We start from the raw sequence: 144,179 nt of genomic DNA, 5'->3' as shown, positions 1-144,179 counted from the left end.
AATTAAGCGAGAGACTTCCCTTAATTTTACTAAAATTCAGGGACAAACATCCTATGTTCCATCTCCCCTACTCTCAAGAACAGAACAACTAGGTGCGTAGCATTAGGAAGAAATATAGATGCTTTAGGAGTGTACATAGCCATATATGCCATCCACATGTTAACAAAGCTCCTAGCTATACCATCTATATGCCATGTGCTTGGTGCTATGCAGGAATAACTGGATGCCACTCTTTGAACAGGTTCCCCTGCCAGCTACTCTGATTGTCATTTATTTCTCAATGCTTTTTAATAAGCTGCTCGGGATCAAGGCATTAACACATTGCATCTGTTGGCCAATAATTACAAAGGATGCCAAGTGCCAAGGCTGAGCTCAGCTGCATCTTCCACTAAAGTACAGAGCCCAGCTTTGCTGGAAGCTGATTTATTGCCACTGGGCAAGGCTACAGATCAGACAATTCACTCCAAATCTGGGCTATCTCATCAGGGGTAACCACACAACACTTGAGAAAGGGACATTTTGCCTGAAAAATATACCTCTAAATCCCAGTATCCCAAGGCTTGTAATAGGTAATACTGCACCCACTTCCTTTCATTGCATACTTTTTGCCTTTACTGAATAATATTAGAAAGAACCCAATTTATCCCCTCTTCATCATACGCCTCAATGTACTGAACTTTTCATAATGGACCAAACCTTCTTCCCTCTATTCTGTCAGAAAGGGGAGTGTAACCCAGAGCATCTGATCCATGATGAATCTGTTGAATAGAAAGCTCGGGTGGGGATATAAAAATATGGAATATGCAGTGATATGGAAATCCCTGTGAGTACATGAAATTTAAAATAACCTGGAGGGTTTCACCTGGTTATTTTCCTCAGTAAGTGCTTGAAGCAAAGTTAATGGCCTGTCTAAATAATTTGGCAATACAAATCTGTACTCCTCAGAAATGTACAGGCAAACATTTACTAGAGACATTATATTTACCAATAGATGTTTAATATTTACTGGTGCATGCAGAAGTCCTCAGGAAAGCCCATCAGCTCTTAATCTTTGACATTCTAACAAGAACATTTCCTGCAAAAACTAAACCACACATTATATTCTAAAGGAGAGACAAAAAATGGCATAAACAGCGTGGAGGAAGTTAGAACTAGAATATAGCAACAGAATCACTAAGTTCTTGCTTCCAAAAATCCAGGCAGCAAGGTAGAGGCAGCAGGCACAGTTGTTAAACATCCTGTAGAGTCACATCCTCATTGTTTATGATCAGACTTGTCCAAGTATTCTGGGACAAGTTTTTATTTTCTTACGATACTATGTGTTCAGGTCAACCAAAATTGTTTGCAACATTGATGCACTAGGTCCCAAATTCTGTGACATCCTAGAGGAACATTATAATTTACAAAATACTGGAATGGACTGGTTTTATTTCTATCACGTCTCTTGACAAAGAATATCAGATGTACATCTGATAATTTTTTTTGGCCTGTCTGGCCAGATATAGCCAGTCCACTTGTAATTAGAAGATCTATTAAACACTTAAGCAGTTTTAATTTTTTTACTTGTTTTAGAAATACTTTTTCAATAAACTACTTAAATGCAGGAGTGGATATAATACCCATCTGAGCTTTAAAATAATGGATTGTACTCCAATTTATCAAAACAAGGTGATACAATACAGCATATTTTGCCATCACTTTTTATTGGTTTATGATATCTTGGATGTTAATTCTGTATTCTTCTCATGATTGTGTCTGTGTTTGTGGATCTGCAACTGAGATAGGTATTCTGCTATGAGAATTGCAGCGATTTATCTTTCCTCCTCTGTGACACAAGGAACACAAAAGTCTTACAATTTCTCTTCAGAAAACAATTTTACTTGGGCCTCCAACATTCAGTTAGAGTTTTTTTACGTTCTAATTTACATTTCACCTTTAACAATGGAGGCTTATGTGCAAGTTTATTTTGCATAAGCTTCAAGATAGCTTCAAGAGACTTGTAATGCAAAGACTTAGGGAATAGGGTCTATCTTATTAATGCTCTATGTTGCATTCTTCCTGCATGCAAAAAAATGTACTTGCCACCTTCTCATTGTAATAGTCACTTAAACACATTAGAAACTAATTAAAAATGTAAGAAGTGATACTTTTTATAGCCTTCAGAAGTATTTTCATGAGCTGCACGGTGACTCATTGATCTATGTTTTATAGCACTGGGTAGCCCAATATATGTATTTTTAATGCTTTGGAAAGTGCTTATAAACTAGTATCCCCATCCTGTAATAGCTCATGACTGTGTATAAAAGGAATCCATTATTTCAAAAGGAGTGTAAGAGAGAAACTTGCTTAGAAGTACCTGTATCAGCACTTTCAGGAAAGTCAGAAACTTTTTATTCTGATTTCAAGCTAGTTGTATTATTGTGTAAGATATGGGTTTTTAGATTCCTGACACTCAGACACCTACAAGAGAATTTAATTCACCTGGTACCAAAATTGTTTGGAGGTCTTGGGCACATGCAACCAGCTGAAGTTTAACAAGTTACATATATCAGATGAGCTGTGATAATTGTCCAGAAGCAGATGAAAGCTAAGCTGAGTCACTTATCTCAGGCTACAAAACCACACAGCTGTACAGTTAGTGCGTCTCAAGTGATGAGAGAGAATGTAAGCCTCAGTAACGTGACTATTTATCTGAGTCCAATCTGTAAGCGTAGGGTTTTTGCATTAGGGTCTGTCCTGCAGTTCTTTTCACAGGATAGTCATCACCAGTGGGGTTAATACTAATACAACACGGTAACAGGGGTAAGAGATATTTTCCCAAATATGGATAGACAGATCTAGGCTTTTCACACTTGTCTCTGGCTAAGCTCAGTGGCTGAGCCCACATGAGGTTCTATCAATAATTAAGGCTATATAATGCTCCTTTGTGCTGTTTATTTACCAGTTAGACAAAGTGTACCTCTTATCAGTTGCTATCAATTATCAGGCATTCTGAGCCATTGCAGAGGAAATATGTATTTCTTCTTATTTTAAATGAAGAATAAGCAAGAAGTTAGCTGTGCTTTCTACAGATGAAACTTAGCTACTTTTCCAACAGTGTTGTTCTGAAGCACTGAGTAAACTAAAAAAGCTTATTCTAAATACTAGATCTCAGATAGGAAGATGCAGGAATTTACTTTTGTCTGATCTGGAGAACATTCACGTGTAACCATACACCTTGGATCAGCTGGATTATAAACTCATAATACGTATACACTGTTATAAGAATGGCTTTCCAAAGTTTGAGGTTAAAAACCCAAAACAACCCTTCTCAGTTGCACCAATATTAGACTCCCCTTCTCCAGGCTGTCCTAAGAGCGATGCTTTTCTACAGCACTACAAATGCACAGACTGCGCTTTCTTTCCTATGCACATCAGACTTTATAATAATTTTTTTCTAACTTAAGATACTGTATTTCTGCCTCCTGATTTGCACACAGGAAGATCCAGGGACCTATAGAATGACACAAGCTAATGGATTACAAATCACAAAGGGAAGGAAAGAGTAGAGAAATGACACCTCCGTCCTTGTTTTTCCACCTCCAGCTCACTTTGGGTCCTGAGGCAAAGGAGCAGATGCTCTTCACTGACTCATTCCTTCCCTTTGCCAAACAGCTGGGATAAAGAAGAAACAAATTACATCTCTCCTCAGATGACAGGGGAAGGAAGAGAAAAACTGTTCCATGACTTACTTTGACTCTGGAATTGACTATGGATTGGAAAAATCTCAGATCCTGTGTCCCAGACCAGCATTAGAAAATGATTTAGTCCTAACAATATCTTCTCTATTCTGAAGTTTATTCCAGCTCCACCATTTTCCACAAGGAGTCAAAGCACCCAGACATTAAAATCATGTTATGGTTTCACAGAAAAGAAGCTTGCAGGCATTTCTAGGGGAATACAAAGAACAAAATCTATTTCCCAGATATTTTTGAAGGTGTTTGAAGCAGACATTAACACATCCTTGGTTGATATATTGGGTCACAGTATGAAATAGCAAATAACTTCTGTATCTGCTTAGATTAATCCCTTTCATGTAATGTTTCCCAAGAAAGATTACCTTTGGAAATATTTGTACTTTGTTTAGACGTAGCAGATCATTAGCTACTTTGTTAGTCAACACTGGGAAGGGGGGGCCATAAGAAATATCATGTTGTTACCTAGAGATAATGCAATGGAAAAACAAATCTGAGATTATTTTGTAATAATTCATACATTTTCCCACTTAGTTTGCATAATTTTATCTTTTATCTCCTCCATTCCTCAGATATTAAGACAATAAATAAAAATAATAGTGTCCTCTAAGCCCAGCAAGGTTTCACATATTTTTTTCCTCAAAATCAGTTAAGAGAAGACAGCAAAACTGGGTGTTTTCTGTGTCACTCAGGGACAGCCAATGAAAGATTATTTATTATTGGATTAAAACACAGGAAAGTTCAGTCCTGTTGTCCTAGGTGAAAGCAAGTAATGCTTTGAAGATTTTATAATCCAGACAAATTGCCGAACACATTTACAGACAGACAAGTGGTATGCAGAGGCATTTCAGGGTTAGAGAGGTCTAAAATAACCTTCAGTGCAGCACACTCCAAGACTCCTGTGCTTTCTAACTCCATGGATGGCCCAGGACCTTCTACACCAGAGTCCATATTCCAGTATGAGCAACAATGTGTTAGAGACCACGGAGCTATTACTGGAAGTCCTTACTGGATACATCTGACCTATAGATGCTGTGGTGATGAGTGAACTATATTAATATCTCGATAATATAGCACAGAACAGAAGAAATGGGAGAACAAGTCAACTGAACAGCTCTTGGAGATGCTATGCAACCATAAAAAACACCTGTCTTTCCAGTTTTGGACAGATCTCAACATTTATGGAACGAAAAGTCCAGATTTCCATGAAGAGCAGAAATTTTTTCCCCCCCTCAGAAAGAATTAATTCAAACACTACTGAAGTAAAAGAAAAAATTTATTTTAAAAAAAACACCTTCTAGAGGAAGTTCTTTGACCAGTTTATCAGCTACCTGAATGAACTGTGCTTTGAGCATAACTGCCCCCAGCCTACCTGAAGTTGTCTTCCTTACAGACCTCTAATAAGCAGCTTAATACTTTGCAACTTCTGTCTCCTTTGTGCCCCAGGTCCCTCTAGAATCTATTCAGATCTTTAGCATTATATTGTCATGGTTCATTTTAACAGTGTTGTTCGTGGCTTTCCCTGCTATAGAAACAGAATACTGTCTTCAATGCATCGAGCGATACAGAGTTGAATTTTCTTTATTCCTACGCCTTACCTGTCTCAAAATGAACTGCCTGATTTGAGATGTTCCTCTGCATTCCCTCCATCCTCCATGTTTCATTTTCTGTGAAGCACTGCCCCTACCTCCTAAGCAGAAGGTCTACCTTTGATTCTGCACCCATTTTCTGAAGTTTCAGCATCATCTTTCTAAATATTACAGCTGTTATTAGAAAAGGAAAACTAGTATTTCTATATTTAACAAGCTCCATAAAGTTTATGCTAAGAACAGTTTGAGTCATTTGGCTTTAATCCTTCAATGTATCATTTTCTCCATCTTTAAGAAGGATGCAGGAGGGGCAATAACTGGTGGTTTAGAAATAAAGAGAGCTAACTAAACCATATCACTACTATGTAATATAATGTGCTTGACTGCTGAATACAGACTTTTTCCTTTCATAAATAATGATAATACCAAGTTCTTATGCAATGTTTTGCACCAATACAGTTCAAAGTGATTTATTAAAAAGCAAATAACAACTGAGGTTAACTCGGTTAGTTTGCTTAAAAGAAAGAAGTTTACTGTAAAATACAATAGTAAGATATAAATTAGAATTATGCCACTGAATTTTCACACTTTTCCAGGCTCCTAGAAGTTATATATATCAGTGTGACTAGGATTTCATGAAAGCTCCAGAAACCAGCTGTCTGCAGCTAGAAAGGGCACTGCTAACAGAGGAAACTATTCACAAGTGCACTACTTACAAGCTGTTTCTGGAATTTGCCCCTCCATCCCTGAAATTTCTTATATTTTGTCTTATATGAACAATAGAGCATATCTGCCCGGAGGAAATTTAAGGAACAAAAGCATACATAATTTTCGTCTGTGGCAACCAGATCCTGACTGGGAGAAAAAGAAACTGCCATTATACTTTGCAAGAAAGGGACTGTAATTAACATTAAGACTGATAGGCCCACAATTAACCTGTTAAAAAAATAAAGTAAAAGAAATGAAACAGCAGTAATATAAAGAGAATAACAACTACTTTTCTAAGTAAAAAGAGGATGTCTCAGAGCTAACTGTGCTATAGAGAGTCTTTGCAAGAGTAATTGGGGATTTATCAAAGCTTTTAGCTTTAACATTTAAAGAGAAGGAAGAAGCAGATGAAAGGAAAAACACTGATGAGCTGATGAACATGATGGCAGTACCAGAATGGAAGGAAAAGAATTAATGGACATCTACGGCAGCCTAGAGAAGCAACCTCTAAAAGTAATCACTTGAACTCCAGGAGCTCAACACAATTGTGATCAGATTCAGGTGAAAGTGTGGAAATTGTAGAGCAGCCTTCAGGGTGAAAAATAAAAAGGTTAAAGATTAAATGAAAGCATGTGATTGTGTAAATGACATTCAGACTTTGGGTAAAGATCAAGGGACAGAGTACCCCAGTCTCCTCTGTTTTAGTAGGTCACAGCCCTCTCCTATCTCGTGGCATACCAGGAGGTCCCAGGATGTAGGAGAGACAGATATGAAAGTGATAGCAAAATAAGTGCTCCCAAATCTTGCTAGCATATCCCATTCATCTCGTTCTGCTTTTAACCTCTGTCAGTTTTTTCCCTACCCATGTCTCTTCTCTGACCTGAGGCTGCACAGTCTAAGTCATTCAATGAGCACACAAGTACTTCAGAAACAAAAAACTAATAGGAAGACTAATTACCAGCTCCTCCTACTCCATAAAGGTGTGTCTACTTCATTAATTTACCACTCAGGATTTTACATACATTAATACATATATGATACCCTCCAGTTCCTACCTGGGTTTCATTACACCCGTGTAGACCCTCACAGCCCTACCCTCAAATTAAACCGATTCCACTCAGCCCAGAAGAAACATGGTGAAGTGAAGGGCGAGAGATTGTAAGGATGAACTGAGGAAAAATAGTCCTTTTTCTTTACTTGTGCTTTTTTCTGTAAAGGACTAATGGAGACAAATGTGCAGAATAGATCCATCAGAAATTGGGAATAACAGAAAAAGTTAAATAAGCTTAAATTTCAAGATTATGTATCTTGAACAGCTTTTCCAACAAGAAATCCTCCTTCATTTTCAGTATTTAAAAGTAATTTAGCATGAAGCACTACCTAGGTAATCACCACAGAATCCTGCTTGTTAGCAGAATGTCAAGTTCAAATCCACATTAAAAAAAATCAGAAATTTTACCCATACAAGCTTAATATAAAAGCTGCTGAGAGGTTTCATTGTTAGCAAACTTCCTCCGAGGAGGAAAGAAAATTAAACTTCAACAAAATAGGTAGAAGTGTATAGTTTCTATTATCGAGTACAGGTTATTATAGAACAACTTTTCCTTTTTTTTTTTTGATGCATCTCTCTGATCTACACATCTTTGGTATCATGATTAATTTATTGAACTGTAAAACAACTTTCCCCCTCCCATTCATTTAGGTCCCTCTTTTCACTTCTAAAATACTTTTTAGCTTTTCAAACAGCATATTTGAAGTGTTTGTGTGCAACTATTCTGGGAGTTACTGTTTGAGACAGGAAATCACTAAAGTTTTTTTTAAAAAGCACAAAAGCACACAAGGGAAAATCAGACCCTTCACAAGAGTTATGTATTTTGGCTATAACCTTCTAGAAATAAATTGTGCCTCCATTTTCTGTATTGGACAGGCTAAACATATTATAACACCTAACTATTAATTAATAACTGTTCACTGAGTAACTTCAGTGTCAATTTTTCTCTGTACTTGCAGAGACTACCAAACTTGTTATTCAGTCCATGCACATCCTGCAGTATTATGAGATCATGATTACCCAATTTTTCTTCCATTTACTTTTAGTTTTATCCTAAGTGAATATTTTTAGGCTAATCAGTATCTGTTAAATTAAAGCAGCAATTCCCTCTCATCAGCTCATGTAAGCCTTCACTTTCAGCATTTAACTGTGCACATAAGAACCACCTATATTTAATATAAGTTCAGGAATGTTTGTCATATGAGGACAGAATATGCTGAGAAACTTTTTTAAAATGCATGCAGCATTCAGCACCAAAAGCACAGAACACCACAGTATATATCACTAAATGTTAAAAAAAGTTATAGAAAAGGACACTCACATTGCCATTTATCAAAAAGTTCATTTATTAGACATCAGAGAGAGTAATGACATTCAATGGGAAGGAGGAATAGACACAGTGTAAGTCTCCGTCGTCATAGGACATGCTGAGCAGGTGATAAGTCCAAAGGTATTAGAACTGTTCTGCTAATCATATAAATTATAAATATTCCCAAGATTTCACTGAAGGGAGATTTAGTAAGGTAGATTAGACTGGGAGTTTAAGTCATGTAATATTTTGGTGCTGTGACTCTTAAGTTCAAGTGGAAGAATATTTTAGATGTGTGCATCTTCGCTGAGAATTGTATTTCTCCTATGAATGATATAACCAAGATCAAATATGTGTTTATTTTTAAAGTGTATAGCTTTTGATCTACAAACCCTTGTGAATATTTTAATGAAGACTGAAATATTTTGGTTGAAAAATCTTTTTGTTCAAAAGACATTCTGATGGAAATTTGTAAGCTTTTTTTGACTGGCACACATCACAGAGAAATTTGAGATAACCCCTGTAGAGACAGAAACTCTCCAAACCCAGGAGCACTTGCTAATACCAAGATGAAATCAACCAATTTGATTAATTGCTGAAGCCAAGTGAAGTAAAACACTGTGCAAAACAAACGTGACTTGTGAAAAGCCCTTCGCATAGGTGGATTGCTATGCAAGCCTGAATCAGAAGGGTGCATTGGCAGATAGCTGCGGTACCCCTGTGCTGTGGGCAAATAAAATCAGTACAGCTGGCAACCAGACAGGACTTGGAATTTATTAACAAAATACCAACTTTGTGCTCTCAAAGATCACAGTGCTCACCACCTGGAGAGAGCATATGAAGGAGGGCTGTCAGCAAAGCATGCTGAGACCACAGCCACATCTCCCTACCTGTAAAGGCAACAAGTTAGTTTGTTCTTACCCGTGATGTTTACCTACTTCTGTCAGATCCCTCAAAGCTAGACTGTAATTATACAAGCTGCTGCTACTAGTACATTTAAATAATGCCTGAAATTCAGAGATACAGAGATTTTAAGGATACAGTAATATACTTTTCATATACACAAGAGAAGATGCAGACTTAAGTTAAAGAATGAGCGCTCTTGCATTCTAATCTTTTGACTGTAACCAAATAGCTAGCAAAAATTTAAAAAAAAAATCATTGTTTGGAAGCTGATTTGTAAGGCTTTGAGCATGGCTAGATTTTAGAAAGTACTGAAAACTATCACAGGACTGGACTCATGGTGGGTTGACCCCATCTAACTGAGCAATCAAATATAACTATATGACAGGGTGATTTAAAGATCTGCATCTCTTGGTCTCTCCACACTTTGGCATCTAAAGGTTTATGCCAAAAACCCACAGAAATTGAAGAACATTTGTTTCTATTTTCTTGCAGCTGTTCAGACTTAAAAGGCTCCATATAAACAATTAGACCTTATGATATTTATACAAAATGAAATTACTCATAGTTTTGGTGTTCACTTGTCCCTTCTCTGCTGACTGTAATTTTTCATCAGCAGCTCCTTACAACGCAATTAAGTTGGTGGCAGCTCTGACTGCAGAGCTCACGAGATGAATGATAGCATTAGTTCTGTGATAAAGCTCAAGGTTTTGTGCTGAGCTGGTAGAATTAGTATGGCAAATTGCAAGTGACAGATGTAAATGATCCAAGGAATTCCAGCCTGGAACATGTAACTGCCTGTGAATTTGTGGAGTGTTTCTGCCTGTGGAGATCCCTTATAGAGTACAAGGCACCTGCATGCTGAGGAACTGTGGGCTGTATTCCATTTAGCCACCAACTCGCTGCATGGCCTCAGGTGAGTCTGTCCACACTTTTCTGTACCTAAATTTCAGCCTCATCTTGTCAAATTAGTAAATTATCAAAAGGCAATTCCCCCTCCCCAGTCTAAATCAATGAAGTCCTTTCTTGCATGTGGTCTTCATTACACATTACATAAATATTCATAATAACTGCTTCCCATTCACTGGTTAGATTCCTACTCCATAAACTTGTTTTAATATTGGTTTTTCTTTGTCTGTTTAAAGACCAAGATAATGACAGTATAAATAAAAGCACTTTCAGAGGAAAAACATGTGGTGTTATTATCTGAACGCTTTCCATTTTCCCTTTCATTAACCTTCTGTGATACAAAAATGCTGCTTTGTGTGATTTACTGGTAAGACAGAAATGCACCCCTTTTCCAATCACTTGGAAAGAGATTATATCCATGTTTTCAGAAAGAAGTTCTAGTGTCCAGACAAGTATGCCTCTGTGCCCAATGGTCTTTCAGTGTTAGGAAGTGTTTGTGCAGGGGCATTTTCTTCAGAAATTTAACCCTGGCAGAAGGACTAGGCCAGTGATGTTCCTATCAACCTTGCCGAGATGCCAAAACTGAACCTGTGGTCAATGCTGTGGTAGCTAGCTATGACAGGCCTCAGCCTCCTGTGTGATTTTGGTGTGTTAACTCCATACAACTCCATTTTTTCTAGTTTGAAGTAATTATGTTAACCAAGCGAGTCCATGTTGGAGTTGAAGTTTGCAGTTGATAGACCTGTAGCAACTGCCGTGGGCTGAATGGAAACAGTGAGCACGAATGTCTTTGAAAAGCTCAGGGTAGTTTGGAGATAAGCCCTGGCCATTATGTTCTGATCTCAGACTTCTTGTTACAGTCTCTCTTTTAGCAAGGCCCAGATCTTGCAGATAAAAACTCCAGCTGGCATCAAGCCTCACTGCCTTTAGCAATGGATCTGGCAGCACACGGAGAAATAATCGCAGTGTTTGGACCATGGTACACATGTCCTTGAAAATCACTTTAAGAGCTACTCTCCGACTCCACTGCAGCTGCTTATAGCCACAACCTTTTATACTTCAAGAGGGTGCGAGAATGTGGAAAAAAGAAAAGATCTGATTTGATTCTGGGGACAGCATTGGTGTCTGGATTAAAGCTCAGCAAGTTCCTCTTATCTCCCTTAAACAGAAGTAGCACAGCCTCTGCAGGTTGGAAAAATCAGAATGATACTCCTATTTGTGGACTTACTGAAGTATTTGAATAAATTCCTGAGATCTCATTTCGTTTCAAATGTGCTGGTGAATATACTATTCATACCACCAAACTTGGTTTTGCAAGTAACCTTTTGTCCATCTCATGGGTTTTAAATTTTTAATCAAATTACCTGATCCAAAGCTATAGTTTAAGATGACAGAAGGTAAGGTTGGTTCAAGTCTTTCAATACAAACAAAGATCAAATCTTCTTTTGCAGCACAAATCCAAAGCCCACACAAATATTCTGAGCTATGCTAGGCCACTCCAAACTTCCTATCAACCTCAACAAAAGTGTCAGGATTTGGCTGTTCCTCATCACTTCTTTCAAAATAAAGATGTAAGTGCATGGCTTTGAGCCATATTAGTCAGACCCTTATTTAAAAGGTAGTAAAAAGCTTAATTGTGCATAGCTCTGTACTACACAGGTTATTAGGATAAGGCAATAGGAAACAAACTGTAGAAGCTGTTAAAACTGTTTACAACCAGTTACAGCAATTTACATCACACAACCGATGACATGAAATGATTTTGCTTTCCTAAATGATGGATTTAAAAAAATGTATAGTTAACTCTAACAATTGAAGAACTACATGTCTCTTAGATAACGATGAGAGAACAGAACATTTTTCAATTTCTGTGTATCCAAGACAGCAAAAGAGTGAGAACTGAGATCTAAAGAAGTTATTCCATGAGACATTATTTTTTAAAACTTCTCCAGGTTTTAATTTCAAATAAGATATTAGAATATATTTCTAATTCTAATATCTCTCCTCCTGTAAAACTGCTCCAAGGAAAACAGTACAGTGTTTGTTCTGTTAGCAGGGTAGACAAAATTAACTATTTAATGCAGAACTTTTATAGACTGTAAGAAATTACAGGAGAAAATCTATAACTTTAAGTTCAAATTGTCAATAGCCTGAAAATGGAAGGTTCATCTGTTTGCTTTGTACTGGAGTCCATATCTCCAAGTTCAAAAGAGTTGAGGAGGATTTAACTGTCTGTTTGAATATAAACATTTCATCAGAAGCAAAATTATCCACTTAGAACATGTAAGCAGAGGGTTACAAGGGCCTAACTTATACACTTACAACAACTTCAGGTGAATTTTTAGAGCTCCCTTATGAAAATGGTTTTCAGCACTTCGTCATTTCCCTTTTCTGATTTTAAATATACTTTTGTAGAATATTAAAGATGTTTGTGTTTATTTTGGGCTAAGCATATTAGCTTGAGATACTCTTGGATCTGCTGGGCAAGTCATCATAGCTCACTTGCTACAACTTCTATGAACTACGCTATGAGCTTAGGGCTCTCCCTAAAACTATTTTCCCCATACAACTGTTTCCTTATTCTATGATAGTTCAATATTCTTAAATTCCAACTTCCCCTTATCAAGTGTATTTATTAAACCATCAAGATCTTTATAGTTATTATTGGCAAAGGAAAAGGATTTGTTCTAATTAAGCTGGTATAAAACTAATTATCCAGTGCATTTATATAAAATTTTAATTTCATGTTCATCTGTGTTTATTTCCTTTTATAAAGTTCCCAATAAGTTAATAACCTTTTGCGTGTTCTTTCTTCTCTAGAAGAAACAAACATACATCGTTCTTAGGGTTACTTTTAAATCCTAGTACTGAAAGCCCACCTTTTCACATGGGCTACTTCTTTATTGGTCTGTTCTGTGGAAACTCTATTGAGCCCTATTGGCACTGAAAACATCAGCAAAACTTGCTCTAAAGGCACCTCCCAAATGCTGAGAAACCCAACCATCTGCCAGTAAACTCAACACACTTCCTACTGGGTTTTGTGCTCTTGCTCTTCCTCAACTATGCATGGATCTAGAGCCAAAATTGTCATGCATTTTTATCAAGCTCAAAGCATCCTCAGGGCTTAGGCTGACTGAAATCAAATGTTGGCTGGTGTCTGCTTTTCCTGAGGAGTTTCTTCAGGCTTCATACTTAGAGTCAAGGTCACTTTTCTGCCCTGAGAGACACTGTTACTCCTCCAAAAAAGACAACACAAACTGTGGAGGGAGCCTAGTACACAGACAGCTTTGTAGTTTAAAAGCCCGTAGGCTTGGCTTACGGGCCTTAATATTGACTCATCCAAGCCTTATCAGTATGAAGCAGAATAACTCAGGTATTTGCTTTCTTACCTAGCATTTCATATTTTAGTGAGATAAAGCCACACACAGAATGCTTGATAATCACTGTGGGCTTCACAATTGACTGTATTAGGCTAACAATATCAGCAAATATTTTGTGTATAGATTGATAAAGCAAGATAACTTTTCTTTGAGGTGAATGCTTTCTTTACCGAGTTATCATTCATCATCCACATCAGAAACACATTCCTGTGAACTGCTGTTCTGTTCACACACAGAGCAGCAAGGGGCAGCACGTCCCCTTTTCTCAACACTGGTTAGCAACAAGAATGGGAATTTACAACAGGGCTGCACTGCTTGAATGGAGCAGGGTTTGTCAGCTCAGTGCTGTGCAATTCCTTATATTTGAGTTGATGCTTCAACAGCCACAGTCAATAAGACATTTTCAAAGAGCTTGTAGATAATTAGATTAATGAGTTGACTCTCCTCAAACACACGATTTGCAGTAAGCCTTTCTGCTCATTTCTTTATTGACTGGCACAGTAATGATATCTATTAAACTTCACTCAACTATCAGGTAATACAAACATATTCTGCAGTTGGATGCAGTCAGAGAAGCCAGGCACACTATCGTTGCAGTACATATATTTTCTGAGACAATTAGCAACCTCAACTTGGTATTAATCAGGAAGCAATAGGACTCTAACAAAGTACCAAATCGTATCTTGCTGGAGTAGAGTTCTCCGAGGTATGATGTCCATATAAGGACTGTTTTGTAGGGAATCATCTAACCCTTTAGTTTTCTATTAGTAATGGGATAAGTCAGTCAATCCTCAGGGTGAAAATCCTGATTGCTCTGGAGAACCACCTTGACAAGCCAGAGAGTTAGAAACAGAAAGTACATTATGCAAAGCATCTTATTCACCTCATCCCAGCCCAGCAGCTGGAATTCAGGTTTTTAGCATGGAAACCTCTGCCAGTGTCCTTCAGTGACTTCCAAATAACAGCTAGCAGAAGCAAAGCAAATTAACAAAAAGTAGCTAGAGCCTCGGAAGAATGGAAGGAAAGAGGATGTAGATAGCAGAAGATGTAGGTACTCTGCACCTGTGAGCTACAGATTTTAATGAATCTAGTCAGAAGACAACTTGTTTCTGACAATATCTGGTTTTGAGGCACTTACTGTTTTAAAGGTATTCAGTTAACTCAGGAAGATGAGTTTAAATGAAAAAATTCTGTTCAAGGAGTTTGAGGAGACATGCACTCACATGACGCATACAAAATGCATGTTTTAAAGGGAGCCAGAAAAGCACTGATATTTTCTTCAGTTTCACCAGTTAGACTGAATGGAAAAATCTTACAGCTTTGGCTAAGCAAGTCCTTTCTGGGACTTTACCATGACCGGTATGAGAAATAAGAAAAACCACACAGAAATGTAATTGGCCCAAAATTAGTCCCTCACAAGGTAATTAGCACCTGCAAGGCAAAGGGACCCAGTCTCAGAAGATTGGGAACTATAAATGCAATAGAAAAATCAAAATTACTCAGTGAAGAGGTCTAAACTGAACAGGCACACAGGGGAAAGAGCTCATTAATAACAGCAGAAGGAACAACAACAAAAAGCAACAATCGACAGCACTAGAAGTGTAGAAATCCAAGAACTTGACAAGAGAGTCAAAGTACAAATACCCCAAAAAAAGAAAAAATACTGCACAGCTGGCTATCAAAAGGGTTAATGACAAGACTAACTTCTACCAGCATTTGCAAAGCTGCAAGGGAAAAAAAAAAATCTGCTACACTATGTTGTAAAGCAGCAGATAAAGCAATAGTTAGTTAAATTGTAGAAAGTGACATTGGGGTCAGGGCACTTACTTGAGAGGAAACCAGTAAAAGAGACACTGCTCTGTAATGCATGTGATATTTTTGGTGAAAAGCAGTAGACTATTCATACAAACGATTATGAGTTGGAGAATAGAAGCGTCCTATCTGAGTGACGGTCTTTAATGCTGGTACATGTGCCAGGATGGGGCCAGATGCTGCAGGCAATAGAAAGCAAACACCCAGTGCATGGAGAGGGAGCTCATTAAAACCTGGGATGTAATCACATATTGCAGGGGATGTTTAGCACAATATGTCAGCTACTATGTGGATGAAAAAGGTGACTTCATTAGAAAAGCAGGGGAATAAAACTTTCCATACAGAGAAAGGATGGATTCCTAGAGCAGGCAGAGATCAGAGCTGAGGAGAGACCTCATCACTCTCTACAACTACCTGAAAGGACATTGTGGAGAGGTTGGTGCTGGTCTCTTCTCACAGATAATTAGTGATAGAACAAGAGGGAATGGCTTTAAACTGCAACAGGGGAGGTTCAGACTGGACATTAGGAAAACAATTTTTCACAGAAAGAGTGGTCAGACAGTGGAATAGGCTGCCCAGGGAGGGGGTGGAGTCACCATCCCTGGATGTGTTTAAGGGTCGTTTAGATGAGATGTTGGGGGATGTGGTGTAGGGGAGAACTTTGTAGAGTAGGGCTGATGGTTGGACTCGATGATCCCAAGGGTCTTTTCCAACCTGAATGATTCTGTGATCTGTGTGGTCCATGAACCACATACCCCTCGGCTTTCCTGCTGCAGTGTGTTATCTGGTCATAACAAGAACCTAATCCTTCACTTATACATCCAGTTTTTCAATTAAGTCTGAGAAACACAAACTTCTAGAAGCAAGGACAGCTGTACTGCAGGCGTCATAACCAAAACTAATGGAGATTGTTACCTGACTGCCATGTTGCCAATACAAAAACCACAGATCAGTACAAAACAAGGTGATATTAGCAAATACTTATAGGCACCAACTTTCTGTATTTCATGAAAGCTGGGTTTTAAAGTTTATTGCTGTATTTTGTCTGATGAGGAAGATAAAGGGGGCTGTACCTTCTTAAAGAATTGTGCCCTAAACCAGATGGATGTCTGCCATCTCCTAGAGGGATTCTTGCTGGGACAGTGATCAGTGACAACTTGTGCACTGCATTTAACAAATAACTACTTATCAGTTTAAGAGCTACCCGAAAGTTTAGGAAGTCTTCAGTGCCAGAGAATAGATGGGATGAGGACACATACCACATTGGAAATGTTTCTTCTTATCCTAGAAAAATATACCTGAACTGTACCTACATGAAAAATGATTTCTTCCAGGTTTCCCACATATAGTTTAAGTTGATGTTTTAAACAAACACATTATTCATTATTTACCCAGAACATTAAGACTTGTTATGTTCCTAACAGCATACTCTCACAAATTTAACAGCACAGAATAATGCTGTGTAGGGTATTACCTTCGTAACCAGGCTGAAGAGAAATCTACCCACATACATCATTGCTAGCCCTCATGTTCTCCTATTTATGGGGAGGATTTGCCTAATTCTCCAACAACCTGAGGCGCAACTGTAATTGAAAATATAAGTAGGAGTATAAATGTACAGCAGAATATGCAAGTCTGTAGGTATCTGGCATGTGCGCTCCCTTGAAAGAAAAAAAAAATCCTCCTGCAAAAACATCCATATCAACACAGGAATTGCTGATAACCACCAACCCCTGTGGGAGATGTGTCATCCTTTCCAAAAGCTTGGTGAGCTACCAGGACAGTGCATGAATGAGAATACTTTATCTAGCTGCAATCCAGCAGGAGCTTAGGATACGTGAATATCCCTACCAAAACAGACAGATCACTACTGCAAATCTCTGCTTTTTGAGGGGTTAAAAATTTATAGACCTTGCTTAATCAGAAAATTGTAATGAGAAGCATAATGACACCAGGTGGTGAGGTATTTTTTATTAGTATTAAGTCTAAACAAATACAAATCTAATAACTTGGTTCATTCTTGCCCCACAATTTGGAGATAGGCTCAGAGATAAGTTACAGAGAAAAATTACACTTAGCATGTTAAGTCTTCAGTGCAGTGGGTAGATCTCCCTTGGGAGCTCATGCATCCAGAGCCAAAACCCACTTAATTTATTTTTGCTGGCAAACTTACTATATAAAATATATGCCTATTTGCTTGTGTGCATTACCAAGTTAATACTGCTGAATTGTAAAGTGAAAGACCCCCAAAACCATTACCTCCTAGTACATAAAAATATGTAGGAAAAAATACAATAAAAACTCTTCCTGATAGCTTTGACAATAGATGTTTGGAAAGTTAAACATGAATTTGTCAGTCAAAAAAGCCTGTGGGATGAGTGGGAGGAAAGGGGTGAAGACTGTTTAAAACTGCTAAAATAAATCTATGATATATATTTATTATGCTTGTTCTTCCAGTAAACCCTGAAGGCCTAACCTAACTTCCCTTGCAAACTGATGAAAAGGAAGTAATTCCAACCTAAGAAACTTCTCTAAAGTTTTTACTTGTCACAGCCAGAGTCCAAATTCTAAAGCCAGAGATTTTTTCCTGGTTGCAAGTTTAATCATTCACTTATGCAGATGAATGGATTTCAAACAAGAAAAAAATATTATTGTTTTTCTTTAGATCTCAGGTTAATGGGAAGTCAAGCTAATCAGAGCATATCTTTTCGAAAGACACACAGACCTGATGTATGGGATTCTAGTAGTGTTGATATCACTACCACTTATACTTAATAATCAGAAAGGATTAAAAATACATTCCTTCACTTAGAAAAGTGGTATCTTATTTCCAGTTCAAGTATTTCTGTCTCAGACTTTCTACCACCAGTTCTTGTTCCAAGCTTTGATTTTTACTTTAGAGATCCTACTTTCAGCATAATAACAGGTTGTATAACCTTCAGCCAGGGGTTAAATATTGACCCTGATCTCTTTTTTTAAGCCTGTGGCCATGTAAGTGTATCCTTCACAACACTGAGGTAGGTGTCAGTGTGCCAAATATTTGCTAACCCTGGTAGGAAGGATTTTCCTGCCAGCCTTCTGCATAGGTACATAACTGCAGCTAAGCTGTTGCCTAACCTGCTGTGGAATGTAAGAGATGCACTATTACAGCGATTGGTATGCCATCAGTCATTAAAATTCATTAGTCAAGATAGATGTAGGTTATTTAGCCAACTTTCCATGTAATTGATCCATAGTCTTTCTTGGGTAATTCCAGAATTATCCCTAGGTGGATTTAAAATTAAGTATATCATTTATAATGGATAATTCATGACAAATTAATGTAGAGGAAATAAAAACCATTCATACATAAACTGTTGGTAAAAACTCAAGAGCTTCGGAAGTACCATTCAGGAAGCCAAAATTTAGAGCTCCTGCCAAAACTCATCTGATGCTTTCTGCTGATCAAGAGGCAGAATCCTTGCAAGCAGAGGACATCAGCAGCCAGTCTGCACTGTGGAGTGCTAGGGGTGCAGGCAGTGCTGCTCGGCGACTGTATGTTCCTCAGGGATCTTCAGTTTTGCAAAACCTTCCTTCTCCAGAGACATAGGAATGATCTATTTTAATAGCATCACTAAGGATTTCACTGAATATTAGAACTTACCTAAGCAAGCTACAAAATTTGCTGCCACGTGAACGACTGTCTTTGAACAATTAGTTTTGTTTTCAAAGCAACATTCTCTTTAAAATACACTGTTCTGATGGACACGTGCAAAGTAATATTGTTGTTAACTGGGAGGGTTAGCTGTAGAAGTGGAACATGCCAGGTTCCATGAAGTTTAACATAGAAGCTAAAAATAAATTAGAGATGCATAAGTTACACAGTGGATCTTTATGAAAGTAGCTGTGCTAATAAAAAATAGAGAAGTTTCCCAAGTAGAATATCAAAGGCATTAAACTGAATGAGTTGGGGAAACAAATGCTTCTTTCCAGGAAATGTAATCCCTGTTTTGCGATTAATATTTTCTGATAAGTGTTCTCACCTTTAATAGTTGTTTGCTTAAGCAAATAGTTATTTGCTTATGTATTGGCAATAGCTTTCCCCCCTTAAATACAAGGTAAACAGTGGTTTAACTCAGAGAGATTATATAGTTTATGAGTCAATGCTGTGTTTTCTGGTATGCAAAAATATAGATTCTTGTAATTTTTAATGGGACATAGATGTAGAATAATAATACATATGTAAGGTTATTATAGATAACCATCATAGAAAGGTCAGAGTGATAGATATCTTCCCGAAATAAATTAGTGGCAAATTGGATGGTCACCTAAGGATGTCAAACTCACTGTTGAATTGCAGTGGACTCTTTGTTTGGCTTCAAGCTGTGCAAGATCGTTTTCTGAATGCCCTGAGCATTGTTTTGAGTCTTTGGATACAGGACTAAAAAGAACTGATTTACTTGGCTGTAACAAGGCATAAAAATGAGCTCAGCTCCTTGCAAAACTCCTGGTCCCTGGGTGTTCAAGAGCTTGTACTAACCTGAAGCAGAGATCTAGATTTGTTTGCTTGAAACCCTGACCTTAAACTACTTCATATCTTCAGAATATGTATTATTCAAAAGCACCCATCTCTACTACTGTAAGTGGTAGATTGCTTGAAGTCCTACTCCAAAACCCTTTGGGACATGGGTAAACCAGAGCTGAGTTTTGATTTTGTAGTGAAGAATAAGCTGAACATCACCATTACACCCTGTGCTGCACTTCAAGAAAGAGGACTAGAAAAGGTGTGCAGCTTCTTGACACCCAGGAATGGGACGGACTCCCCAGATAGAAAAATCAAAAGCAATACCATAGACAACTATTTTGGGTAAAATAACTGGCTTGATTCAGAATCAAGAGGTCATATGATAGTGATGAATTTGGCCTACTGTTTCAGAAATAAAAGATTCTACAATAATTCTTCACTATTTTTAAAGATCTTAAAGTTATGCTCAGAATAAATATAACTGATCCTACATGTTCATCTTCATTCTGCTGAAAACTACAAATCGTATTTAGTGGAAGTCCCTGAAATATTTTCTTTCATGTCATGCATGATGGAAATCATCACTGCTTATTTTTTCTGTATGTGCTTTTTTATTTTTACATGAGTATAACATGTAAATTTTAGGCTATTTCTAGAAAATTAGACTGGGGTTCCAAAGGAAACTACCACTTTCCTAGTGCAGATGTACTCTGACAGGTAGTCCGCACTGCCCTGCCTTGTCTCCTGGTTTTGTATTCTCTCTCCATTTCAGACTTTGCCAAATATTTCAAAGGTCCAGGTTCTGATGTCTTGCTGCAGTCGCACTGTATAACACTACTGCACTTTACACAGTACTCTGATTTTAATTTTGGCCAGCTGCTAGAGACACAAGAAGAAGCCAGCTTAACCATATCCTAAATGGCCTGCAGCTAGGTGCCAAGGAGTCATTACAGTACATCTATCTAACCGAGGATGGACAGATTAATTTGCAAATGAGTGACCCAAATTCAGACTGCATGGTTTGAGGGTTTGAAAAAGTTTGCAGAATAATTTATTAGTGTCATTGTCTGCAGCTTTCCAGATGTTCTCGTCCTGGAACACACACAAAGGAGAAGATCCCAAATATATGAGTAAAATGGATTTGAGACATTTTTCTACTAGGAGGCATGAAATCTGAAAAATTAAAGGTGACAAAACATGCAAAAGTTACTTAAATTAATGAATGACTTTGCATCAAGGCCAGAGGCAGGGAAAAATATCACTACAGTCCTTCTCTCACTTATATTAAGGTAGAATAAGTCTCTAATCACTATTGCATGTAAAGAAAGTATAGAAGCTTTCCCGTAAGATGAGGGATACCTTCCCTGAATGCCCAGACAGTATCCCAGGGAAGACACCTCTTTCTCAGTCACACACACCATGTTGATAACACATTGTCTCACAGGCTTCCATTCACAGCAGGGTTTTGTTTAATAATGCTGGTGGCTAATCATGCTGTCACCACTGTCCTTCACCCATCTAATGAAAGTGCCCTCCACTGATACCCACCCAGGGGATGCCACCCCAGCTGAGACACTGGTAATCTCTTCTCTGGGTCACTAATGCTTGCAATATTTAATCTGTGCACACTGTGCACAAAGCCACATTACTATGGATTTCACAGGTAATTTGCAATGTTAGATGGAACAATTTCATTTAGTCTTACATTTAAAACACAGCCTATGGAACTGACAAATCCAAGCAAGTAGCCTCTGGAGTTCATTGTAGAGTCATGGCAAATCAATCTTCTTCATTCACAGGTAACAAATTTCCTGACTGGCTAAGTTGTTAAAGAATTAGCTGACATTAATTTGGACCCTACAGAAATGCAGTAGGTCCTTAGTGATTGCTTACACTGTGGGGGAAATGAAAATGCTTCCAGTTATTTGTTGTATAGCATGTATGCTCAAGTGCAAGTTTTCTCAGGAGAAAAAGGAGAAAAGTCCCAGGCTCAAGGTTTATAGTACACAGCCTATAGCTCTTTTCCATATTCCATGGCTCCCCTCATTAAAATAGAAGTGAGGGGCTATTGCAGAAATGAGTTACTGCATATGGCCATAAAGTGTTCATGACAAATTACTTGGCAAGTGAAGTATGGTCACTGAAATTTAGAAAGGATACCAGACCTCCTTCCACATTACAGTCTTATGAGTCCAAGTATGGAATGAACAAAAGAGTTGAGGCAAACAATTTCTACTATATTCCTAGCTGTATCCAGAATAAATTGCCTATACCTTGTCAGGTGAGTGGTGTTAATCTCCATCTGCTTCAGGAAGAGGCTGTTGGAGTGTGCCCTTGCACAAGGGATAAAACAGCCCTTCATTGAGAAAGTTTCTGGGGTTCACCCCAGCCGTTCCCCAGCTCAAGTTTTCAAAAACATAAACCTTCGCCTTGAAAGATTGCCTGAATCTCCCTTTTCTTAACAATGAAGTTAAGGCAGCTGAAATGAAGGCATCCACTGCCTGCACAAAAGCAAAATGCTCAGCTCAGAGCATCTCAGTCAGTTGCTGACTTTGTTACTCTAGCTCAATCCTCTGTTGTGATCCCATTTCAATAAAATAAGAAGTGACCCTGAAGCCAGCACACTTCGGTAACAGTGGGGTCCCAGCACACAGTCATCTAATAATGAAAAGCCCTCAGTTGTCCAATAAAATAATAAGGGGGATGAAAACAAACCACAGCCCATGAATAAAACAAGCCACAAACAAAGCAGGGAGTAACCCCATGTTTCATGTTCAAATTCTTATCAGGATTTTCACTTAGCACAAAACCTAAGGAAGGAAAAAGCATAATATGTATAATCAATAATTAACCTACTTTATTTTAAGTACCTGAAGGAAAGGTTTATTCAATACCTAGCACTTAATAAAAATTTGAATGATTCTAACTAGAACCAGGCATTAATACTTAATGACTTGCAATATTCCAGACCTATTGCATATATAAATACAGTGCTCACACAAGCTTCAGAGTTTTCCAAGGCTGCAGTGTGATTTTGATTGTTGTGATGGTGTTAAAATGCCTTTAAATTCACTCTTCACATTAATTTGCCTTTTCAAGCAGTTACTAGCTTGGCTACCAACAAAGATGCACTGAAATGCATCCTGGGGAAGTTCTGGAAAGGGCACTTCAACCATGTTCTCACATACTGGAGGCAAAGCTTGATCATGGACAGTAGCTACAGACTTGAAAAGAGGGTAAATTTTTTTTGGAGTTAATAACCATCAGAACCAGCAGGATCAAATCCATTCTGAAGCTTCAGGAAAAGGGTAGCAGAACTATGTATTCTTAGAAAATACGGTCATATAGCTAGTATTATATTCAATGTGTGGGAAGGGACATGCATGAGACACAGTGAATGGGGCTCCAGCCAGAAGCACCTGACATCAAAGCAGTACATCTGGAAGGATGGTGAGGCAGAGCTGTGCTCTTCCAGACTTTTCCTGTTGAATAGCAGGGTGCTATTATGCTCATTGCAAATAAATTCAGGGGCTCATCTTTAAGTTAGTATGGATGCAAATATTGTTGTTTGAAATATTGCATCCAGGAATATTTTCCTTAGGAGCACACCATGCAACAGAGGAAGGCATTTTCACTGGACTCATTTAACCATAAAGAAACAGAAGAAAAAAAAAAATTGTCATCGATCCACTATTTCCCCCTAGGACACCACTTCTGTAGGGACGCACAGCCATAAACATTAGAAATATTTCTGTTTACTGCTTAAATCTGACAATTTTGCTGCTGATACATGCGGACACCAAAAAGCATTGTCTAAAAACACAAACCCTCTCATGATCAAGTTGGGTTTACATTTCATTCAACAAAACCTGCAAGTCAATAACTTGCAATATGAAGTTTCTACTGAGTGTTCTGACATCTGGTTATGGTGACCCTGGCAAGGGTTAACTGGCAAGATGCTTTTTCTTTGGCAATTACACTACTGCAGATGAAAAGTTGAGGCTCAGATATTACAGAGCCATGGGAGACCTCAGAGCACCAAGATGGTAACTGGTTTCTGTAGCATTGATGGCTTCGTTGTAACAAGCACTGAACAAAGAATGAACAGGAAAACAGCTCCTGCCTAGCAGAGTTAATGCCAGAAGAGCTAAAGGAAAGATGAAGGTTACTTGTATCCCTCAAGCCCTTTCATGTCCTTCATTGGGTGTTGTCAGGAATATAAAAAAAATAAACCAATCAAACAACAAAAACCAAACACCTTTATAGGGGATTAGAAGTGATTCAACCCCTGTGTACCCCAGACAACTATCTGCATCTACTGTGTAGCAGGAAAGAGCAAAAGATTGTATCAGAGCTCAAGGATCAGTGTGAATAATTGGTATTAAGATTTATTGAAGTGGAACAGTTTGACTGACCCACTTTTAGACTTCAGGGAACTTTCATGTAAAAAAAACTATTTTGAGTTTATGATTACTTGTTTAAGAGCATCTGCATGCCAGCTCACCTTACCACAGACAAATTTATAGAAAATTAATGTGCAGTATAATGCTAGTATTCCTCCGCTATATTTGACCTCCATTGGTTTCAGTAGTGATCAAAGGAAGTTTGATTTCTTAATAACCAGTAATGACATTAATTTTGGTATAAGCTTTTCCTTATCACGTCTGTAGACAGATATCTGTATTTGTCCTAAAGAGAGACATGGATTCACTTGCAGCTGGAGATTTAAAACCTCCTCTAGAGCAGTCTAAGTACAGAATGGTCTGATGACTATAAAGAAAGCTCAGAGCCACTAAGCCTCATTTAAGGGCCCAACATTGGGTTGAACCTGGCTCAGACCCCACTTACATCAGCCAGTTCCAGCTTCTCTGAATAAGAATCTGAACTTCTCAGCTGTGTACCCTGTACTGCTGAAAGCAAAAAAGAAACCACCATTTCATTGAAATAGGAAGAGCCAGTGCTTTACAGGAGAATCTCAGTTTCTTAAATAACCACCTTTGGAATCACTGTTTAATAATAATAGGGAGCAATCACCGCACACAAAAGATACTCAGAGCCCATTTAAAAAAACCTCACACCTAACAACTCAGCTTCTAGATGTTTTTTCCTGTGTAGTACCATTAGCTCACAAAAGTTATAGGGGACACTAATGTAAGCATTTTGAAATGACCCAAAGCAAAAACATGCAATTTAGCCTGAAGAAAGACATAGTGTGTTTTATGAAAGCACATCACCGAACCGTAACAGTTGTGATGCTACAGGAGAGCAGGGCTAGAAGGGGAAAGTTCTGCTGAATCTTCCTCTACTTACCTGAGCATTGTATGACTAGTTTCCCCCTTTGAACCTAACCTTTATTCCTTTAACTCACCGAGAAGAGTAAATTGTTCCTCTTGCCCTCCTTTGAAATTAAGTAAAAATTCAGCATGATGAGGAAGTGACAGAAAAGCTTTTAGTCGAGTTCAGCTGACAACAAGATGTATTTTTGACCCGCTCTCTCCTAGCAAAGATATTGAAATTCAGGTCACAGGACTGTTTTAGACTGTATTGTGCCTGTTAGTTCTGGTGTTTAAACAAATTCTTCACAATCTTGATGTACCTAGGTGAATGTCAGCAATGCTACCAGCAAAGATTTAGCAGAGGAAAAGTAAGCTTACAGTCCTTAATGTAGGATTTGCTTCACTAGGTGCTGAGAACATTACACATCACGTATGCTTCTAAATGGTAATACTAATCACAGCAGTGACTCTAGCTATTTAGTGGATTATCACAACGTAATGAGACAATATTTCTATAATTTAACTTGTAAGCACCTTTTTTTCATAGCTGCATTTACTGCATTATAAGTGTTTCTTATTGTATATCCATTACCAGTGCCATTAAACTCTATAAACTATCATGTCACGACTGTAATTTTACAGGAAAATAGTAATACAAGTAGTGTAACTTTTCCTCTTATTTTTAGGAAGGGCAACGTAATGACAGAATACATATTTACTTGCCTAACAGTTCTGTATAGCTCCTTAGAAACTACTATAAGCATTAAAAAGCTACATGTTCAAAAAACTAGTTGACTTCTTCAGAATGATCATTCCATAAAAGTAAAGATGGAAGAGATTAACAGCCTTGATTTGTTATAAGCCAGTACACTTCAAGTTAGAAGCTAGTCTTCATTTAATGGCAGATAGGAATACATTTAAGAACACAAACCCTAGTGCTCCTCCATTTATTCACAGTTAAGGAAAAAAATACAAAGCTGAAAAAGTTCACCAGGTAATCAATTCCAATTCTCCCTTGCTGCAGAAACTTTCCACAAACTAAGGGCCATCAAGAAACAAGATCCATTCTTTTGTCCTCCCTTCACCCATAACACAGAAGTGTTCCACAATTTGACTGTGTTAAACTGCACAGTGCTTAAACTTCACAAATCCCAAGCTGAAATAAACTCACAACTAATTTATTTCCATTTACCTTTGGAAATCTAAAAGAGAATAAAGGCTGTTGTAATCTCTTCATGTAAAATGTAAATCCACTTACCAGCCAGGAGTTCCTGTAGCACCTCTTCTTGCACCACAGACCAGCTCTAGCCTTTCCCTGAGCTTCCCAGCTCTTATTTAAAATGTTAATGCAGGAGCCTGAGTTTATCTGTGCTAGTGCTTGTTCTCCATTAGCCTGAACTGGATATTCAGATCAGCTGTGCTCATCTCTTTTTGGGGTTAATAGCACAGGAGTTTTCTTTTAGTATTAAAAAAGAGGGTACTCTAGCTGATGCTAAAAATATACTGGTCAAAAATTAAAATGAAATTATTTCGCATCAGAACAATTCACAGAAACAGAAGAGTTGCACTGACATTTTGGGGGAAGTTTCTCAGTCAGGATAGAATTAGGAAAGAACAAATCACCCACTTGAGAATAACCCTGTTACTATGAGCATTTGCTTGACATGAGTGGGTTGGAAGCCTCGAAATAGCAAGGGTAGAAATCATTGTGTCCAGATGCTGGGAGAAGGCTTTATACACTGAGATGTATGGAGAGATTGTAAGCCTTTTTCTATTAAAATATTCCCAAAATTTTGAGTTTTATTAACATATAGAATTAAAACTATTTTCTAACCCATCCCATTCTTGTGAAATAGAATTTCTGTTTTCCAAACAAGCCTCCGAAACGTGATTTCTAGCCCTTTGTTTCATTAAATGATTTCTTTGAAAAGACCAGCTCCAGTCTTTTTCACACTCACTGATACAGAGGTTGTTTTAAGTTGCTTTATCTTCGTTAGACAATGCTGCAGATATGAATTCCAGCACATTCACTCCATAGACAAGCTTACACCTCTTAGATTAGAGTGACATTGTGACATTGCCATAATGTTCTTTTCCCTTTCCTTTTTTATAGTGTTATATTGGTTTCAGTAAGAGCTCGCATCTGAATCTTTTATTGTGGCTTCAGTCTTTTGGACTGGAAATGAAGATGAAATGCAGTTTTGTATACACAAATGCTCTGTAATGCTGATAAGAAATGATGTACACAAAATACAGACTAATACAATAGTATTGTATATTCAGCCTGTCTGGTAAAGGAGATAGTTATTCAACAGTCTGTTGAGTAACAATAAATGATTTGTAAACATCGCCCTCAAAGTGGGGACTCCTTTCTCCTAATGACCCTGATACAAGGAATTGAATACAAAGCTCAAGGAGATTTTTGACAATAATATGACTCCTGGGAGCCCTCAAAGTCACCTACTCTGTGTGTCCAGCAAGGGGCACTGGGCAAGGCTGTTGGGACTAATAAATCAAACATTCCCTTGTTTAGATCTCTTCCAGCGGTTATGTAATGGGCATATATCTTAATTAGCATCTCTTCACTCTTAATCTTCTGACTGGTGTCAGAAAGTCACTTTGAGAGAGTGATGCTGACTTGAATAGCGGCAAAATTGGCCTTAGCCATGGTTCTCACATAAATGGTTCCCATGAGGGCAGATTAGTGTCATCTTTATTTCACAGATTGTTTCCATCCTGCTGCAGTGACCACCTGTCAAAAAGCTGGAGGGTAGATATAGGCTTCTAAGAGCAGTAACGTCACAACGCTGGAAATATGGAACAAGGGGAATCAGAACAAATTATTTTACAAAGCTTTTTTTATTTCACTGAATAAAGTGAACAACGTAGTTTCATTAGCCACTGCTCTGAAGAAGAGCAGCTTTATTAGGTGTGCTCTGTCTCTTCCTGAAGTAGCCACATCTGGATTCATACTGTCTTAAATGGATGATAAACCAATACCTGTGCCAGGCTGAAGATGTCTGAGGGCAGGTTAGGCTAAGAAGTTTTTTGTATCTCAGAAGGTTCTTAAAAGTGAAATATTAGCCAGCTGTGAGTGCATCTGTGTTGGTAGGCTGCCTTCTGAAGGCATCATGGAGGAAGTGAGAATGTTTCTGAAGCATTGTCTCCAAACCACACTCACCAGTCACTCACAGCATCTCACAGCTGAGATGTGCATTTGCTCAACTTATAATGTCAAAAATGTGAAGAACAGAACTCTGCTTCTGCTCCAGCTGTGGATCAGGAGAAGAATTGCCTTGAACTTGACAGCAAAAGTGCATTTGGACGCTTCTCTTTACTTATTACCTTTTCTCACTGCAATACTGAGAAATGTAAAAGTCATTTTCTTAAAAGTGCCCTGTGGCTTAAGAACACGAGGTTTTGTGTGTCAGGCAATGGCAACGTGATTCCTCCTGTTGGAGCTTGTTTTGGTTCTGTTGGGTAATTCTGTAATGGTATCTAGTCCCTTAAGAGTTGCTTTCAGTGTTGTGGGTAAATGTTGTTTACATTATGTAAGCGCATTAATTATACTTGGAAGCTTATAGATATTGATGCTTCTGTTAACCAAAAAAAACAAAAGCTCCCTCTCTGGGATAAGTGTCTATGTAAGGGATTAAGCTTGGAGGGGTTATTATACTTCTATATTTAATTCTTAATATTCTAAGCTTTTTTTTTAGTGGCTTCCTGTTATTAATTTTTGTTTCGCCCCAGTATGACTACTGCTGCCACTCAGAGGTCTCAATTTCTCCATTTGTTATTCATATGAAGTGCAGGTATTCCAGATTGTTCCATTCCTGAGATTTTCCAATGTGCAAATCTAAATAGCATTTCCTCATACAGGCTTGCTTAGGGCAGTCACAGCAGGGGCTGGTGAGAAAGAGAGAGACTTTGTTTTCCTACGCACAGAGCAGGTCTGGAGGAGGTTTCATGCAGCTTGGGCAGATGTTTCCATTCTGCATGCTGGGTGCCTGGAGAACAGCACTGCATTGCTGAACCCAGGAGGGGCAGGGAAGCGCAGGGCAGACTCAAGTTGCAGTGCTTGTGAGCGGTCTCTCTGGTATCGATCTACATGTGCAGATCCCCTAGTGTCAGTTTATTTATTTCACTGACATTAAAGAGTGAAAGCTAGCCCAAACAGCTTAGCCCAAAGTAACTGCTGGCTGCTTTCCCCGAGCGTGGAAATAACAGAGTTGCAAATGTTAGGTCAAACCATTCCGGTCTGTGAATTAAATCAGTGCCCCAAAGGTGTGTCTGTTGTGTATATCAAGCTGACTAAAGCTGTGACTTCAGAAAAAGGCAGTTTTCAAACATGAACAAGAGAATATACAGCAAAACAACAGAGAAGACCACTTTAAAATCCTCAAATTAATGTAGAGAAGGTGGAAGAGAGAGAGGAGGGAGACTGACACCATCCAGGAGAAGGTATGTGTAGATGTCAGCAAACACTTCTCTTCCCCTTCCCTTCATCAGTGGAGTAGCTGCTCTGGAGATGAAAAGAGCAAGAAGGGACCTGAAGGAGCTCAGAGGACATGGGAGGCATAATTAAAAAAGCACAGTTATACCTGTGGACAAGCAGCCAAATAAAAGCAAACCATATATAAACATTGGAATAAAAAACAGAGCCTCCTTGTGCCCAGCCCTGTGTACTCCTGGAAATAAACTTGTTTCAGACCATGTGAATTGAGTTTTCATATCAAGTGCTAAATTCCAGTAGGTCAACAAAATCACAGATGACGGCTGTAAAGCTGCCAGTGAAATTAAGAGCTTTTTTGGTGAACTAACAGAGAATCTCAGCCCAAAGGTTTAAGGTTTACAGAGCCGGTTGAATTGCGTTTCATGCTTGACATTCTGCAATACTCATTAACTGGTCGAATGCATCGCTGTGTTGTTTTTATCAAGTCAAAGCACTGCGCAAAGATTTTCTATTTCATGCCCCGTTCATACCTTGCTGCATGGATTGCATAATGTGGGCTACCCCCAAATGCCTCTTGGTTTTCCCTTTAGAAAGTTTTCTCAGAGCTGGCAGCAAAATAATAACAGGCAGATCTTCTGTAATTTCAGCATACATCTACTGCAGCTCAGATGTTTTTAGTACAGTTATCTGGGTTCACACAAGATCCAAATCCGGCCTGAATGGTCTGAATGTGGAGTTCTTGGCTCTCTGCAACTCTAAACAAAACCCCTGTAGCACTCGGCCAATGTGCCAAGTATCTGTAAAAGGAATCCCAGCTCAATTCAGTGTATCAGGATCTCTCTGCCCAGTCTTGTCATTCTAACTTTATACATGTTGAGTAAGTTTTAACTTAATGGAAAAATGATAAATGTTTTGTCTCTGTTCAGGGCGTGTTCCTAAGCAGGGAATGATTTGTGCGCCTGTAGAACAGTTCTATATATAAAAAACTGTATGAAACTGGGTGCATCCTACCGGAAACTTCTAATTTAGTTTTAGCCTCTTAGGAGAGCAATGTGGAAATTCTACTAACCAGATGAGTATGGAGTGTACCCTAAGATAGCAGATGAGATTATATACCTTGTAAAGATGGCAAAGAGTAATATGGAAAATATGCCTGCAGGTTATGCTTGTGGGTGTTAATCTTAACTGTTCAACAATACGGTTGTGCTTAGCAATTTTAAGATACACTTTAAAGTGTGGGAATAAAACCCTTGTAGGTGCTTTAATTTTGTATTTAAAATAGTCAATTAAATTAACTAATTTGGAACTATTTTCTTATCGATTTTTACATTGTGTCTAATCTACTAGCTATCCTGTTGTTAATGTATAGAATTCTGTTCTTTTTGGACTTAAGGCATATTAGCATGGCCTTGAATTGTATTTTACAGCATTACGTAAAGATTACCAATCCTACTGAATGCATAGTTACAAATAACAATTGATCAATATGATATTCTTCTGCTTTCTCTGGATAAAACTGAATTTAGCGGTTTTTAAATTTTGATTTCTATGCTTAATTTTATTTCATTTATACTGTTCTGAATTTTTCTAAGTGTTCTTAATAAAGGGAGCTGCTTGTATGGATGATTGCCTTTCTAAGAGAATTGAGAAAAAAAGTAGAGAAAACCACTGGAACATCTGGAGAGGATGCTTAGACTCTTTGATCAATGGGAGTTCTGGGGAAAAAAAATAACAAGTATTCAGCATTTTCTCTCAAAAAATAAATTCTCCATTAGACAGATGTTCATGCAGCTTTTAAACCTCTCAGTTATAGACGGAGCCTGAAGGTTTTCCTGCCCTGTTGAAATGGTAACTGTGAATCTTTAGACTGTCCTTCCCCAGACAAATGTTTAGGCACACAAGCTCTGAAACTTTCCTGTGTTTAGAGCGTGTCCACAACAGGATGACTACTGCAATATAACACCTACGTCCAGAAAGGAACGACAGGCTCTCCTTTTCACATTTAAGTTGATGAAAGCTTACTGGAAGCAAGATCCAGCCTACAGTGACAAAAGACCAAATCTCAAATTTTGCTTAGATGAGTATTATTGTGAAGTAACCCCATGCAATACAGCAGTGTTTACAGTGGTGTAATGAAGAGCAGAATTTCTGTTTTCTTTCTGTGAATTAATATAAACATTGTGTAACTCTTCAATACAGGACTCGTACTGTATTTGTCCCAGCTGGCACAGCACTGCTGTAAGCAGTAACACTGGTGAGCAGGTAATACAGAAATTTTATAATCATTGTTACCTATTGCTTGTGGCAATTCTAAACACATTCTGAACATCAACAGAAACCTGTTTCTAACCTTTTCACTCCTATCATCCTGATGCTGCTGTCTTCAAGACTTTTCCCCCTTGTTAGGTCAGAGCAACCCAACAGTCTTCTAACTTGGGAGAGATACATGTTATCTCAAGAAATCAAAATTGCAGACAAATTAGTTGCAATATTTTGCTAATTATCCTCCTAAAAATGTAAGAGTGTGAGCAAAAACTGTGTGAAGCCTTTATTCCACCTTCTGGATGTGATGTGCTTAGTGATCCAGAGCAGTTCCACTGAAGTCAATGGAATTTTAGTACCACAAAACAAAAATAAGGCGCTTTTTTTCCCTTCTCTCAATCCATAGCACAGTATTTTTTTGCCATGGAAAGAAAGAAGGAAAATGAGGTTCTCTTTTCACATTAAATAGAAAGAATAGAGGCCCAAATGAGACTAAATTGCACACAACAAAATGAGAATGAATCAGCATAAACGCTCCAGCTCTATTCCTAACACACTGCCTGAGATCTGCATTCACTGTGGGGACATTTTGCTGACTGGTTCACAATCTCGTGCTTTTCTTGGTTTCAGGATATTTCTGCTGTGTTTGATTAGATTTCATTATCCTTTCCAAGTCTAACCACATTTGTATTAAATACAGCACTAGTACTATTTGAGATACGGAACTTGGCAGATGAAAGGGACCTGTTGAAGTTGAGCTGGTTACATGTTTCAAAACCTTGCAGACTTACACTGTACATTTTCCTGGATGAAAGTTGGATAGCATATTTTGGTTAAAGGAGGAAGGCTGTTCCATTTTAGTGGTATCAGGAATGACTTCCGGAACTGCTGTTGTTTTTCAATAATGCAGTCACATTAGGGCTTGCTTTTTGTAACACTCCACGTAGTTTATTAATGAAACTAACTTGGTAACTTTTATTCTTCTCAAAAAAATGATGACACACAGATGTACAAACCCACATTCATGTGTTGTTTTATTGGTGCGTTACAACGTTACATTTCCTTCACACTGAGAAAGCATGAGATTAAAATACATTGATCCACAAAAATGCCTTCCCTACACTGACTTTGCATTGGTAATTACAGCGCCTACAGATCCCTCCACAAGTTTCATTTCATTAAGTCTTTCATAATTTTAATTACATTTTAATCAAAGCTTTTACATTGTCTATTTTATGACTTTCGATTTAAGTATTCCCATTAAAATCTGTTATTCTTTACTGCTTTGCAAAGTTCACCAATTGCTCTTGCAATGTAAGTATTTCTGCTGCATTACACTTCATATTCCAATCTTTTACAGCCACTGCTCATTTAAGGACTGTATAAGCTTTCCCCATCCCAAAGAAGATAGCTCGTTTGTATCAAAAGCCATTAAAATACTGGGAATGTGTACAGCACAGTTAGGAGGCCCCACTCATTTCTGAGACTAAGCCAGGTCTATATAAAAACATGCAAAATGCTCTATGCATCAGTATTAAACTTCTAATTTTGATTTATGATTTTTTTTAACATTTGCATATAATCTGGAAGACTAGGGTTCCTGCTGAAAGAAAAAGCTAATGACTAAGCCCTACACAATGTAAAGACATGATACTCTTACTCTAGGGCTTTCATTAATCCTCCTGTGTGAAGTAATAGAAAATGATATCCCTCTTACAGAATTCTGTAGGATGGTTTAAAAACTTTATAGAAAGATTAAACCTCCACTTAACTGTGTGGATTTCTAGAATAAGACCTCAATTACACTAGAGGAGTGTTCTGTCAAATTGAGTGCAAATGCAATGCCAGAAAAATTGTGCTTTGCTGATGCTATTTTTGTGAACTAGCATATATACACCAGCAAAACCACAGTTATATTTGGGTAACTGTCTCTATCCTAGGGCTCAGAATACTGTAACTGTCAGTAAAAAAATCCTACCTTTAACTGATGCAGTCAAACTGATATCAGTTTTACAAGGAGATCAGGCCCAATTTCTGCAGAACCGTCCCAGGTTCATGCCTATTACATTCTGTTCCTTAATGTCATTTCCTATTTATAGTTATTTCCAAATATCGTATCAATTTATACATAGTAAGGTTGCATCCACTTGTACACAATTATTACATTTCTTTTTAAAGGGATTCTAATTTACTTGCTTTCTAAAAAAATTCAAGTGTTGCCAATCAGGAAGTAGCTCTTCTCAAAAAATCTACAAAGCTTACCGTTGAGAAAAGTAAATGACAAGCCTTACATAAAGACACTGAGCTGTTTGAATCACAAAATGCCTACAAGGCCAATACATATTCCAACAGGAACACATAAATTATAATTATGGCAGCAGTCTCCTCCAGTCTAAAGCACCGTAATAATGGTCGTTGATCAACGTTGTCTTGATCGCTTTAACCAGCAGCTCCGGCTAAGAAATGTTCAACTGCCAAGGTGTGGTCTGGAACATTTGCCTGCATTTTCACAGGATATCTAAGAAAAAAAAATTCTGGAATCTGACATTCTGCCATCCAAAGGTACATCATTTCACAGGAATGTGATGTATACTGCATAGTGCATACATAACAAAACAGGATCCTACCAGTAATAAATTAACTAAAGTAATACACTTAGTAATCTTCTCCATACCAACAGTGTTTTGATTCAGATGAGTTTCAATTCAGGTACCAAGCCAACCTGCGCAAACACCATGCTCAAGAACATGATGAGCTGAAAATGTAGAATGGGTCTAGTGGAAAACTGCCTCCAGCATTCCTCTGGATATGTTACAGTGCTGGAGACCACCACAAGCATTCATGGTTGTGCACCCAAAGTCACAAATGAAAATCTTTGCATTTCTTTAGATCACCAATGCTGCAGTGAGTCACTACACAAGAATGAACATGGCACACCGAGATTCACAGAAAACATTGTGTTTCTTTATCCTCAGAGTTTTAGGATGTTTTTAAAAATTTGTTTTAAAGACTTCAGCTTCTTGAATGTCACGGGTGTTCTTTTCTTTCATTTTGTTTTGATGGTAATTACTGCAAGAGCTCTCAAAAAACTGCTGATGATGTAATACCAAGTTTCTAATCCATCCTATGAAAATATATATTATTGTAAGATGATAATTTTAACAGTGTGGAATTTATTGAATGTCAGAATCATCCTGTGGAACCACTAATGCACGAGGCTTGGCTCTTACAAACCCTTAACCCTTTCATACCTTTCATCTGCTTGATCATTAGTAGCTCAGAATGACCTTGTCAAAACTTGACAATTAATACAATGTTCTACCAGCATGTAGAGATCTTTTTAATGTTAGAAGGCAACAAGATAAACATAAGGATGATGTCCTAACATCAAATTACATAAAGAAATGGCTGGCCACAATAGATGCTGAACATCTGATGAAAAGTGCTGTGTGTACTCACCACCCATCAAAGTCAATGAGTGCTGAAGACGACCAGAACTTTCTAGGAGATACTCAGTACTTCAGAAAACCTGTTTCCAGATCTACTATATCCTCAACCATGTCTTCTTAAAATTGATTTTAACCATTCTCCACATGGGATTGTTCTTATTAACGTTCTTTTCCCTCCCTCAAGTAGTCTATCTGTTTGCAGTAGTAGACTGAAAACAGATAATTCAGCAAGTCAATATGAACTGAAAATTTAAGTATGATGATATTATGGCATTAAAAATAAAGTATTTCTTTTTTATAAAAAGGAAAGAAACAAAAGAAAAAACACATACAGTAAGAAACACCGTGTTAAGAGACCAGTTTGGAGGAAATGTGAGAAGGCTAAAAGTTCATTCTGCACATTTCTTAAAGTCATACAGGACCTTCAGTTATTCCTTCTAGAGGCAGGCCAGTAGCATTATCTGCTGTAGGTCTCTCTTCTTTCTTCACAGAGTTCTGATCTAGCAGGCTGACGTAAGATTTATGACAAGCTGTATTACCCAAAGGAGGGTAGTGTTGTCTGTAGCAAATATAAGCAAAAATGAGGCCAATGATCCCTCCAACGAAAGCATCTAGATAAGAAAAGCAACAAAACCAGAAGCACGTTACCATGGAAAGGTCAGCCAGTAGTGACAGCTGTAAATAAAAGACATTTGGTTAACCTGGAAGTGTTTAACCCAGAAAACATGGTTTCAAATTTTCAGAAAGATTTTGGAGCTGAATACCACAATCACACAGGACACATAAAATCAGTATTTTGTCAGGGACATCACCAACATTTTGAATACCCAAAACGTAGATTGTGTGCTATGTGTTTCAAGAGACGAACAGGGGGAATAGAATGGCGTCCATGGGGCATTAAACATTTATGATGTTCCAGCTCACCATTGATGAACATTTGTGGATAAGCAACGCACATATCTTCTTCCAGTTTGCCATGATTTACAATGACCACCACCGGGTTTTCTATTTATGAACAACACAGCTGAACTATGCTGTTTACAACATGCAGAGGTCTTATGCTGACAGGTACACCTCAAACTATGGAACTGCCTACAGTCTGCTCCTTGTCTCTGCCCAAGTACCTGCAGGAAAGAGGGCAGCTAAAGTGCCAGATCTACTCTTGACTGGTTTGTATTCTGGAAGGCATCTTCCAATGCAGACAGGGAAAAGGTAGGATATAAGATGGAAAATTATCTTCCTTCAGGAAGTGGGCCACTGTAGTTAGAACAATTCATTTCACTTGCAGCTCCTGAAAGGCCCCTGAGAAAGACAGCTGTCAAGAACAATTTCAAGCTGGGTGAATTCTTCCTAAAAGCACCTGAAAGGTCAAAGACTAAGCACGCCTGTTAGCTGATTTAACACCTTTTGAATATCTTTCTTTGATGCTCTTTACTATCTTGTACTGCTACCAGAAAATAAAATAAGATAAGATAAAATAAGGTCATTGTATGAGATATTTGCAGCTCTAACACATGGGCAATTTTAAGTTTTCCGTGGGAACCGCAGAGCACCTGAAGGGCAAGATGATTCATTCTGTTGTCAGGTTCTCCCTGACTCTTACTAATACACACCCCTGATCTTGTGTTTCATTTTCAAGCAATCAGAGCAAAATTTCACTGAAAATACACACTGACTGAAAGCCTCAGATCTGAACACAAACATTAATGGAAGTGAGGCAACAGGCACTGGCTAGAATATGACCTGACACCGTGTTTTATTTTAACATGACTTACTAAGCACCCTACCATCTGTGCATACCTATGTTTCTGTATTTTACTTTGGTTACAAAGAAACCACAGTGTAATAAAAATGGCGAATCATTGAGTTTAATGACAAAGAAGGGTAAATCAATACAAATGATTTTTCTCTAAAATACTTAAATACAGATTAAATGCCCTAGTTTGTCAGTCTAGTATATATTAAAACAAAGGGCATGTGGTTCACCTTTCAGTGGGTAATAAATGGCTTGTAATCATTGGAGGAGTGAGATTCTGAAAGGCCTTTTAACAAGAATAGTTAGGGCAAGAATATGTGAAAAATTTAATACTGAGATGGATAAATTTAAGAAATGTGATTGTAAGTCACAGTTGTCTGCTGAGGAAGAGGACTAGACTGAATGACCTAGGAGATCCCTTCTAATCCTATGTTCTCTTCTGACATGCAAAAGGACATAACAAATCTATCACAAAGATGATAGAGACTCAAGTAAGATTTTAACAGGTAATTGTGTATACACAGTATTTGCAAACAGACCAAAGCTTATCCTACCCATACAGGAAGCTGACTGATTTTGTACCGTTCAGACTGTCTATCAAACTGTCATGGTACAAAAGGTACCAAGGGCAAGAATTTTCACTATAGTATACTATTACAGCATCAATCAACTTGTAAAAAGTGTAGTTATTGTGACAAGACTCATTTTCCATAAACCTGTGTTGGTTGCAATTCTCAGATTACCCTCCTTTAGCTGTGATCGACTGAATACTGTTCCAGCTGCTTTTTTATTTTGCTTAACAATGAGGTCAAGCCTATGATTATTATTTTTATTTATGGAGAAACACCAGGTTTCTGCCAGTCCTCTGTAAGTTCCTTGGTATTTCAAGACTTGCTGAAAACTTGCCTAGATAATTTATTTCAAAACCCATTACACACAAATTATGCAATTCTGGGCCTGAGTTTGGGCACCACAGTAATACAAGTTCACCACATGAATTATGCCAAAGATTTCTAGCTTATTGACCTTGACTGGGGGGTAATGAGCAAACACAGAGGCAGCTATTTTGACTCCTGGTTTTGAAGACACCAATTCTGTGTTTTGTTTGAGCTCATGGTAGCCACACTTCCTTTTTTTTTTTTTTTTTTCTCTCCTTTGCCCATAAAGGAAAAAGAATATTCTTTCAGTCTCAGTATTTATCTCTACTGTTTTTCGTACAACACCTCCTCTTATTTAATGAGTAAATTAACATTTTCAGAGTTATAAGCCTGAAAAGAGATCTAGGGACTTAAAAGCAGTCCATACATTCAAGATTCATAAGGAAATATCTGAATATTCACCAATACCAACACTAATATCTTGAATACTACATTCTCCAGCCAAACTGAAGGGAGCTCATAAAGTCCTCATAATATTAACGTTCTGAGCCCACTCAATGGCTTTTTAACATAAGGATACTCCACTCCATCTTTCACCTACAGTATGCTAAGTTTTGGACATTATATTGATGGTCCTTGTTCATTCCCCACAGCATAGTTAAGACTCTATCACAAAGCCACCATAAATAATCTAGCACAATTAGTTGACTCTGCTGAGAATAAAAGATGACATCTGAGCTTCTGTGCTGTATATTAGAGTGAACTAGTCTCTCCCTTGAGAATGCAGTTCTTTCAGGTAAAAGCATATGTCACCTGCAGGATAATGTCTGCCAGCACTGTTCTTAGCTTGGGAAGAGCTGAGTTTTCAGCTCTATCCCCATAAACTTCAGACAAAAATTCGAGCAGCTGTAATGAACACAGTCATAACCCCTTGGGTGTAGTTTTCTTCTATCATATATAAAATACACCATAATAATCTGCCTCACAGCACATGTTTCAGTACATAAATAATTCATACTCTTGGCAAGAGATAGTACACACTGTAAACATGCGTTCAAAACTTGACAGTAAACCTGTACACTCATTCATTCACACTCCTCTCTCTCTCTCTCCCTCTTTAACAGAGAGTTCAAACCAGCCAAGTGTCACACGTTGAGCATGAGATTCGTAACTGCCGTCTGTCCCGCCCGCCAGCCTGGCGAGGCACGCACCTCGCGTTCAGCAGCTTTGTGCTGGAGGCTCTCTCCGACTCCAAGTGTCGGTGAGCAAAGAGTAATGAGCCCTGTAACAAGACAAGGTGTCTGCAGGAAACCAGGCGACTCCTTAAAGAACATGTCAAGACTAATGGTTAGTGATTAAGCAGCCATGGGAGAACAGGAGGCTGCATGAACACAAAAAATGGAGCAAGAAAAAGCATGGATGAGCCTTGCTCTGGTATGCTGACTGCTGTATGAGATAAGAAAGTGCTCAGCAGGACAGAGATATGCTTAGTTTAATTGAAACTATGTAGAAGAACCAACAGAATGATATGTCTTTGTATTGGGTTTGCGTGACAAGGTTCTGGTAGTGGGGAGCTACAGGGGTGGCTTCTGTGAGAAGCTGCTAGAGCTTCCCCCATGTCCAATGAATCCAATGCCAGCCGGCTCCAAGACAGACCCACCGCTGGCCAAGGCCGAGCCCATTGGCGACAGCAGTAGCGCCTCTGGGATAACACATTTAAGAAGGGGGGAAAAAAACAACTGCACAGCAGCAGACGAAGAGAGGAGTGAGAATGTGAGAGAAACAACTCTGCAGACACCCAGGTCAGTGAGCAAGGAGGGAGAGGAGCAGAGATTCCCCAGCTGCCCGTGGTGCAGCCCATGGTGAGGCAGCTGTGCCCTGCACCCAGGGAGGTCACCGGGGGAGCGGAATCCACCTGCAGCCCGTGGGGGACCCCACACAGGAGCAGGGGGACATGCCCGAAGGAGGCTGTGACCCTGTGGGAAGCCCACGCTGGAGCAGGCTCCTGGCTACACACAGATACTTCAGTCTGGCATAACGCACATGGAGCCACATATTAACAGTCACTCACATACCCAACAGGTCCAGCTTACAGCTGGTTCCATCGAAGACAGCTATGGCACTGATGTACATTTGTGAAAAATGATGATGTAAAAAACCCACTGACGCAGATTTATACATAAATATGATGAAATATGATGAAATAGTGTATATAAAAATATAGAAGAGTAACGGGCCACTGCAGTATTTTCAGACATTGAAACCCTCAGCATCAATCCAGGAACAGGGAAAATCTATAGCATACAATTGCATTTTAACTCATGCGATTTAATGAAAAAAATAAAATCAAAGAAATACAAGGCTAATTTAAAAAAAAGTAGATAAAAGGTATCTCCATGGCTCACCTTGCCAGTGATGTTTGTAATCACACATACGCGACAGGGCAATCATCATGGCACAGTAGAGTGGGAGAATTGCTGCACAAAGTCGCCAGCTCTTGCCCCGGCCATTTTCCGTGAAGCAGTGTAACTTTCCAGCCAAGTAGAAGGTGGTAAAGCCAAGGCCTGAAAATGCAACTGATAAAAAACCCCACATAATTACAGTATTTTGTCATTAACGCTGTATGATACTACCCCTTAAGATCTGACAGCAGGATTCTTCTACTGCAGAGGAGTCTTGCACTTTCTAGGGTGATACTAGGAGCTGAAGTGAGTTGAGAAGACCCATCTGCAAAAAACTGAGGGAGTTTCATAATTTGAATGGTGATTCTTATGTAACTATATAAATGATGCTGTTATAACTTAGTTTTTTAAAGGAATGTAGCAAATTGCCTAGGTAGACAGTTATCTTGGGTTTTGGTTTTGGTTTGTTTTTTTTTTAATAAAGCAATCATGATCTTACAAACTTTAAAAAAACCCACAATTCTTCGGGGGTTAATGGGAAAAGGTAGTCTCCCACAAGATCCATGACATACATATGTTCTCCACAGCAGTGGTGTTATCTAGGTAGCAATGCAAGTAATCAGGCAAGTGAACACTGCAAAGCATACCGACTTCCTTCTCATAGATACTCAGCCTTCACATAATCTGACATGTCTGCAAATATTGTGGTAGCTCTAGACATTCATCTATCCAATAACAATTGATTTTTTTTTTTTCCTTTAGCAATTTACCTTTTTCGTCGGGGGGAGACATCAGCTGTGGAAAGAATCCCTGATTTTATTTGCACATTAAATTAAACATATAGGCAAATTGTTAACTCAAGTCACAAAAGCTCTTTCATGCTTAATCTTCAGATGTCTTTCCTGATTTTAGACCTCTTCTAAAAAGTTAAGGTTCAAAGCAGAAAGGGATTCAGTCAGTTTGTGTTGCAATTGAATTACATTTAAATGAGATTTTTAGGTTCCATTAACATGTTTCTATAGAACATGCACAACTGGCAGTGACAACAGAACTCAGGCACCAAGTTTCCATACTGAACTTCTTTCCTCTTGTGGCTGTTCACCTTCCAGATACTGGATAGAAATTTTTTTTTTTTTTAAATATGCATTTTTATTTTTTCTAAAAAACATTTGAACTTTTTTTTTCCTGTAGAAAAATTAGTGCTGCATCTGAACAGGTAGCTCCATGAAACACTTCTACTTTCTCCACAAATGTCACACTCAATTTTGTTCCTGACTGCAAAGATCAAAATAGAACATAAGCACATAAACCACAGATAGCAAAATTATAAATATTTATGCAAGCATTTAAAAATCTTTTTTCTGACTACCTTTATACTTTTTATCTTTGTGATATCTAGGCACCTCTATAAGAGGTAATAGGTCACATTCATAATATATAATTCTTTTCTGATTCTGCCACCAGCGAATTTAATGGTAAAATCACCATCAGTGTGGGGTCAGATATGCATCTTTTTTCTAATCTCCTGCTAGGGCTTTTCAAATGCCCTTCTTCTCATGTTCCCAAACACTAGATATGATAATTACTTTGTATTCTGCTGATAAATCTATGGGATGGTCAATTTTAGTTGACAGTACAATGGAGTGGTTTCATAAGTTTATACTACACAGCTGTTTGAATGCAATTACTGAAGATTTGCATTTCATCTTCGAACACACAAATAAATCACTTCTTTAGACCGGCTGTGTTGGAGCAAGACAGAATGCTGATTAGTTATCAAACCACTACACCAAATATATTGTTTCCTAGAAGCTTCTTCAACAAGTGCTGGTTCTGTACTTGTCAGAAGACAGTGGGAGGCAAACTTGAAAATATAACAAACAATCCTGAATAAATAAAACATTTCTTGCAGACCAGGTTACCTTCTTGTGTACAGACCTTTGAAAATCATATAAACTTGCTTTGCCTTTCAGACTACCTACCAGACAAGAAGAAATAATTTCTTCTGACATTTCTACATCATAGTATTATTGAAATGAATGTATTTTCCTAAAAGGAGCATGTTTTACACAGAAACAGGCTGTGAGATGCATAGTCAGAGCACTAGGCTATAGCCACCATGGAAAAAATAAGTCTATGATCCTGAGACAACATATCTCAGCAAAGTGGAATACCCCTCCTCCATTTTCAAACATCCTCTCCAACTCTTAGTAGCCAGTGTAGACTGACACACTTGAAACAACAAATAAACATTTCTTCTTTCCAGTGTAGACTTTCTCTTGTGCCTCTCCTGTTTGTTAGATTAGCCACTGGAATATGACAAAAGACAACACTGTTCTCTTCCATGCTCTTCCTGTTGCTTGTGGTATTGTCTTTTGTATCAAAGAATCACAGAATCATCTCGGTTGGAAAAGCCCTTGAAGCTCCTCCAGTCCAACCATGAACCTCACACTGACCATTCCCAACTCCACCAGATCCCTCAGCACTGGGTCACCCTGACTCTTCAACCCCTCCAGGGATGGGGACTCCCCCCCTGCCCTGGGCAGCCCATTCCAACGCCCAACAACCCCTTCTGGAAAGAAATGCTTCCTAATAGCCAGTCTAACCCTGCCCTGGTGCAACTTGAAAGACCTGCAGCTCATTATAGGGTCTTTTTCTGATGGTTAAAACACACATTCACATCTGTGTGAGCAGACATAGGGTCCATTTTGCAGACCTTTGGAACTAGAAACATGTCTAAACCTACCTGAGACTTCAAGGACAGGACTCATCTGCATCATTTCTTCTTCCAGCTGAGTAAATGGAGTGAACAAAACTAAATCTGTCTTGAATATTCATTATCAAGTGCAATTATAGAATGAATACTTTCAAATACTTCCTCTCAAAAATTAGTTTTATTTTCATATTTCCATTTTCCATCTCAGTTTATTATTTTTTAGATCCTTAGAAGAAGATGAACTGAAATCTGAAGACAGTATTCCCAGGCAGAAGCATCAAGTGCTTTGTGGCTTCATTTTCATGCAATCTACAATGCCTAGCAATTTAGAGGGCTTACAGAAATATTGCTCAAACTACAGAGCAGACGTTCACTTCTCACAGACTCATATTCAGGATTACTAGCACTGACCAGGCAATTTTACTAGCAATTGCCAGTGTGGTGAACAGCAGTAGCAGATTTAGCTAAATGGGCTTTAGAGCAAACTTTGTGATATTTTTTAAAAAGTACTTCCCCAGAATTTGTTTTTCTTTCAGGATCTGGCACATTTCCAGAAGGAGGTGCTCATGAATGAATATGGAAGTTCAGCAGGATCGAGACTTGCACTATAAACAAAGGCAGATTTTTGCCTTAAATGGTTGATGTGTTCCTCTAAACTTAAGGTCAGGAAGAAAAGAGACTCACAAACACTCCTCCAGGGGAACTTATGCCTAATGTAAGATGGAAAAGTAATATAACTATGGTCTAGCTTGTAGCTATGAAATTAATATTCTGCAGAGCACTTTTACATTGCAATATTGTAAGACTGACTTCCATTACCCTGGAGCATGCACATCCAGAAAAAGCTGCTTGACCCAACAGTCCCAGTGTGTGTAGAGTCAGCACAAAGAACATGGAATTAACAGCAAAACGTTCTGCAATGCGGGAGTATCCACTATAAATGTAACTATTTATTCCAAGGCAACTCAATTGCTGTGCACTCCATGTAGGCAACTTTGCTTGATGGCTGTATTTTGAAGATGTTGTCAGTCAATAACATCAAAAAAAAATCAATTCACTCTTCATGAATCCTAGGCCTATAAGTGATATTTACACTGAAGAATTGGTCATCAGTAAAATATATTTGAGCATTTTTTTCTGCACCAGCTAGAGTCAATACCTCACTGTATCACAAAGAAAATGCAAACACACGCACACACACCACATGCTCTAACATATTACATACTGCTTAATGTTATAATAAAAATTATTATTCTGCATAAGAACACAGATTTCAAAGAATCAGCAAAGCAATGGTCTTCATCTACACCAATACTTCTGCTAAGTTGGTTTCTTCCCAGATCATAAGAAATTAATACTCTATACAAAGAGGGCAAGAGCAACATAAAATACCAGTCAGCCCTCTTTGGAGACACTGACACAAACGAAAATAAGAAAATGAGTCTGATTTAGTTTAAAACAATGTTAACTCAAGATAGATGTTGATGCAAATTCCAGACACAAATATTTAATTGATTTTAAGTGTTGGAAGAGGAGAAAGGAATTAATCAAACACCCAGTATAAAGAAATTAGGTATTTTAAACAATTGGCGTAGCTAATTCAAATCGAAGTCCTGATGCTACAAGTTGCTGAACACAGGAAAACGTCTCCTGAGACAAGACACATGTTCTGTCAGGGCTTGATAAAATGCTGTAGATTTTGTGAATGTATTGAAAGACAGAAAATGGAATATTTGCATGGCAACAGCTCTGAAAGGTCTCAGCTGAGACAAGGTTGCACCAGGGAAGGTTTAGACTAGATATTAGGAAGTATTTCTTTACAGAACGGGTAGTTAGGCATTGGAATGGGCTGCCCAGGGAGGTGGTGGAGTCCCCATCTCTGGAGGGGTTTAAGAGTAGGGTCGACATAGCGCTTAGGGATATGGTGTAGTTGGGAACTGTCAGTGTTAGCTTAACGGTTGGACTAGATGATCTTCAAGGTCCTTTCCAACCTAGACGATTCTGTGATTCTGTGAAGGTTACCATTATTCTAAGTGCTATGCAAACACAGAGAGAGGACACTGTCCTACAAAGCTTAGAAACTAAAGATACAAAGGCAAAGGAGGCAAGGTGAAGTGCAGAGAATGGAAGGGATTTGCTCAGTCAAGAATGAAACCTGGCTCCTAGAGAGCCAGGGTCTGTGCCCTAGCTCGAGGCTTCTGCTGCTGCACTGTCCTCCCTCTGCCTTCTGGAAGGTGTTATTGAACTGTTCTCTTTAAATAAGGCAGCTATGGTTTCCTAAGAAATTAACAAAGGGAATTTTGGAATGCAAAGGGAAAATTTAAGTCTTACAGGAATAAGTGCTATGAGCTATCTTAAAGGGGATAAAAGACTTGAAATGAGAGGAAAACACATTAAGTAATGTTTGATTTGTCCCCTTATTGTTTACTTCCATTTCCCCATCTGCTGATAGCATCAGATAATTGGTTCAGGGCCAATGGGGCTATTTAAACACTAGCAAAAATCCTGGATTTGCACAGCTTTGTACCTTTCTGACCAGATTCTGAAGGGAGTTGAGATTCACAGTGCATGTTACCCATGTTTTGAGTTTCTTTAATGGGATAACTGGAATTCATATGTATTGCGTTTTTGCTCTATTTCTATGGTTTTATTTCAAACTATTATCTACAAAAAATCTTTAATAATGCATATGCACTCTCCAGATAACATTAACGGTATTTAGACTGTCTCTCTGTCATGAATAAACATTAGTTTGTGAAAAATTAAATCAGTTTCCATTCCTTCTTTTACTTGTTCTAGCTGTTCCACGTTTTCCATAATGTAGACCTACTGGTTATGTAGACTTGCCAGTCAAAGGTGTCTAACTGATTTTGTTTGCAACATGGCTATAATCCACTCCGAAACTGTACTGCAAGTTCTGTCACACAATCCAAGCCAGCGTGGTCACAGAGAGCAAGCATCTTGTCTCTCTGCTCATCAAAATGAATTCCCTATTCCCACTCTCAGAATGAGACTTTTGAACAGCAGTTACACATGGGATTGATCAACTTGAACTCACCACTTTAAGCCAGACCAGTTCACAAAGCACGCTGGGGTTTTTCTCTGCAGATAACACTGCTTATTTTGCTTGCTGAATAAGGACTGTTCAAAAGTTCACAGAGTTGGCAGCCAGAAGGGACCAGCTGATCTTTTTGCCTGACCTCCTGTGTATCACACCATTAAGTATGATCCAGTTAGCACCAGGATGTGAGTTTGGATAAAGTATAATTTTCAGATATATAATCTGAAGATAGAGGAGGAGAATTATCTCAGATGCAAGAGGACTTGTATCACCAAAGTTCTTACTGACAAAACCATGATCAAGTTGTAAACCACCACCATCATAAGCCATCTTCATCTGATGATCTGATTCAGCAAAACAGAACAGAAAGAGAAATATAAACACTGCTATGTAGGCAAAAAATCAATAAGGCTCTCCAGCAGCCTTCCTACAAATGCTGCTCCTGCTTCACAATAATCAAGTCCATGCAGAACTGATGCAAACACTGTTACAAGCACTTATTGAGGTAGAAGCAGAAGGAAGTATCTGTTTATTTACTATTACAGCAATGGCACAAGCAAAATACATCATAGAAAAGAATGAAAACCTGGCATGCCTTCTGCCCAAGGAGTTCATGTCCTAAGCCCTCATCCTGCAACTGGATCAAAGGGTACAGAAGCTTGCCACTATGGCAAACCTTGATGGGGATAATGGCACTCTGTAAAGGTACCAGGCCCAAGTCTTTCAGATCTTATGAACCAGTAGAGGGTAAAAAAAATGGAAGAGTCAAAAATACCCCAACTGAATAGTTTTTTAGATCTAACTGCATAGCTGTAGGCTTCTGTGTGAAGACAATAAAGTGTTGTTTTGACCTTTACAGGCTAGGAGTTTAGGAATTACTAACTTAAGAAAGTGTCTTTCACCTTGTTTTGTGTAGGTGGGGTTTCTGGAACTGCTACTGGAAGGCACATTTTAAAAATATCCCATAGTGGTACTTGAAGTATCAGCTTCCTCTTGGGCATTATCATTACTGGAAGAAATAAAACTACATTAGACTCAATCTTTCAGTTTGTTTTTATCACCTTCTTTGAAGAAAAAAAAAGGTTCATAGAAGAAATAAGGATGATGACAGCATCTGGAGATACTGCAGACCCCATCCTGACATCTCATTCTCTCCAGACAGGGGATCTAGGTGACTTTAAAAACCCATCTGTACAGACCAAACCAATTACCAAGTTGAAATGCATAAAGTGAGAAACTGTGAACAAGAATCTGATCTAAAGCACCCCAAATAAATTATTCATTAAAACTGTAATTGCTTTTGTGGGTGTTTTCTGGAAATTAAACTACCCCATGAGGATCTTCAGCTTCTCAAGTTTTAATGGATGCTTTGCTAAGCACACAATACAGGTCCTTCTTTAGACTAAGCAGTTTTTGAGCTGAAGAAAAAATCCTCAACTTAAGTGGCAACAAACTATGAAACTGCAAAACAACCATTCAAATGGCCTACGTAACAATCAGAGAAAATGATCCATCTCTTTGTCTGTAATGTTTTATACTTGCAGTGATTATTGTATATTTTCCAAATGCAAACACATACTATTCATCACTGGAATTGCACAGCAGCCTACTGCAATTTTAGCTAGGGCTACTGGTGAATGTTTTCAGTTTCACACTGTTCAAAGACTGAAATATTTATCTTTCCTGAAGGAAAAAGTATGATACCAAATGGCTGCATAAATTTTAATGCTGAAATTCAATTCAAAGAGGATTTTATAGAAGTACAGTTCCCACACAACATTTTGAGCTTATTATCACAGGCAAAATATTTTTATTTTTTTCCAAGTGGGACAGTCAATCACCTTCCCTTTGGCTTAGCTTTATTCATTTCTTTTCACAAAGAAAGACAGTTCAGCAGAAGCAACATGAAAAGCACATCACAAGATACAAAAGTATGCAGGGACTTGGGAAACAAAAAGGAGATATTGGAGACAGACATATGTTAGAACAAAAATAGACCTATATTATCTGAAAAGCAAGTAGCTAGAGTATTAGTCATTAGGTTGTTTTTGCAGAACTGTCACAGTGAACTCTTATGAAACTTTTTTGTTTTTTCTGACATATTTTATTTTCATGCACCTTTCAAGATACCTCATTACACCTGAAATATCTAAAGTGGTCTCAGGGTGCATCTCATTGCTACCAAAAAATAAGAACGAAGTTCTGATTTGTTCAGTTAATGATGTCATTTACAAAAAGTCCTAAAAGTGAACCTGTTCCATAGCCTGCTTTGTCATTTCTGTTGACAGAAACCTTGAACAAATCCCCTTTCTCTGAGAAGACAGTAAAGACAAGCCTAAAAGGGCTCAGATTCTGGAATTACTTTGAAGACAAGGGGTCAGCACTCACGCACTAGCATGCACAAGCAGCCTTAGCATTAATATAAGCTACAAGAGACTGTCTTGTAAACTCAGCCCTAATCATACAACTGTATCAGACTAGAAAGACATCTTTCTCTGCAAAGTATGTTTTTTTACTCTTTACTCACTGCCAAGATCTCCATGCTTCCCAGTTACACTTGGTGAAGTTAGAACCAACCAATGAACTTGTACCAGATTTAAACCTAGGACAGAATGCTATCAGGATGCAACTGGTCCTTGAACACACCCGTGATGGTGCTGCTCTAGTATAGTCCCTGGCTAATGCACTCACTCTTCTCCTTATAGGCATCAGGAATACCAAGTGTTGACTGGATTTTTTTTTTTTTGTTAGATCAGATATGCATCCCTTTATGAAATAAAGTCCTGATACTATACCTCTAGTTTCCTAAGAAAAAAAAATTTAAAACTGAGATAAGAGTTGCTAGGTTAATTCAAGCAGGTCAATACTAATTAAACAACTACCACCTTGTCAATTATCAATAACCAGAGAATAAATTTCTCTTTCCTGAAAGAAAAATTTATTTTTCCTTATTCACAGACCTTACCATAAATCCAGTATCTAGCCACAAGCTTTAGATCATCAGCTCTCCAACACAAATAGAAATTATTGTCACTGGGGGATTTATGAAGTATCTACTTACAGACAGTCCCTGTCAAGAGCAATTTTTAATTTCCAGTTCAATTTTGGAATATACCAAGTCCCACACATTGGATCAGGGTAACTTCTTGCCTCCTGCTTTGCCATACATATGCTATCAGTAGTATCCTTGAAAACGGATCACATCCTGCTCAACTACTTGTCCTTCCATGCATCACACCACATATTTGTACGAATCTTTCAGGGATGTGCATTTAATTTAAAATCCATTTGAAGCAAATTGGCACAAGCATACAGATTAGCATGTAATGTACAGTTAAAAGACATGTTGAAGAGAACCTTGATGGACGGAAACTTTTTACAGTGGAAGATCGGAATATTTCTGTCAAAAATATGACGCAGCACGGTAGCCAGTGTCAAGGAGTTTGCTGGATTACACCAGTGTTAGTACTGCCTGCAAATAATCCCCCTAAATACTTCAAAAAAGAAACCAGGAAAGCCCCAAGACTGTGCACAGCCAGAGCAGTAATAGTTACGGAGAAGATCTCTGCTTCTTTTTTATACTGCAAGACCCAGCAGGAATAGGAAAATGTTATTTATTCCTGCTACATGGCAAAGTGCAAAGCAATGAAGCCTGATCTATCCACCATTTGCAAGAGGAAAATATCACTGTGGGTTTTATGTAAAGAAGAAGAGTTTGGGGGAGGAAAAAGGCAAGAGATCTGAAGCCTTCCTTCAACCACACTTTAAGTAGCAAAGTGAACCAGAACACCAAAAGGAGAGTGGCTGCATGGCTACATTATACCAACACTGAATTCAGTGCTGGGCTCCTAACTTGTAAGTAACTCTCATGAGAGAAACTTTTAAATAACTCTCTTGAGAGAATTGGGGACTGGAAAGTGGGTATCTTCATTTCCAAATCAGTCTAGATCCTCTAAAGATAGCAAAAATAAAGTTGCTGTCCATTTTGGAGTACACAGTAGAACTGGGGTTAATCTCTTTAATCATGCAGAGAAAAGGAGAAAATATATTACCATATACTACCATTAAAAAAAAATATTGTGTTAAATGCTACAGTGCAAAAGACACTGTAATAGAACATGTTTGCTAGGTAGGATAAATACCAGTGAGGAACCACTGTTTTACACTGACATGATATCACATACTAAAAACCCTCTTTTTTTTTTTTAATTCATGAGTCTTTTGGAGGCATGCTGGAGACATACATAATCTGAACCTCAAACAGACTAGCAAGAGTTGATTTATTATTAGAGCTGGAAAACTAAACTTAAAGAGTTCATCTCACAAGCCCCTCATGAATTCAAACAGCCTTTGTTATTGAGTACTGAGAGGGGTAAACATGTCAAAGAGGTAAAAGCATTAAACACAACCATTCCTGAGTATACTTAAAGTTTGAATTAAGAAGCCAATAAACCCCACAGGAGATTTTATTTTTCTCCTTGCATATCTAAGAAATCCATTCCTTATTTCCCTGGATTCTTCTTTAAGAGGATGAAATATTTCAGAGAGATGCTGCCATACAGCTGTTAATTAAGAGATTTATCTTGAAAATAGGGGAGTAGCAGCAATTACTGCCAAAAACCTGTGGCTTGCAGCTCATCTGTTACTTAAAATGTTCACTTTCAACTGAAGGAAATATGATTATCCTCCATGAAATTGCTAGCTAAAGATAATTAACAGTTCAAATTTAGATACTCAACTATAATTACATGTACTGCAATAATATTTTATATAAATTATCACAGGATAGCAAACAATTCTATTGAAATTCAATAATTTCTTCACTCTGAAGCACATAAATCATTTTAATTTTTCAAACAAATGAATGGCTTTTAAAATGTACAAATCTTTACATTTTTACTACTGGCTAATTTCAATTATTTAGTGAAAAAGGGGAGGAGGAGCTAGCTGTCCTTTCACTCTAAAGACATAATATTTTCCAAGCTCCTTTTTTCTTTTTAGGGACACAGCAAGACACACCACAAATACTACATTCATTTAATTAGTGCTTCATCAAGCAAATCTGGTGCAAGCACGAACTGCATAATCAAATTTGATATCATAAGAGAAGGCAACTCCTTGGGGGAATACAATGGTAATGCACTATCCAGTGACAAACAATACTGAGTGGAACGGTTAATTGTGGAGATAGAAAATAAAATATTAACCAATCAGCCAGTGAACAGCAAAGGTGCTATTCAAGAACTGTTGCAGTAGTCCTCACCTGTCTAAGGTGACAACTCACACCAATGAGACTCCTAGTCTGACTGTCAGAGACTTTGTAACTGTTTTAGAGACAGAGAAAACCGGAGAGATTTCTCTCTCTTTCCCTCAAAACCAAGGAATGGACTTCACATAAAGCTAATTTAGGAGTAATCTTGAGAATGCTTTCTGCCCAAATAAGCAGAGTTTAGCTAGGAGGAATGGGACACATCCAAACAAATGCAAACACTGGTATGTGAACCAGTTCTCGAGACTATATTTGCTAGAGATAAATAAGCATTTCCAAGGTATGGCATATAACGTTTCTGGTAACAGAATCAAGGCCAGACCCATGAAGAGTCACATGCAAATTATACTCCTGCTCCTCATATTTAACTCCTACCCATTTCCTACCCTACTGCAAGAGGCATTCTCTGGATACAGAGAATACAGCTCTCTTTTTCATTCAGACTCTAGCCTCCTCGCCATACTAAACAATACCAGAAAGCGATATACTATTCTATTGCTTGATAACATAAATACAAAAAAGTCTAAAGGCAAGGGTTGGAAGGTTATTTACAGAAACTAGTGGCTCCATTTTTCTAGACAAGATCTTGCTGTGTTCATCCACGCAAACTTACTGATTTCAAGCAAGTAATGAAGGAAGACAGCCGGAGGAGGGAGGGAGGAGGAGGAGGAGGAGGAGGGAGGGAGGGAGGGAGGAGGAGGAGGAGGGAGGGAGGGAGGGAGGGAGGGAGGGAGGGAGGGAGGGAGGGAGGGAGGGAGGGAGGGAGGGAGGGGGAGGAGGAGCAGGAGGAAGGGCTTCTTCAGGGCTAACCAAAACTTAAAGCAAATTATTAAGGGCATTGTCCAAATACCTCCTAAACATTGACAGGCTTGGGGCATTGACCATCTCTCTGGGAAGCCTGTTCCAGTGTTTGACCACCCTCTCGGTAAAGAAGTGCTTCCTAATGCCCAGTCTAAACCTCCCCCAGTGCAGCTTTGAACCATTCCCACGCATCCTGTCACTGGATACCAGGGAGAAGAGATCAGCAGAGAAGACAGGCTAATACAATGAAGACTAAAATGGCTAATCATGTGATAGAGAATGTCTTGCATCACTGAGCACCCCTCACCAGTTTAAATCATATTTAGTACCAAGTGTCTGTGGAAATGCTTTATCAAAAACATCTGTTCAACCATTCTGATTTCTATTTTCTGATTAATTTCTTCAGTAAAGTCATTCAGAGATTTTTGCCTTTCCCCCTCCTCCCCAGAAAGTGAATGTTTTTAAAAAAGACCTCCTATGATATTATCCACTGCCTGTTTCACCCATAAATCCAACTTACATTGCCTTTCAAAATGACCAGAAACTTCCAACGTAATCATTCTCCAAAAGTTTCTGGTTGTTTAAACAGAACGTAGGAACCCCAGACGGAGAGACTTATAAAGTCACTGTCTTAGTTCAGACTGAAACAAGCAAAAACTAAAAGTTTCAAGAGAAAATCACCAGAGAGATCAGTTGATTACAACAAACCAGTATTAGTTTTAAAAATATTTTGCATAAACATTTTTTGTGTAGGTTTCATTAGATAAAACACTGACTTCATTATTTGCTCAGTCCTCTGCAGAAGGGAGGGAAAAAAACCTACCTACTTACTTATCTGTAATAGCTGGTGCTTTGTAGAACTGACAGTAACAGCAAAATCCAAACAAGGCTCTCGCAGATGTTCTGTACTTTTCTCTTTCTGGCATAAATAATATGCTTGATTTCCTGCATTTATCTCATAGCTTTTATCTCAAGAGACTTTTAATATCCCCTTGTTTTCAAGAGACTTAAATTAATGTTTTCAGAAATCTTTATGACTGAGATTTCTGCAATTTGATAAATCAGTCAGCCACCTCTAAAGAAAGGTGCCTAGTATTTTAACTTTATAATTCAATTTCAAGGTTTTTATTGATTTATTTTTCTTTTGCTTACAGCAAAATTGTAGTTCATACTCTTGTTTTTATTGAAATAATTCTGGACTGAGTCAGGGTTCTTTGCATTACAAGAACATGTGCTTATGTGAGTCAGCTCTATCACTCTTGCTGCTCAAAAAGTTTTTGAGCCAGCCAGCAGCATTTGGAAAACACACACCCCAACTCATGAAGGTGAGCACCCTGTAGACAGATTTAAAGTCCCCATAGAAACATAATTGTTGGTTTTACTTCCAAGTACCTCTAGTCTAGGCAGAACACTCTCATACATATTCTGCTTTATTCTTATCATGGGCTCGAAGACCACACCATGATGTGAAACACAGTGCTACAAGAGGGGACTGTCATAACACTGTCTTCAACAGCTTATGCCTGATCAGAATGAAAATGCTGCCACAGAAAGTCTTACCCTTAGCCTCTACAGATATAGAAAATTGCCCTATCAAGATTAAGAGCAAGGACTGCTTCTAACAGTCATGCCTGATCAAACCTGATAAAAATGGTTCACAGCTGATGGGACCGGGGGAAAATTCACACACAAATATCAGCTTCTAGTTCTCAAAACAGGAAATCTGACTAGACCTATGATTCTCTATTTTACTCTTTGCAGAGGAGGATGAAGAGATATCCTTCACAAGGCCAGTGTCTGACTTGAAATTAAAGTTAGAAGAAAGCAAAGAAACATCTTTATGCAGTGAATGCAATGAACATGCAACCAAGCCATGGTTTTGCTTGGGCTATTTACCTGCTTCTCGTACACAGTGCAGTAGCCAAACTTCTCTTACCTCCCAAGTGCTGCCTAAAACAGCCCACTGTTGAGCTTACCTACCTTAAAGAAAACTCCACACTGAAGGTTATATTACTAAGGAAGAGCTAATAACACATCTGATTTAGAAGCACCTCTACATTTGGTTTGTTCTTACACAGAAACGCTACACAAAACCATACCAAATGGATTTCGCAGTGTGATGTCAGTGCTATGCTGCATGGCAATTTCAAGGAATCTCAATACTTGCCAGTGCTGCAATGAGACTTCTCCTTAAAGATGGTCACAAATTGATATGCCAGCCTCCTTTGTCTGAGCTGAGAGTCATCCATTTTCAAATTAGTCTTGAGCTTTCTGACCCATTTTGCTCCAGAGAAGAGCTGTCACTGCAGTTCACAGATGAAAATTGATCTCTAGATATCTAGTGTAACTCAAAGTCCTTTTAACTGAAAAGGTCAGTCAGAAAAACAATGGTTTTAGGGCTTACATACAGCTAAAGTCTACAACATCACAACAAAGTCTTCTGCAGGCTGCGAAATCAAGCATATACCTTAACATTAGCTTATGAATTTTACCTGAAAAGTTAGAAGTTACACAAGAGAAAAGCGAACTAGACTGAAAGGTAATTAAGCTTGTTCACTACACTGATGAAAGCAAACTGAACAGCTATAATAACCACAAAACAGCAATAGCTGCTGGAAAAACTGGTTTATTAAAATTAAGGTCAGAGATTTACTCATACTCCCAGCTCACTTTTTAAGTTCAGCTCTCCAGCACTTTATGAAGAACCATGTTGACTCACAGAGTCATTCCTTCTTTTCCTCACTAATGACCTAGGATTCAAGATGATTCTATGTTTTTGCTTACTCTCCTCTGAAGTCTCTCTGCTCTTGAGTTCTCTGCATGATCTGGTCTCCAGATTAGGAAAAGCAAAAACAAATAAAAAGTTCCTCCACACACCTCTTCGGTATCCTCTGTGAATCACAAATTACAGTGGACTACACATCAGCAAATCACAGTCCTGTGATCAAAAAAGCAATAGCTTATCTGGTACAATTTCTGATTTTTCATGCAGTTCTTGGTATTGCTAAATAACATGTTACCATCAAGAATCACATTACTTTCAGCTTTTCTTCACAAAGGTCTGCTGAATTTTGCTATATAGCAGAGAGATATGACACCTCATGCTTCAGTTCTTTTAATCCTTTTAACGAAAAAGGCTGGGTGCTGGTGAGAAACAAAGAGCTCTTACATGGCTTGGAAGCAAGCCTACTGTTCACAGAAACACTGACGGAAAGATGAGGACCTTTCCTTTCACCTTAAGATTTGGTATATTCTCAGACAGATAGGTGGTAAGCACTGACAGAGATGAATAGCAAACCTGCATGGCTATGTCTTTTCATAAAGAAAATGGGCAGATAAATAGCCACCTTTTTTATCCCAATAGTATGCATTATAGTTGCTTGATAAACTGGCACCTGAGCCAGTTTATACTTAAACCCTTGATAGCTTATGGAAATTAACTGTTGATTTTTCTCAGCAAAAGGGTGGAGCACAGCATTCATTTTACCTATTCTAGGTTAGGGAACTATCTCCTGAGTACTGCCTCTAAAGTTAGATATACTGCCATTCCTGGACAAGGTGGGATGCTCTGTAAGGGATGAGGTTGGTGGTGCACATGGTCATTTCCCCTACTGCCACCTGCATTCAACGACAGTCATCAAACGCAAATGCCAACAGTAGTATTAGCTTTCCAGTAGAGACTCTTTCATTCTGTGAGGAGCCTTGTTAAAGAGCAGTCCTAAGAAGCTAACACAGAACCTCCACTTCTGGGCAACATCAGTGCTGGAGGGAAAGACATGCATGTTCCCAAGATCTGCAGGATGTGGCAGCTGACCTTGCTCACAAAGGAAGAAATGTTAATGCAGTGAAAAAAGTCAGCTGGGTTTCCTCTCTCCTTATTTGAAGATAGAGCTGGGTGACCTCTGCAGAAGAATTTTTCTTATATATTCTTAAGCTTGTTAAAACGGATTGAGCAATTACTTCTGTCATTCATAATGGAGTCTGGCTACTTAAAGTAGGAAATTACTATTCAGGACTGGTCTGAAGATATAATGTCATTTATTATGCCAGCAGAAAAGGGTAACCAAATACTTTTTTCCTATTGTACTTCCTTTCTTAGAGACACTGTTCTTTCTCCCAACAAATAAGCACAGATGACCTCATATCCAGTACTCATAATGTGCATATCCCTACTTTTAATATAAACAGAATTTACAATGTGTAACATGCTGCACTGGCAATGTTTCCCTAACGCTATATTGAAGCGCACAGTAGGCATTAAGATCCTAATTCCTTGGTCACTGCTTCCATTAAACCTGTTTGCTGATGACTTCTTTGATGTAGTAATGATGGCTATTAATAGATTAGAATTCTCCAGGCAATTCAGTCTGGCATTGATTTTGATCAGACCAAGGTTATGCCGTGTGTTGGAAATGGATGCTTACCTTGATCTGAAAGAAGTTCACACCTGTGAAGGCTCATCCTGAATAATGAAACCGAAAAATCAATTTTGTGATGTCACAACCGGTTTCAACTTTGCAAATCTGGCCACCGCAAATATCAGTTACGTTAGCAGTGATGTATGACTACCTGGGTCTTATTTGTATATAAAGTGCAATTTATTAAAAATATACAGTGAAAGGAACTGTTTCTTTGAAAAACATAAAATTCCTTATAAAAATAGGATCAACCAATACATAAAAGTTGAGCATTTACATATTATTTAGCATCTTGTCTATGAAGACTGACGTAAGTATAAACTATAGCTTGGAAGGCAAAGAAAATAATTTTCTTCTTCACTTCTAAAAGGCCATTATTCTCTCAAACACATCAAGACACCTTCATTCATCAAAGAGGTAATTAAAAAACATACAACGTAACAGTCACTGTTATTGTCCCCACAACCAAATACTCTGATTACATGCTTCATTTCAGATTTCTGATTAAATTCTCTGATTTCTTCAGCAGTATTCAACAGTAATCGCTACAGCTCTCTTCTTCTTTGTATTATACTGGCTGAAAAAAAACCCAAAACCAAGAACACACACACAAGAAATAAGACCTCTTATACAGCACTATATCAACATTCACCCTGAAACCTGTACAAATCAAACTGAGATGTTACCACAAAATAATTTCTGCAAACCTTGATTTTTTTCTTGCAAAAAGAAACCTCTGGAATCAATAAAGATTTTTATTTAAAAAAAAAAAAAAATCAATGGCACAATTGCACAATTTAGCCAGAAGTCAACTTTTCAAACTAATTTAAGTAACTAAATTGCAGCTACAAAAATAAAATCACGTACGTATTTTATTTATTTTGTTGCTAGTACAGCACTTTTATATAGAAAGTGGGTTTTTTAATTGATTTTATTCCCATGAATCTATCCAATCCAACATGAAATTGTAAGTTTAATTATCTCTGCAGCCACTGTGTTATTCAGTTGACTAATTTTTATCAAGTTGGTCTTTCAGTCAGTTGACGTGAATTCCACTAGCATCAGTTTGGATCCTTCTGTCTGGGATCAATAGCCAACACGAATCTCCTGAAGTTCAACACAGGGAAGTGCAAAATCCTGTACTGGGGGAAGTAAAGCCAGACTCTTCTCAGTGGTAGCCAGTAAAAGAAGAGACAATGGGCACAAACTGAAGCACAGGAAATTGCGTTTAAACATAAGAAACAAATTTTCACTGTAAAGGTGGTCAAACACTGGAACAGGTTTCCCTGTGAGACAGGTTGTGGAATCTCCATGTTAAGTTATATGCAAAGCTCAATGGGACGCCGTCCTGAGAAACCTACTCTCACCAACCCTGCTTTGAGCAGTGGGTTGGGACTTGACAATTTCCAGGGGTACCATCAACCTAACAATTCTGTGAATCAATCTATAAGCTGATACAAACCAGAGTAGCAAGTGATTATTTCATTTATTCATAGCAGACATATCAATTTCAAGATACCTGTGTGGGTATTCATAGAATCATAGAATGGTTTGGGTTGGAAGGGACCTCAAAGACCGTCTAGTTCCAACGCCCCTGCTATGGCAGGGACACCTTCCACTAGATCAGGTTGCTCAAGGCTCCATCCAACCTGGCTCTGAACACTTCCAAGGATGGAGCATCCACAACCTCCTTGGGCAACCTGTTCCAGTGCCTCACCACCCTCACAGTAAAAAACTTCTTCCTTATATTTAGTCTAAACCTCCCCTCCCTCAGCTTCCACCCATTCATGACAACCATGGGCTTGATCTGCCACTACCAACACTAAGCAGTACAGGCTCCAAGGAGGGTAAATTAAACCCTCACCAAGCCATTCTTTCTCTCTTCAGCACAAAGGTATCAAAACCAGTTTCATGCAACCTCCTCAAATCTATGACAGCAATCCCTTAGCTGAAAAACATAGCTTAAATAGTTCTGACCAATTCAGAAATAACACATTTAAAAATAGTCACTAAAGAAAGCTGAGGCCAAAACTCTGGCAATTGCAATCTGCTTGCAAATGTTTTGAGTAGAATAAGAGCCTAAGCAGAGTTATATCATGATGAATTAATCACTTCCTCTAAGAAAGCAAAAAGGGTCAAGAATTTGGCATTTCATTCACACAGGATTTTTGGTGTTTCTAAATAAAATGTGTTGTGTTACTATTATTTACCCATACTTACTTGTACAAGGACTTAATTACTGCAATCACATCAACATATGATATCCCACTGTCTATGAATTTTATTTTTTTTTTAACCTAAACAACCTATTTTACTCAACAATATTTGAAGCCAGTCTGTATTGCTGAGTTGCTACTCTTTTCTAAGAAAGCTTCAGGAGATAATCCGTTCAGAAATCTTTTACATGGCAAGTAGATCAGAAGACAAAACTATGGGTTTTGCTGCTTGTTGCAAAGCTGTATGTACATCAGAATGGTCTATTGCTTATTGAGCTGGGATATGAAATAGGTCTCTGGACATATCCTTTCTCTGTACACAATATGGCTTTGGACATTCCTTTAGCAGTTTAATAATAATAAAAAAATAATATTTTCTTATGACTACCCAATAAACAGTCAACAAATGTGAGAGAGAAGGCAGGTTATGACAGTAAGAGCCCCACACCCTGAGACCACTATGCTATGCTCCCCTCAACCCTCTTGACCATCACAGTTCACAACATTCATAACCAGACACAGGAACATGAGACTATTCTGTGGCTGGATGCAGCACAGCGATATTTCTGACTGACAGCTCAGTGGTGTTTAGTTCCTTTACTTTGTTTATCTACTTACTGCTCTGGGAAGTAACATATTAATAGAAGCAAACATTTAAGGTCAGATCTCATCAGGAAGTTGACCCAGCTTTGGCAATGGGTCAAGACTCACTCATTAAACTATATTAACATAAACACGTAATACTTTTGTAGCACTTTTTTGCTTGCTATTGGTGGCCTATCCTCATTTATACAGATGAATTCTGGGTCAAAGACTCAGTTAAAATGCCATGGGTCAGGTCTTTCTCCCTCTGATTTAGAGGTCTGTACTCAAAACTCGGTATTACCAACTTGGAAAGATGATCTGGATTCATATTTTAGGCCAAAATCTTCACACCCAAAAGCTTATGGAAATGAATTTCAGACAGCAATTGGAACAAGACTTGGATTTCTATTAATTTGTGCTTCTAAAACATGCTTTTCTTGAGAGCTGTTTTTCCTATCTTTTTGGTATGCCTCACTTTCCACCTCTTCATTCCCTAAACTGCTTACTAGTCTTCCTTCATCATACACACAAAGTATGCTCAGCTCCTTCTCCACCTGCAGATATCTACCTGCAGTCCTGGTGCAGTCTGCCAGCTGAGATAAAGATGACATTATCCCACTCTGCTCAGCGCTTGCCAGGCCACACCTGGAATACTGTGTTCAGTTTTGGTCCCCGCTATAAAAAAAAAAAAAAAAAGATGTGGACAGGCTGGAGAGGGTCCAGAGAAGGGCCACAAAGATGATCAAGGGCCTGGGCAGCCTGCCATGTGAGGAAAGGCTGAGTTAGAACTGGGTTTGTTCAGCCCTGAGAAGAGAAGGCTTAGGGGAGACCTTACCACCATGTTCCAGTATTTAAAGGCTGGCTACAAAGAACATGGAGACTCCCTTTTTACAGGGAGTCACATGGAAAAGATGAGGGGTAACGGGTACAAGTTACTCCTGGGGAGATTCTGATTGGACGCAAGAGGAAAATTTTTCACAATGAGAACAATCAGCCACTGGAATAATCTCCCCAGGGAAGTGGTGGATCCCCCAACATTGGACACTTTTAAGATTCAGCTGGATGGGGTGCTGGGCCATCTTGTCTAGACCGTGCTTTTGCCAACAAAGGTTGGTCCAGATGATCCTTGAGGTCCCTTCCAACCTGGTATTCTATGATCCTATGATTCTATGGTAAATGTTGCTTTATATCAACTACCAGTCATACAAATAGTCTAACGGTATCCAGTAAAGTAGATAGGTGTTCATTCTTGGTCGAAGACTCCACCCACTAACTGCAAAACTGAAGTTTTTTCCATAAATATCCTTCAAAGGATCTTACATAAAATTATTTCTTGGCAGTAGTAATTAAACTTTTTGTAGCTGACAGTCTATTTTGATAAATAAATCAGAAAAAGTAAAACTCTACATAGGCTAGCCTTTCAAAGACTTCAGACCTAAGGAATGGAAAACTGGTTCAGTTTGTTTGCTCCACTTCTAAAATTGCTAGATTTTAAATGCGTCCTGAAATTAATTTCCCTGCTTTGCATTGTAGAGTGCCTTATGGGATTTTCAGAAGACTAGAGCATATATTGTGATAGCATTGATTTTACAGGGCACCTATTTGTCTTCAAACACTTGTTCTTCATAGCATATTCCACAAGTGGTGCTGACAGGAACCTCACAACTAAGCTTACCCTTACATAGGCAACTTAGAGCATGCACAATTACAGCACGCACTCTACATCACTTGCCAAGAAACATAGAAACAGGCTTTAAAAGAGAATATCAGCGATACTCTGACAGCTCCTATAGCATCATCTTGGTCCTTATATTAGCTAGAAATCAGCTCTCTTTGCACCAGTCCCCACGAACAGTATAAGAACCAAAGGAGACTGTAACTTCTCACGTCCTGCTGCTCATTCCAGCACACCATGCAACCCTCCCTCCTCCTCCTCGTTGTATCTAGTTCTACCACATAATTCTTTCAGACATCATCAGATGTTTTCCAATGTTTTCAATACCTGGAGAGTTCCACAGTACAGTAGCCCAAATAATTATCTCCTGAAGTCTTTATAGCATACTTGGTGAGAAAAACAAGCAAATGTGCTACCAATGATATACATGAGTACAGAAAATGAAGTTAGCATGACAGCAAAAAATAAAAAATTATGCATCAAATTATTGGAACACACAGCAAACTGTAATATTAAACTGCAGCTTAATAGAGGACAATCAACTGACATGATGAATTCAGAGCAATCTGAAACGAGGCACCAAGCTCAGAAAAGAAATGTCCAATTAGATCAGAGAGAGGTATTTATCCTAGACTGAACTCACAAACCATACAATAACGAGCCTAATTTTAAGCTGCAGAAAAATCCTACTACGTAAGATGCTTAAAATTAATATAAGAACTTTTTTTAATTTGTCAGGAATCACATGTATATAGCAATGAACTGATTGTAAATGATACATAAGAAGGCTTTTCCACATTCAGTGTCTATGAATCTGTGTGTGGACCTGAAAGACAAAGTCTGTTCCTGGACTGAATTCTGCAAGATTTCAGTGTACAGGGCTTCCAAGCTAAACCGTCCAAAACCAGACAGAGGATAGCAGATATTCCCAAACTTCATACGCAAACTCTGAACATTTTTTGCATATTGAGTGTTCAAGAGTTTAAGTGAGCTCTACTGTTCAAAACAAGGAAAAAAACCCAACCAACCAACCTGCAATATCTGATAGAACTAGTTTATATCTGTGACATCACTAGGACCATAAAGTGAAAAGAGAATTTGCCCCTTTAGTTCTCCCCCTACTTACAGCCACCTGACTGGTGATACGGCAACATCACAGCTACCTTATACTGCTCATACACTTTTCTTCTCCTCTGCCTCTGTGTCATGACCACCACTTCCTCTAGCAGAATAATCGTAGTGTATCAGTTACAGATCTCCTGCAGTTCATTTGTTCCACTTGTAAACCTGTTGGATTTGAACATGCATCTTTTGCTGCTTCAATTAATGGAGTAAAAACACAGCGGGTTTTAAAACCAAAGTCAGCATAAGCTGAGGAGGCACTAGTGTGGTTCAAACAAGTCATCATTCTTTGTGAATGGAAGTTCTAACCAACTGCAATGGGTGACTTGCTGTGCATCATCCGTCCACTCCAGCATCCTTGTGATAGACAATTGCCAAGGATCTGGAAGACATTTTTCTACCTAACCAGAGACAGGCAAGAAATCAACTTAACTTTTTATATCTCCCACTCCTGGAAAGTAAAGGTTTCATCTCCTGTATAATGAAGGAATGGGCATGTTAATCACTTCATGTATTTTAAAACATTTCCTTGTGCTTAGGAAAAGAACTGAATTTTTCTTCAAATTCATTTTTTATCTGTTGCTTGCTGCTGCTTTTTGAATCTTGCTGTAAAGAGAGAAAAATGGTGAAGGGTCTTGTATCAGTCCATCAGCAGTTGCGTTATGTACTTTCCAGCACTGCAAGGAGTGATCTGAGGAAACAATACATTCTCACTCCTGCTGCACATCAGGAGGTTGAAGAAGGAAAACTATGTCCCCCCAGAAAAAAAATTAAAAAAAAATACAGCAAAGGACAGTTCCCATCATACTTCACCAAACACAAGAAAAAGTTTCTTCAGAAGCTCACCACAGAGATGGCTGAAGTCCTCCACTCCTTACTGTGGTCAGCACTTTCAGATGGTGTACCTGGCTTTTGGACATTCACAAACTCCCACTATTCTCAGGGCCATGTTTGAGAGAGACTTGTTTATTATTTGGATAACAAGCTTGCAAAGTACACCCAGAACAAACCCTGAAGAGTATGTGTGCTTACTCCACACATCTTGAGAGGTTAGGATGCCATGAGGTATCTCCAAGGCAGGCTGCCTGAAGGCTCCCTGCAAGATAACTCTACAGAAGACACACAGGAAGGACACAGGCAGGGGGAAGAAATGCTGTGTTTATGATCTTCATAAACATCATTCCTTCAATAAAGTATGGACATAGAGAAGCTGCACGGTATCTTCACAGGTAGTAAGTTTAAATATCATAAAATTGCCAATGGATTAATAAAACCATGGAAATACTAAATATGGAAAAATAGACCTGTATTTTGGAAGCATTTTGGTCAGAATAGCTACATATAAACCTGGGACTCAGGAATACCTCTGAGCTACTGGATGCAGGCAGGAGTCTTGGCTCCCTACCCCCAAACATCGGTTTGCTCAAACAAGATATACTGGCAGTTCAACCGGAAAAAGAGGCAAAATATGCCACAAACAAACCAGAAGTTCTAGGCACTTCTTTCATCCAGTAGAACCTGCACTACTGGGTAAATTTCAATAGAGTCATTAAATGCTGGGTTGTGCTTGTGTATATTCTAAACTCAAGTTGTTGTTATAAAAAGTTATCAAGATGAGTCACCTAACTTCAACAGTCTTTCCAGTAAAAGGACAACAAAAGACAGAGCTAGGGGACAGCAAACTTGAACGAGGTATGCCAGCTCAAAGTACATTTTCAGCAGCCATTGCAGGTAGAGTTCTGTTCCTCATTCAGAGAAGGTAGCACCAACAACCCTGTCTTCATGTGGGTCAACCTTCTGTTCTGATTTGGTACAAAATGCCTCAGTTGTTTCAGGCAACTATAGTTTGCACCTATCTGCAAATCAGTCTTTGGCTTTACAAAACAGTTTGTGCTCCCTACATTTTTCTAATTTGTATTACATGCACTCCTTGGCACAGGGGGATGAAAGAGATGGTAATTTAAGCCAAGAAAATCATCTATGCTCTAATAAGGAGAACGCACTCTTCTTCAGGGTACAAGTTGACTCTCAAAGTGGAAGACAAGTAGTTCACAACATTTTTATTGAGTACGTAAGGTCAGGTCAGGCCATCTGGGGGTGTGAGTACTCTCACTCTTGTTATACATCCCTGCACTACATTCTTACAGCACAGCATTCACAGCACCACAGACTTTCTTTTTAAAGGCCTCATTTTCATGGATGAGGTTTTAGATCCTGGTATAACAAAGCTTTTGATTGACAGCCTGTCCAAGGAATGCTCTAAGAAAAACTGTTTTGAAGATGAAAAAGGCTCTTGACTGAAGCTTCTAACCTCTCTTTATGAGCTGCCTGGCAGCTTTTACTTGTGATTTATTTTCTTCGTGTGTTCAAGTGAAGTAGAAAATACCAAGTGGTAGTGGGCCACTTGTAACTATCATTCCAAGGGAGGTACTATAGTTTATGTCAACTCTCATCCTCCCCACTTACATTTCAGCAGCCATGAAAATAGAAAAAAAAAAAAACAAACCAAATAGTAACAAAACAAAAAAACTTTTTTTAGTGCTGCTTCACTAATTCCACAATAAAAAGAGAGAAAGGATGACAGAAATCTGAAGAATGGAATTCCTTCATTTTACCTTATGCTGAAGGAAGGGAAAAAAGAGCCAAGAAAAAATCTTGGACTGAGTTTATGGAAGGAAAATTTGCAATTACCTACATGTTAAGAAGGCAGGAAGAACAGCTTTTTAAAAATGAGATAAGAGAATAATTTTTCACAGGGAGCAGGAGGTAAAGGAGCTACAGTTCATACATTACACAATACAAAATACTGAAAATGTAGAATTACAGCAAAATATCCAAACATGAATTACTATATCCTCAACATTATCATTGCTTCATATGTCCAAGAAGATAGTATAATGTCATGTTTCCCATATTTTTTGCTTTTCACTCTTCAATCTAGTGGGGGATGAAGTAACAGCAAGAATAAATGTATTATCACAGCTATAAACTATTCTTGAGAAAATAATACTAACAATCCTGGTTATCTAAATAGTTTTGCTACACAGAGGAGCAGAGGTTAGCATTGTAAGATTATCAAATACGTACTGATTTTGAGCTTCAAAACACACAGTCTTGTCAGAGACTTAGATATTATAACATCAGGCTTCAAACTAAGTACCTCAAGCAGCTGCAGAATTGCCTCACTCTTGCATACACTTACCAAGAGATAAAAATTACTGCATATAGAACATCTTTTCATTCTTATCACATTGTAATAAAAGGCTTTGTAGTAAGAAATATAGTCAACTCAGCCACATGCTAGTATTGTATTAGTCAGTGATGGAGAAAGCTGTTCTGATCATTTTGATCTAGACACAGTGGGCCATCATTCTGCTCCAACTGAATTTTGTGTGAGCTGCAGTAACATAACTCAGTGTTTATAAAACTAATACCAGTTAAAATTAAAACCCCAATATGCATTCTATGGCTGCCCCACTGGCACAGGGACAAAGCACTTTGCTGTGTGACGAGCAGTCTCGTTAGAGAACCAGTATGTGTGCCAGAGCTTAGCAGAGCATGCTACACATACAGTGTTTCTAGTCTGTGCAAAAACAAAAGCACGTTGGATGTCTTCTGCAACTCACACTTTGCAGCCTCAGGGTAAACTGTTGCGTTTTAGTAAATGAAAGTGACCAACTATAACACTTGCTGAGTGCTAATCTGTAAATTCTAGTACATGAGTGTATACATGCACTTATTTTAAGCCTTTGTTGTTATACATTGATGAAATACTTAACCAAGAGGATTGCAATTAAGTGTGACAATCAGATCTGAAGGCAGACTACAAATAGCAATAAATACCACTTGTTCTAAACACCATACGATATATTCTGCTATTGTCTCTTTAATGTAATTGAAGCTTAATTTGAGACAACTAAATTGGTTTATTTCTTAGGACTATAAAGCTTACGACATATCCACAAACATCTACTACTCCCTTATCTGTTTCTGGGACTCAAACAAGAAAAAGGGAACAAGATCAGCTCAGAATTTCATTCATCTCATTACCCAACTTGTTTGCAACATATAATTCTGCACAATTAGACAATTTGAAGTTATTACTTTAAAAAAGATCAGAAAAACAAATTCCAGAGCTATGACTTACTGGTACTCAATTGGCAGTTCTCAGAAACAGAACAGCACAAGGCAACAAACAATACCAGTCAAAAAAAAAAAAAAACCAAAATCAAAAAAGCTCACAGCAATCAAATTATTTTACAGATGAAAATGTTTTATTAGACAATTGACATAAAACACTCTAGAAGTCAGCTCCTCAAGACAGAGAAAGGAACCTTTGTAAACATCTGATTTAATACAACTAATTAAATCAGACAACGAGTTTTCATAAAGCCACCTAATGTCTGCCGGGGTACAGCATAAGCTAGGAGTAGCTGATCAAACCATCAGACCTAGACCGAGGACCACCTCAAAGCCAAATAGAGTGACAAGTGACTGTGCTGTCCTAGGAGCAGACAAGAAAGCACAGAAACTCCTAACTGTGCCAAATTTACCTCTGTTTTCTGCCCACCTGCTCCTCTAAATAAGATACTATTGATACACCTTTAGCCCCCATTACACACTACTTCTGTGTTACCACACTGACAGAACAGTCAGGATGTTCTTCCTGTTCTCCTCTGCTTGCTTGAACTGGGAACAGAGCTACCATTTACTCCTGGCTGTGCCCAAGGCAGTAGACATCTGAACATTCTACCCCTTCCACCCTCAAGCACACAACCTCCCATGAAGAAACCTTAATGATAAAAGTAGTTGAACTGTCTTTGCAACTTGAACTTTGCTTTAATAGATCTAGTACTTGAAAGATATTAACTAGATCTTGCCAAAGCTATGCAGGTCAAACATGCTTTGTCACATTTCATGCTTCAATGGAATATAACAAAATAAATATTTACTATATAGACAAAGGTTGTATACAGAAGTCTGCATTAGGGAACAGACACCCCCTCAGAACCACACTCTTCTTTAACCTTGAATCGTGCTTCACTCAACTGACAGTTCTGCTATGGTACTCAGTGATAAGGAAGGGTCACAGGCTCACAACTTTATTTCCAGAAGGAAATTTCTGGGAGTGGTGACCTAAGACAAAAGTCCAGGCCCCTCCAGCAAAAATCAGGTTCATGATCTAACAAAAAAAGAGCAATTCCAAAACATAAATAGGACAGCTTTTTACAAAAGAGGAACTGCACTTAAATGAACTTACAGGAAGAGTGGATACTCGGAAAGCTTTTTCTGCCTTCAGACACCAGATCTGGATCACCTGTGCAGTGCATTTCAGAGTTCATTACTCCATCTGGAAAGCAGCGGTAAAAGAAATCGGGACGCGGTCTACAAAAAACACCATGGATATTAAAAATATAAAAGCTGTAGTAACAAATAAACCTCAAAGTGATTATTACATTTACTGCTTTATTACATACAGAGTTCATTCCCTTCTGCCTTAACACAGCAACAGAAATCATAGAATCATTTAGGTTGTAAAAGGCCCTTAAGATCATTGAGAACAGTAAATCCAACACTGACAAGTCCACCACTAAACCGTGTCCCCCAATTCAAGATCACTTTATTTGCTGGCAGGCGCTCTCAGGGAAGCTTCCAGTGCAGCATGCAAGTGGGAGTTGTCTCTGAAAACAAACATGCAGGGTTACTCTAGCCTAGAGCAACCAATCTTGCACAGCGCTTCCAGTGACAGAGCAAAGCAGCATCGCCACCCCACAAAGCTGCACAAGCCTTGCCAACACATCTAGAGAACAGGACTACAACTTGGGCTACAAAACAACTACCAAATTCTAATACCAGCCTTGATGCTGACTCTCTAACTGCATTGAACAAACCTCCGAGTTTCTTTTGACCCTGCTCTGAGATGAATGATAGCACGTAGGTTTGACTGGTGTCATACTGATCCTGAGCTAATAAACCATGTAGAGAAGCAAGGTGAATGACCACAGATTCAGAGGCAAGCTGACAGAGCAACTAGTTGGCTGGGAGCGCAGGCAAAATGAGCTCATGTCTGCCTGAAGAAGATGGTGCAGACATTCTTAATTATATTTCAAAAGCACTCTTAAAATAAAAGTGCCAAGTTCTATTATTGTCAGGGCATCAGTACTGTAGCAGGAAGGGTTCATCAGCAACCAAGCAGAAATACTGCTTCCTCAGTGCTGCAAAACAGGTGAACAACAAACGCAGCACTGGACTCTATTAAATAATGGCTATGAATTCAAGTCAAATATGTATTTTTCCGATGAAATTATTCAAAATTTTGGTAAGAGTCAAAAAATACCTAAAAAAAATTTATTTTCCAGAGTTTTGGGTGCTACTATTTTTCTAAGCCCTTCATCCAAATTTATGCTTCCCTAAAAAAATGGCTTACCTAGGAGTCCACTTACTGCTTAGCTCCAAGGTTTGTTCTGCCATGGATCTTGTTACTTGGAAATACCTCATTCAGTAACATGCTTCACACAAAGCACAGGCACTGGGTTTTACAGAGACTCAGTTGATTCCTATTTAATGAGACTAGTGGCACTGGCATCTGAACTCCCACATGCTGTGACTCTTCCCTTCTGTGTTGCCAATTTAATGAACGGGTTTCAGCTCACACCTTTCTTTCATACTCCTTGTTTGCCTGGATCCACCAACCGGTCAAACAAATAACAAAACACAAGGGCACAGATTCCTACCACAGCTGGATGTCACACAATGAAGTTGTACAACACCTGCACCAGGGAAAGGACAGCTTCACAGGGGACTGCTCTAATTCAGTGTGCAGCAGCAGCTATCTTTTTACTAAGATGTATTGTATTTGTCAATCTGTCTTCATTTCTCTTAACAGTTAAAGCTATAATTTATAACATGACAAGACTTACCTTCCCACTATTAATTTAATAGTATTTGTGCAGACGCCATTCAGAGCTAGAGCCAAGGAAACAGCTACAAAACAGAATGAACAAACAGAACAATAACCTAAATACCAAGCTATAAATGCATTACAGCATTTGATTTACAGACTGAAACCTTTACTGGACTGAAAACTGAATGATCTTTGCAGCCTACTGGTTTTTTTCTTATTACCCAGACTAAGGACAGACCAAAGAGCATCATAATAATCACGACTGACTTTGTTCTGCTTTTACTCTTGAGAAATCTGATTTCCTTATGCAAAGCCAGTCTTCCTATCATGCCACAGGTATAAATCATCAAATGGAAACAATTATTAGAGAATCAAGTACTGTGTTTACCAGTTTTAGAATTTATTAGATGAAAATCTTACACTCTTTGGGTCAAGCAGAATTCCTGCACAGACATATACGTAAGATATATATATGCATGTATGTGTGTTTATGTTATGTATGTATATATATGTATATGTATGATGCAATCAAGCAGTCCACTTTGAGGCTCAAGAATTGCCTCTTGGTGAAAACTACAATTGGATGATTTTCTTATTTTTCTTTCAAAAGGATGTGGACATTTTGACTAAAAATGTTGACATTTTCCCCTTACATTTGCTCCTGGGATTAACCAATTTTCCTAGTTAAATTGGAGTAATAAACAGGAACTGCCACAGTAGATATGTCCAAATCATCTTTTTCATTTGTACTTGCATGCCAAGTCCCTAGACTTTCCGAAGAACCTCATCTAAAGCCTGTGGAGATCTCTGCCTTGATTTCAGTGGCACATGGATCCAGTGCACACACTCCTTTCAGATTAAAACTGACTTAATGTTGCAGTCCACACCATAGCTCCCTGTTACAACGTAAGAGCCACTGAATTTTATTTGCCATCAGAAAAAAACCTATCAGGCAAATCTCCAATTTCCAGCAGAATAGTTACAGTAATATAACTTTTGATTGTGACAGCTACACGAGCTATTTTCTCATTGGACTACTGCCCCAGATGCTGCACTTCAGCAGCACTCATCCTGTCTACATAAAATCTTTGCCTGAGGATATTATAGATCATAAAAACGTGTGTGTTATAGGATCTATTTTTCTTTAAGTTGAAAAAAAGAGGTCCTCCATCAAAGGAAAAAAAGGGTTTTCTCAGACTATAGCAATACCTGCCAGCAAAAATAAAAGAACAAGTCAATCCTAGAGACACTGATATTGTTCAAAACTGTCTTCCACTTTCAACACCTATGTCCACAGTGACCACTCAATCCCATGCTCTCTTTTTCCTGTCAATTGTTTTCTCTCCGTTATTTATGGTGATTGCATGGTGAAGTGAAATTTCCTAGAAAGTCAAATGCATGTGAACAGCAATGTCACAGCAGTACATTCTCCTTTTTAAAAATGGGACATGTAGAAATATCGGCTTTCTGAGACATGCGGTAAAGTTTACTCTTTTCATTGAGCTTTGTCCTGACTGTTCATTGCATATGTGACTGAACCTTGCTTTCACTGGTGCATATTCCTTACAACAGCAATCCAAGTATCAAATGACACTGTGAATGTAAGCTGATAAACAAACTGCATTTGCTCTCATTTTGTTCCCTTTGGGAAAGACTCAGACTGCCCACCAAAAGTCACGTAATCTAGTCAGTAGAGAGATGTAGGCACTTCCAGGGGAAGGACTAAGAGCACCTACATTAGGAAGCTAACTACTCCTTACCCTAGACGCACTGAATCACCTTCTTTATATTAATGGCTATGTGAGGGGCAAAGCATTTTCACATCCTTTTAACTTTTGATCTCTTCTAAGTATGATGCCTAAAGAAATTCACCTTTTGGGGGACTTCCCGATCATTCATTATGAACATTATGTGCCAGATCTCAGCAAATAAGCAAAGCTCTACCACAGTTACCATCACCAGACACATTAACATACTGAATCATATTAATGTACAGTACACTTGAACATAAATAAGCCACAAGAAGTTCCACACTTATGGTGCATACTGAACAGGGATACCCTGCAGAACAGAATATCGAGGCTGGGGTTTCCTTAAAGTCTGAACAGCAAGGAGAATATTGGGGAAGCTGGCAAGTTTTCTCCTGGGAATCATAACAGAAGTCAAGAACAGCAGAAATAATGTCTCTCTAGAACAAAAAGGTGAGAATAAGTGATGGAGAAACCAATCCAAAGCTCCTTTCCTTCTTAAACAACAGAAAGTGAAACTCCGAAGTGTGACTGTATGCATTTTATGAATCAAAGTTATTTCTATTGAATGGACTTGTCAGTAAAGTATCACTATAAGACATTTCAGAACTTACTACAAATGACTGGCAGCAGCCAAAGCAAAACTAGGATCTTCTCACACTTGCGTTAGAGCAACTGGAGAAAGCACAAGCTGGGAATCCAGCCTTGTCTAAAAAAAATTTTCAAAGGCAGATACATAGTGCCATTTACATCCTATATAGCTAAGGCAAGGCTTAGAATCAGTTTGACTTTATGATCTAAGGGCCAATAAATTAAAGTGTAAATTAGCCAGTAAAACAGAATTTCAGAATTAGGCATATTTCAAACATACTGCCAACAAAACCATTTTCAGTTCTTAGTGCTTCAAAGTATCCTCTGCCAGTGAAAGTGCTTTAGTCAATTTCGGTCTCTGGCAACATCTATGTAAAAAGGATCTGGGCATACATCACTAAAAGACTTCAAAAGATAGGCACAGCCAGAATTAGCTGGAACATTTTAAGACTTACCATCCACATTGTCTCCTCCTCTGCTCGAGGTTGCTGCCTAAAACTATAATTAGACTTCACCCATAGCACAGCCATAGCAGTTCACAGTCCTGGATTAAGTGCTCATCTAACTCCACTGGCAGTTTAAGATGAAACATCAGCTTATGATCAGAAAAGCTGAGCCATGAGCACGGATTTTGGAATAGGGAACAGTAAACTCCAAGAGAAGGTCAGAGGAAACAATGAGAGGAGTAATTCCCTACACTGAGCAGCTGTGTCTCACAGGACTTTCCAGTCAAACCCTTAATTTAGAACAGCTTCAGGTACAAGTAAGAGGTAAGTAATAGACTGGCTGTGACAGGAAAATATACATCTGAACAGTCTCTCACATGGTCTTGGCTTTGCTGATTGAATTCTGGCCCTTGCTAGCTAGTCTGTGGAATTAACACACAGAATTTGTACATTTAGAGATATACATAAAACCAAAGGCTTTTGTGAGATGGCTTGCAACTATAACTGCGCTGAAAACCACTGTAATGGACTGTAACGGAGACGGGTTTTCTTCAAGGTTTAGACTACAATAGGAATCGACCTCTGAGAGCTATCACACATTCTCCATCTTGAAGTATGACATACATTACCTAAGAAAGCCTCTTTAATTTCAGTCTTGTCTGTTCGCCGGATTATTTTCACCACAAATATGACTGCTAGTGGCGTAAGAAAGGAAATTGCCTGTAAGAGATAACAAATATCATGTGTGAGAGCATCAATTCCTTTTCAGTCCAACTGATTAATAATTAGTTCCAGTTAGCTCCATTTAAACTGGAAGGCTGAATGATCTTTATCAAACTCCTGACCTTAAGCAAAGAGGGATGATTTGTCTTTGCAACTACAGGGCAACGAATACATTAACATTGTAACACAATTGTGGGTTATAATTGATTTGTAATTGCCTAGAGCTGCATTTAAAATGTCAGCTTCATAAATGAAAAAGCAACAGTCTATAAGGTTCACAAAATTCATACGCTGATCCATACAGATCTTGTGTATTTTTTCCACACACAGCATTGCTCCACAAGGCCGCCCATCCAGGCTATGCTCTCAGTAAAACCCTATTCAACATAACAGACTGCAGGACCAACTTCCTGACATTTTAAAGTGCTCTTTATTTTATTTTTTGTTTTCTTTTTTGTTTTCTTTTTAACAGTCATTCTTGAATGCATTGAGAAGATCATGTCTTTATGATTCTTCTGTTTACAAGTGTTTGGATGTGAACTCCTTGATTTTGTTCAAAACCAGAAAAACAACACCTGAACACTTACAAGTATACTCATTGGTTAAGCAGAGCCATAATCTTTTATTGTCAGTGCTGTAGGACAGGATTCTTCCTACAAGGAACCTGAAATAGCATCTGCACATCAATGCACACACTTGATTTTCATGAACAGCATCCCCATTATCATAGAGCAATTTGGACTGTAGTGGATGATTCACTGTAAACATGCCAGTTATCTGAAAAGCATCCTACTTCGTGCATGTCTGCATACTGCAGTCTGTCCTCCCAGAGCAGGTATTTATTGTCTTTCTCCAGAGAAAAATATCAGTTTCTCCCAAGCACAATACCAGGGAGTTTTTCATTAGTAGCTTGCCATGGAAACTATGATTTTGTTCCCAACTGGTCCTTCCATCATCCCTTCTGTCTCAGACCTTTAACTGCAGAGGTAAAAGGCAACTTATGGGCAAGGTAGTCTATCTATGCTTCTTGCTGGTTCCAGCCTGTTAACCAATTAGCTTCTGGAATCTACTAACCTCTTCACAATCACATTTGTTCAAAACCAAATCAAGGTCTTTCAAAAACATTTATTCTCTTGAAGAAAAGTGAAAAGGACCATTTTTTTTCTTTTTTAAACAAGGTGAAAATTAACCTGTATATGGCACATGGGGCACCAGGGCTTAAGTAAGATTATGCTATCTTTACTGAGGCTGAACAGTGCCTTACTTCTTAAACAGCCCCACTGAAATAAGAAACAGACAGGACAGACATGTTATGACAAAAGATGTGTGACTCTCTTCTTTTTATAATACAAATTAATCCCAGTCCTCATTTCATGCTTTTAGAATATCTGAGTAGAGAACGTGAAAATGCACTATATTTGTTATTTTGGTAGGGTATCTTGGACCAGATTTCCCTCACCTGCATCTGCAAAATATTATCTTACTCAGTGAGCCATACAGATTAAAACACAGTCTGGAGTCTGCCCCCCTTTTTTACATTTAGAAAGGCGTGCATCAGGTCCTGTGCAAAAAGATTCACCATTTCCACTTAAAACTCCCTTCTGTCTACAGTGTGTGTGAAATTCAAGTGAGGATGCCAGTGCCATATTACTACCCCAGAAATGTTCACTTCTCTCTATCCTCAGCATTAGTTTAATTTCTGCTTTTAGAGACAAAGAGTGAAATTTAAAAAAAAGGTTAAAGCAAAACTTAGAATTATTAGTTTCATTCTAAAAAGAATTGCCACCAGGAAACAAAAGAAGAAAGATATCTACATTCCATTGTTGAAGAACATATAGAAATACAGCCAGGCTGACAAGCTTATAGTGGTGGTTTAATGGAGTTAGAAATCTTTTGAACAAGCAGGAGCAGCAGAAAATATCAGCAAAGGATAGAATTCAAGTGGCAGCTTGTTCCAAACCACTTTACAATCAATCTTCAGAAATCTGGTAAAACTGCAGATTTCCTCATATTTCACAAGCATATGGACTTTTGAGAGAGATAAAGAACTATTCATGTTTGCAGTACATTGCTGTTCCTTACACAAAAGCATTGGCTGGAAGGTCTTTTTTATTCTGCAGCAAAATGCACAAATACAGAAAGTTTGGCTTGCTAATGATGCCTTTTTCTTTATTTTGCAAAAAGATTCTCTATGGCTCATATCCATAACAGATTTGGCAACAGTCTAATGAGCAACACTCTCCTCTGATGCATCTCAGTAATGTTTTCTTTTCCAGCAGTGAAATATTCCAACATTGCCTTGCTTTTGTGAAACATGGACGAAATCTCTCTCGTTCATTATTCATCCTGGCAAGCCAGAGATATGCTAAAGTTATAGGGACTCCCACGTACTTCCATGATGCATTCAAGAGAAGTTGACAGTACCTCACACTTTCCAAGAAAAGGAATATCCACTGAGAGAGAGCCAGAACAAGGCTCAGGTCTTTCTAGCCCTTGTGGCTTGCTTGCTACCCACACAGAAGTCAGCTTCATTGAATTTGGATCTGTGTTTGGAGTATTCACAACATTTCTCTTGAATTCAAATCTCTCAGCATATAAAATAATCCAGCAGTTCATAAAGTCTTAGAGATTGCTTTCTGGTAAACCATAGCCATATATTTCAACACCAGAGTACAACACTAGTGGTAAGAAATTCTTTACATAATGAAAGCTTGTGATCAATGCTAGAGTTGGATTTTTCTTCTTTTTGATTAAAGAAGAAAAAACATTTAGAAATTATATACGTTTCTTAATTTAAAAAGCTGTTCACTGAGTCACTGAGATGTCAGTGGTCTGAGCCAGAAAGAGAACACAGACTATACAAACATTATGGACTCAGAGGTGTCTGGAAGTTCCATGTGCCATGAGGTATACCAAAAGCTGGCTCTATGGGAAGTGGTTAACAGGAAAATGTACTACACATATCCCAGCACTGTGCTTCCCAGTGGCTAGTGCCTAGAGAACAGAGGATGGACTAGTGATTACCCCAACTGGTTTCAAAAATAGTTTCACCACTGCAGCAAAACTCTGTACAATGATTCACTACTGGTTCTTGAACCTTTCAGTTATAAACACAGATCAGAGAAAGCATGTAGCAAGGTAATGCTCAGCCTAAGGAAAAATGACAGAATCTACAGAACGGGTTGTTGGGCGTTGGAGTGGGCTGCCTGGGGGGGTGGTGGGGTCCCCATCCCTGGAGGTGTTTAAGAGTAGGGTTGACATAGCGCTTAGGGATGTGGTATAGTTGGGAACTGTAATGTTAGGTTAATGGTTGGACTGGATGATCTTCAAGGTCTTTTCCAACCTAGACGATTCTGTGATTCTGTGAATAACTCAGTCTTTCCCAGCACAACAATTTAATGTTTGGTTGGGGGGGGTGGGGTGGGGGGTGTTGTGTGTGTGTGTGTATTTTTACACAGCTGTCTTCCATTTCAGGAAAAACATATCTTTTCACCCATCCAGGCTGAAAAAGTCCTTAATAGAGCTTCTTAATGCAATGTAAACAATATGTTGGTGAATTTAAAACCAGGCCTTCAAGTCTCTGCCTTAGAAGGCTGGGATATCTTGTTGCTTCATAAATAGGAAGCACCTTCAAGCTGTTCCTTACTTAATTAAAAAGCTTCCATAACTGAAGGCCTGAGCCTTTTAAAAACAAAATCGAAGAGAAATTACATAGATGATTTGCATTTATTCTGAATTCAAGCCTTAATCTGAAAAGTAAAATCCCAGCTTCACTGAAGACACAGAAGAAGATGCTTTGACATAACGGTACTAGGATTTGACCTCATCTGCCATGCTCACTCCTGGAAAATCTCCACTTTGACTGATGAAGCTTTTGCGAAGACTGACCTACTTATTTTAATAGCCTGAACTATGACCATAATTTCTTAGCATTTCTGTAGCAGTCTATCTTTATTGCACTCTTATATATGTAGATTATTACAATTGTTAATCATTGCTAGTGAAGGTTATCAAAACCATGAATTTTGATAACCACACAAACCGTCAAAATCAGACAGCCAATCTGCATGTCAACATGAGCTGTGCTGGAGAGAGCCAGAGCGGTGACAGCAGAGCAGCTCTATGATATATTTAGTATGTTTGTTGACAGAAGCTAAAACAAAGGTTTTTATCTACATGGAAAAAAAAAAAAAAAGCATTTGGAGGCAAATGTCTCAGTGCCTAACATGCCAAAAACAAATCGGATTTAAAAATTAAAGCACTTAACCTAATAAGAGCATGGCAAGGTTTTGTCATGTCACCTAACCAGCTAATTCAAAAAGCTTCTCTAATAATTTCTCTAGCATCGCTCTAAGTTAACACTAGCTTAAATCCTAAACTGTAAAATCAACATTCATAAATTCAGTCACCTGGTAACGCTGCTTTTTACAAACACCCTATGAATTCCTACAGTTTGTCATTTTGGACATCCCTAGTTTGGAAAACAATTGTCATTAGAATTAAAGGAACACCCTGTACTTCTGAACGATTTCCTACTGCTTACCAAATGAATGTGTACTTAGTTTACAGCCATCAAACGACCAATAAACCTTTAGTACTTACAAACATAAGACGCGTAGGTATGTTGTCTGATTGCACCAAAGGATTTTTATACAACCAGATCTCTTCTGGCTGGATAACCCGCTGGAATGGATCCAAAAATTCTGTAAAACTGAAAATAACAATTAAAGATACAATTTTTTCACAATTTGAAATGATGACTGAAAAACCCAGAAGAGCCCTGCTGATTTAAAGCTTCTCACAAAATTAATTATGGTATAACATGCATGAATTATCCTTATAATACATTGCTATCCCACCTCACTGCTTTTTAGTAATACAACCTTCATAAATATACCCTTAGGAAAATGACTGCTAATAGTCTATATGCTACAAGTTTATTCTCCACAGTAAAGCTTATGGAACTTTTATAAACCGTAATTTTATTTTTTTGTGGGAAAAGTGTGCAAAGAATATTGTGGGGTTAGAAAAAAAATCACATAGCAGATGTTTTACACTGAACAAACTATATACCAGATATTGAATACAAAATGTGTCTTTCAAATGTCAAGATTCAGACTTTGAAGTATGACAGTTGTATTTGCAGGATCACAAAGCAGGGAGAAAGAATCAGCCCAGACAATTCCTTCTACTGATAGAAAGAACAGATAACTTTAGGGAATATCTCCAAAAGAGACTTACTCCTAAAACAGGATGAGCTCAAAGAAACGCTTTTTTTCTTTTTTCAGATTGCCAGTATTTTATCTGGCTGTCAAGCTTAAGAATAGTCTAGCTCTACCAGAAATGTCTCATTCTACCAAAACTGACTGTTTCAATTTCATTCTCATGTCATTTGGCTCTCTTAAAAAACAAACAAACCAAAATAAAACAACAAACCAACCAATCAAACCCCACAGTTTTGTAATTACGGTATTTTGAAATGAAGAGCATCAAAATTAAATGTTGAGGTTAAAGTTTTATATAGAAAATAAATTATTTGTGTGGGTATCTCTTGTCCAGCACTGAAAGAGGAAGCAGGAATTGCGATCTTTGACTGCAGTAAGAAGTTTCAAAAGGTTTTTAGGACTACATAAATTGTCTCTCTTCATTTAAGGCATACTCTTTTTTTCCACCGAGTTCTTCACTGGCCTTTAACTCTTTTTAGCTTTGAAGTCGTATCAGACTTCCTGGGAAGTTTTGCCTTTACTGTACTCATTTCAGGACTAGTTTACTAGCACTGAAAGAATGGCTGCTGAGAGAAGACACAGGGACCAGTTTTCTGCAGGCTGGTCTTATCTAATAAGCCCATAGAGCCAGAACACAGAGGTGTAGTGGCCCAAAGTTTTTTTTACTGTAAATTTCCCAAAGCCAAGGGCTTTAAAACCATCCAAAACCATGTTTTATACAAGTAACAGCTACAACAATTGACTTTGTAATAGAAAAAGCTCAAAGCAATCTGTAAAGCAGAGTAAAATTAAACCATATATATGCAACTCTCCCCTGTGAAGACAAGTCCTCAAATCTAGCCAGGTCAGCAATTTCCTAAATAACAACAAGCCTTATCCAGTCTTCTGGGTCTTAGGAAATCCTTCTTTTTATCCCATGTGAGGATTGACCAGCTGTTCTTCATTTTCTCACTGTAGTCTACAATCTCTGCATTAGCTAGTCTCCCACGTTCCCAGCACCTGCTACTACTGACCCCCTTTACCTGAGCACACTCACACTCCCACTAGGTAGAAGGTACAAAACTCTGTCTACTCCAGAGAGCCCAACTGACCTCTACTTTCTAAAGGAAAACAATGAAATCTGAGGACCAAACAAGTCAAACACAGTCTTGTCACTTGTACTGATAGTTATGGTTCCCTTACTGATCTACGTGGACAACCAGATTCTTCTGGAAACTTAAGGAGTCTGGTATTGTAAGGAGAGTATTTACTATTATAGTCAGCTTCTTCAAATCCAGGGTCTGACCCTGCTCTCCAAAGAAGGTGCAAAGTGAATTTCAGAATTGTCAAAACACTTTGTTTCAGTGTTTTCAAAATGAAAACTTAAATCTTTTTTAAGTTTAAGAAATAATGGCTTGTGTAAGACATGAAAGAGGGAAATATTTCTGAAGAAGATAATTTCCAGGAAATAAAACACCTCATATATGAAAAATTCATTTTACATATTTTCTCTTCAGCTAGAAAAATAAAGGTTGATTTCTAGACAATGCAAGCAACTTTGTTTTCAAACTTCAACTGAGAGTCCTAAAGTATATTATTTTTATTTTCAGTCTTTAAAGATATTGACAGAAGCTAGAAGCAATTAACTGCTGGTTGAAAGGGTTCAGCTGCCAAGTAGAGTCACAGGCCTGGGTAAGGCATCAAACATGTGTCACCTGGGAGAGCTGAATAGCAAAGTTCACAGCTATCCAGGACTTAACATTTGTTATGAAGATGTATACAGGAACCATGGCCAGGACGTACTTCACCACTGTCATCTAAACATAAATAAATAGATAAGCACATGCATGTCTGGGCATACAAGAAGTTAAAGAAGCCAGCTGAGTTTCAATGACTACATTTTTCAGCCAGTCATGTCTTTTCTGACATACTCCCTCAGGTATTTGCTAGTTAGACTGTTCTGAGGCAGTTTTCAAAGCACTGGGACTGAAGGATACGCCAAGGAATGCCTTGAAGCAAAGACACATTCTTTGATGTATCTAGGCCTTGAAGCATTTCTAGTAACGCAAAAAGCAAATAATACACATTTATGTTTCAGAGTGATCACAGTATATCCGTGCAAGACTGCACTTTTGGAAAACGTGTCACATTAGACCAGAGATTTAATTAAGTTGACATGGAGACATTTGATATTATGAGCAAATGCCAACAGAGTTAAAGGTTTGGGGCTCTTGTTCTTTTGTTTCCTGTCTGCTTGTGATGTAAAAAAACTAAGATTAAAGTATAGTTGTTTAAATCTGAGAAATAAATAAAAATCAAATTCACAGTTCTGACAGGAATCATGCTATGACACCACAAATATGTGCTATGTTGTAAGATTTAACTTCTTTAAGAGCAAAATAACATGTGCTAAAGAGATTAAACTAAAATAACACAAATAGTATCTGATTCCAGTTGAGGACTGATTTTCTGATTAGTATATACTTGCTATCTGTACAATTCTAAAGAAAGATTTATTATAATTATTATTTTATTTAATAACAGCAGTTTTGAATCCACTACATATTAAATCTGATTATGTATCCATTTCTTCCTCTGACTTGTGTTCTGAATGTCTTCCAAGAACAGTGCTCAAATATGCTGAAACACAATGCAAAAAACCCCAAAAATTTAATTGCTGAAACCACGTAAAATAATTTCAAAATCACTACTGAAGGAGGAAAAAAAATAGATGTAGAAGGCAGCAGATCTTGTCTGTGTGAACAATACAAAAACACAAAGTAAACAGTTAAAGGAAAGTGACTATATAAAAAGAAATCACTTTTTTTTCATCTTCAGAAAGAGCTCAGCTGCTAATTAAATTTTTATGCCAAGACTCATAAGAGAACAATTCTCTTCTTTTTTTGAAGCATCACCAATGGGCAACTGGATACGAGATTTCACAAGCTTGAAGGCAATTCCCTTTGTACTCTATTAAACAATCATGAGGACATACTGGTTTCTAAGCTGCCTGACACTTAGTGATTTGTGTTCCTTCGTCCTAACCAAAAGTACAGTCTATTACTATTCATAAGCCAGCACAAGCTTGTTTAAATGCCTAGATGTTATTAGAAATGAATGTAGTCCTTGGATAAAGAAAACTGGTTTCTAGAAATTTTCTATTATGCCTGAAAATACATGCTCAATCATATAATGTCCCCTGGTAGCAGGTGGGCAACTTAGAAAGCTTACTTCGTATTAGTACATGAAATTTTAGTATTAGCTTTTTGGCCTTACATTTTTTTGCATGTTTACATATTCATCCAACATTGTGAACAGTTTATCAAGTAAGACTTTGAACACTTCAGCCTGATAACATATATGTAAGGCATAAAAGGACCTCCATGAGCTTCAAGAACCTTTAACTGTGACTTTCAAGGCAACCTAATGGAAACAGGAGCCCTAATTTCTTTAAAAACATCAGTGCCCAAAAACAGGTGCCCAAGTGGCTTGTAGTTGCTTTGGACATCCCAACATTACTGCCTACAACACCACACTAAAGAAAAATGTTGTCATTTTCTGAGGACACAAGCGCTTCCAGGTTACAATAACTTCATTTCCATTTAACAGCATGTAGCCCGTTAAGATAATTTCTATGCAAGAACCATATCACAGACTGATCAAGGTAAAAGTGTACAGTAGTTTTGTGACAATATGGACTAATAATGGGGTTTTTTTAATGAAACTATTCAATGGTAGTGAATCAAACACTGTATAAATATCTCACAGAGTCTTTGCCCTGTGCTTCCACGATGGTTTTCATCTCCCATAAGTAACAGCAGGGTATTGTTTAGCACCTCATCTTATTGTTTCAAACACTGCTTACAGTAGCTACCATTCCCTGGCATTTAGCAGGGATGAAATCAAGAAGCAGTGACATTTGGCAGTTGCTAAGATCAGAGAAAGAGTAATAAGCACTGGCAAAGTTGGTAAGGTGAAAACCTTGAAATGTTAGAGTAGAAAAGTATGTTACCAACCTAGCAACAAGAACAGGACAGGAAAAGGATAGATGGGCCCAACATCTTGTTAGAGCAAGACAGAACCTATCAGCAATGAAATCATGACTAGTGTGAAATCACCTCAGAAGTACTTACTAGTGTTACAAGGACTGCCACTGGCCAACAGCTCCATTTTCAGAGAGTAACAATATGAAATCACACATGGGCTTTGGTCCTGGCAATCTTGGAGACTTAAATATCTGCTTCGTCAGAAGAGTTAGACAGTTAGAGACTGCTTCCTGGGTTTAAGGATCAACTAAAGGATGTACAAGGGGGTTTTTTGCCTTTTGCCTTGTCTCATGCAGACAAGGCTTGTCCCAAGTAACAAGTGACAATAACGAAGAGAGGACACAGAAGACCGTATGGCATGACAAAAGTACCAGAAGAGAATGAACATGAACTTGTAACTGCAATACTCAGTCTTTCATACCAGATGCCTAATGACCAACTCTCCCCTTTTCTAAGCTTCATCTGTTGATAAGCAGATCTGATGCTAAAATGGCTTTACATGCAATTCCTCATTGGAACAAGTAATGAAGAGATAGCAGGTGTTCATAAACCCTTCTTATAAATCACCTCTGAGGTCTTGTGGAAAAAAGTTTGGCTCTAACCACCTCTCGCTGACGGCAGAACTGTGTGAGCAAACTCACCACTACCTCTCCCACAGAAACATATTAGCTGCGACTGTGCTATTGGAACTCCATTGTGAACTTTCTTACATGGATATTTCCTTGAGTATTCCCCAAATTAGGTCTCAAATCTAGTAGTAAAAGCTTTTATAGTGTATCTGCTATGTTAAATTGTGCCATCAGTTGTCCTAACACTAAAACTGCATAGCTGTGAGCAGCACCAGGGATGCTGAAGTTGGTAGGGCTCTGTGTAGGCTGGCCTAATTACAGAGTATATACACAATACATAACTCTGTGAGAGATTCTCACACAACAGATTCGCAGCGCCAACATTTTCAATGAAGAGCCATAAAGTAGAAGACATTGTAGGGCAGAACAGCTGTGAAGATAAGAAAATTATGTTCTGAAAGACAGAATTTGCATTAGGAGTTTCCAACAAGTGACCTAGGCTAAACAGAAAGAGCCCAGTAGGCTGGGCACGTTACACTGAACGCTGCTTAGTCACATTGCCTTTGCTCACATTTGAATCCAAGACTTCAACTTATCCATTCTGCAACATACTAACAGTGGGTAAAGCATTCCTGTCATGTTATTTGATATACCTGGAAAGAATAACTTATTCTCATGCCATGAGAAAACCCAGTCTTATTTATTCCCTATAGGCAATTTTAAGGAAAAAAATGCTACATTTTAGTGGTTATCTTAGGAACTCCTGCAAAGACAGACAAAATATGAAAAGCTTGAAATGGTCTGTGGCTGGAATGCAAAATTAACAGAACTGAAGCAGACAGGATAATGATGAGGTGAGATAAGAAACAATGCCTGTGGTTTATCACTGTCATTCTGCTCACCACAGTCGGAGTTCAGTTTTTGAAAAGCTGCTGTCTACGCTTATTAGCATGATGAGATAGTTTTGTGTTAGCTCAGAGGTTAGCACAAGGAAAGAGATCTGAGCCATTTAATTTCTAAAATAATTTGGGAAATCCACAGTTTCTCAGCCATGAAGAAGGGCATTATGAATTGGGGTACAAAAAATATGACCAAGGCCCAATTATTAATGATGAACTTCAGTTTCACCAAGGAAGAAGCTGACATGAATTAAAAGTTTAACATCAATAATATAAACTTTAGTTTTGATAGAAAGAGAAACTTTCCCTATAGTTAAGGCACAACACTGGGTATCAAGAGATTTGATGCTTTCTGCCACTGTTTTCCAAGGCAAGGTAGGGCAATTCATTCCAGCAAGAAGTGTCAGCATCAGAGCAAGACTCCTAATGCTGTACTTTGGTCATTAGCTGACCTGGTATTCACATATGCCAAGTATGCACTGCTGACAAGCATTCAAGTAGGAAAGCAACAGCTTTAACCACCATGGAAATCAAAAGTAAAATGTTAAATTCTAAAATATGTTAGAATTTATATTGCAATAGATATTGACTGCATAAGAAGCATGTACATGAGAACAGAAATTAATGTTTTATTGGTTCTTCACAGGCTTTGATGGAAACGTGTTATTACTACCATCATCTTGTAACTGCACTAAAACCAATTCATTAAGTAATTTACATTTGCACTAAGAGGTACAGAAGCAGCTGTACCAATAAATTATCTCTCCTTTTTTAACAGCTAAAAACTTGTATTTCCCAATGCAATGCCAGGCAGTGTAGACACCTACCACTTCTGATTAACAATCTATAATCCTAATATGGAGCTTTATTGGGTTTGAGTGTCCTGCAGGATACAGGGTACTTAATATTCACCAGGAACACCCTACAAAGATAATTCAGAAGCTGTTTTTATTGCTACGGCAATGAGCAGATCTGATGCCTCTCTTCATTTGCAGTAACCTTCTGTTTGTAGGCGCAAGTATTTACGAAGACTGAGAGGAGTACTGGCAGAAAGCAAATGTTAAGAAAAATGTTGCAGGAGGCTTCTTTCATTCAGTCCCTATTCAGTGCTCAATACGGCTCTGGGAATAGTGCAAGTTGATAGCATTTTTTAAATTTCTGTATTTTTGAGAAGCTAGAAATGAAGCCTTCATACCACTTCCTGATAACATTTGATATTCCAATCTGCATGTACACAGCTTTCCCCACTTTCAATTTTGTGGGTGCACTTGTGTCAGGAGGAGCCAAAAGTCAATGAAATTAAATCCTGGGGCTGATAAGGACAAAGAGTGGGGGCAATATTTTTGGTTTTTTATTTAATGTCACTGGCAAGTAGAGAACTGGTTCTCAGGGGTAGGTTTGGCTTCAGATGAGTCAGTATCACTTGCTGTAAAATATTTCTGAATATTTTAAATTAGCTAGCAATTGCAGTGTGACATTTAATTAGCACATATGCCCACATTAGCCCTTCAGATATATGAGAAATCATTTTGATCAAGAAGAGATTGAAAATAAATTCTGATGCAATTTTAAAAATATACATATTACCATAGCTGTCATATTTCCCAGATGTGCTGAAAAAAAGAGAGTTTCCAGTATTTTATTCAGTCTTACTAACAGGTTTCCCAGATTTGTCTCGTGTATCCACGGATTCAATAGATATATATTGGGTATGACTTCTTCTAAAGATGAACAGCCACCCTCTTTACTCTCCTCCTTACAGCTAGGACTGTACTATTACTGGGCCAACAAAGCCAACCATGACGTGAGACAGGTTCTTCAACCAGAACGTGTCTAACTAGATAGAGTCTGTGCCAGTCAGTGTCTCTGAATGATTTCTGAGCCACTGGACCCTTCTGTGATACAGCATCTGGGGTATTTATAAAGGCTTCACCAGCTGTGCCTGAGATTAGGCTCAAGTCTGCTACAGCACGTGACATGAGTCACGTGTACCCCCACTGAATATACATACGAACAGAAACAGGTTAAAACCAGACCCAACCCCTCTGTTCAAATTTTCTCTTCCTTGTTTGGCCCAAATTCAAGAAACAATATGAATTAAATGAATCAGCAAGGAGGCAACAGCTGGGAAGCCTGGGCTCAGTTAAAAGCTCAGATCTTGAACTAACAATATAGGTTCACAACAGGAGTCCTGTAGCTTATGAAATAATATATAAATGATATGTAAACGTTCTCAGACTACCTAATATGAAATAGTGAACGAGCAATCTTTTCACAATGCTGAAAAAAGAGACTAGCCTGGAGTTTTAGAACCTAATGTTAGTTTCTTTAGTACCTAAATTACACTTCTACTGCTTTCTCAATCCCTGGCACTTGAACTCTCTCTGGGTAAACTGTTTTCTTCCTGTGACATTATTTCAGTTGTACTAAACCTAAGAGAAAAGGGAAAGGATTATCTGAGCATACATGAACAGCAATTGTTGAGCAAATGAACATGCAATTAACGTAGCCAGCCAGTTTTTCCTGTGCGCCTGAAAGAATCCAAAAACTTCCAATCCATACATTCTCCTTGCTCATGGGCTGAGCACTTTGAATGCAAGTAGCACTAAATGTCGCTGAGTATCATTATTGCCAGTATGAAGTGATTGAATCTAGAAAACTCCCATTCAATGGGAATAAAAATGGTTATCCAGGCATTAAACTACTTAACTGGCTTAGATACAACCTTTTCACCATCACTTCTCTTCCTTAGAGAAGCAGAATATTTGGAAATGAGCAAAGTGAAAGGAGGAAAGAGGGGACAGTTGGTCATGCTGCATTGCAGCTTTGAAGAGAAGAGCAGGAGACAAGAGTGGCTATACTGAAGCAGAAAAAAACTACTGCAAAATTAGTCAAATTGACATATTTTGGCTCGTTTTACATTTTTAAAAGTTCCTTTGACCTACTATTGAAAGCCATCTTTGCATCTTTTGCTTTCTTGGCAGTAGAATATAAAATAAACCATTCTGAAACAAAAACATATTTGTTTTGGCATTTAGCTCCTCCTGAGGTGAAAATGCAGTTCAGTTCTTGTGATCCCAGCTCACATGGAGCAGTGGCACACTTCAAGCATGAGGCAAGCAGGTCAGGGCTGCTACTAATTATGTCAGTGTACAGTACTTAAGGCAATCCAGTACAGCTGCACTACGGTAACACAGATAATCAACAGTGGCAGTCTTACTGAAACAACAGATACCAGCAAAGTGAAAGCTATTCGTTAACATTTTCATTGCATTATCTCTCTTTTTAGCTAATAAAAAGCATGATTTATGGTATTAATTGTTGCCTCTATGCTCTGTTTTTAATAAATATACCCTATGATGCAAGCTATTTCACAAAAGCCATTTTAATGTGTGGTTTGGGGAGAAGGGAGTAGAGGGAAAAAAATCATCAGTATATGAACACTGATGTAGCCGTTAGAAGTTTCAAAGCTGGCAGCAGTACATTATTCCAAAGTGAAAAACAGAATTCATATTACAGGCTTAAATCACCAAAGCACTTATCTGAATAATGAACCAAAACACACTACACAGTCAAAATTTTGCTTTTGATGTTTTTTAATTCTTGTTTTTATTACATCTCAACCTGTTCTCAGCCAAACAACTCTCCACAGTCCCTTGGACAACTATCATAGCAATTTGATAGAGCCAAGTAGTCTGATAAAGTTTCTTCTGTTTTCATACCTGCATGCCACACTCCTATTGACTACAGGTTTGGACCTGAAATGAAAGTCAAGGATTAAACTCGCAAAGGTGCTGAGTTTCTCTTAGCGACCAAAGCTTTCCCTCTCCATTATTTCTGTCCCTCCATCACTCCTTCTCCAAAATTCCCTTTGTAGCTCACTGGTACTTCAATGCTGCTCACTCCTGTCCCTCCTGCAACAGCTCTTTAAGATCTTGCTTGGAACAAGGTTTAATCAGTTGGAAGTGACAGCTTGGCCCTAGCAGCTTATTCAGGAGCAATCTTTGAAACATGCCAATACGTTTCTCCATGCTGCAGGACCTCATCTCCGATCAGCCACTGCCCCGCCCCCAATCTCTTCAAAAGCCCCATTTCAAAAACCTACTACTGCTACACAAGAAATTTTCTTTCTCACTCAGCTTTTTGCCAGAACCTGAATTTTAATAATATGAGCACAATTTGATAATTTTCTGCCTAGTTATTTTTAGTCTAGAATATCTTTTTTATATGATATTTTTATTTGTATCCCATTCGCGATGCACTACTGTTTGCTCCCTTTAAACATATGATGGATAGACAGAGACATGACCTTGAAAGAGGACCTATATGGCAGTGAAGCCTGTTCCCACATAATGCTGTACCTGAGGGGTATAGGCTGAATAAAAGTGAGGATTAAGTAATATCACACAAATTGTCCACAACTAGAGCTAACTGCCAAAACACATTCTCAGACCGCTTTTCCAGACCAAAAACTAAGGAGCTGGTAAGGAAGTGAGAGAGGGGAGAAATACTATGGACCAATCTAGAAGGCTCAATCAAGAGTTTTTTTATGTTAAATTAAAACATTGCTTTTTGGTCAAGCAGGAACATATTTTAACCCAAACTTAAATGAAATATTTTGTCTGGGAGTCCATTAAACTAATTTTAATAAAAAATGCATTTAAAATGCAAAATTTAAAATAAAATACTTCAGTATTACTAAAGAGACACTTTTTTGGCCAAGTTATTTACTAAATGTGATACAAATTCACAAGTTATTTTGATCACAGTTGCTGTATGCAATGACTTCATTATTCTCTGGGAAAAAAAAGAGACCAGTCTAATGATATTCACAATCAAATCCAACTATTTTAAAATCACTCCATCAAAAAACACTTGTGTGAGTAACTACATGTTCCAGAGCATTAATAATGATATATAAAAAAAAATATTAAAGATATAGTAATAGGGAATAGGAACATCACTTTTAGCATTTTGTAGCAGTCACTAAAGTCCAGTAGCAATAGTTACACTCCTGTAAAGCACCCTGGACACTAAATGAATGAAATTATTAATGGTCTCTCTGCGGGCTATGAGAGTACAGTCAGGCTACTAGATTTGTTCTCCCATTACTGAAAATTGGCAGCTAATGAAAACGTAACACTTTATATCAAATTATACTCTCCTCTGTTGTTTTCGATTCGCAAGGCTTCACAACACTTGGCAGGGTGCCACAAATCCTTCAAAGCTGAAATATTTCTGAGCTGACATTTACACCTCCGTTATAAATTCTAAAGAAGTAGTAGAACTTTTCACTCAAAATAGAGTAAAATGTTTAACTGCAAGATTGCAGAGCAAAACATTTCACCTAATCTAGGATTTGGTTTTCCCCACAATCTCATCAGTGCAGAATATTTAGAATATGGTAGCTGGCATGGCGCTGCCCTCCAGCCAAAACGGATCAGCTTCTGCTCAGTCTTTGCTAAAGGGCTCTTCAAGTACCTGAACTGGTAACACCACTTCCTTTTCTTCCCATCAACATGAGTCAAAAATCTCTTACAAGAAATTTTGCTTTAGTGGCTTTCAACTTTTCCCCACGCACTGCGGCACTTTCAGGCAGTGTAAACTTCAGTCCAATAAGTTGATTCGTGCCAACTTACCAGACCACCTAGTCTGTCTCCTCACAGCCATGCAGCAAAGCAAAACATTATGTAAAATACTCGCAAGATACTTCAGTGTAACTTGCTTCTTAAAATTTCAATTGGTGGAGATTCTACATATGCCTCAGGCAATCTATTACAGCGCTTGAAAGTCCTTACAATTAGGTTGTATTTCCCCACACTCAGCCTAAGTTTCCCTTGCTACAAGTTTAAATATCTTTCCTTTCTGTACAATTCCAAAAGGGCATGAAGAGCAGTTTGCCTTCTTCAGACATCTTTATGGCAGCTGCTTACATGTGAAGATTACTGCCATGTCTCCTCAGATTTCTAGATTAAACAGCTCCGCTATTTCTATCTTTTCTCAGAAAAGGTGTTTTCTATACCCCTCTTACCATCTTTTGCACTCTTCCCCAATTCTCTGAAATTCACCTGCATCAGTAATCTTAATCAGCCACTCACTATGAAAACACCAGTTGTAAACCCTGTTACTCTAGCCTACCGTGCCTACAGTAAAACAATCCCCACTTACTGCATTTTATCTATATGCAATTTTAATTAAAATTCAATAGTATTTTACTATGGAAAATATTTACTCATTTGGATAGTAAAAGCTAAAATGTTTTGTAATGCAGAGGAATAAACAAATACAATTCACAGTGACTGTAGCAATCTGATTTACAACAAAGGAACATTCCTAATCTAGTTTTCTGCAGAATCATTTAGATCAGTCACAGAGTTTCTTGCATAGCAATGACTTGTGGTCCAATGATCACAAATTTACCATTTACAAGGCAAAGGGAAAACATGAATGAGAAGTACCTTAAAACCCATGTAGTTATGAAAAGCTTAGCTCAAGTGCCATATCTGATGACAACTTTGTCTTTTCTGTGAAGACAATCAAATTGGATCATCTGTAAAGCAGTTATTCTGATTCAGTAACCAGTGAAGCTTTCCTTAATCGTTCAGGTTTAAGTCCCTGATGTTCATTAGTGGATCACAATCAATACCTTAACTAGGGACATATGTATTGTCTTTAGCTTTCTCTCTCTGTCCACTAATCCTTGCCAGTACAGATGCGCCACTCAAACATCCCATGTTCAGTGCTTACTACAGAAGAAGTTACAAGACACACTAAATGTGATCCTTAATCTGCCTTTAGCATCAATAATTCTGCCAACTATTTCCAAGTACTCACTTTTCAAAGTCACCAACAGATCGGGAGACTGTAAAGATCTTGGTTTACTGTGCCAGGTATGAGTGCACTCTCAGCAGTAAGACTGTACTTTTTCTTAAAGTCTTTGCCATAAGAAACACAGTTGTGCCACAGCTTGCCTGTAGTTAGATCAAAGTATAAATATCTTTTTTTTTAAAGAAAAATTTCCCTTACAGAAACCCTGTCAGTCTTAGTAGCATTCTCACTATAAAACATGCTCAATCAGGGCTGGGAGCAGATAAAAGCACAGTGTGCCAAAGTCAGTGAGTAAATAGGATTCAACAGGAGACAAAGTCACCATTTACTCCAGAAAAATATGGATTTAGCATCTACAGTAACATCCTTTTTTTGCATGTATTCAGCTGTGAGTTCACCATGGACATCAACTGTAAATCCCATCCTATTAACAGGACAATTAGAATTCCTGCCATTAAATCCCCCTTTTTCCACCACTGGGACTCAGGGAAGACAGATGAAATAAACTTAGTTCCATGATCTAAAGTATTGATACATCAGTCTGTAAAACAGTCTACCTTTTCCACAAACGGACAGGTATACTTTCCCCTCAGTAGCTGTTATCAAAGTCAGTAAAATCCTACCCTAGTTTCAAGAAATATAATAAGAAAACAATGGAAACAGAAGCTTCAGCTCAGTGGAACACCAAGTACTAAGTGTCTCTGTTAGCTCGGTGATACTTCATAGATATTAGGACAGGCACACGGTCATTTTGTTGTGTACTTCATATTACACTAGGCATAATAAGTATTTATGGCCTTTTGTTTTACAGTAACCTCTCAAGGACGCAGAACTGAGCAAAGTTAAAATTCAGGTTACTTTGTGATATATCAGCTGCATCCAGCGAGTTACAGAACTCCATGGCATTCTAATTCTTCCATCACTTCAAAGGTATAACAGACTCTGCTGAGCACTGGAACAAGTCTGTTGCTTGCCACTGGAGCTCAATATGCAACCTTTGATATATGTTCTCAGATCCTAAGCACCAGAGAGACTACGGTCTTTTTTAGAGCAGGTCTTTCCCTTAACTGTTCATTAACCCTACTTCAGTGAACTAGACTTCAACTCAGGCCATGAAACTAAATCTTTCCCTCATTTTAGTATCATCTATATTATGGTTTACAATATAGTACCTATTTTTAAACAGGTTAGTAATCAAACATGTTGGTGTTCTCACTTCCTATTGTCATTACTATTCGTGAAACTAACACTGAAAAAGCTCCAAGCATATTCAATGTTCAATGGGTTTGGCTACTGTCCACATACCTCATGATGAAGACTTTATCAATTAAATTAACAAAAGGTGAGAAAAAAAAGTATTACTCTCCTTTCTTGAAGAGAAAATAGGGTACAGAGAAATGAAGTCCAAGACTTTTAAGATCAGAAGCCAAAAATCAGGTTCCAAACAAAATCAGAATTATGGGATACTCAAATCAAGAATGTAGGACACAAAAAGACTAAGAAGCTCATGCGGCCAAATACCTACTCCACTTTGAAACATTCAGCTAGAGAGCCTAGGCTTAAAAGGTGCTTTGAAATCTTGGTCCAACTGATTTGTGCAATTTGGCAGCATTTGTGTCAGCATGAGGAAATAAATCTTAATGTCTCAGACTGGTGATTTCTTCTCAATACCATTTTGCTTATATTCCCTACAGATCTCCAACTGCTCGTGATTCATAGCTCAGTCTATCCTCCAGAAATCCAGTAGATACAACAGAGAAAAGGCAAGCGCAAGCTGAGAAGAGTAAAGCGGAACTGCAGCATTGTGGAATTTGCTCAGCTAATTGATTCTCTGTCTGTGTTAACAAGACAATACATAGTATCATTTATGAAGGCAACATATGCAGAATATCCAGAAGATCACCACCCATGACAAAGAAAGCTACTTGAAAGAGCTTTCCACACTAAATCATTTCATGCATATTCATAACTTGATTAAAATCTTAATATTGTAAACTTGTAAGAAACCCAACATGCACAGAATCAGCATTTATTTTCTCAAACCAGAGTCTGAACATGGCACACACTCACACAAAAGATGCCAGCATTAGTCAGTACTGTACACTCACATGTGTGTAATGTATACGTATGTTAGTCTGCAGATAAACATTTATTCTCAAGGGAGGCTGCTAATGAGACCGTGCTGTAGGGAAGATATCCAATTACTCTGAATGACATTTATATTTTAATCACATCACACTCACTGAAGAGCTCGAGGTTTGATGAAGCCATCCTTGAAAGACTGTCTTTTTAATCAATTAGCTCTAGAAACATCAGTGATATGCTGTTGACAAGTCATGGGGCTAAATATACAATACGTGCAAATTCTTCTGTCTTCCTAGCAAGACAATGATGTGGTCTTTTAAAACTTCTGAAACAGCTGAAAAAGTTTTCCTTGTAGGAAACATGTTCTGGTATATGTATTTTGCTAAGAAACCAAGACATCCCTACTGGCAATTACAGGCTCTGAGCTACCACTCAATGAATTCTTTTCAGGACAGATAAGAGCATTGTTTTAAGGGCATCACTCATGTAAAAATATCAGACTTGCTCACTAATCTTTTTACAATTGCCTTAACTGAATAAAACCAAGTCAGTCAAAACAATTTGCTTTCGTCAAGCATTAAGTGACAAATGCCACTGTCCACATGGAGCAGATGAAAGACTGGCCATGTTTTACATATTTTAGCATGAATCAGGCATCTTAAGATGTTCCAGGTCATAGGAATAAGTACAAAATGAAGAAAACAGAGATTCAAGACCCTAATTCAATCATGCTTCAAATTAGCGTTCAATTTTTTTCTATAAACAAAGAACATGCTCACAGTTGTTATATTAAACAATAGACCATTACTACTACTGAGATCTTACATGAAAAATTTCACTTTAAAAAAATCCAGTTCTGTACCCATGGATATTTCTTAATAAATAAAAAACTAAAGAAACAAAAATATGAAGTGAGAATTTATTAAAGTCAAGGTTTAATTGAAAAATACTTGAAACTGCATAGTGTATTAACAATGTAATGGTCAAATTATAACGTGAGAATTTTCTTTGCCTAGTAAGTAGCAAACCATCTATGCTCATTAGGATCAGTTCAGCCCAGTCAAAAGGTGTAAGGCTAAATATTTTGAAAACTAAAAATTAATTTGTTAATGTTAAGAATGGAGAAAAACTGTAGGGCAAACCAGAAATATCACTGTTCTCCTTACAGCTTGTGACTTGTGGCTTGAGAGCTGTCTTGCTGAAGGTACTCAAAGAACATCTATTTACCTTCCCAGTAAAGTGTGCATTAAATATGTTTTTGACTTCAACCAGTTGTGTTTGGGTTTTGGCTGGTTTGTGGGGTTTGGGTTTTTTTTTTTTAACTCCTGCTTCTAAATTTCAGGCAGCTGTAGTTTTTCTAATAAATCTCTCCTAACTAATCCTTTCTTCAATACTAGTAAATCCTGAGGACTAAAATGCCCTTCAGCACAGATCTTTGTAAATGCACAGAAGCCTGAGTTGCTGATTTCAATACCTAAACCAGTCTTTAACTGCTAAGCGAACTCTTAGCAATTGCTAAGAACACAACATCTAGAACTGAGTCAGTTGTTACCAATATCCTCCCTGAGTGTCTGTTGATTTCATCCAAACCAGTACACAACCATCAAAAACGTGTATTACTTGTAATGGTGTACATTTGCATGATAGAAGAGATCTTACATAACAACTATAGATTTTTGCCTTTGGTGGAATGACTAAAGTTGATAAATATGGCAACTGTGGGGAAAAAAAGGTTGCTGGTCTTAAGTACAGAAAATATGACTGTTGTTGCTGTAAAATACATTCAAATTGGCAATACATTCAATTTCAGCAATCATCAACATAAGTTTTCACACCTCCATTTTTATGAAATGACATTTATCACCAAGCAAAACTACAACATGGAATATGCACCTTTTTCTCTTTTGCTTTTTATGGTACAAAATATGCCAGTATATTACTCTAAAGTATATTAATCAGTAGGTTGAAGCTAAAAAGACATCTGAGAGGCACAGATGGTTCACGATTGGCAAATAGCTATAGAACCATTATCTTCAAGGTCAGACTTTCAACACTACAAAGGTTGGTAGTGACCCAAAGTCATCAACACCTTCTCAGAATGAACTAATTCTCTTCAGTCCAGTCCCTGATGGACCAATACCGAGATGATCTCAGACCAACCCTCAACTCACGGATGTTAACAGCCCTCCTTCCCAAAGGAGGTGGGAACTGTCCAGCCTGCTCATTCCTAGAAATAGGTTCTGCAGTAGAACCTACATTTCTGCTGCCTGGATTCCAGTCCCAGGGCTTCCAAATTTGCCACTAATTGTTCATTCTTGAAAAGATATTTTAATGAACTCAACACTCCATAAAAATCCTTGCCCTAACTGTCTACAAAACCACAAAAACCACAGAATTTAAACCTCCATAACGTAAGTTTCAAAATATGAGTAACTGCCTCTTTAGAAAAACTGAGAGAAATACTGAATATTATCTCAACAGCAAAAGATTACCTTGGTGTTAAGATTATCTGAATACAAAAGCTATTCTTTTAGTCTACCTAGAGATTATATTCCTGCACCATTACAAGCAAATAAAGTACAGTTCTTCATGAAACTAAACACCAACCTGAATTTAGAATATTACGGTGTTTGGTCTTGTAATAGGTCATTTAGAACATTTATTGACATCTACATTGTCAAAATTATTCCCCAGAATTCCAAGAAGCTAGGAGCTGAGCTACATGAAAATGTGAAAAGTGCTTGCGTAGGCATTTGCCATTATGGTGACTCTACCAAAAGCTTTTCCTTTAGTCACCCCTCAGCTGATTTTAAAACCACAGCATAAAGAATAGTGAAAATTACAGAATCTTTTAGAGAGGAAATGAAGACAGAAGACAAGCATAACCAAGAAATTACTACTTATAATGGGTCATGATTTACATATATCATGGTAATAAGCTATATGAAGAGATGTCTTACTGGATGGTGTACGTGATGAATTACACATGCAGTTGTAATGAAGAGAAAGGTTCTGATGTAGCATCAAATTCTGAGGTCTTTGCTCATCTTCTAATTCCACATATTCCAGAAAAAAGTTCTGCTGAGACGAACAGGTCTACTTGCAAAGTAAGATGCAACTGAACTGAAAGGTATCAAAGGTACCTTACAGGGTTTTGAAGGTATCAAAGTTTATATTAAAATGAAGAGGAACACACTTACCAAACATGTTGCAAATCAAAAGAATTGCATCAATATTCAAGACTAATGAGCACTGAGGAAAAACACAAACACCAGTAAATTGGGCAAGTTATTCATTAACCATGAGAGGTCCAGAACGGCATCGCATCAAAGCATTTCAGTATCACCAGCTGTAAGTCAGTATCACAGCTTAATAGACGCCCTGTGCTATTACTGCCTGCACCTGTGACCAACAGCATCATCCAGCCTTAAGTTGACAAACAGTAGCAGAATCTGATCCAGTTTCAGTGATACTTCTGAGAGACCACAAAAATTGAGAATATTCATCTTCGAGCATTAAGGAAATGAAACGCAAACTTATATGAACAGTGGAACTTTTCGTCGTTCAAATGCATGGAGAACACAAGCTGCCAGAAAGAAAAAACAGCTACAGCCCTGAAAAGAAGGGGGAAAGCCTGCCTGAAGTACACAGAGCAAAATAACACATAACTGCTTTTTCCTAAAGAAGGTAAAAAGAGTGTTCCCGCAGCGATAGCTGCACATCTTTCAGGGACCAGATTTTCACGACTTTCCTTCCTACATAGCAGCGTGCAGAGACGCATCTCACACCGCGCTACCCCCCCTCACATCTCCCGTTCGGGCTCCGAGCACCAGCGCGGAGCTCTCCCGCACAGGGTGCCTGCCCCGGGGCTCACTCACTGCGGGTTCCCGCTGCTGCAACCAGCTGTTGAGGTGCATTTATAGCCCTGGCAGACGAGCCTCGGTCGGGTGCTTCCTGGCTTTTTGCACACTTCGCTCACAAACAGTAGTTTCTCCGACAAAAATTTCCCGCAGGTCTCCGGCAAAATCTCAGGGCAGAGAGAGGGGTCCCCGCGGCTCCCGCAACGACTCACCCCGGGGAAAAATTTCACCCCGCACCCCAGAGGGGGAAACGGCGGCAGTTCCCCCTCGCTCAGGGCTCCCGAAAGGGCCGGCGGCAGCCGGGGAGGGGGGTCCCCCGCCGCGGGGCCCGCCTCGCCGCCACAGCCCACCGGCCTGCCGGGGGGAGCCCAACCGCCCCCAGCCCGCTCTGAGGGGCGGCCGGGGGGAGCCCAACCGCTCTGAGGGGTGGCCGACCCCGCACCCCCAGCCCGCCCCGCACTCCCCCGGCCCGGCGATCCGACACGGCGCCCGGGTGTGAGGAAGGACTCGGGCGCCGAAGGAAAGTTGAGGCAGTCTCGGCGGTCCCCGCCGGCGCCGTTCCGGCTGGAGCCGTGCGTGTCCCCCCCTCCCCGCTCCCGCTGTCCGGCGGGTACTCACACGAAGACCCCGAAGAGCAGGACCCGTATGCCGATCTCGATCGCCAGCTCCCGCATGGTGGGTCCCGGCGGGCTCCGGCAGCCCCGCGGCGCCGCCTCTCATTCCCCGCGCGGGGCGGGGGCACCCGGGGCAACTCGGCCGCCTCACGCCGCCCGCTCGCAGCCCGCCCCGCCGCCCCGGGGGAGGCAGAGCCCCGCCAGGTGCAGCCCGGGCCCCTCCATCCCCCTCCTCCACGCCTCACGGAGCCGCCGCGTCCCGTCGGCGGCGCGGCCGGGCGGAGCGGGGAGCGGGCAGCGGCGATGCCGCCAGGCTGACGCGGCCGCCGCCGCGGCGGAGCCCAGCGCCGGCACGGGGGGGAGGGTCCCGGTGACTAACGCGGTGTCTCCCCGCGCGGGGGCCGGGGGGATCCTGGGGGACTCCCCTCCCTCCTTCCCCGCCCCCGAGCCGGTACCGCGCCGTCCCGCCCGGCCCCTCGGGGCCGCCCTGCGCCGCCGTCACCCCCCGCCCCGGGTCCCGCCGGCCCTTCTCGGCGGCCCTGGGCTCTTGCCCCCACCTAACCCCGAGGAAGGGAGGGGGCTCGGGGCCCTTTGGGCGCGAAGGGGCGTCGAGAGCGCTTTTTCTGTCTGGTTTAACGCGCCACTCCCCCACCCTCGGCTGGAAGGGAATTAACCCCCTGCCCATCCGTGCAAAGGGCTGGCGTTGTGTCCCACCGCCGTGCTGTCCGCCCCCCCCCCCCCCCCCCCGAAAGGGTACAGCTCCCAGGAGGGGCTGGGCTGGCCTTGCTGGGTTCATCTGATTCGTAAGGAAACGCTGCGCTCCCGAAAAAAAAAAAAAAAATCGGGGCGGGGGGGAGCACCACTAGGCACAGATAATAGCGGCTGTTCATAAAGATGTAAACTGCTGGTCATTTGTGCAACGGGCAATTACATAGCAGACCACCCATGCTGACACCGAGCTTGGCACATTTACTTGGTCTTTGTATAAAGGTTTAACAACGTTTGAATACTTTCTGCAGTATGTATATAACAGGCTTTCTGCCCATTTATGCCATTTTAAACCCTACTTCTTATTGTTAATGCAACTAACCCAGAGTGTCACTCCTGCTTCACTTGGTCTGATGCTGCCCAGTATGTTATATTATAGCCTAAATTTGCATTTAGTGCAGAGCCCGTGCGTTCCCAGAGCTGGGTCCAGCTCAACCTCTGCCTAGAGGAGGTAGTTATGTGGGACAGCAAATTGCTGGGATGGGAGAAAGGCAGCAAAACAACGATGGCCTTGGTTACTCCTGTGATTCCTCCAATCCATCCTCCCTTCCTGCCAATGGCAAGCTCTGAGCCACACTAATCTTTGTATTCCCTTAGCCTAGTTTTGCACAGAGTTCATTTCACTTCCTCTCTGCATAGAGGGATTGAATCCTGAACATCTTTATTGTAAGAGATGTTCAGCCTTAAGCCACAAAATGCAGCAAACTAATTCACATTTAAATGTATTTAATTATCTGCTTTCTTGTGGCCTTTGAAGGCATGTCCTTCAGGAAAGTGTTCATAGCTATTAATACTGCACATAGTTACAAAACAACCATCAGTATTGCAGTAGGGATTCAATTCGCTTTACTACATTATTATTGCTAGAGAATTAATGCCAGAGAGGCTTTATTAAACCTATCTGCTTAATATAACCACTATGCATCAAATGGAAGCTTTCAACTCTGAATTAACTACCACGTAGTAAAACTTTTATTGACCATGTTTGTGGAAGAAGAGAGGCATAAGCTTCCTAACATCATCTACAGATAACTACACCAGTGCTAGATTTGTTGCAAGCAGGGTGACTGAAGCCCAGAAAACACAGGTGTGACTGGCATTGGCGAGAGAGCTTAAAATGTGTTACTTAAATGAGATCATTCTCCCCTGTATGCCTTATTTCACCAATTTTCAAGACAGAGCCTGGTCAACTATTTATATTCTAGATTTTAAAAAAAAGTGATTCTGTTTCAGGAAACAAAGCTAAATCATGAAATCTCCATATTAATCTGCTGGTGGTGGTAAAAGACAAAAAGACACGTCCCCTTCCTTTGCAGACACTCAACTAGTTTGTCTTCTCCTGTCAAATATTTGTACTTCCCCTACTTTGTACCCCCAGTGACTGAACATGTATGTATATTGTTGCTAGGTGTGCACAAAAAAAAATTTTGTTTTCATGAATAATCCTTCCCTACAGAAATAACCTCATAATTTGTGTGAATCAAGCCAGTCATGAAACAAGGAGCTGCAGGGGCTATCAGATAATGCTGGCAGTCTGTACTGCAGTTACCAGTTCCACACAAACCGTGGAGGAGGCAGGTGACAGAAGTGGGTAAGCTCTGTTTGCTCTCCTTGAGCATCTAGACACCATGTATATAAAGGGGAAACAGTTACAAATCACACATCTTTTCCCCTTTTCATTTTTGTCCTGGAATTGTATAGATCTCTTCAACTGTGTTGCCTTAGCCCATGGATCCTTCAGCACCTTTGACTTCGCTACTATCCTGCTACAGAAGAGGGGATTTTCCTCACAGATTAGTATTAGTGTTTGGAATCATTCAACTCTTATCAGCAGAGCTAATAAACAATACTATTTAGAAATTACACAAAATTTGTCCTGCTGCAGCTATCTACTTGCAGTGTTCTGATTCTCCAATATGTATCAGCTGATGGTGATTTATGAAGCATAAATACTTCAGATTGATTTTTTCGAAACTAGACCCAGCTTGCAGCTGTCTGCTGAGCAGAACTTGCTTTGACTTTTAAACCAAATATGAGGTATAGGGATAATTGGCAAGGAACAGATTTCAGGCTACATTGTGACGTTAAGCTACAACCCTGCAGAAGGAGCAGTGCAGAGTCACTGCGCTGCAGCAGATTTCAGAGCAAACCACAATGACCCTGGGAACAACCCAAGTTCCTATTCATCCCATCCCTACAACAGGCACAGCAGATGCTCTCAGTGCTGTTTGTTTTCTTAGGTGTGACTGCAAAGGAGAGAGAACTGATGCCACTCTGATGGAGACAGTTATCAAGCCTTTCAGGTGACTAGCTAGGGTTCTAGGTATTTTTCTCTCACAAGGAGTAGTCTCTATTTGTACTGACTCCAGTTGGGGAGCAGAAAGGAGAAAGCTACTTGAATCCTTTCCTCAACTGTATACTTAGAGGGAAGGCTGAGCCACCTGCAGCCTACTTTCAGTCCACAAAGAGATGTTCGCAGGCAGAAACAGCTGCAGAGCTGATATGGCTTTTCTGGAGGTTACAGCTCTCTGCCAATGCAGCAGGATGTGTGTGTGCTTCTTACCTGCCTTGGGACAAAATCTTGCAGCTCATGGTAAACTGAGTTTAAAAAAGACTGATTTTCCCATCAAAGCGGATAACTTTTATCCCACCAAAAAGCTGTGGAAAATAACGACCTTGCAGCAAAAGGGACATGACAAACACCTAAGTGGTAGTAACAGCTGAAACTGCAGAAGCTGGTTTTTTAACTGTTCCCTAGAGCTTGTAACTCTTCTGGGATCTTAAGGACAAAAAAAACCTCACTAGAAATAATGTTGTCTGGCCCATTCTTAGGTCTTTTAGTTGTGGAGGCTCTGAAGTCAATGGAGTTTCATGGGCTGATGATGTCTTTTCTTCCCTATAAAGGATTCTTAAGAAGGTTACACGAAAGTCTAACTTTTGTAGTCTTATGTGGCTACATGCACTGGTTAGTGAAAGAAAAATCACAGGTCCAGCCCAAAACGTTTGTTAGACAACTCCACTATCTCCACCTACTTTTTTTTTGTGTTTATCAGAGACAAGTATTACCTATAAAAATTGATAAATCAAGCATTCCCAGGCTGCACTGGGTGAAGAAAAAATTCTCTGTGAAGATCTACCAGTAGTGTTTCAAAAGTTGAAGAAAAACATTTCAGTCCTAAGGAATGCATCATCAGTTGGAGAATGCATGGGTTTCAGGAGGGGAAGCGATAGCAGGATTAACTTTAAAAAAAGAGTATTGTTCAATTATTTCAGAATTCAGATTAATACTTTTAAACAACCTCTGTTTTTTATATCACTGCAAAAATGTAGAAGGTTGAAAGTCATATTTAAGCCCCACTGAAGTTGATAGGAATGTTTCTACTGCTCAAGATGTTAAAATCTGTCATTTATCTCCAAAATGAAGCATAGCAAAATTATCCTGAAAAATTCCTACCATTGTGCTCACTCAAAAAGTTCCAGTTAAAACTAAATTTCACAAAAGAGCTCATTATTATGATTGGTAGAAAACAAAGGATATTTACTATTAGGGCCTTACATTTGTTCGTTCTTGAATCATTTAAAGCAGTGATTATGTTCACTCTGTTTTTAAACTTCTTTGGGCAAAAAGTATTTTTCTTTTTTTTTTTATTCTTTCAATGCTTAGTATTAGTATCTAATCTATGAATAGAAATACAAATACTTTGGTGTATTTTTTACAAAATCACATAAATTAAATTATAATGTCAGAAATTAAACTAAATTTCAAATGGAAGCCATTTAGATCCCCAAAGTGTACCCACTGATTGAAAACATATCAAAATAGAACATCTCCTCTATTTTAAATTGTTTCACTTCCTTCTTTTTTTTTTTTTTATTATTTTCTTGAAAGGAGAATTTTGTGGATCTAGGCACTTTTCAGAAGTCCAAATCTTCATTGTAAGGGTCACGTATGTAAGGGTCAGCACTTGCAACGTTGGGGCCCATCTGCACAGTAAAACTAGCCCATTTCTTAAGTTTTCTCAAACTTCCTAACCCTGTCTGGGTTAGCAGAATGCAGTGGAAGTTGATTGAGCTGCACTCTGAGTATACCTTGCACATGGGTTCAGATGGCATATGTGTACAGTCAGCTCTTTTACCCAAATGAGGTAGCAAATGAGCAATGACAGTACCCATGTCCCTGTGCTACTCAACTAATGTACTAAAAGTATTGTCCCTGTGAGTAAGAGGGAGGTCATAATCCAGCTGAGGCAGTGGGACTGAAGGCAACAGGCAACACGAGAACACAAACACAGCTTAAGGACTTCATCCTATGCAGGCAGGCCCTTTTGTGTGCCTCAATACCTAATGAAAACAGGAGGGCTTTGTATAGATTTACGCATCTGCCCAAGTCAGCCTCATTGATTCTGCAGTGACATTATTAACCATGTGAAACTCTTCCATTAAGTTGAACTGGTGTGACCAGTTCACATCAGTCAGTGAACAAGAGCCACAGTTTTTACCTTTTCTTCCCTGAACTTTTTCCAAAATGCTGTCATTCCATAGCCCTCTTCTGTCTGTCATTCACTGTTTTGGGTTGTGTAACCTAAACCAAAATGATGAGGAATTAAGAGAATAAGAAATACGGACCAAATATAGGCACATAATTTATTTCTGAGAAAATCTCTATGTATATGTATGAGTACCTCAAGGGAAACTCTTAAATCTGCATAAGTCATTTCTTAATTACTAGAGCTCATTCCAGAAAGAACTAGCCTATATTTGTTGTTGTTAATTTCTGTGGTACAAAGCATGGTACAGAATGCTTTAGCTGATTGCCCAGAGAAAGATTATGTGACAGGTTTGTCCTACATTAGGTGGGTCAGATCTACACAAATAACTCAGAACCACGTTACTTAACAGTGAAAAATGGCCATTATTTTTTGTGTTATTACCAAAATAGTTATTATCAGTAATTACTGTTATTATAACTGAAATTATGATTCCTTGAGATCTAAAAGATTTCCCAGAAAAGAAAGCCAAACCTAGAATTTTCAGATATCGTACTGAGAAATTTATCTAGAATATCTGAAACAATCATGCTGTCTATGGACCAAACACCCTCGCTCTTACCCTTTATAAATTTACTGAGGCTTTTTACTGAGTAAATGCCTCACTGTTGAAGCCATGAAATCACAGTTATTATTCCCTTATATGCAAAGGGGAGTATCTGAGAGCTGAAAACTTTGGTTTATATTTCCTCACAATGATGCTGCTACTGTTGAAATGAGCAGGAAGTGTATTTAGAGGAAGAGCCTTTCCTTTCAGAAAGTAAGAATTATACGTCCAGCATATAATAATATCTTACACAAATATTAGATAGGACTTACTACATAGCTCAAGTTTAGTGCTACCTCCAAGTGAGATAGGTTTTTCACAGGACAAAGGAGGCAGAGCATTGATTCTTTGTTAACCTGTATAAGGAGTCTGGAATGAGCCCTTAAACCAGGCAAGGGTCTCACACCAACACATATATGTGAAATAATTTTGTATGTTTTAAGAGATGTTGGTTAAAGCTTGACAATTTTGTCAATTGTTCATGGTTCTGATGTAAAATCAGGTACAGCTTGGCAGCCTGCCACATTTATTTTGGAGTTATTTACACTCAGATTTGTCACATGACGTAAAATTGATGTGGGTTCAAATCCATTCAGATCATACACTAAGACTTGTCTGGATGAACAAAATTTCCAGTTTCCCATTGCCAAAGTCTGTAGACAAGCAGATGATTAAGCAAAAACAGCTGGCCAAACAAACAGTAAAATCAAGCCTGGCACAACAGTTGAGTAGCTTTTTATTCTTCAGCAATTACAATCTATTAAATAAATCTACTTATTCTTTTAAAGACATAAATGAAAGCCTATTTTAGCTCCTTTCTTATACTGTCTTTATTTCTGTCAGTATTTTTTTCTTTTACCTTTTCCTGTTTCTCTTATTCTTCTTCATGTCTGCTTGACTAACCAAATCTAGGTCACCATGGGGAAAAGCCCTCATTTTCTCTTCATCTTCTGCACACCACATATCCGGATTCCCTACGCATACTCACAAAATTACCCTGATGTAACTGCTTCGTGCTGATTGACATCTGGAGTAATCAGGACTAAAGCACAGGCAGAGCTCTCTTCTAGGGGAGTGGCAGCCAAGAGCTTGAACTTTAAACTGTCTTTTGCCAGTTTATGTCAGTCAAGAATTTTACCTTTCTGAATGGTTAAACTTCCTGGAGTAGTGGAACACTGCCAGCACAAACCAGTTTATATAGTTTAATTCAGGAGATTTTGTCTATTACACATTATTGGTCTATTACAGCTTAGTTTGCTAATTTTGGTAAGTGAATTTTACATGAGATTTACATGAGATGAGTAAAAATTTAATCTGCACCAACAAAACCCATTTCCAGGGTGTAAGAGCAATCTTTGCCTAGTATAGTCTTTGTGTGCCAGCGGTTTAGAAATCAGTCTATGCCAATGAAAAGGCAGACTTTATTCTAGTTCTAACCTTCAACAACTTCATAACAATTGACTAGGGAAAGAAGTGTCCTGCTCATTAGAGAAACCTAAGTAACACTGGTGGTCTTACTGGAGAGCTTCATCTATACTGCACACCCAGCCCTTAGCTGTAGATTTAACACTAGAGTAACTCTAAAGTCATGGAGGGGTTTTTTAAGGAAACCAGAGTCAAGACTGAGAACGTTTTACTTATTCTGTACATGTCTACACTGATGCATATGGCAGCTGGGAAGTTCCCATCGTCAGTGGACTTGTCTGCTATTCCATATATACTGATGATGATTGCTTTCCTAAGCACCTATTGGGGCTCTGATGGACAAAAGAAACTCCAGAGAACAAAGCTCAAAGGAATTACAAACCCCAATCAGCATGATGTAACCATGCACGTCTTAATTGCCCTAGATATCAAATTGTTAACGTTTCTGTTTAGTTACTATACAAAGGCCTACAACTGGCTCATGATTATGCCTAATTAAACAGTTCTTCTAAACATTAATGTATCAGCGTATTTCAGTAGTTGCCATTTAATGAAACTGTGTCAAGCATATAGTCTGAAAATTTATTAGGCTTGAATGTATGTGCTTGGAGCCATCGTGTGGCTCAGGACTACACTGCAATAAATGTGCTACTGCCCGTACCGGGGCACAGGCAACCCTGGCCAGTACCCACTGCATTTGGGCATCCTGCCTTGCCAAGGCAGCGAGCCCTGTGCACTCCACTTCAGCTGCTTTCAGTGGAATTTGTCTACTGAACCCTGACTTACAGGTTTGAAAATACGTCATCTCTAACTGTGCTTGGCCGCCATTGACAGGGGCATATTTTCAGCTGGCACATTATTGCACCTAATAATCAGCATCTCAGTGAAATTTGATAAATCCAAATAATTAAATTCATGTATATATGAAATTGATATGTATTATTTATGAACCAATTGACATTTGGAGCACTGTAGCTTTAGTACTCAATGTACTGTGTATATTGCTGTGGGGTTACAGCTGTAAAAGTATTAATGCTCCCATAATAACCTTGTGATAAATTCTAGTCTTTAACATTTACTATATTTAGTATTCTTGTGCAGTGTTTAATAGGGGACTGTGACTTAAAGCAGACGTCTGCTATCTTTAATCTTAAGTAACACTTCATGCCAAGAATGGCCTTATTGACTTCAATGAAATGGTTGTGTAATTACTTTTTTCTTTTTCTTTGTTTTTTGCTTGTAAATGTAGTAAAAAGAACAGTTGCCACAGACATTTCAAATGACTCTTGACCCAAAAGGGAACATAATGAAGCAGGAAAATTAAATATAAGAGGTAAATGGAAGAACAAGCACAAACAACATAAATAGCGCAAAACAAAATAAAATGGCCACTTGGACAGAAGTTGCAAAACAAACACTCCAAAGTTTGAATATGTCCTGATGGTTTAGTACTCAGTAACAATAAAGGACCATTTGTTCAGGTTTCACTTGGATTTTTTGAGACTACTAGCCATTTCATCTGAATTTTGTGTAGTAAGGAAGCCAGAATATTGAAGCTACTCAGAGCAGGATTTTGTTCTAACTCAATGCTATTGGAAATAGCCCCAGGAACAGCAAAATGGGTTGAGACAGTGCATTAATACAGCTTCAGACTGCATTCCCCTTTAAGCATGCCATTTGTTGCATAGCTGAGGAATCCGACTCCGTAAGGGCACACTCGAGCGCATGGGGATCAGCATTCCCAGCACTGGAAGAACACTGCGTTCAGTGACTGCTCACTGCAGTGGTATCCGACAGCTTCAAAAACAATGCATCAGGGGGTTCCCAGCAGGAATCATGTTTTATTGCTGTTCTGTGGGCTTCCTCAACCACCTATCGTGTCAGTGATATGTAGGAGGAGAAACAGGATTTTCTGCTAGATGACAATGAGACCAGTTTCTGAGTTGTGGCTGTGAGGTACTGCAAAAGTGATTTCTAAACCCAGGACTAGGAAACAACATCAGGGACTCCATTCTTCTTTAAATTCTTTGATGCTGTGAGATTGAGTGCATTCACCCACATTGCGGCAAAAGAAGCAATTTACTTTATCCTCACATTAAGTGTCTTTCTTACTTTATTGAATGCTGAACTGTCCAGTCAATAACTGCAGAAGTGGAAGCAGAGCTCTTAATTCAATGGCTAATCAGGATACATCAATGATGTTCTGTCAGACACATAACACAGGTCAGAGGAGGGCAGAAACATCCTGATTTAGTACTGCTTTCCGTAAATGCCACTGAAGGCAAACTGAAATTAGATTTGAATGCTTTACGCTACTTGTGACTGAGGTGACAAAACTTTGTTCCCCAGCTTGAACCCTGGAATTCATGCTTCATAGCCCTTACTTTGTCATAATTTATGTGCTTGTTTAAATACAGAAGTCATTGCTGTCTGACCCGTCTAGCATGATGTAGATATCTGTCAAATGAAGATACGTGGTTTAATTTGTATAATTTCCAACATATAGTGAAGAATCTATTTTACCATTAATCAAGAAGAGGAAGGACAGGGCAAGTGTCAAGGAGTATAACCTTTTAGATGCCTAGAAAACATATTCATAATTTCATTATTTTCTGTAAAGTAGGCTGAGAAAGCCTGAGAGAGCTTGGTGATAATTTTTACCTGAGCTGCACTGTGACAGCCTCAGTACTTTCATTTTCTTTGCCTTCTATATTATCTATATTTAAAAAATCAGCAGATCTGCAACTTGAGTAGGCTAAGGAGCTGATTGGGTGCATTTGCGTGTGTTACTGCTAATTTTGCAGATCTTGCTGTAGTTCCTTGAAGTGAAGACTACTAATTAATTAAACACAGTAGCTGAATCCCAGCTTATAACATATAGCAGTCTGTGTTCCAAGCTGGTTTGATCAGCAGCCATTAATGTTTTCTAGCAGGGAAAGTATACACCATTTATATAATAACCATATAGTTCTGGACACCAGCAGCTCCATGAGTTAGCAAATCCCAATGCCCTTCTCTAAGTAAGCCAGAGATCGACTGCCATATGTAAGTGGAAAATGGTAACAGTTGTTGATAACAATGACATAAAATGATAGGCAGGTGATTTAAATTAACTCCACCGAGCTTGGGTGCCACCTCAGGCTACAGCAATGTTGGTGCTGGCCACTCTAGGCACATAATTAATATTTAGGTCTCAATTTATGAGACAACTGTGTCTCCTCTTAGAAGTAGAAATAAGCAAATCTGTTGATGGGCAATTTTCCCTGGGGAAGCCAAAGGCAAATATTAAATATTTATTTGACTTTTAAAACATATTATGAAATGTTATGTATTGATTTGTAAATAATGATAATTGAATAAACTAGAGCAAAATCAGTTCATATATAGTTACTTTCTACCATTGCAGGTAGATTTTAATCAACTAAAGAATAAGTTTTTATACTGTTTGATGATAGAAAGAAAACTGTTTAACATTACACTATGGCGATACTGATATGTGTAAATATTGAACTGTAGAACTATTTCTGGCAAAAGGATCTCTTTCTGCTGTGCACATACCCACAAAAGGATCCTATTGTGAATTCGACCACAAATTACACGGTTTTGAAAAGGATATCGATTCCAACTAAATGAAATTGTGGGATTCCTATACAATTCAATATTCATTGAAATTAGTTCTGTGTATTTATCATAATCACTGTGGTACCACAGGAGTAATAATGATTAGCTACTTATTGTTGGGTTTTAGGAAGGAACCTAATATTACTCTGAATGTTTAGTCTCTGCAAACAAAAAAGAACAGAGCGTCTTTGTTAGCAATTCAGCCCACAAATATAACAGGCTTTCTGTTGAAGTTTCCAAGGCTTTTAGTGGGGCTTGACATGTTCTGTGCTCAAATTTGTTCTAGAGGGAATATTTAACTCAGCTTCATTGGAAGTGGGGTACAAGAAAGCAGTAGGTACTTACCAGAGATAAGTTAGAGGCTCTTTCACTGGACTGGCACTGTAAAGTTGCAAAGATATTCATTATCTAAAATGCTTTAAAATCTTTAGGAATGGATTTAATTAAGCACACTGGAAAATTCCTGAGTAAGCAATAAAGCTCTTTTTTTCTTCTTACGTTAGGTTGACTTCACTGATTATTCTGAGAGATTTTTTTTTCCTTTTCCTAATGAACTTTTTATTTAAAAGAGTAGAATGAATAAAAGAGAATTGCTACCTTTAGAGGAAGGTATGAAAAAGCAACGTCTTCAAGTGCTTGAATAATTCATCCCTCTTTGGTCCCCAGTGTTGTTAATGATAATGTATGAATGTGGTAAGTAATGTTATGCCACATTTGTGTTGAATATGGCAAAAAAAAAATAAAATTAACACATCGGACTACTTTCTAATTATCAAAATTCTTAGAAAGGTTTCCTTTTCTCAGGATCCTCAATCTTCTCATTTTGTCTCTCAATCTTGCAATTTTCTTACTAGTTGACTATTAGAACTCATATCATCTTGTCTTGTTCTCTGCTAGTAAAAAAAATACTGAGCATTTTCTACATGGTGGACATGAAATATTCATTATTTGTATATACCAAAATAGAAGGCTAACTTTAGTAATAATAATGAAAAAAAATACATTATTTTTTTTAGGTGGTTCCAAAACTGTGGATCCCCATTTTACCCAACATTTGTGAAGTTTGGACATAGTTTTTTGGATACTGGCATTCCATCCAAGTTTCCTAACTAGGGTGGAATAAATTCTTGGAGCCAAATTACAAGTTCAGTTACACTTACTTTTCAGACTCTGTGATTTTCTGATTCTCTTTTTCCATGTCTCTTCTGATTCTTCCCTTTTCTTCTTCTTCTTTCCCAATCTATTTAGTTTTTTCTCCTCCTTCAGAGTTACGGCTTTTCCAAGCCCTATTTTCTGGCTCTGTATAATCAAAACATATTTTCTGGACTACAGTATAGGTCTTGATGGAGAAAGGGGATAAATTACCAGCTGATGTTTTAATGCTGGTATTAGCATAGTTAATAGGAGTGATCCTTTTCATGCTCAAGAACTGGAATCAAGAGAAGTTTAGATTTATGGTGGTACAAAAATATCAAAGCATTCTCCTATCAATATAATCCCAAAATAACCTCAATTTCTCATTATTTCTGAAGTGACTATGACTTGTGCTTCTTTGGAGTTTTCTGCAGCAGTAAAGAGCAGTTTAGAGGCTATGTCTCTAATTCCTGCTAGAGGCAGTGAAAAAAGAAGTTCCTTAGATTTACAGTATCAAACCAAGGGTTTAGCGGTGTAGTGAAGAAGGCCACTTTTGAACAAGGCAATCAGGTTGTGATTTGTTTCAGTGCTGTTTTCAGTCCACAGATTTGGGCTGAAAATTCCCATCACTTCTTTCAGAAATAGGTCCTTTAGATCCTAGCCCAGAAAACATTGTTTGGGTTTTATTATTTCCTTGCTTTTAAAGGAAGCATATGGATACACCATGAAGTTAATATTTCATGGTATATTTGTTGTGGTGTAAGAGTATAGATATTAATTTTTAATGAAAAGACATTAGCTGCAGTTTGACAAGCTATTCGTTGGCATAGCACTGACTCTTCAGTTGTCTTTGAAGTACTGACAATGTTCCCACTTAATTACTGTTTTGTTTTTATGACACAACAATTGTGTCATTATCGTGATAATCTGTTTAGTGACTTTTTGAGAAGGGCATTAAGGTTTATATTTACCAAGTTTAAATTTAAATTTACACAACTAGAGTGACAAAACCAGCATAATCTCAGTTTACTGTAAACTTGGAAAAGATAGTAATGGAAAAGTTTAGGAAAGATTGTAGAACAAACACAATCATTTTATAGGTATAAGAGGTGCATATTTTCATCTAGAAGTTCTCAGAGGTCATGAACACTGGATATTTGCTTACAATTTTCCTTCCAGTGAATGAGGGCATAATAGTTTTTTGTGACTGTATGAGCTTTGTAGACCTGGCAGAGAGAGAAATTTGTAACTGGTTTACCAGGGATAATTTGAGGGGAAAGTGCTGTGCTGGAGCACTTAGTCTTTGAAAAACTGAGACTGCGCTACCTGCTGTCTAGGTAGACACAGTAGTGATGGTAATCCAAATTAGCCCAGTTTCAATTTATATCCAAAGCACTTTCAAAAAGTTACGCAGAGCAGGGTTTTTGAAAGCAAGTAAGAGTTCAGTGGTTTTCAGCTCTAAAGGTATCAGTGGGGGATCTGAGTCCTCCTTTTGTCCTCCAACAGTAGGTCACAAGACAGGCATACATCTTTGCATCAGACACATGATGAAAGAGTCCACAGCACAAGTTTCTGCAAGGGAGAAATCCATGTTTCTTAACTGTGGCAGAGAGCTGCAGCTTCTTTTGAATTTTCCATGTCTTTCAAGCTCTCTGCAGAATCAGAGCAATGTTAAACTGTTGTTAAGAGAATAGAAAAGTGACGCTAAAACTTTGTGAGTTTTCCTTCTTGCCGATAAACCTATCGCAGCAACTTATTTTGTATCTAGAGACAGAAAATAAGGCTCAGAAAACATGAGCAGCCAGTCTGGGTCTTTAAAGTGCCTGATTCACTCTTGGAAATGTAAAGTGCCTTGAATAAAGAAATCAAAAGAATAGAGGCATCAGAAATCAAAAAAATGTAGCTCTGTATAGATGGTAATGATACTTGCAGATAAAAATGAGCGAGTGAGAGAGAAAAAAGGCTTAAGTTCAGCTCCCGAGATGTAATTATATATTGCCATTATGCTTTGCAATTTTAATTGAGTCATCCAGCTCTCTTTTATAAAGCCCCTCCCACAACAGTCTGAAACATTTGATGTTCAAGAGATCAGACATAAACAAAACCACAGTGTCGAGCACAGTGGGCACCTGTTTTACAGTGACATCATGCAGTATTTATATTAACATTTTAAAACTTAGAACACTCTCTTTACTCAAAATTGAGTTCATTTCAAAACAGCTCCAAGCTGAAAGAGACCAGAAAAACCCCATTTAAAGCTCTTTTTTTCTTTGAAGAGAATATCAATTTCAAAGGCACACAAAGCCATCACAGTCTGAATTGAGATGAAGCTACCAGTCCCTAACCAAAGTACTGTAGCCTCTGGAGTTCTTAGCCTTGTAAGAATTACTTGTAATCCTTAACAGAATTGCATAAATATTAAATAACATACTTGATATTAGAGAACATATCATATACACTACTTTGCATATATACTTATTATGAAAGTAATAGCTCAAATTGTTGAATGAATCAAACCTTGCCATGCCATATGGGAAAGCTATCTACTATTTCATTTACTGTTATTCACTGCATAATTTTAAATCTATTGCCTGCAACATATCTGTAGTAAAATAACTGCTATAGTAAACACTGTAATACCTACTCTCAAAAGTTTGCCTTTTGTATTGTGATTGTTAGAACAAAGGCAGCAATAACATTCAGTGTTATTTCAACTTATGATTAAAATCCTGGGTAGTTCCTTCTCTCCTATAAGTCCCAAAGATCCGGGTTCTTTCCCCGGTAACCTGCGTGTCTTCAGGCAAGTTAATTACCTTTAGTGGGAGCTGAGAAACTCCAAGGTGGTGCTGAGTTCTGGATGACTTTCTCCAGCCAGAAGTTTGAACTGCGAAACGTGAATAAAAATATCTCCATATTTCCATGCTAAGCAATCTTAGAGCTTGTGTCACAAGAGGACATAATTTTTAATAAAAGATAGAAAGATAGGGTACATAGACTAGATATGTAAAAATGTAAAGCAGAAATTGTCATTTATAGGTGTTCAAAATATAATTGCAGTAAATTTGAATGTTCTCTTTTTAAATTCCTCTCTGTTTCAGAAAATAGTTGAAATGAGCAGGCTGAAAAGTCTTTATCAAAACTGGAAAATTAAGGTTTTAGATTCAGAGAACTTCTTCGCTGAAGGGATCTAATTTCTGGGAGATCTATTTTTGTTTTTCCTGCAAGGCCAAACAGTAGAAACATTTTGTTTCTCAGGGGGAAAAAAAAAAATGTTTTACACAGAAATGTAGAGTGTCTGATCAGCTTTACTGAAACAGTGATTTCTCTATGAAGCACCAGCTTCTTCCCAAGTTGGCAGATCTTGGCATACACAGGGAGAATAGGGACAGTTTTGCTGCTTGCACAGCAAATGACCTCATGTCTAATGAAAGGGGCATTACAGTGAAACATTCAGCTTTCCTTTCCTTTCTCCACATCCCCCAGCCCTTGCTTCTATAGTAAGTTGACTTTGCGTGCCAATAGCAAAGCAGATGGGACGCTGCCCCTGCAACAAGCAGATTTTAAGTCATGGTGTAGTCATAAAAACTCTGAAGGCTGTCATTGAATTAGTAGAATAATGTCCCGCAGAGAGATGAAGTTGCACAAGCCACATTTTACCTCAGCAAGACTGTGCAGCTAAATGCACAAGGGGGTGGGAACTTTGTGGGATGCTGAAATGATTTTATATTTCCTGTAAGATTTCTTGAGCAAAAAGGGAAGCTCATAAACTCTCAAATTATTCATTTCAAGATTAGGAACAATTGGAAAATCTTGGGGCTAAAGTGCTGTGCTTTCAGCTGTGATTATATCAGTGGAGCCTCTGAAAATGAAAAACAAGTTATGTGGTAAACAAAGGGGATCCCAGCAGAGCAAAATCTTACTGTAACATCTGTGTTTATCTTTTAGCGGTTCTGGAGTACTTTTCATGAGGAATGCCTGGGGGAAAGTTTTGAAAATAGGGCAATATTCTCATCCTTACTAGTATTTGTTGCATATGTATATATGTTAACAGGTAGAACAGCCTACTAGGAGTGGGGTCGTAGCACAAAATGGTGCTGAGCTTTTGGTGTTTGTTATGTACATTTGGGGAGGGCTGTTCCAGACTGTATCTAGGCTGGTGCCCTGGATTGGATGCCTGTGAGGTCCTTCACTAGATGAGTTTTTATTAAAAAACTCATTAGATGAGTTTCCATTTTTCAGATTAGGTGGATCTTCCAGTTGGTTTCATCCAACTAAAACTCAGTTACTGTGCTCTGAGGCACGATGAGATCAACCAAAATATGGTAAATGGAAATGATCAGGAGATTCTCTCAAAGAACACACTCCTGGTGCTAATACACTGATGAGGACGCAACTTCAGACACCAACAGCAATGTTGAGACCAGTAAATGCTTATGTATCGATTCAGGCTTTCAGGTTCCCAAACCTCAGAAATGATTCATCACTCCACTGGAGTGCCTAGCAGGTTATTCACTGGAACTGGCTTGGATACATTTCAGACCCTTTTGCTGTGAAACGATTCTTTGCTGACTCCAGCCACTCTTCCACAAAAACCACTCAAGGTGCCAGAGAGGGATATCACAGACAGTCCAACAGAGCTGTTTGTCCAGTCACCAGGCTGACAGCTATCGTTCATTCACATTCTACTTCCCTGCATACCTCTTCCTGTATTTATCTGGTGATGAAATGAGGGTGTGAATGCTAAAATAGATGTCTGAGACAGCTGGTGTGACTATTTGAAGACTGTAAAAAAGAAACATTTCTCCACATTTACATGTGTGCTTCCTATGCTCTGTTTTTATAGTGGTTCACTTCTGAAAGGAGGATGTCTTTACTAAGGAAGAAAAGCCAAGAAGTAGACCAGGAAATGGGAGCTAAATTCCAGTGCTATATACAGGTTAATTCCTATTTTCCATCTAACCTTATGCAAACACCTTGGTTACTGTGTAGCATTGTAACTGCACCAAAAACTGAGCTGCATAACAACAGAGGGAAAAACTTGTGAGGATTTGCTTAGATCTCCCGTTCATCGGTGCATATCTATTCTACTTAGAATTTAGTAACTACAGATGAGCAGGACCTAAAAATCTAAGAAAAGCAAAAGACACCCAGGCATATCGGACAAAATGAACTTCCATATGGTATGGGAATTTGTAGCACACATTGGCAAGAATCCATTGAATGAAGGGGAACCGACCTGGAAGATCCTACAACACATCACTGTCGAGCCAGCTGCAAATCATCAGTTTTGGAATCCAGAAGGGAAGTAAATATGCAACTGATTATGTGGGCAACACTAAAGCTGAGTTAGAAACAGAACACAGCACAAATCTCTACCGTGAAAACCTAATTAAATAAGGACTGGATTTCAGCATCTCATCTCCTGTCTACGTCTGTGGTCTCTTATTGACAGCATCCTGGCCCAAACTGGTCAGGAGCCTTCTGAAGTATGTGAGATCTCAAAGACACAACAAATGTAATTTAGAAGTGGGCTGCAACAGATCACAACTAAAATTTTTGTCATCTAGTAATAAAAAAAAATCCCAGGAATCTTTTTGCTGTGATGGTCAGAGACCTGTATGATAATGAAATATTCAGCAACTACCAAGATTATGTCTTGCAAAAGGGAAAATCACACTCAGCTACAGAGAGGTTAAAGTGACAGGTCAGAAGTGGCTCAGGAAACAAGAGGGAAACTCTCAGAAAGGTTTAACTAAAGCCCTGGGGTTCAGGGTCCAAATCCCTGAAAGAAGATGGGAACAAATGCTGCTCTAATGAGTTCTAACGCCAATTATAAATTACATCTTCTGCTCACTCATGAAACTACATATGGCAGGTGCAAGCAACACGTGGTGTTTTTAAATTATCTGGATTTGTTCCACACAGGAAAAATACATCCTTATTACTTCTTTTTATGAGATCCACCTCTGTTACCTTACGCTTAATGATCAATGCAATATAAAACATCAGTCACTGCTACAAAAAGGAGCACAAACCATGTTACTCTGTTGATTTATACCTAGTGTGGCTGCCAGAGTAAACCTAGGAAATGCCTCTTCCTTGCTGTGTTAGAAGCTACAGATTATAGTAAGCACATTTTCAATATTTACTCTGTGCATCTTGGCTTGGGGCTGTTAATGTTTTTAGAGTAAAACATGTATTCATAGCTTAATTCCTTACTGAGATCCCTCAGATCTATCTCAATGAATAGTTTCTTAAGATGTTGCTATTATTTAAAAAAAAAAGACTTTTGACTTTTCAAATAAGCATATATTTTAAAAATACACTGAAGAATGCTTTCATTTCATGTACGTGGGACTCAGTGAGAGGGGAGGGTAAAAGTTATGTAGGCGTTTTCTCCCTAGTGTTTCTAACCTTTAACATGTTTGAAAATGCACCAGTAAACAAAGCAACCTACCTAAAATGCTTTAACAGTTGCTAAAATGTTTCTATCTTTTTGTCCCCTCCTGCACTAACCCACACACATTTCAATGATCTTTGTGGAAAAGTCAGCTGACATATAACAAAAAATGATGTCCCTTTTATGCTATTTTAAGAGATGAATTTCACAGGAAATTCCAGGGAGTCTCTTCCCCTAGCATATTTTGCAACTTCATAAATAATCTTTGTACACACCTATTCCATTTCTATGCTACACAAGTCCAGAGTAAAATCAGCCTTAAATCTTCATCAGTTTTTTGCAATTCCATACTGTGGCAGATTGGGGATTGTACAGCAGCTAATAAGCTAATAAATATAACATGCAAATACATAATACATTCTATTGTTAGCACTGTTTATCACTTCTATTACAAACAGCTCTTAGAGAATAAAATTAAATCAATGTTACTGTCTTATATGGTGTTCATATAATAATGAACAGTCTTGGTTCAGAAAGTTTACATCTATATTGGCCAGTCAGAGAAGAAATGGGGAAAGATTGATATACTGATGTCAGGTATAAAATGGGCCAGTCTGAAAAGCATTTTTCATTTAAGCCCTGTTGACTTTCCTGGAAATTGGGATCCTAAAAAAACCCTAGCTCTGAATGTTTACCCAAGAATCTGAATTCAACATGGCAATCATATCATCTCAGTTTGTCATCTCATATATTGTGTAATTTAAGTCATTTACACTCCCTTTATAGTCAGCTTAGAGAGAGTAGCATCTTCAGGGAGGAGGACATCCTCTCTATTTTTGGTACAGATTTTATGATGGGATAAATTTCTTTATGAGGTACCTATATGTGGTGATATGGTTGAGTATAATGCTATTCAGGAATATTAAAATAAAGGCAGATGAACAGAAGCTAGTTAATATATTTTAAGACTTTAGTTCTCATGAGGGTTAAAATGCTTTCTAATTTTGTCCTTTGTTTTTGTGATTTCACTTTTGCTTTGTTTTAAGCTGGTCTGACAACATTTGCTAGTAAGGCTTAAAAATAATCCCACTGTGAAACCTGTTTAAAAGTAGGTGTGGATTTTATTCAATGAAGTCATCTAAACCATAAGATCATTAAACTCTAATCACCTCTTTACATGTATGAGGTATTATATGCTACCTAGTTTCATGAGCTTGGCACTAGGAGTGACATTGCATTTGGAAGAGGTATTTCAAGCTGACTTACAACCTCTTGAGAGAGAATGCAGTCAAGCCTAGAGACTTCTACTGTATCACAGATTTTAGCAGATCCCAGACACTATTAGCTATAAGCATACAAAGGTTAGTTCACAAGTCAACAGTAATTAAATGTTGCTCTAAAAGGAGGTAGAATTTTAAAAGAGAGCTAAAATTCTTTTTGAAGATTGCGCTTTTTGACATCAGCCAATCCCTCCTCTGGCAGGGGCACCATTTCAGTTTTAAATCATAGGCAAGCACTGTTTCTCATAACTTGTTGCTAAGCTCACAGTCCCTGTTTCTCAGCAGGACCCCCAGCTTGCTGCAAATGAAAATAAGCCTCTATTTAGGAACACTTTCTTTCAAAATCAATACAACATAAATGTGCAGTGGCACCAGACAGACTTTTGCAAACAACCTGACATTTATTACTCATTTGGAACATGTTATTTTAGGATCCTTAAATCAGAAGGATAAAAACAAAATTAAAAATATGTCTCTGCTTTTGACACTGCCTATCTCCTCATCCCCTTCTCCAAATATTTCAGCTCCCCCTCTGTAATGTTCAAATTGTTTCCCTAGTTTCCTGACATATTAATTCTTTCATTCTGAGTGGCAGTCATGCTGTTTTCAGAGGTTCCATTCTTGTCTGCCAAAGGCTAAAAATAAGTCTGGTCACCAGTGCATCCAAGGTAATCCTATTCATATGTTGATGGTCCTTGAAAAGCCCTTCATTCCAACCTGGCAATGCCTACAAGTTACCTAATTCCCTTCAATTCTGCTTTTCTAGAATAGAATTTTTCCCTTAGTCCTGACAGCATCAAAGTAAATGGGTAAAATGAGCCAATGCAGCAATGTTCAAAAAGATGAATGGGTAGAATGAACCGTATCCATCTTTCATGAGAGTAATGCTAAAGTTCACCACCCCGTCCCACAGCTACTCAAAAATGATGCCACTGGATTAAAAATAATGAAATTTTTAACATAGAAGCTTGGATTCTTTTGTATCCCCACCACAGGCATCCTTACTCACAAATAGGGGCATATAGACTCTGCCCTAGTGTGGAATAGTCCAGCACAATGCAGTGGAGGTGGTAGGGAGGGACACGAACAAGGGCAAGGCAAAAAAAGTTATTTTGATACTGAAATATTAATTCCTGAACCTTAACGCTTGGTATTTGACTTTTAATTAAAAGAGAACATTTTCTAGTGAAATAGAGAGTCCTGAGCATATCCTTTTCCCTCCAGGGAGGAGGCCCAGGGCCAGCTCTGGGCCAGCACAGCAGAAGGCTGCCCCTTCCCGCTGGGAGAGCTCCCAGACGCCGCTGCAGCCAGTCCCTGCCCCTGGGAGATGCTTGGTGCTGAGGCCTGGCTTGATCTACAGCTTCTGCCGCACCACAGCACACCCTGACAAACTGTGTTCACACAGTAAAAAACAACTTCGCTTACAAAAGACAAGAATTTATTGTGTAAAAATGCAATTAAGGATATAGCTCTAAAGAAAAATAGTTGTAGTACACCCATAACTAAATATAATCTCTAAATTCTGATAAATCATTACAGAAACTGGTGTTAAAAAACTCAATAGTATTACCAGAATTACATATTGAACTGTCTAAGGGCTCCAAATGGTTTTTTCCTGAAGCACTTGCTCCTTACATATTGGCTTCCCCAGTAGCAGCTCAGGTCTGCAATGTTAGAAAAATCAGTAATCTCCCACATGTGAGAGCTTCTGTTCTGTTCATCCCTCCCTTGCCAGGGAGCGAGGCTGTGTCAGAAAACATTGAGATCCCACAAAAATGAATGCAGGTCATGAATTATTTAAGACAAGTATTAATATCTACAGAATTAATAAAATATGTTGAGGCAAAGTCTCATTATTTTTCAAACCTCTGTTGTAATGACTCATTGCTCTTTGCATGTGAAATTATACTCATATAATCTACGTTACAATCAACTAAATATTATTTTCACAAACCCAAACGTTAACTCACTTTTTTTTGATACTGTATCAGGAGTCATTATTTTTCCTGGTGAACATGAGACAGGTTTTGAACACCCCTAAAGCCACAAATTTGGTGGCCTTCTACGACAGGGTTACAGTGCTGGTGGATAAGGGAAGAGCAACTGACATCATCTACCTGGACTTGTGCAAAGCATTTGACACTGTCCCACATGACATCATTGTCTCTAAATTGGAGAGACATGGACTTGATGGATGGACTACTTGGTGGATAATGACTCGGCTGGATGGTCACACTCAAAGAGTTGCTGTTAACAGCTCGATGTCCAAGTGGAGAGCAGTGACGAGTGGCGTCCTCAGGGGTGGGTGTTGGGACCAGCGCTGTTTAACATCTTTGTCACCGAGATGGACAGTGGGATCGAGCACCCTCAGCAAGTTCACCAACGTCACCAAGCTGTGTGGTGCGGTGACACGCTGGAGGGAAGGGAAGTGCCATCCAGAGGGACCTGGACAGGCTGGAGAGGTGGGATGTGCAAACTTCATGAAGTTCAACAAGGCCAAGTACAAGGTCTGCACATGGGTCGAGCCAATCCCAAGCACAAACACAGGCTGGGCGAGGAGTGGATTGAGAGCAGCCCCAAGGAGAAGGACTTGGGGGTGTTGGTTGATGAGAAGCTCAACATTGCCCAGCCATATCCTGGGCTGCATCAAGAGAAGCATGACAAACAGGTCAAGGGAGGGGATTCTCCCCCTCTGCTCCACTCTCATGAGACCCCTCCTGCAGTGCTGTGTCCAGCTCTGGGGGCACCAACATCAGAATGACATGGCCCTAGTCGAGTGGATCCAGAGGAGGCCACAAAGATGATCAGGGGCTGGAGCAGCTCCCCTGTGAGGAAAGGCTGGGAGAGTTGGGGGTGTTCAGCCTGGAGAAGAGAAGGCTCCGGGGAGACCTTATAGCAGCTTCCCAGTACTTAAAGGGGCTACAGGAAAGGTGGGACTCTTCATCAGGGGGTGTAAGGATAGGACGAGGGATCACGGTTTTAAACTGAAAGAGTGTAGATTTAGATTACATATAAGGAAGAAATTCTTTCCTGTGAGGGCGGTGAGACACTGGCACAGGTTGCCCTGAGAAGCAGTGGCTGCCCCCTCCCTGGAAGGGTTCAAGGCCAGGTTGGACGGGTCTTTGAGCAACCTGGTCTAGTGGAAGGTCTCCCTGCCCATGGCAGGGGTTGGAACTGGATGGTCTTTAAGATCCCTTCCAACCCAAAACATTCTGTGATTCTATGACTAAAGTGTTAGACAGAGGAGATTTGAAAAACATTACATTTGGATAATTTACATTTGAAAGGTAAAAAGAAATGGAAGACTAGCCAGGGAGCCATGACACTAGGTCTAAATTCTTTTCTTGTGTGCAGCAAGTGCTATTGTAGTGATGGGTACCCAAGGATAGTGAGAAGATAAAAAGAAATTAGAAAAAGGGAGTCACAGGATTTCAGGAGGTGATACGGCTGAGTGATAGTCCATTTGTTAATAGTGACATTAAAGCTTTTTGCTTTGTCATATAGAGCTCTAGAAGCATGACTATGTGACAGCTTCCCAATGCAGTTTTTTTGGCTCTTCATGGAGTTATAATCCTCTCAGAAAAACTACCATCACTCTGGATTTAAGCTTTTGGCAAGGATCCCAGGAAAGAAATTTTGCTAAGGGACTAAATTATGTAGGTATTGAATCAGCAGATAAAGAAAGACATTTTTAGAACCATATGTGCTGGTACAGCAGAGCAGAGAAGTTGTCACATATGAATATACATTTGTATTAGATTTTTCCCTTCAAATGACATTATGACCTCTGTTTTCAAGAACGTGTACTACATTTTGTAGTGTAGCTGCTGTTGCCTAGAAGGTGAAAAACAGACCATGATGAAATTATTTCATGCACAACATCTAGAATCTGATTTTCTCTCCTTAGAACAGCAGTCTGGTTATGGAAAGGGCTGAGATGACACAAGGTGTTTTTCCTGTTGGGTGTGGAACTTCTCAGGTACTTCAGGTTGGCACATAACAGACACTGAATCCAGTTATGACAGGTGTTTCTAGAGTGTAGTAATCCAAAAACGGGGAAGAGTAGATATGTTTCCATCAACAACAGAAATGTAAACATTTTTATTTGAAGGAATGTTTAAAAATTGGAGTTAACAAAGGGATTTAATTTACTCTATTTTAAGTGAGAATTCTCATAAGAACTCCAGATAAGGTTTTCCTGTTCCATGGTTGGTAGTCTTGAGAGAACTCAGATTTGAACAGTACTTGATACATAGGTTGTCAAAGTCAGGTTGGACAGGGCTTTGATCTAGTGAAAGATGTCCATGTCCATGGCTGGGGGTTGGACTAGATGATCTTTAAGGTCCCTTCCAACCCAAACCATTCTATGGTTCTATGGTTCTACGATTGGAGTAGGTGCCCTAAGGTTAGTCTGCCTTTTGAAGTCTAGAAATTCTTCTAAATTGCTTTCTCATACTCAGGTCTAAAGAAGGCCACATGATGTGACCATCACAGATCTGTGAGCCACTAGCCCATTTTTCTAAAGTAATCAACATGCAAAGGCTTTCCCAAAATTTTCTCAGAAGACAACAACAAGCCAAGCCAATCTAAGCCTGCTGTCACCAAAAGGGACCATCCCATCCTTCATCTTGATCCTGCTTCCATAGAATTACCCTTAAATTACTGTTAGTGTTATGTGGCCCACAGGGTAAATTCAGTCTTTTCACTATTCAAATGAAAATGAACCACTTAATTTTTGGAGGTTACATTTTCAGTCTGATGATTCACGCAGAACTGCATGAATACTAATGCTTGCTCAAAGAAGCAGGAGGGAACTTGCAGCTGGAGGAGGTGAAGTTAGATAACCCCTTGAGACGATGAACCCAGTTATGAAACTGCACCCTGATATTCTCAAAAATTCCTTTATTCTAAATAGTAAAGCTTTGAAATATTGTGCATAATACATAGCAATTTCACCTCCACAGAAAATTTCAATGAAATAATAAGAACAAGAGATTTTAACACAGAGATTCAATCATTACATCTTTCATTAAAGAAGTGTTAAGATAGTCTGCCCTGTATCACCTCTCAGCAGAGCCAGCCATAAAACATGCAGCTGCATATTCCAATTCAGGAAGCATTTCAGTTTTTATGTAGCTTGATTACTGTTAAAAGATGTTATGAAAATGGCTAATGTTTGATGGACATACTGGTTGATTTTGTTTGTGCAATGACTGTGTAGACTCCCTGTAGGATGATCAAAATAAATAAATGCAAGGACCAGTAAAATTTCCTGAAGTGCAGTGAAAAAGTACAAATAATATTACAAGTAAAATCTTTGCTTCTCAGCCTTAACTATGTTGTGGATAAAGAAAAATACAATAGTTGCTCCAGCATGGTCAAAACTTCTCTTCTCTGTAAACAGCTTTGAAATATCCCTTTTCTACTACCAAAGAAAATGTTTAAAGTAACTTTTCTTTGTAATGTAGCTAATGTAAGCACAAAATGCTTCCTCCCCTCCACTGTTTTTAATACCACGCTATCTTTGGTTTGTCTGCTGTCTTTTCTTAAGTATCTAAATTATAAAATGATAAACATATTAAATTGCTTTCTGTGGTGTAATGGTGAATCTAATAAAAATAAATAATTTCAACACCATGGTGTTCTAGGCTGGTCCACTTTTCTGGTGCTTAAATGAAAGTAGATAAATTTATGTAGCCAACTTAGCCATCAGTAATGCCACTACCCTGTTTTGGTCCCACAAAAATGAAATTACTTTTTGAGTTACTGGAAGTCAATGCTCTTCAAATCTAGGCACTTACCTCTATAACAAACATAACTAGTGTGGATTAACTATTATGAAGAAAAGATAAAAGTGTGTATACACCGTTTTGACAATGAGATATAAAAGATGCTCTATAGTACTGCTGGAATGGAAAGTGAACCCCACAGCCAAAGTTCACTGGTTAAATTCCAGGAGAATATTCTATATTCTGTATATGGAGCTAACATAACACATAAGAGTAGAACCACATATAATTTAGTGCAAATAAAGTAACTGCATTTTATTTATTAACAAACTGAATATTTTCATAAATTATTATAAATTAACATATATATTCAAAGCCTTATTTTGGTATAGAGAAGTTAATACACTTTTAGAATGCAGATTTAGTCTCTTGTAATCCTTGTCAAGTGATCAGACTGTAAAAAGGAAGAAATGAGACCCAAAATAAGAAAGGACAAGTTTTTATTTTTGAAAAAAAATCAAAAGCAGACTGCAACAAATCTGGCTATAGCTTTTCTGTATTGCCACACTACAATCTGTATAACACCGACAGAAAAGATTTTTAAGAAGGTAAATGAAATAAAAACCTTTTGATATCTTCAAAACTGTTTTAACAGAGGCAAACAAAGAATCCCAGCGTTATGTTTAGAGTTTAGCCAGATGCTTGAAATATGTGACCTCTGATAACTTCACTGATATTTGCCTGTTCCCATTTTGAAAAATCCCTCTATACCTTCTGATATATTTTCTCTTTTGTTAAAATTAATGATTCAGCTCTGTAAAGATTTTCTTGTAACATGCACTAGTACAGTGGATATAGATCTCCCTGAATCAAAATAAATGTTTTATAGCATCTGTTTCTAAGCTGCAAATTCTTTTGAGAAGTGACAGGAATCTGGGACTTCATAGTAACTAAGCAGAGTGGGCAGACCTAATTGCTAAAATCAGATATGCATGGGGGTTTTTTGCAGTATAAAGGCAAAGCAAAGACAGCAATTCAAGAGATGCTACTATCTCTGTCATATGCAGTAAGTTACCTTGTTATACAAGGAGTTATACAAGGAGTATTTCAGTACAGATTGCTCATTTGAATTATTTGCTGCTTGGACTGAATGGCTGGAATTCAAGATCAAGTGTGATATGTTATATTCATGGGTAGAGGAAAGGAAACCTCTGTCCCTTCACAACATACACAGTTTCAGGTCTACATATGAAAAAAGTAATAGAATAACCAAAGCAGGTAGGAAAAAAGAAGCCAGTATACTGATAAGCCATCAGCTTTTTAGTACGGGGCTGGCAGAATAAATGCAAATTCTTGTCCTTTTTCATGGGAATTAGGGGAATAGTTTCCTTCTAAGATAATGTTTTATTGAGACTCAGAATTTCCTTGTGCTGATCCTTCACCAGCATGATATGTGCATTTCTGCGCACTGATAATCTCTGGCCTCATGTCTGCAGGAATCACAGCTTTGCTAAGAACTGTGTACTATACCTGAAAGCAGAGCTGGTTCCACTTATCAGTTCAGTGATTTCCTCAGACTTCCCTGGCATTTCCTTCAGCTCTGCAGTTCATCTTTGCCAGTACCTTTCCCCCTTTGAATTCCACCTGAGTCAGTACTTATTGATTTGCTAGGAAAATTTTGACTTAGCTCCTCACAGAACAGATCAACTATTAAAAAATATCTCTTGATTTTCTGCTTATGTACATACACCTTCTTCCTATCTCAGTTTCCATTAATCTGGCAATACCTCTTGACATATCCCTTTGCCAGTTCTTGTACTTTCTCATTTCAAAGACTGTGTATTGTTTGGCATGTTGTCTATGCTTTTCTTCAGAAACTGTCTAAGTATCATTTGCTTTTGAATTTGGGGGGGTTGGCTGGTTTGTTTTGATTTGATTGTTCTAACCTTAGTTTCTTGTATGCAGTTTTGTTTTCTCATAGCCCTTTTGGGAGGATTCCCACCTACAGTGTGAATGTTAAGATCTGAATATACTGCTGACTATTGCATCTTCATCTATCTCAGTGTCTTCATCCTTATGCTCTGCAACTTGGTAGAACTCTATATTTAAATATGTATCTTAATGCCCTTTGACACCTCGGAGTAAACTTTACAGCCTTTTTTTTTTTGTACTTCTCTCTTTTGACTAACTTGTCAGTTCCACCACAGAGGCTGTCAGGAGCTACACAAAGTACATGCATTTTGTGAATTAATATTTATAAAGTCAGGCAGTGGGATGTGATTTTCATGAAAGAGGTTTCGTGCTAAATAGAAAATATTTGTGTGTTAAATTGTCCATCAACAAAGAACTAATGCATCAAAGAATGACCTTTACTTGTTCATCTATGCCATCAGTCTTAATTCAGAAACCCAGCAATATCCTTAAACAGGATAATTATGTAGTTAACCTCACACATAAATCTTCAGTGTAAAAATTAGGCATATGGGCTGAATAACATTTTAGCTTTCAGTTGCCATTCTACAGGATTTTGTTAGGCTAATGAGAAGAAACAGAGGAAGAGTTTATAAGTTCAGGGGTGTCATCTTAAGTCCTTGCTTGAATTCAAATCAAGGCCAAAGAATCTGTGACAGAAATACCTCATGTTATTTGCTTAATTTTGCAAAACTCTGAATACCAGTTTAGTGAAGTCTGTTCTTGTGCTGTAGAGAGCCTGGGATGGAAGTGTCACGGCAGTATATGAGTAACCTCAGCTTTCACCTCCCAGTACGTATTCTGGGGTTCCTGTATCTGTTGTTGATGAAAGAAGGCTGATTATGCTTCCCTACAAAAATACACTTTCCTGAGAGCAGGGATCTAGAAGCAAATGGGCCTCCTTAAGACAGTGTATAATGTTGAAGATGTGTAACATTTGATGTCTCTACCCTATAATAATGAGATTGTGCTTGTAGAGCAGCTCCTGAAATACAATTACTGCTTCTCAACATGCAGTCCACCAAGGGCATTGTGAAGGAGCTAAAGCACATGCTGTGCACCCGAGGAATCACTGCATGCATAACTGCTGTCAGCTTAGACTTTTACTTCCTCAATGGCTTATTCAGGGTTATGTCAGTAAAACAGAATTTCATTAGTAGAAATCAAGGTGCTGTCCTACACCGTCAATTTACAACTTCTATTCAGACAAGCTAGCAAGATGCAAAAATAGCTTTAAATCATATCTATTTTCTATCCTTAGATCTGCTCAGGAACCAATGTGGATTTTTTGCTGTAATTACAAGTTAAAGTAAGTTTAAAATTTTGCCCTAAAACTAGCAGACAACTGTCCTTTCTGAAAGGTTGTTCTGACAAGCAGGGACTGGCAGATTACAATTTGAGTACATCCACGCAGAACAATGTCAAAAGGAGCTACTGTCCTGAGAAGATTCCCTTCCTTTCAAAGTATGTCTGGATAATTTTTCTCTACTGCCCAGTATTTATCCAGTGATTTCCATTTACGTGTCTGTTCCTTTTCTTCTTGTTCAAAGGGATCTGTCCATTCTTTGTGATCAGATTCAGAAATCATTCCAGAGATGGGGTTTCTAATTACAGACATGCTATTTTCATATGTGTATATCACTGCAGCTATTTTTTTCATCTGCTTTTCTTCCTCAGTAAACTCTTAAGATCTTTAGTCTTAACTTATAAATTCTGAATGAGTTAGTTACGGACCACTGGATAAACATTAGCTACAGTGACTCTAAGCTGATGGCTAATGTAATTGCTTTTCACAGTAGAAATGCTACACTTTCTCTTTTCATCCCAGAAAGAGTAGCATCCTTCCTTCTCCAGCTGAACCAGTAAAATCAATATAATTGTAATTTCACTGATTATCATGTTCTTGTGATTATGAAAGGCTGCATTCTGTGAAACATCAGAGGAACATGATCATCAATGCAAAGAACTCCCTAAGTATTAGACTGATTCCTTCTTTTTCTGTAAGTAAACACAAACACATATACCATTTATCTCATTCAATGCAAATTCGATTAGATTCTACGGAGAGTTTGAGCTCCATCTTCAATGCAGCTGATTGTGCTTTGCTGCATAGATCTGCTAACTCCTACTTTCAGACAGCAGATTTAATCAGTGAAAATAAATTACTTAGGAATTAGCTTCACAGGAAAAGCTGGCTTAAAAATTGATCAATTTTATTGTTTCAGAAAGTTCATAAGTGTATCATTTTTCCCCAACAGACACATCTCTCAGATATTAACTCTAATGGAGCAGGTTAAATTATTCATGTCTTTATAAGATGGGCAGGATTATCACGATGTGAAATGGGTAAAATAGGTGAGCTATGGAATCTATGGAGGGTCATCTATCATAATGTACTAGGTAACCTTCACATACATGCCCAACTGTCTTTGATTAAGGGCTTTTCTTCCATAACTTGTGATAGATGCTGGAGTATTAATATTCATAAACTTGTTACTGAAGACAGAGAACATATTCCAAAACAGGAACTGGGCAGTAGGCTAGAGAGGGAAAACTAAGCTTTCATGAAAAAAAAAAAAATTTAAAAATTGCCCACAAGGGAGAAGAGTTACACGTAGCAATGCCATTATAAGAGGGTTGTAAAAGCTGTGTAGGAAAAAGGTAATTTATTCTAAGACTACTAAATTAAGTAAAGGATGTAACAGGAAGATGGCTTTAGCAGCTGAAGTCTGGGGAGTTCCAGCAGCCCATAATATAAATAGGGACCCAGTCTGTCAAAAAAAGATATCTGCTACAACTATGACATTTCTTCCCTCTGATTTTGTGTAGCGTCTGTAGCATTAATTAATGCAACAACATGTTGTGTGCCAAAGATTCATAGTCTTTTAAAGAGGGCCCTCTAGGCATATTTGGAAAAGTTCCACAGACTGCTGATTTCTCTTTCATTCCAGAAACAGAGACAACCTGAGTGCTGACAATCATTGCATTTGGAAAGTAAATTGATTTAGCTAAACAAAACAGAACAGAGAGTGAGAGAAATTGAGATTGCAGGAAAACAAGGTCATTTGAAATGATGCTAAAAAAATGTCTGCAAGACTTACATTCCATTCATTTGCTCAAACATCTGCACGCTGCTTTGTATCTTTTATAAAAAACAGGGAGTAAACACTGATACAAACACCTATATTTTTAGGCAAATTTAAATGTAAAAAGCAGACAGAAGAATTAACTATTCATTGTTTTCCATTCTCATGTTTATAACTTAAAATGTTTCAGTTACCCAGTTAGACAACAGAAAGAATAATGTGGGATATAGGGGATCCGTTACTCATCAAAACCAAGAAACAAACATCCCTCAGGATATTCAACTTTTGCCTTTGGGAAATGAATGCATTTTCAAAATTTAGAACTATTTTTTTCAATGAGTAAATAAAGAAGAATTCAATTCAGCAAGAATCTTGCAAGATAAAGCTAATATGAACATTTTTTTGGTGCAATAAAATTTATTCTTTAGCAGAACTTGCAGATAATATATAAAGCCCCACCAAACCATATACAGGAAAAACTGGCTAGCTAGTAGCTGTAAAACCTTCAGTAACACCCCTTCAGTTTGGCTCATCCTGCTCTGTTAAGTTAATAAGGTAGTAGAGGTAACCTGATTAAGGCAGAAGCTGTTTGCACCCTCATGTTAAACACTTTGTTGTCATTCCAAGCAGCTGTGGTAAGCTGAAATAACTAATGGAGATCATCTCAGTTGTTCACTCTCCAAAAATCAGATTCTGTTCTTTTCTTCACTGAGACATATTTTTCATCTTTATGGGCAGAAATTCTGTATTATCTTTTTAGCTCTTAACTGCCTCTTCAGTCCCTGTGCAAGAGAGACAATTCTGGAACATGAAGGTTGGTGGTGTTTAGCATTTTGAATCACTGCTGCTCTCTCAGATGTGCAAAACCTATGGTTGCTATTCCACCAGCTACATGTGGTTTTACAGTTCTCTTCTTCTGTGGCTTCCAGAAATCTGAGGTGAGATTTCACATGAAATTCATCCCCAAATCAGAGGGGACCTGTTTTGCTAAAGCCTCATACAGAGCCTAATAGCACCAATGGAAAGATTTATTTTGATTTTGACAAGTTTTGTTTTGCATCTCCTACCTATCCATAGAGACATCTCGTCTCCCTCTTCTGGCAGGTGGTGACTCAAGAAACAGCTTCAACATTACTACTCTTGAAATATTAGGGAAACTTATTCCCACACAAGTTCCAAAATTTGGGAGTTATTCCTCCAAAATAAACTCTTGACTGACTCCCTAGTACTAATTCCAACTGCTGGGTCTTATATAATCCATTGAATTTCTCTTTTCTTGTCATTATAATGGCTTTCTTTTTTTATTTTCTGTTCATTATGTATTTATTGTTTAGAAGATAAGACTTTAATCTTTCCGTTCCCTCATTTCTAAAAGTTCAGTCATGCTTATCCAGTACAAATTTGATTTAATTTCTTAGCACAGGCCACAGGGAAATTGAGGAGGTGCCCTTCGTTAGTCTCTCTTGTAATTACGTTTCTAACTCTGCTTTCTAAAACAGCTCTTAGATGCCTTCAGTTCTGGGGCTGTTTTGAATCTGATCAGTCTCATTATCTGACATTTTTAAACTGCTGAAAGAGGTAAACTAGCCTAACTTTGAGATTATTCAGTATTTGTCCAGTAATTTTAAGTAGAAGGTATGAGGAAATGCATTCAGTGAGAGATTTGGTTTCTTTGAACTTTGTGATATTACTGCTAGTGAATAATAATCCATACAGACTCAACCACTTATAATAACAATGCTTAACTCCGTTGCATCCATCATATATACTTGACAGTATATAGTTGATTACATAGGCAGAGTCAATGTATAAATTTTCTAATATCTGGAACAGCTAATATGCCCCTTTAGCTGACTGATTGACTAGTTTTGTGGTATATGAGGGAGACAGGTATTTTTCTTCGGTTGGCACAGATTTCCAGTTTATGGAACTATCAGTTCTTTCTTTTCTGTGTCTTCCCTTTGAACACAACCCCTTGGAAATGGGGTCTGTTTCCCCTTGATGAGTAAATTCAACTTAGGAGAGTGCATCAGGGCAGAAATTCCTGAAAACCCTATGGCTGCATAGGGAGACAACAAGCATTAGCAGTAAGATCCCTATGCTTTAAGAAATAGTTCATTGCTGCCCAGAGGAATTCAAATTATAGAAAAGGGATAAGAAAAGAACCCTCAACAGAAAGCAAATCTTCTTTCTCCTGTACTGATAGAGAGTCCTCTTGGTCAATGCCACGAGGGTCCTGAGGAATACACAAGACTGGCATCCCTCAAGACTCCATTTGGCCATGATACAGATTGGATCACTGTAAATTTTTCTATTCTCAAAAGAATGGTCTTTGCTCTCTAGACCTATACAATCTGGTGTGAGTCTAAAAATGAGGGAGGAGGCGGTCAGCCTTCACATTTCTCTTGAAGCAGCCATCAAAACTGCCATTTATTTGTCTCCATTTGTGATACTTTCTGTAACAACACATCTCCTACCATCAGAAACTGGACTGAGAACATTATTACATTTTACCTTGAGGTTAATTGATCAGTTAATAGCACCTCTAAAAAAGATAGTAGCTCCTCAGCCTACTAACTCCAGGCTTTGTACACATCTAGCTCCACAAGCAAACTTGAGTATTGGTGGCTAACGTCATATAATAGATGTACAGTACAGCAGTGAGTATACAGGTAGTATCTGCTAGGATAGTCAGACTGTCTTTGCAACTGCTTCAGCAATAAAAGAGTGGTATTGTTTGGCTCATGCTTTCTCCTCTATCTCATCTGACATCAGGAAATTGTGGGTTAAAGAGTAGAGTGACTTAGGTATATCCTAGTCTTTTCTGCTGAAGCTATTCCATAATATATCTGATTCACCATTCCCTGCATCTCTGAGATGCATCTCAGACTCAAATCTCTGCCATGCCCTGAGAGCACTCCAACCCCTAGGCTGTAAACTCAGTTGTGGATATCTTTATTTCATTCCAAACCAGAAGTACTTAATTAATTTTACAAAAGTACTTGATTCATGTTACAAAACCCTACAGGTATGACAGATTAAGCCCTCTGCAAAGATTACCTATAGCCCTCTGAGAGCACTTTCCTGGTAGGTAAGGAATGTGGTTTAGACCTTATTTTCACATGTATTAGAGGAAAATCTTCTCTCACATCTTAAAGAGATGTCTTAACAAATATGCCACATAAGCCAAGGGTCCAATGTCCCTTTACACTACTTGAGTAAACTACACAGAAAAAAATACTTAAGAGTTCACAATTGTGAATGCTAAGAGAGAGACTAAAAGCAATTATGTTCCCTCAGTTATGGTCTATGCCAGCTATTGGCAGCTCCCAATGCAAATTGATGGCTTTTATCTTTCTCTTAAGCACTTACAGCTATTGCCCAGGGATCCCAGCCAGGAGCCCTAGGACTCAGGGTTCAGGCCTTGTCTCCAGCTTTCTGGACATCACTTCTGCACTTTCTCCCCATGTCCTGATCCTTTACTCTTACATCACCAGTTATCTCTCCAAATCTTATCATTCAATTACCTTTCTCCCCCAGATACTGCGCACATCTGGAACAGGATGCTAGAAAATTACTGGAATTTACATCCTACAGATAGGCTCACAGCAACCCCACAAACCACCCTAACTCAGGCATCAATCCGCAGCTTTTCTTTGACACATCTGAGCATGTCATCTCTCCCTTTATCTCAGTTCCCCATTTTCAAGAAGGATCTTACTGCCTTTCCTAAGAAGTGCAACACGATCCAGTACTACATTTTCCTGTCTCATACCCTATCACTCTCCATCCACCTTGAGATGTACCTGTTCTCCAATTATACCCTTCCCACCTTTTCACCAAGTATCAGTGACCATCTTCTACCCATTACAATCACACATAACAAGAGATGCGATCAGCCCATGTGCTGTAGCTGGTGATTTAGCTGCATATGTCTACTCATCTGTCTCTGTGAGTGAATATCAGCCTCAGCAAATCAAGCATGTATTTCAAAATGCTTTTTTTACTCCACCAGGCAAATGAATGAGACAACCCAACTCAATTATAGCCAAAAATTTGCTACCATATTGCTTGTAATAAAAAAGTAGTACCCTTTAATCTCAAAAGAGATATCTATGATTAATTCCTGTCCTCCACCCTGGTCTTTTCCTCAGCTTCCACTGGAGGCCTATCAAGTCTTTTAACGAAGTCTCAAGCTCCTGTGCTGATTCCCATCACCTGACCCTCTTTGTTTCACCATCTGCTTTTCCACATCCTTAAAGGACCCAGACATCTTGTTGAAATGCAGTTCTAGCTGCTGCCTTCAGACTGGTTGGAAATCTTCAGACAGAATTTTCCTGTGTGTCTGTTATCAGTAGAACTATCCTAATATCCTAGTAATTTATTCATCCAGCACAAAGTGAAACTTCATGCCACACTGGGTCATAAATACCTTCTGAAATCTGAAAATTACTGTGGAAAGGGAATTTTCACAGCAAGCTCTCCTGAGCATGCTCTGACATTTCAAAATCCAGTGGGGAATACAGGTACCCAAAATGTGCAAAAAATCGCAGTTCCATAACTAGAGACAAATTTGGATGTCTTCCTTGCTCTGAAAATTCTGAGAAGTACAGTTTAATCTGAGCGTGATTTGCATCTCTCTTGGGTCACCTCAGGTTTTTCAGCTTTTACTTAGCAATGCATGGTTTACACTCATTTACAGACAGCTCTGGCTTTGGATCAGCAAGACTTTTAAGAGGTGATTGAATTTATGTTCATCATGGAAAGCAATTAAGTAAAAGCAAAGCATGATTAAGGACAAAGGGGAAAATACTAGGATAGAAGCAACAGAAACAATGTGAATACCCTGTTCAGCCCCTCGAGTCCTCTTGCTTGTGGCTATACCTCATCTCCTTTTTTTTCCCAGGGACCATCCTTACTCTCCTGTTCTTGGCAAAATCTGTATTCATGATTTTATCCTGGTGTTAATATATTAGAATTGAATGCCAAGAGCACCACAATGGGATAATATGATATGATATTAATTTTAATCCCAAATTAATTAATTGCAATTACATAGAACAAAATACCAAATCAATTATATATATAAAAAAACATAAAATAACATTATTTAGTTTTTCATTTTCTGTGAGTTAGTCATCTGATTTAATTTTTCATCTTGCACACTACAGTTTTTCTAGGTCTGTCTGTTTCTAGTATTAGTGTATTGCTATTTTCACAGGCAGGAAAATTGCAAAATTCATTACTCTTGGTTTTTTGCTTTCTTATTAATTTAGTCTAAATTAATCAAAAGGAATTCTACTGGAGCATCAGTTCAGCTCGAGGAGTTAAACTGATCAGAAAGTAGAGGTTTCCATCTTTAGGGAAAATTCTGTTACCAGAATAAAACTTACATTTTTTTCCAGAATCCAAACCAATAATTTGAGTTAGAAATGTCCAAAAACCTACAGCTTCTCAGTGAATCTAATATTTGAGAGCATTAATTTAATTGGGTATGTGCAATGGATTTCCAGGGACTTCTACAAACACTCCTACTGCAGACTGGCTTAAAACTGTGCCCTGAGGCATTTTAGGATGAATCTTTTGGACCCTGTTTTGAATTTAGAAAGAGTTCATTAAATCCAAAATGTTTTCACTGAATTTCCAAAAATATTTTATTTAGATAGAAATATCTATTAACAGCTCAAAAAAGAAGTGCCATTACTGGGAACAGGTGGTATACATACATAGCTTTTTTTAATAATTATACTGTCAACTTCAGTGTTTTCTAAAAAATCAGAGATGGTTTATCATAATCATTAAAAAATGCAATTGAAAATGTTGCAGATGAAGCAGGAAGAAAGATTTGCACTTTCTTACTAGCAAAACCAGAGCTTTTTTATGTCAAAAATAAAATTTTCTTTAGTACTGAAATGTTAATTAAACCAGTTTTCAGTAGAAGTATTTCGTGCACTGAATAGTTAAAAAAAAAGGAAGCAAAACCCAGTCAAGTGACAATTTTGAAAACTCAGTAATAAAGTCAATTAAATATTGATTAAAAATTGCAAAAGATTAAATGGAAAACAAAATGGGATAATTTTGAACTCTCCCAAATAGAGACAACTTCAGAATTCTTTTCAGATTTATCTTTATCTTTGTTTCTCTAGCTCCAGCAGCCTATAAACAAAGTGAAATAATTCAATACTCACTCTTTGCACAATTTTTCCCACAAAAGCCAGTCAAGATCTAAGTGAAATCTAAGCATGAATGTGGTGTGAAAACCCTTCTTCAGGGAAGGATTTACCTAAAATTGGGGGATCAAGGGCCATTCCCTATTACCACTGCTTGGGGCTCCACATGCTCTGGGTCACAAGATAGAACTGCATTATACAAAAATCTTGCCAGTAGATCTAACTTACATCTGCATTGCAACTGGAGAAGGCCTTGCTGTAGTACTTGCTCAGATGGCTCATTCATAAAGTATTACACTTATAGGGGTAGAAAACATCTAATAATAAAACCAAATTCCAGAAATATTGTCCCCATCTGGCATCTTCTGTGGTCTAGCCAGTACGAGTGGAAAGAGACTGTATCCTTTCCCAGCTGCCAAAGCCACAATGCTAGGTCTAGTCCCCAACTTGCCATGTACGGTAACGTCACTGTCTACGTAGTGCAGCAAGAGTTTAAATGAAATAAGTTTTCAGGCAAGTTCTTTCAGTGTGATTATAGCTAGTGCTGCAGCATATAAGATACAGAGATCCCCTCAGACAGGACTGTCAGCTGGAAAGAAGAGGTCTGCAAATATTACATGAAATTGTGATATAACTTCCCATGGTTAGTTCTAAACAAAAGAAGGGCATCACAAAAGACCTCAAGTTATTCTAGATATTAGAACTAAATGGAACTGTTTCTGACTTCCTTCTTCTTCCAAGAAGCAGGTGCAGGTCTAACAAGAATATAAACTCTGATGACTTCTTCCTATAAAAACCTGTCCAGAAACATATTACTGCAATAGTGTGGGGTCCTGAAATGAGAGTTTATTTGTCAATAAATGGTAATTTCAGACAACGCAAAGTCTCTGCACTGGAATCTCTTGAATCTGCACAAAGTCTCAATGGAGTCTGCAAAAAAATCCCAAGATTGAGGGTCTGAGCAGGGGAGAACCCTGCAGCTGGAGATCCTCACCAGGACTTTCACCTGACTTCACATGTCTCACCCTGGGTGTTCGTCTCTTTGGAAAATCATTATGATCATGGGTGTCCTCATTGTTATTACCTGTGATGCAAAATTTCCAAAGGCATCAGATGTAAACAAAAGTAAAAATGTGCCACTGGATTTGATTTTTGATGGCTTTTGTCACATGTATAGGTGTTATAGTTTTAATTATGGGTTTCAAAGCATCATAAGTAAAAATCAGTTACCATTATTACAAATAGAAAAAGGATTCAGCATTGAATAGGCAATATTACTCGAGTTATTTTGGAAGGGTAAAGTCCTGAGTCTACCAGTATCAGTAGCTGCAATTTTTTCATATACTCTTTTGAGAGACCAACGAAAAACCTGTATGACGGAACAGCTTCAGGATGAAACAGTACACCATACTCACTAGTTTTTCACCTGTTGCAGTCGTTTGGAGTTTAAATTCATTTTGAAATTGAGAGAATTAAAAACTGTCCCATCTGCATATGAAAGGCTGATGGGAAATTACATTCTTCTAATTACCTTCAATGGTTTTCATTTGGTATCAGAAGGCACTGCACTACATTAAGACGTTGTCACTCCCACCATAACCAGTAAGAATGGAGGGCTTCTCCCCAGGTTTCAGTGGGAAATAGGAAGGTCAATATAGATTCATTACGTGTGAAGTAAAGGACTGTAAGGTCTGGTTGTGGCTAATGCCAGGACAAGGTGCTGGAGGTGCTTTTGTCATACCGCTATGCTGAAAAACATTAATCAGCCCTCCTTGTTTGGGGGAACACAAGGGAAGAATATGCTGACATTTTGAGAATAGCAAGCATTCTCTTTTGATGTTTTATATATTTGTCAAACAAGTAATTAAGCTGCTTTGTAAATGTGCTGCAATAACAATAAAAATACAGTGAAAGGACTCAGGTAATGAGTGGTGTGCGTTGCTGGGAATGGATAAAATTTAGTAAATTGTAGATTAAGGATCTAAAATTCTCTCGATGTAAATGCACTGACAACTCTGTAATTTGTGCCCTAACAGAGAGAAAATGGAACAGTACCCTTCAATCTCTTCCTTCACACCCACCCTTTTCTCATGTTTCTCAAAAAATCATCTCTCAGTGTTTCAGAGTTTAGTCACATTCTATAAGCTCTATGCAGTTCCTGTGGCTTTACTGGGAGGTTAATACCTTTGACTGTTTTCAGCTAGTAATACATTCTTGAATATTTGCTGTGTTTGAATCCACGTTTAAGTCAGAGGTACTAAATATTTTAAAGAGGAGAGATGTCTCCAAAACAAAGATCTGACAACACTCATTTGAGAAAACAGGGCAGGAGTCTGTGGACCCTGTGGTCAGGGATTCAGAACTGAATGGATGAAGGTGCGTCTCTAAATCAAACTGAATTTACTGAAGCAAAACTATGGATAGAGCCCCTGAATACTTCTTGGTGTCTGGAAAAAAGTTTGCCTGAATATGATTTAGCAGATGGAGTAGGAGAAAAGGACTTCATGCAAAAACAATTGCTTAAAAGACATGCATAACGTGATAGGGAACTGAATTCATGAAATATTGCCTGGAGTGTGTGAGCTGTTAATATTATTTTAAACAGAACGATCAAGAAGAGAGCATGCATAAAATTATAATATATGTATATTAATGTATAATATAAAATATTCATTAGCATACAGAAAATTAAAATAAGATAGCATCTAATTAATCTGTTTAACCTCTAAATGACTAATTAATCTCATTAATATAGTCAATATTTGCTGATAGATAACAGAAATTAACTGCAGTTTTTTCCTCTTCTATGTTTAGGGACAGCTGTGAAGTCATAGAAAACACAGAAGTTTCAAGAGATTGACTTTTCCCTGTGTTTGTTAATGGATATTTCAAGGATGTCTTCATGAAGAAGCTAAGACAGCAGTTACCTGGAAGTACAGGAAATGAGCCTAGCTGAACGGCAGCACAGATGTAGCAAGTTCAGTTTTCATGTGGATTTATTACCTTGTTATTTGGGAGGTCTGGAGCCAAAGATGTGGCTTAGAGCTTATAAAAGCAAATTGATTTTCATACTTTCCTTCTTCTGTATATTTAACAGTGATTCTTTACCTATTTTTCTGTCTATACTTCAGTTGTGCTACATTTCCAAATGGTCTTTCAGTATAGTCCAGTCAGAAAAGAGACATGAGTTACGATTTAACAGCCCTAATCATTATGTAGACTAGATTCATTCCTGCTGCTGTTTGGTAGTCATTATCAAAAAATATGTCAAAACTCCATTAAAAATGTTGTTTGGTCAGGAATTTAAAAATTAGCCATAAAATGCAGTGGGTATTGAAACAGTATATCACAACTCAGCTTAATGAGGCGCCATAAATATGTATGTACCATGTAAAGACTGCTACCCAATGATTACTTTTTTCAATAGTAGCTCTGCACTAATACCTTTGAAGAGGAACTGTTGAATCTAAAAATTATTTGAAAATAGATACAGTATCAAACTTTAAATGTATTTTTACACACCAAGAATTTCACAAACCTCATTCCAGTTTTCCATTCACTGAATCATTATAGGAAAAGGACCACCTCAGGCAAACTAAAGCATTTTCACAATTTTTCAACAGTTTTTTCCTCTTCAAAAATGCTGATTTTGAAAAACAGAGGGGAGATGAGAAATTTTACAATTCAGGATACTTTGTAATTATTGCTGTCTTATAATTACTCCTAAAACTGCTTGGTGTTCATTGTATGCCTTCAAAAAGCCTTTGTTAAAGTTTGGATATTTTTTATTCTGGGTGGTAAAGAAAGAAGCAAATTCTGTAAATTAAATCCAAAATTAATGCCAAAAATTGCCCTCGTTTACCATAATTTAAATACATACAGTCATTTCATTATCCCCAGTGGTGTAAGTAATGTCCTGCTTTGCTCTGGATGGAATTAATTCCCACACAGCCTGGGAAGTGATTTGGGATCTTTGAATACACTATGCTGGATGCAAAAGCAAAAGGCAGATTGTTGTTGTGTCCCCTAAGAATCAGAGGCTAGGGAAATATTCATGTTCCATCAAAATGGGGGTTTTTTTCATGCAAAAAAAAAGTTACTGCAAGATTAAGCTCCTGATATATCAGCTTTGTCAATACAAACAAAACTTGAAGCAAGTAATAGTATCACTGACTTCAGTGGAATTGTTAGTTGCCTGAATTAATCCATGAATTTATATATTTTTTTGCAGCAAAGTCTTTGAAAATTTGACATCGCTCTCTGTATGAAGAAAATCTGAATTAGCTAATGTACCCTTGTTCTATTCAAAATACAGTCATTAAGACATTTAAATTAAATATGATCAGCCAGCTCTGATTTAAACCTCAGCATTTGTAGGGTTTTAATTATAGTACAGTTTGTGAAACTTATACACAAGGTTTGTTAAAGATGCAGTGCTCGTTGTCCGTGTTAAAAACCACATAATGTACTTCTCTCCATGTGTAAATACTCCAGGAAACCAAAACAGTAATTTTGATTAAACAAATAAAATCTCTTACATAATTAAAACAAAGTGGAACCTCTCTCATAACAGCAAACCTGTTCTGCTTTCTCCAGTAAGGGAATATTTTGTGAATCTCTAAAATTGTATCAGTTCCAATGATGAAACTCAGGCAACTATAGCAAGGACTAAAGAATCAAAGGGGAAAAATAATTCTCAGAAACCTCCATCTGTTTTCAGTCTAGGAGAGGACTTGTAATTTGTGGAAAGCACCAGAGTGCTGTCTGAAAGGGTACTGCTTCTGCTCATCTGCTACATGTTTCCAAACACTGTAAGCGTTTCACTTTGATCTGGGAAGCAATTACTAATGTATTGTGGTCTGCTGTTTAACAGCAGTGATGCAGCGAGCTATTGACAGAGAAAAACAGACTCATCTATTAAGTCATTTGCTACCCAGCAGCTATGGTAAGGAAACTCAAATATACAAGACAAAGCAACTAAGATCTATTATTTCTAGTAGGAAATAAAAACAAAACAAAACAAAAAACCAAACAGAAATAATAAGATAGGTTTTGAGTAAATATCAATAGTCTTTAAAGAAGTCTTAAAATGAAAAGTCATTAATGTGGGAATGCAGCTGTGAGATGCCAACCAAGGGCTTCCCAAGACAGATATCAAAGCGAGAACAAATACTTTAAGGCAGCAGACTGAGATTGGCCATCAAGCTGGCAATGGCTGGAGATGAGTTTCTTACAGAAGAACGTACACTCAATTGTTGTCTGTCTTCCAGTCTTAATTCAAGACTTGGAATGAATTAATTTGAAAGGAATTTATTAAAACTTGTAGGAAAAGACTAAAATGTAGACAAGGAGAAACAAGCAGAACAAGGGCAGCTTTTTAAAAACTTTTCTTTGTGTGCAATGAGCCTGTGGCTAAACAAACTTGTGTACAAGTATATTTTTTCAAGTTACTTTAGTCATCAACTTCCACATCTTCCTAAAAGCACAAATGCCTAAATACTCATAAATACTTATAAATGCCTAATATAATTGGGTTCATTGGTTTGACAGAGGAGAGAGGAAACATATCCCAGCTATCCAGACATGTATCCCAGCTATCCAATCGAAGTACTTACAGCTACACAACCACAGCCAGAGAGGGGGTTATTACAATAAGGCTTTTTAACAAAGAGAAGCATTTAACAGGGTCTAAAGCTATAACCAGAGCTCAAACCACTGTGCCATATCCTTTCCCTCAGGTGTATCAGTCTTACATGAGTAAAGTTCCGTTAACTTCACTGGACCTGATTTAAGTGGAACAAGGGTTTCTTGGCACTTGAATATAAGATGGAACTCACTGGAAAGATTTCTCTGTGCAGCTTTTAAATACCGCACCACAACTATAAAAAATTGAAAATTCTAGTACCATCCTGCCCATCCATGAACAAGCAGTGATTTAAACTTGCCAGTACAATCTGCTATATCTCTGCTCCTGCTGTATCCTTGTATCATACCAGGCATGCTGGTGCCAAAGTGCAGACTGCGTGGAGCCAATAAAAACTTTGTGTAACAGTAAGATATTTCATATTTACTGCTTTCACATTGGTATAATTTCACTGACGTTAATGTAATTACCTCTGATTTAGTATGGTAAAAGGATACAGAATTGCATGCAACAGATAGATAGGTAGTCTCCAAGTTATGACACAATCCTTTTGAATTAAGCAAAAGGCAGCTGAAGTCTTTCCTTACTCATTTTAGACTGTACACTTTAATAGCACCTTATAAATATTTATGAAGTTCATAAACAGACGTATAATATTTGAGCTTTAATTGTTTAAGGACATTAAAACTTCATTTTAATAGAGGTAATATAGTTTCTGAATTCTTAGTGTACCAGCCCCAGACATTGCATTTTTAAAATTTAATGGCAATGATGGGTTTTCCATCATGGGGTCAGAGGGTTAGGAAATGTAATTTTCCAGACCCATCTAAAATATCATTATTTCTGTCCCTTGCATATAAAATGAGCTGAGTTATCAGAGTCACAGTTTGTTTAACATATGGCAAATCCTTTAGACTCTCATCTTCTATTCCTCAAATAAACTTCTCAAGTTGACAAAACCAATTAAACTAGAACAACATGAAGTCATATTGAGAGACTACATTGAAAATCACAAATGAGGTTAACTTTACATCATACTAACAGTTTCATTAAACACTACTAAACACTAATGTGTTTTATGGTACACATTAGGGAATTTATTCTGCCAGATGCCAAACCAAAAGCAATTTTGCCATCATTTTCATTTTATATTTACAGAACTCTACTGCCCAATTTACCTGCAGGTACTGCTCTTGAAAGTCAGTGGATTCCCTTCAATCTTTCATGGGAGAATAGGTCTAAGGTGGTTTATTTCTTCAGCTGGAGTAGGTGGAAGACCTTTTGACAGGTTTGCTCTGTTTCATTTCTGCCAGCAGTTAAAGCAATACATTCTCTGACTCTTTTGGCAAGCTTTTATTGCACCTGGTTTAAAGAGTTTTAGAGGGGTTGCTACTTCAAAGTGTTGTTTCCACAGTAGTAAAACAAAATATAGTTCCTTCTCCCTTTTTTTCTGGTTGTTTTGCAGTGCAAAGAGGAGCAAAATTTAGCAAAATCTTATTTCATTCAAGAGTTTCCATGAAGAAACCCTCCCAAAGGGATTCCCTTGCCCTTAGAAGAAACCAACAAACATGTTTATCACACAATATTCCAGCTGTGTCCCACAGTTTTGCTGTGTTCTGCAACAGGTGGTAGCATACCCCTGCTAGGATAGCCAAATTTTAAAAATCAATTTGCACTGTTATTGGAGAGTAGAACCTGTGCTTCTTTCTCAGGTAGATCCTCCAATGTCCTTAGCGGCATTTTTTTACCAGCCTAATTCTTATTGAAATAAACTATATCCTCTTAGAACCTTTTAAGACCTCTGGGTCGTAAAAAAACCCTCAGAAAATCTGAAAATTTAAATCTGTGACCAGAGAAATGACTGTAATTCAATAGTATCTATGACAGAAATAGAGCTGGCAGTGAGATTACGAATACTGAAGGATGGCTATATATTAACATACTAATTAGTACGTTACTAATTAAGTAACATACAACCTTTAAAATAATTCTAGTAAATCAAACAGTGTCTGACTATGTGGAGTAGGTAGAGACAACTCATGAGCAGCCAGTACAATGAAAATTCTGGCAGAGACCACCTCTGTGGAGAAGGTTTCAGTGGAATGAAATGCACTGAGAGAAAGTCATGCAGTAGTTATTATTACTTTTAAAATTCCTGGAGATCATCTACTCCAAACTTCCACTAGAAATGGGACCATTGCAAAAACAGATGATGTCAACCATGGCTTCGTCAACACCATAACCTCATGGATAGGAGATTCCACAAACTTTCTAGGAAATTTTGTTCGTGATACCACATCACTTCACTAGTGAAAAGCTTTTTCCCAACATGTCCATTCTGAACCTCCAAATCTGCAACTTGTTGCCATCTGCCACAGAAGACTTTGGCTCCATTGCCCTTGGCACACCCTGTCAGTTGAAGGCTGCTCTTTGGTTACACAATCCCCTCTTCAGGTTGAACACTTGCTCTAGGTCCCTGACCATCCTTCAGCCCTCAATTGCACCCTTCCTGGTTTCTTGATATCTTTCTTTAACTGGCCACAGTATTTCACACGGAGCCTCACCAGTGTCAGGTGGTGACAGATAACAACTTCTGTCAGTCTTCTTGCCATGCTCCTCCTAGAACAGCCACATCTGCAGTCTATGGTGTTTACAGTGAGAGTTTGCTGATGGATCACGCTCAGCTTGTCACTCACCATAAACCCCATGTCTTTTTCAGCAGGGCTTTTCCCACCCTGTACAGAAGCATGGGCTTAATTCCACCCCACATTCAAAATATTTTGGTTGACTTTCACAAGTTTCTTAGTGTCCCAGTCCTCAAGGCCCCTCTGAATTGAAGCTCAACCATTTGACATATCAATTATTCCTTCTCCTTTAGTATCATTCACAAATTTATAGAGGGTACACTATGTTTTTCTAACTGACTTTCTAAATATGCCACCATACACGGTTCTGTCTTGCATATTGTTTCCCCTGGTCACTGTTATAGAGGGAATTGTCTTGCAGTCAGAATCCAAGTCACATCTGCCACAATGATCGCAGCTGAGTCAAGATTCCCTCTCAGTACCTAGCCTGTAGGCATCACAAATGTTAAGCCCAAGAAGTGGCAGCACTGAGTGACAGTTTTAGAACATTTTGTTAAGATTTTTTAGTATGAAATACAGATATTGCAAAATTAAAAGTGGAGGTAAAAGTTTCAGGAAATTCTTTCAATTTCTTCATATAATTTATTTAAAATGTAATAACCTAAAAAATCTAAGATCTCTGTTTTGGTGTCTTCTAGATGAAATAATTTTATTCTCAGTTTAAAGCTGTGTTTTAATTTAGAAACTGATGAAACAAAGAGAGTCAAAATGTAGAAGTGTCTGTATAGTTGAAAATCTATTTCTTGCTTTTTTAAAATGAAAACTATTATCCCCAAACTGGTGAATCCACTATTGATACAGATGCAGTCATGACCCAAAACTGAAAGCCTATCAAGGTACACTTCGAGGCTTCAGGAGATGACTAAGACTCACTAAAGTCTTTTATAACCATGGGAGTATCCTCTACCATCTCTCATTTCATCGCTCTTTCTGTCAGTGTAATTTTTGTACGTCTGAATACGACTGAATATTAGTCAACAATATAATGGCAAATTGTTTCTCTAGATTGTAACAGCCTTTCTCAAATTAATAGCAGATTTTTAGTATGATTTTACTGATCCTGTACAGATTTATGTATTTGTGTCTATTTCACACACTGCTTGCACAAGAATTTCAGGACAACTAATCCTTGGGAAGGCATGTGAACCAGAATCCTCAAGAAGGAGAAATCCAGGTGCAAAAGACAAGAGCAGTGACTGCCCTGTATGCATTGACGCTGAGCCCTGTGTCAGTGCCCCAGACTTCACAGATACCCCAGTTCTGGTTTTCCATACATCTTGTAATCAGTGGGGCACAAAACTGCCTGTTTTGAAACTAGGTAAGTCTCATCCTACTTTTAGATGGCATTATAGCAGCCTTGCTTTCTATACTGAAGGGTCGGTCTAATTCAGAGTGAAGTTTGGCTGACAGATAAGAAATAAAACAAGACAGATACAGTCCTGAAAAGTAACAATCATGATTACTTTAATGGAGCAATTAAAAAAGAAAGTATTCAGTGGTTACTATAACGGAGCAACTCCAATTCAGTGGTTGTATTTAATTGAACTCTTAGGATTTATCTGCATTTGGAGGTTTACCAAAATAGCTAGTCAAGAATAATTACCATGCTAGGCTCTTTAATTCAGCTTTAAAGTGGTTTTTTCCTATTTAGTATAACCTATGCTGGAACTATGCCTGAAGAGCTGTTTTGGAAGAATTCTGAGTAGATAAATCCTTATAATTACAGAAGAGCCACATAATCTAATACACAAGGACCAGGCAATGAACATCCAGCCTAGAAAATATCTCAAATCTGTATTTATCAAAATAAAGAGTCAAACGACTAAATCATGCACAATGAATCATGAGTTGAAAATAAAACAGATAAGTGACATCTCACATGCCTCAGGTCTTTCAAGAATTTCTTGAAACCTATGAGCTTTGATTTAACTACATTTATAAGAATTCACTACTATTTGGTAATGACCTTAAAATGACACGGATTTCATTTTATCTGCATTTCCTTTCATTCAGTTTGGCTACTGAAGTTAATTTCTTGGCATGTGTTAATTCAAATACCTTAAAAGATCACTATGTTTTGTACTGAGAACATATCCGTGTGGACTTCACAGGCCATTATTATACAACTAAGGCAGTGCTATATCGGTGAAAAAAATATAGTTAATGTAGAACCCATCCATCAGTGTCCCCTGGAGACAATAACAGGAGTCATTGCTGGTTGTATTCAGTTGGAAGCCTTAGCATAGAGGGACCTATATTTACCTACAGAGACTCTTGTTTGGGATTCACAGGTGTCACAAGTCAAATCGGACACAGAAAAACACAGACAAGGCAGATTAAGAAAAAAGTCAGAAGGACTTAAGTCCATGAAGAACTTGAAAGAGAAGTATAGGTCTTGCATGCTTATTTCTACCACTGGATCAGCAAAGGAATAAGAATAGTGGCTGCACAAGAGAG

At 38.4% G+C, this 144,179-nt stretch overlaps 1 protein-coding gene across 5 annotated transcripts; it reads right to left on the bottom strand.

Moving 5' to 3' along the window:
* Positions 1-32,899: 32,899 nt before the first annotated feature.
* Positions 32,900-97,175, bottom strand: PLPP4 (phospholipid phosphatase 4). 5 transcript variants are annotated; one of them, XM_074875426.1, is made up of 8 exons: positions 95,482-95,512; positions 95,242-95,377; positions 77,253-77,361; positions 72,557-72,647; positions 69,159-69,222; positions 67,499-67,623; positions 40,379-40,549; positions 32,900-35,950 (listed from the first exon to the last, which is right to left on the bottom strand). In XM_074875426.1, exons 3-8 carry the CDS (start codon positions 77,256-77,258, stop codon positions 35,751-35,753), a joined length of 657 nt encoding a protein of 218 aa, XP_074731527.1. In that variant the 5' UTR covers positions 77,259-77,361; positions 95,242-95,377; positions 95,482-95,512; the 3' UTR covers positions 32,900-35,750. The 5 variants fall into 5 exon arrangements, with proteins under 5 accessions (XP_074731527.1, XP_074731525.1, XP_074731530.1 ...); XM_074875424.1 differs by lacking the exons at positions 95,242-95,377; positions 95,482-95,512 and adding an exon at positions 96,760-97,175; XM_074875429.1 differs by lacking the exons at positions 95,242-95,377; positions 95,482-95,512 and adding an exon at positions 96,354-96,391.
* Positions 97,176-144,179: the final 47,004 nt, after the last annotated feature.

The sequence above is a fragment of the Strix uralensis genome, chromosome 7 (assembly GCF_047716275.1).
Source record: "Strix uralensis isolate ZFMK-TIS-50842 chromosome 7, bStrUra1, whole genome shotgun sequence".
In the NCBI taxonomy this organism is placed as follows: domain Eukaryota; kingdom Metazoa; phylum Chordata; class Aves; order Strigiformes; family Strigidae; genus Strix; species Strix uralensis.
The sequence above is the reverse complement of the archived record's forward strand: the minus strand, read 5'-3'. Positions and strand labels throughout refer to the sequence as shown.

Excerpts from the sequence above, each read along its gene's own strand:
- PLPP4 (XM_074875424.1), bottom strand. The coding sequence starts at position 96,815 with ATGCGGGAGCTGGCGATCGAGATCGGCATACGGGTCCTGCTCTTCGGG. Across the intron at positions 77,362-96,759 it reads CTGCTCTTCGGGGTCTTCGT|TTTTACAGAATTTTTGGATC; the intron begins GTGAGTACCCGC and ends TGTTATTTTCAG. Across the intron at positions 67,624-69,158 it reads ATTAAATTAATAGTGGGAAG|ACCGCGTCCCGATTTCTTTT; the intron begins GTAAGTCTTGTC and ends TGTTTTTTGTAG.